This window comes from Plectrocnemia conspersa, unplaced genomic scaffold (genome assembly GCF_051122295.1).
Source record: "Plectrocnemia conspersa isolate PC_06_02 unplaced genomic scaffold, ASM5112229v1 ptg000002l, whole genome shotgun sequence".
Lineage (NCBI taxonomy): Eukaryota > Metazoa > Arthropoda > Insecta > Trichoptera > Polycentropodidae > Plectrocnemia > Plectrocnemia conspersa.
The window spans coordinates 31,719,945-31,864,123 of NW_028277166.1; positions in this window are offsets into that span (position 1 = coordinate 31,719,945).

A 144,179-nucleotide genomic window follows, 5' to 3' on the forward strand; every position below is an offset into this window, starting at 1 on the left:
TAAGAATTCTATACTGTCACAAAAATTAAAATTCAAATATGTATAAATAAGCTCACACTGACCTTAACTATATTGAAAATCTTATGAGCGTATGTATGGTGGGTCGATCGACTCATCACACTAAACGTGTTTTGAAAAAAAAATACTTTTATTTTTTAATTTTTAATTTTTTTTTATAGTATCGTAAGTATAGTTGAAAGCTCTGTTTTGTTTAAAAAATTCAAGTCGATTTCTTAAATAGAAACCTCATACGAGCGTTAACTGTATGCAGAGTCGCATAAAAGCTCGTTCGAGGTCTCGGTCAATATATGGTAAGACTCGGTTTTTATTAAAAAAAAAATAATTAAAAATTGTTTTTATATGCAAATTAAAATTCCAAACACTTTTTGCATTAGACATTTTTCAGTAGCATTTCATTTAGCAAAGTTATGACACTTTGAATTTTTACATTAGCCGCCATTTTGAAAAAAAATTTTATATATTTTTTTTAAACATAACGTATAGGGGCTGCACGTTAGTTCTATGCGATACTCAAAATTTAAATTTTTATCTTCGAAACCAAACAGTTAAGAGCGTTAACTCTTCCGAAAGTCTCAAAATGGCTAGTATGGGGGTACGATCGAACTGATACATCGCTTGTTTTCAAGCAAAAATATATATTTTTTATATTTTATTCTGATGAACTTTAGGCTTCTGAACATTTCATGTATAGAGACTTTTTTGACGAAATTCAACACTACTGAGTTATAAGTGATTGAATTTTAATACTTGTCGCAATTTTGCAAAAAATTGACAAAATGGATTTTGCTAACAAACATACACAGGATGCTTAAGAATTCTATACTGTCACAAAAATTAAAATTCAAATATGTATAAATAAGCTCACACTGACCTTAACTATATTGAAAATCTTATGAGCGTATGTATGGTGGGTCGATCGACTCATCACACTAAACGTGTTTTGAAAAAAAAATACTTTTATTTTTTAATTTTTAATTTTTTTTTATAGTATCGTAAGTATAGTTGAAAGCTCTGTTTTGTTTAAAAAATTCAAGTCGATTTCTTAAATAGAAACCTCATACGAGCGTTAACTGTATGCAGAGTCGCATAAAAGCTCGTTCGAGGTCTCGGTCAATATATGGTAAGACTCGGTTTTTATTAAAAAAAAAATAATTAAAAATTGCTTTTATATGCAAATTGAAATTCCAAACACTTTTTGCATTAGACATTTTTCAGTAGGATTTCATTTAGCAAAGTTATGACACTTTGAATTTTTACATTAGCCGCCATTTTGAAAAAAAATTTTATATATTTTTTTTAAACATAACGTATAGGGGCTGCACGTTAGTTCTATGCGATACTCAAAATTTAAATTTTTATCTTCGAAACTAAACAGTTAAGAGCGTTAACTCTTCCGAAAGTCTCAAAATGGCTAGTATGGGGGTACGATCGAACTGATACATCGCTTGTTTTCAAGCAAAAATATATATTTTTTATATTTTATTCTGATGAACTTTAGGCTTCTGAACATTTCATGTATAGAGACTTTTTTGACGAAATTCAACACTACTGAGTTATAAGTGATTGAATTTTAATACTTGTCGCAATTTTGCAAAAAATTGACAAAATGGATTTTGCTAACAAACATACACAGGATGCTTAAGAATTCTATACTGTCACAAAAATTAAAATTCAAATATGTATAAATAAGCTCACACTGACCTTAACTATATTGAAAATCTTATGAGCGTATGTATGGTGGGTCGATCGACTCATCACACTAAACGTGTTTTGAAAAAAAAATACTTTTATTTTTTAATTTTTAATTTTTTTTTATAGTATCGTAAGTATAGTTGAAAGCTCTGTTTTGTTTAAAAAATTCAAGTCGATTTCTTAAATAGAAACCTCATACGAGCGTTAACTGTATGCAGAGTCGCATAAAAGCTCGTTCGAGGTCTCGGTCAATATATGGTAAGACTCGGTTTTTATTAAAAAAAAAATAATTAAAAATTGCTTTTATATGCAAATTAAAATTCCAAACACTTTTTGCATTAGACATTTTTAAGTAGGATTTTATTTAGCAAAGTTATGACACTTTGAATTTTTACATTAGCCGCCATTTTGAAAAAAAATTTTATATATTTTTTTTAAACATAACGTATAGGGGCTGCACGTTAGTTCTATGCGATACTCAAAATTTAAATTTTTATCTTCGAAACCAAACAGTTAAGAGCGTTAACTCTTCCGAAAGTCTCAAAATGGCTAGTATGGGGGTACGATCGAACTGATACATCGCTTGTTTTCAAGCAAAAATATATATTTTTTATATTTTATTCTGATGAACTTTAGGCTTCTGAACATTTCATGTATAGAGACTTTTTTGACCTAATTCAACACTACTGAGTTATAAGTGATTGAATTTTAATACTTGTCGCAATTTTGCAAAAAATTGACAAAATGGATTTTGCTAACAAACATACACAGGATGCTTAAGAATTCTATACTGTCACAAAAATTAAAATTCAAATATGTATAAATAAGCTCACACTGACCTTAACTATATTGAAAATCTTATGAGCGTATGTATGGTGGGTCGATCGACTCATCACACTAAACGTGTTTTGAAAAAAAAATACTTTTATTTTTTAATTTTTAATTTTTTTTATAGTATCGTAAGTATAGTTGAAAGCTCTGTTTTGTTTAAAAATTCAAGTCGATTTCTTAAATAGAAACCTCATACGAGCGTTAACTGTATGCAGAGTCGCATAAAAGCTCGTTCGAGGTCTCGGTCAATATATGGTAAGACTCGGTTTTTATTAAAAAAAAAATAATTAAAAATTGCTTTTATATGCAAATTAAAATTCCAAACACTTTTTGCATTAGACATTTTTCAGTAGGATTTCATTTAGCAAAGTTATGACACTTTGAATTTTTACATTAGCCGCCATTTTGAAAAAAATTTTTATATATTTTTTTTAAACATAACGTATAGGGGCTGCACGTTAGTTCTATGCGATACTTAAAATTTAAATTTTTATCTTCGAAACCAAACAGTTAAGAGCGTTAACTCTTCCGAAAGTCTCAAAATGGCTAGTATGGGGGTACGATCGAACTGATACATCGCTTGTTTTCAAGCAAAAATATATATTTTTTATATTTTATTCTGATGAACTTTAGGCTTCTGAACATTTCATGTATAGAGACTTTTTTGACGAAATTCAACACTACTGAGTTATAAGTGATTGAATTTTAATACTTGTCGCAATTTTGCAAAAAATTGACAAAATGGATTTTGCTAACAAACATACACAGGATGCTTAAGAATTCTATACTGTCACAAAAATTAAAATTCAAATATGTATAAATAAGCTCACACTGACCTTAACTATATTGAAAATCTTATGAGCGTATGTATGGTGGGTCGATCGACTCATCACACTAAACGTGTTTTGAAAAAAAAATACTTTTAAATTTTAATTTCTAATTTTTTTTATAGTATCGTAAGTATAGTTGAAAGCTCTGTTTTGTTTAAAAAATTCAAGTCGATTTCTTAAAAAGAAACCTCATACGAGCGTTAACTGTATGCAGAGTCGCATAAAAGCTCGTTCGAGGTCTCGGTCAATATATGGTAAGACTCGGTTTTTATTGAAAAAAAAAATAATTAAAAATTGCTTTTATATGCAAATTAAAATTCCAAACACTTTTTGCATTAGACATTTTTCAGTAGGATTTCATTTAGCAAAGTTATGACACTTTGAATTTTTACATTAGCCGCCATTTTGAAAAAAAATTTTATATATTTTTTTTAAACATAACGTATAGGGGCTGCACGTTAGTTCTATGCGATACTCAAAATTTAAATTTTTATCTTCGAAACCAAACAGTTAAGAGCGTTAACTCTTCCGAAAGTCTCAAAATGGCTAGTATGGGGGTACGATCGAACTGATACATCGCTTGTTTTCAAGCAAAAATATATATTTTTTATATTTTATTCTGATGAACTTTAGGCTTCTGAACATTTCATGTATAGAGACTTTTTTGACGAAATTCAACACTACTGAGTTATAAGTGATTGAATTTTAATACTTGTCGCAATTTTGCAAAAAATTGACAAAATGGATTTTGCTAACAAACATACACAGGATGCTTAAGAATTCTATACTGTCACAAAAATTAAAATTCAAATATGTATAAATAAGCTCACACTGACCTTAACTATATTGAAAATCTTATGAGCGTATGTATGGTGGGTCGATCGACTCATCACACTAAACGTGTTTTGAAAAAAAAATACTTTTATTTTTTAATTTTTAATTTTTTTTTATAGTATCGTAAGTATAGTTGAAAGCTCTGTTTTGTTTAAAAAATTCGAATCGATTTCTTAAATAGAAACCTCATACGAGCGTTAACTGTATGCAGAGTCGCATAAAAGCTCGTTCGAGGTCTCGGTCAATATATGGTAAGACTCGGTTTTTATTAAAAAAAAAATAATTAAAAATTGCTTTTATATGCAAATTAAAATTCCAAACACTTTTTGCATTAGACATTTTTCAGTAGGATTGCATTTAGCAAAGTTATGACACTTTGAATTTTTACATTAGCCGCCATTTTGAAAAAAAATTTTATATATTTTTTTTAAACATAACGTATAGGGGCTGCACGTTAGTTCTATGCGATACTCAAAATTTAAATTTTTATCTTCGAAACCAAACAGTTAAGAGCGTTAACTCTTCCGAAAGTCTCAAAATGGCTAGTATGGGGGTACGATCGAACTGATACATCGCTTGTTTTCAAGCAAAAATATATATTTTTTATATTTTATTCTGATGAACTTTAGGCTTCTGAACATTTCATGTATAGAGACTTTTTTGACGAAATTCAACACTACTGAGTTATAAGTGATTGAATTTTAATACTTGTCGCAATTTTGCAAAAAATTGACAAAATGGATTTTGCTAACAAACATACACAGGATGCTTAAGAATTCTATACTGTCACAAAAATTAAAATTCAAATATGTATAAATAAGCTCACACTGACCTTAACTATATTGAAAATCTTATGAGCGTATGTATGGTGGGTCGATCGACTCATCACACTAAACGTGTTTTGAAAAAAAAATACTTTTATATTTTAATTTTTAATTTTTTTTTATAGTATCGTAAGTATAGTTGAAAGCTCTGTTTTGTTTAAAAAATTCAAGTCGATTTCTTAAATAGAAACCTCATACGAGCGTTAACTGTATGCAGAGTCGCATAAAAGCTCGTTCGAGGTCTCGGTCAATATATGGTAAGACTCGGTTTTTATTAAAAAAAAAATAATTAAAAATTGCTTTTATATGCAAATTAAAATTCCAAACACTTTTTGCATTAGACATTTTTCAGTAGGATTTCATTTAGCAAAGTTATGACACTTTGAATTTTTACATTAGCCGCCATTTTGAAAAAAAATTTTATATATTTTTTTTAAACATAACGTATAGGGGCTGCACGTTAGTTCTATGCGATACTCAAAATTTAAATTTTTATCTTCGAAACCAAACAGTTAAGAGCGTTAACTCTTCCGAAAGTCTCAAAATGGCTAGTATGGGGGTACGATCGAACTGATACATCGCTTGTTTTCAAGCAAAAATATATATTTTTTATATTTTATTCTGATGAACTTTAGGCTTCTGAACATTTCATGTATAGAGACTTTTTTGACGAAATTCAACACTACTGAGTTATAAGTGATTGAATTTTAATACTTGTCGCAATTTTGCAAAAAATTGACAAAATGGATTTTGCTAACAAACATACACAGGATGCTTAAGAATTCTATACTGTCACAAAAATTAAAATTCAAATATGTATAAATAAGCTCACACTGACCTTAACTATATTGAAAATCTTATGAGCGTATGTATGGTGGGTCGATCGACTCATCACACTAAACGTGTTTTGAAAAAAAAATACTTTTATTTTTTAATTTTTAATTTTTTTTTATAGTATCGTAAGTATAGTTGAAAGCTCTGTTTTGTTTAAAAAATTCAAGTCGATTTCTTAAATAGAAACCTCATACGAGCGTTAACTGTATGCAGAGTCGCATAAAAGCTCGTTCGAGGTCTCGGTCAATATATGGTAAGACTCGGTTTTTATTAAAAAAAAAATAATTAAAAATTGCTTTTATATGCAAATTAAAATTCCAAACACTTTTTGCATTAGACATTTTTCAGTAGGATTTCATTTAGCAAAGTTATGACACTTTGAATTTTTACATTAGCCGCCATTTTGAAAAAAAATTTTATATATTTTTTTTAAACATAACGTATAGGGGCTGCACGTTAGTTCTATGCGATACTCAAAATTTAAATTTTTATCTTCGAAACCAAACAGTTAAGAGCGTTAACTCTTCCGAAAGTCTCAAAATGGCTAGTATGGGGGTACGATCGAACTGATACATCGCTTGTTTTCAAGCAAAAATATATATTTTTTATATTTTATTCTGATGAACTTTAGGCTTCTGAACATTTCATGTATAGAGACTTTTTTGACGAAATTCAACACTACTGAGTTATAAGTGATTGAATTTTAATACTTGTCGCAATTTTGCAAAAAATTGACAAAATGGATTTTGCTAACAAACATACACAGGATGCTTAAGAATTCTATACTGTCACAAAAATTAAAATTCAAATATGTATAAATAAGCTCACACTAACCTTAACTATATTGAAAATCTTATGAGCGTATGTATGGTGGGTCGATCGACTCATCACACTAAACGTGTTTTGAAAAAAAAATACTTTTATTTTTTAATTTTTAATTTTTTTTTATAGTATCGTAAGTATAGTTGAAAGCTCTGTTTTGTTTAAAAAATTCAAGTCGATTTCTTAAATAGAAACCTCATACGAGCGTTAACTGTATGCAGAGTCGCATAAAAGCTCGTTCGAGGTCTCGGTCAATATATAGTAAGACTCGGTTTTTATTAAAAAAAAAATAATTAAAAATTGCTTTTATATGCAAATTAAAATTCCAAACACTTTTTGCATTAGACATTTTTCAGTAGGATTTAATTTAGCAAAGTTATGACACTTTGAATTTTTACATTAGCCGCCATTTTAAAAAAAAATTTTATATATTTTTTTTAAACATAAAGTATAGGGGCTGCACGTTAGTTCTATGCGATATTAAAAATTTAAATTTTTATCTTCGAAACCAAACATTTAAGAGCGTTAACTCTTCCGAAAGTCTCAAAATGGCTAGTATGGGGGTACGATCGAACTGATACATCGCTTGTTTTCAAGCAAAAATATATATTTTTTATATTTTATTCTGATGAACTTTAGGCTTCTGAACATTTCATTTATAGAGACTTTTTTGACGAAATTCAACACTACTGAGTTATAAGTGATTGAATTTTAATACTTGTCGCAATTTTGCAAAAAATTGACAAAATGGATTTTGCTAACAAACATACACAGGATGCTTAAGAATTCTATACTGTCACAAAAATTAAAATTCAAATATGTATAAATAAGCTCACACTGACCTTAACTATATTGAAAATCTTATGAGCGTATGTATGGTGGGTCGATCGACTCATCACACTAAACGTGTTTTGAAAAAAAAATACTTTTATTTTTTAATTTTTAATTTTTTTTTATAGTATCGTAAGTATAGTTGAAAGCTCTGTTTTGTTTAAAAAATTCAAGTCGATTTCTTAAATAGAAACCTCATACGAGCGTTAACTGTATGCAGAGTCGCATAAAAGCTCGTTCGAGGTCTCGGTCAATATATGGTAAGACTCGGTTTTTATTAAAAAAAAAATAATTAAAAATTGCTTTTATATGCAAATTAAAATTCCAAACACTTTTTGCATTAGACATTTTTCAGTATGATTTCATTTGGCAAAGTTATGACACTTTGAATTTTTACATTAGCCGCCATTTTAAAAAAAAATTTTATATATTTTTTTTAAACATAACGTATAGGGGCTGCACGTTAGTTCTATGCGATACTCAAAATTTAAATTTTTATCTTCGAAACCAAACAGTTAAGAGCGTTAACTCTTTTCGAAAGTCTCAAAATGGCTAGTATGGGGGTACGATTGAACTAATACATCGCTTGTTTTCAAGCAAAAATATATATTTTTTATATTTTATTCTGATGAACTTTAGGCTTCTGAACATTTCATGTATAGAGACTTTTTTGACGAAATTCAACACTACTGAGTTATAAGTGATTGAATTTTAATACTTGTCGCAATTTTGCAAAAAATTGACAAAATGGATTTTGCTAACAAACATACACAGGATGCTTAAGAATTCTATACTGTCACAAAAATTAAAATTCAAATATGTATAAATAAGCTCACACTGACCTTAACTATATTGAAAATCTTATGAGCGTATGTATGGTGGGTCGATCGACTCATCACACTAAACGTGTTTTGAAAAAAAAATACTTTTATTTTTTAATTTTTAATTTTTTTTTATAGTATCGTAAGTATAGTTGAAAGCTCTGTTTTGTTTAAAAAATTCAAGTCGATTTCTTAAATAGAAACCTCATACGAGCGTTAACTGTATGCAGAGTCGCATAAAAGCTCGTTCGAGGTCTCGGTCAATATATGGTAAGACTCGGTTTTTATTAAAAAAAAAATAATTAAAAATTGCTTTTATATGCAAATTAAAATTCCAAACACTTTTTGCATTAGACATTTTTCAGTAGGATTTCATTTAGCAAAGTTATGACACTTTGAATTTTTACATTAGCCGCCATTTTGAAAAAAAATTTTATATATTTTTTTTAAACATAACGTATAGGGGCTGCACGTTAGTTCTATGCGATACTCAAAATTTAAATTTTTATCTTCGAAACCAAACAGTTAAGAGCGTTAACTCTTCCGAAAGTCTCAAAATGGCTAGTATGGGGGTACGATCGAACTGATACATCGCTTGTTTTCAAGCAAAAATATATATTTTTTATATTTTATTCTGATGAACTTTAGGCTTCTGAACATTTCATGTATAGAGACTTTTTTGACGAAATTCAACACTACCGAGTTATAAGTGATTGAATTTTAATACTTGTCGCAATTTTGCAAAAAATTGACAAAATGGATTTTGCTAACAAACATACACAGGATGCTTAAGAATTCTATACTGTCACAAAAATTAAAATTCAAATATGTATAAATAAGCTCACACTGACCTTAACTATATTGAAAATCTTATGAGCGTATGTATGGTGGGTCGATCGACTCATCACACTAAACGTGTTTTGAAAAAAAAATACTTTTATTTTTTAATTTTTAATTTTTTTTTATAGTATCGTAAGTATAGTTGAAAGCTCTGTTTTGTTTAAAAAATTCAAGTCGATTTCTTAAATAGAAACCTCATACGAGCGTTAACTGTATGCAGAGTCGCATAAAAGCTCGTTCGAGGTCTCGGTCAATATATGGTAAGACTCGGTTTTTATTAAAAAAAAAATAATTAAAAATTGCTTTTATATGCAAATTAAAATTCCAAACACTTTTTGCATTAGACATTTTTCAGTAGGATTTCATTTAGCAAAGTTATGACACTTTGAATTTTTACATTAGCCGCCATTTTCAAAAAAAATTTTATATATTTTTTTTAAACATAACGTATAGGGGCTGCACGTTAGTTCTATGCGATACTCAAAATTTAAATTTTTATCTTCGAAACCAAACAGTTAAGAGCGTTAACTCTTCCGAAAGTCTCAAAATGGCTAGTATGGGGGTACGATCGAACTGATACATCGCTTGTTTTCAAGCAAAAATATATATTTTTTATATTTTATTCTGATGAACTTTAGGCTTCTGAACATTTCATGTATGGAGACTTTTTTGACGAAATTCAACACTACTGAGTTATAAGTGATTGAATTTTAATACTTGTCGCAATTTTGCAAAAAATTGACAAAATGGATTTTGCTAACAAACATACACAGGATGCTTAAGAATTCTATACTGTCACAAAAATTAAAATTCAAATATGTATAAATAAGCTCACACTGACCTTAACTATATTGAAAATCTTATGAGCGTATGTATGGTGGGTCGATCGACTCATCACACTAAACGTGTTTTGAAAAAAAAATACTTTTATTTTTTAATTTTTAATTTTTTTTTATAGTATCGTAAGTATAGTTGAAAGCTCTGTTTTGTTTAAAAAATTCAAGTCGATTTCTTAAATAGAAACCTCATACGAGCGTTAACTGTATGCAGAGTCGCATAAAAGCTCGTTCGAGGTCTCGGTCAATATATGGTAAGACTCGGTTTTTATTAAAAAAAAAATAATTAAAAATTGCTTTTATATGCAAATTAAAATTCCAAACACTTTTTGCATTAGACATTTTTCAGTAGGATTTCATTTAGCAAAGTTATGACACTTTGAATTTTTACATTAGCCGCCATTTTGAAAAAAAATTTTATATATTTTTTTTAAACATAACGTATAGGGGCTGCACGTTAGTTCTATGCGATACTCAAAATTTAAATTTTTATCTTCGAAACCAAACAGTTAAGAGCGTTAACTCTTCCGAAAGTCTCAAAATGGCTAGTATGGGGGTACGATCGAACTGATACATCGCTTGTTTTCAAGCAAAAATATATATTTTTTATATTTTATTCTGATGAACTTTAGGCTTCTGAACATTTCATGTATAGAGACTTTTTTGACGAAATTTAACACTACTGAGTTATAAGTGATTGAATTTTAATACTTGTCGCAATTTTGCAAAAAATTGACAAAATGGATTTTGCTAACAAACATACACAGGATGCTTAAGAATTCTATACTGTCACAAAAATTAAAATTCAAATATGTATAAATAAGCTCACACTGACCTTAACTATATTGAAAATCTTATGAGCGTATGTATGGTGGGTCGATCGACTCATCACACTAAACGTGTTTTGAAAAAAAAATACTTTTATTTTTTAATTTTTAATTTTTTTTTATAGTATCGTAAGTATAGTTGAAAGCTCTGTTTTGTTTAAAAAATTCAAGTCGATTTCTTAAATAGAAACCTCATACGAGCGTTAACTGTATGCAGAGTCGCATAAAAGCTCGTTCGAGGTCTCGGTCAATATATGGTAAGACTCGGTTTTTATTAAAAAAAAAATAATTAAAAATTGCTTTTATATGCAAATTAAAATTCCAAACACTTTTTGCATTAGACATTTTTCAGTAGGATTTCATTTAGCAAAGTTATGACACTTTGAATTTTTACATTAGCCGCCATTTTGAAAAAAAATTTTATATATTTTTTTTAAACATAACGTATAGGGGCTGCACGTTAGTTCTATGCGATACTCAAAATTTAAATTTTTATCTTCGAAACCAAACAGTTAAGAGCGTTAACTCTTCCGAAAGTCTCAAAATGGCTAGTATGGGGGTACGATCGAACTGATACATCGCTTGTTTTCAAGCAAAAATATATATTTTTTATATTTTATTCTGATGAACTTTAGGCTTCTGAACATTTCATGTATAGAGACTTTTTTGACGAAATTCAACACTACTGAGTTATAAGTGATTGAATTTTAATACTTGTCGCAATTTTGCAAAAAATTGACAAAATGGATTTTGCTAACAAACATACACAGGATGCTTAAGAATTCTATACTGTCACAAAAATTAAAATTCAAATATGTATAAATAAGCTCACACTGACCTTAACTATATTGAAAATCTTATGAGCGTATGTATGGTGGGTCGATCGACTCATCACACTAAACGTGTTTTGAAAAAAAAATACTTTTATATTTTAATTTTTAATTTTTTTTTATAGTATCGTAAGTATAGTTGAAAGCTCTGTTTTGTTTAAAAAATTCAAGTCGATTTCTTAAATAGAAACCTCATACGAGCGTTAACTGTATGCAGAGTCGCATAAAAGCTCGTTCGAGGTCTCGGTCAATATATGGTAAGACTCGGTTTTTATTAAATAAAAAATAATTAAAAATTGCTTTTATATGCAAATTAAAATTCCAAACACTTTTTGCATTAGACATTTTTCAGTAGGATTTCATTTAGCAAAGTTATGACACTTTGAATTTTTACATTAGCCGCCATTTTGAAAAAAATTTTATATATTTTTTTTAAACATAACGTATAGGGGCTGCACGTTAGTTCTATGCGATACTCAAAATTTAAATTTTTATCTTCGAAACCAAACAGTTAAGAGCGTTAACTCTTCCGAAAGTCTCAAAATGGCTAGTATGGGGGTACGATCGAACTGATACATCGCTTGTTTTCAAGCAAAAATATATATTTTTTATATTTTATTATGATGAACTTTAGGCTTCTGAACATTTCATGTATAGAGACTTTTTTGACGAAATTCAACACTACTGAGTTATAAGTGATTGAATTTTAATACTTGTCGCAATTTTGCAAAAAATTGACAAAATGGATTTTGCTAACAAACATACACAGGATGCTTAAGAATTCTATACTGTCACAAAAATTAAAATTCAAATATGTATAAATAAGCTCACACTGACCTTAACTATATTGAAAATCTTATGAGCGTATGTATGGTGGGTCGATCGACTCATCACACTAAACGTGTTTTGAAAAAAAAATACTTTTATTTTTTAATTTTTAATTTTTTTTTATAGTATCGTAAGTATAGTTAAAAGCTCTGTTTTGTTTAAAAAATTCAAGTCGATTTCTTAAATAGAAACCTCATACGAGCGTTAACTGTATGCAGAGTCGCATAAAAGCTCGTTCGAGGTCTCGGTCAATATATGGTAAGACTCGGTTTTTATTAAAAAAAAAATAATTAAAAATTGCTTTTATATGCAAATTAAAATTCCAAACACTTTTTGCATTAGACATTTTTCAGTAGGATTTCATTTAGCAAAGTTATGACACTTTGAATTTTTACATTAGCCGCCATTTTGAAAAAAAATTTTATATATTTTTTTTAAACATAACGTATAGGGGCTGCACGTTAGTTCTATGCGATACTCAAAATTTAAATTTTTATCTTCGAAACCAAACAGTTAAGAGCGTTAACTCTTCCGAAAGTCTCAAAATGGCTAGTATGGGGGTACGATCGAACTGATACATCGCTTGTTTTCAAGCAAAAATATATATTTTTTATATTTTATTCTGATGAACTTTAGGCTTCTGAACATTTCATGTATAGAGACTTTTTTGACGAAATTCAACACTACTGAGTTATAAGTGATTGAATTTTAATACTTGTCGCAATTTTGCAAAAAATTGACAAAATGGATTTTGCTAACAAACATACACAGGATGCTTAAGAATTCTATACTGTCACAAAAATTAAAATTCAAATATGTATAAATAAGCTCACACTGACCTTAACTATATTGAAAATCTTATGAGCGTATGTATGGTGGGTCGATCGACTCATCACACTAAACGTGTTTTGAAAAAAAAATACTTTTATATTTTAATTTTTAATTTTTTTTTATAGTATCGTAAGTATAGTTGAAAGCTCTGTTTTGTTTAAAAAATTCAAGTCGATTTCTTAAATAGAAACCTCATACGAGCGTTAACTGTATGCAGAGTCGCATAAAAGCTCGTTCGAGGTCTCGGTCAATATATGGTAAGACTCGGTTTTTATTAAAAAAAAAATAATTAAAAATTGCTTTTATATGCAAATTAAAATTCCAAACACTTTTTGCATTAGACATTTTTCAGTAGGATTTCATTTAGCAAAGTTATGACACTTTGAATTTTTACATTAGCCGCCATTTTGAAAAAAAAATTTATATATTTTTTTTAAACATAACGTATAGGGGCTGCACGTTAGTTCTATGCGATACTCAAAATTTAAATTTTTATCTTCGAAACCAAACAGTTAAGAGCGTTAACTCTTCCGAAAGTCTCAAAATGGCTAGTATGGGGGTACGATCGAACTGATACATCGCTTGTTTTCAAGCAAAAATATATATTTTTTATATTTTATTCTGATGAACTTTAGGCTTCTGAACATTTCATGTATAGAGACTTTTTTGACGAAATTTAACACTACTGAGTTATAAGTGATTTAATTTTAATACTTGTCGCAATTTTGCAAAAAATTGACAAAATGGATTTTGCTAACAAACATACACAGGATGCTTAAGAATTCTATACTGTCACAAAAATTAAAATTCAAATATGTATAAATAAGCTCACACTGACCTTTACTATATTGAAAATCTTATGAGCGTATGTATGGTGGGTCGATCGACTCATCACACTAAACGTGTTTTGAAAAAAAAATACTTTTATTTTTTAATTTTTAATTTTTTTTTATAGTATCGTAAGTATAGTTGAAAGCTCTGTTTTGTTTAAAAAATTCAAGTCGATTTCTTAAATAGAAACCTCATACGAGCGTTAACTGTATGCAGAGTCGCATAAAAGCTCGTTCGAGGTCTCGGTCAATATATGGTAAGACTCGGTTTTTATTAAAAAAAAATAATTAAAAATTGCTTTTATATGCAAATTAAAATTCCAAACACTTTTTGCATTAGACATTTTTCAGTAGGATTTTATTTAGCAAAGTTATGACACTTTGAATTTTTACATTAGCCGCCATTTTGAAAAAAAAATTTATATATTTTTTTTAAACATAACGTATAGGGGCTGCACGTTAGTTCTATGCGATACTTAAAATTTAAATTTTTATCTTCGAAACCAAACAGTTAAGAGCGTTAACTCTTCCGAAAGTCTCAAAATGGCTAGTATGGGGGTACGATCGAACTGATACATCGCTTGTTTTCAAGCAAAAATATATATTTTTTATATTTTATTCTGATGAACTTTAGGCTTCTGAACATTTCATGTATAGAGACTTTTTTGACGAAATTCAACACTACTGAGTTATAAGTGATTGAATTTTAATACTTGTCGCAATTTTGCAAAAAATTGACAAAATGGATTTTGCTAACAAACATACACAGGATGCTTAAGAATTCTATACTGTCACAAAAATTAAAATTCAAATATGTATAAATAAGCTCACACTGACTTTAACTATATTGAAAATCTTATGAGCGTATGTATGGTGGGTCGATCGACTCATCACACTAAACGTGTTTTGAAAAAAAAATACTTTTATATTTTAATTTTTAATTTTTTTTTATAGTATCGTAAGTAAAGTTAAAAGCTCTGTTTTGTTTAAAAAATTCAAGTCGATTTCTTAAATAGAAACCTCATACGAGCGTTAACTGTATGCAGAGTCGCATAAAAGCTCGTTCGAGGTCTCGGTCAATATATGGTAAGACTCGGTTTTTATTAAAAAAAAAAAAATTAAAAATTGCTTTTATATGCAAATTAAAATTCCAAACACTTTTTGCATTAGACATTTTTCAGTAGGATTTTATTTAGCAAAGTTATGACACTTTGAATTTTTACATTAGCCGCCATTTTGAAAAAAATTTTTATATATTTTTTTTAAACATAACGTATAGGGGCTGCACGTTAGTTCTATGCGATACTCAAAATTTAAATTTTTATCTTCGTAACCAAACAGTTAAGAGCGTTAACTCTTCCGAAAGTCTCAAAATGGCTAGTATGGGGGTACGATCGAACTGATACATCGCTTGTTTTCAAGCAAAAATATATATTTTTTATATTTTATTATGATGAACTTTAGGCTTCTGAACATTTCATGTATAGAGACTTTTTTGACGAAATTCAACACTACTGAGTTATAAGTGATTGAATTTTAATACTTGTCGCAATTTTGCAAAAAATTGACAAAATAGATTTTGCTAACAAACATACACAGGATGCTTAAGAATTCTATACTGCCACAAAAATTAAAATTCAAATATGTATAAATAAGCTCACACTGACCTTAACTATATTGAAAATCTTATGAGCGTATGTATGGTGGGTCGATCGACTCATCACACTAAACGTGTTTTGAAAAAAAAATACTTTTATTTTTTAATTTTTAATTTTTTTTTATAGTATCGTAAGTATAGTTGAAAGCTCTGTTTTGTTTAAAAAATTCAAGTCGATTTCTTAAATAGAAACCTCATACGAGCGTTAACTGTATGCAGAGTCGCATAAAAGCTCGTTCGAGGTCTCGGTCAATATATGGTAAGACTCGGTTTTTATTAAAAAAAAAATAATTAAAAATTGCTTTTATATGCAAATTAAAATTCCAAACACTTTTTGCATTAGACATTTTTCAGTAGGATTTCATTTAGCAAAGTTATGACACTTTGAATTTTTACATTAGCCGCCATTTTGAAAAAAAATTTTATATATTTTTTTTAAACATAACGTATAGGGGCTGCACGTTAGTTCTATGCGATACTCAAAATTTAAATTTTTATCTTTGAAACCAAACAGTTAAGAGCGTTAACTCTTCCGAAAGTCTCAAAATGGCTAGTATGGGGGTACGATCGAACTGATACATCGCTTGTTTTCAAGCAAAAATATATATTTTTTATATTTTATTCTGATGAACTTTAGGCTTCTGAACATTTCATGTATAGAGACTTTTTTGACGAAATTCAACACTACTGAGTTATAAGTGATTGAATTTTAATACTTGTCGCAATTTTGCAAAAAATTGACAAAATGGATTTTGCTAACAAACATACACAGGATGCTTAAGAATTCTATACTGTCACAAAAATTAAAATTCAAATATGTATAAATAAGCTCACACTGACCTTAACTATATTGAAAATCTTATGAGCGTATGTATGGTGGGTCGATCGACTCATCACACTAAACGTGTTTTGAAAAAAAAATACTTTTATTTTTTAATTTTTAATTTTTTTTTATAGTATCGTAAGTATAGTTGAAAGCTCTGTTTTGTTTAAAAATTCAAGTCGATTTCTTAAATAGAAACCTCATACGAGCGTTAACTGTATGCAGAGTCGCATAAAAGCTCGTTCGAGGTCTCGGTCAATATATGGTAAGACTCGGTTTTTATTAAAAAAAAAATAATTAAAAATTGCTTTTATATGCAAATTAAAACTCCAAACACTTTTTGCATTAGACATTTTTCAGTAGGATTTTATTTAGCAAAGTTATGACACTTTGAATTTTTACATTAGCCGCCATTTTGAAAAAAAATTTTATATATTTTTTTTAAACATAACGTATAGGGGCTGCACGTTAGTTCTATGCGATACTCAAAATTTAAATTTTTATCTTCGAAACCAAACAGTTAAGAGCGTTAACTCTTCCGAAAGTCTCAAAATGGCTAGTATGGGGGTACGATCGAACTGATACATCGCTTGTTTTCAAGCAAAAATATATATTTTTTATATTTTATTCTGATGAACTTTAGGCTTCTGAACATTTCATGTATAGAGACTTTTTTGACGAAATTCAACACTACTGAGTTATAAGTGATTGAATTTTAATACTTGTCGCAATTTTGCAAAAAATTGACAAAATGGATTTTGCTAACAAACATACACAGGATGCTTAAGAATTCTATATTGTCACAAAAATTAAAATTCAAATATGTATAAATAAGCTCACACTGACCTTAACTATATTGAAAATCTTATGAGCGTATGTATGGTGGGTCGATCGACTCATCACACTAAACGTGTTTTGAAAAAAAAATACTTTTATTTTTTAATTTTTAATTTTTTTTTATAGTATCGTAAGTATAGTTGAAAGCTCTGTTTTGTTTAAAAAATTCAAGTCGATTTCTTAAATAGAAACCTCATACGAGCGTTAACTGTATGCAGAGTCGCATAAAAGCTCGTTCGAGGTCTCGGTCAATATATGGTAAGACTCGGTTTTTATTAAAAAAAAAATAATTAAAAATTGCTTTTATATGCAAATTAAAATTCCAAACACTTTTTGCATTAGACATTTTTCAGTAGGATTTCATTTAGCAAAGTTATGACACTTTGAATTTTTACATTAGCCGCCATTTTGAAAAAAAATTTTATATATTTTTTTTAAACATAACGTATAGGGGCTGCACGTTAGTTCTATGCGATACTCAAAATTTAAATTTTTATTTTCGAAACCAAACAGTTAAGAGCGTTAACTCTTCCGAAAGTCTCAAAATGGCTAGTATGGGGGTACGATCGAACTGATACATCGCTTGTTTTCAAGCAAAAATATATATTTTTTATATTTTATTCTGATGAACTTTAGGCTTCTGAACATTTCATGTATAGAGACTTTTTTGACGAAATTCAACACTACTGAGTTATAAGTGATTGAATTTTAATACTTGTCGCAATTTTGCAAAAAATTGACAAAATGGATTTTGCTAACAAACATACACAGGATGCTTAAGAATTCTATACTGTCACAAAAATTAAAATTCAAATATGTATAAATAAGCTCACACTGACCTTAACTATATTGAAAATCTTATGAGCGTATGTATGGTGGGTCGATCGACTCATCACACTAAACGTGTTTTGAAAAAAAAATACTTTTATTTTTTAATTTTTAATTTTTTTTTATAGTATCGTAAGTATAGTTGAAAGCTCTGTTTTGTTTAAAAAATTAAAGTCGATTTTTTAAATAGAAACCTCATACGAGCGTTAACTGTATGCAGAGTCGCATAAAAGCTCGTTCGAGGTCTCGGTCAATATATGGTAAGACTCGGTTTTTATTAAAAAAAAATAATTAAAAATTGCTTTTATATGCAAATTAAAATTCCAAACACTTTTTGCATTAGACATTTTTCAGTAGGATTTTATTTAGCAAAGTTATGACACTTTGAATTTTTACATTAGCCGCCATTTTGAAAAAAAAATTTATATATTTTTTTTAAACATAACGTATAGGGGCTGCACGTTAGTTCTATGCGATACTCAAAATTTAAATTTTTATCTTCGAAACCAAACAGTTAAGAGCGTTAACTCTTCCGAAAGTCTCAAAATGGCTAGTATGGGGGTACGATCGAACTGATACATCGCTTGTTTTCAAGCAAAAATATATATTTTTTATATTTTATTCTGATGAACTTTAGGCTTCTGAACATTTCATGTATAGAGACTTTTTTGACGAAATTCAACACTACTGAGTTATAAGTGATTGAATTTTAATACTTGTCGCAATTTTGCAAAAAATTGACAAAATGGATTTTGCTAACAAACATACACAGGATGCTTAAGAATTCTATACTGTCACAAAAATTAAAATTCAAATATGTATAAATAAGCTCACACTGACTTTAACTATATTGAAAATCTTATGAGCGTATGTATGGTGGGTCGATCGACTCATCACACTAAACGTGTTTTGAAAAAAAAATACTTTTATATTTTAATTTTTAATTTTTTTTTATAGTATCGTAAGTAAAGTTAAAAGCTCTGTTTTGTTTAAAAAATTCAAGTCGATTTCTTAAATAGAAACCTCATACGAGCGTTAACTGTATGCAGAGTCGCATAAAAGCTCGTTCGAGGTCTCGGTCAATATATGGTAAGACTCGGTTTTTATTAAAAAAAAAATAATTAAAAATTGCTTTTATATGCAAATTAAAATTCCAAACACTTTTTGCATTAGACATTTTTCAGTAGGATTTTATTTAGCAAAGTTATGACACTTTGAATTTTTACATTAGCCGCCATTTTGAAAAAAAATTTTATATATTTTTTTTAAACATAACGTATAGGGGCTGCACGTTAGTTCTATGCGATACTCAAAATTTAAATTTTTATCTTCGTAACCAAACAGTTAAGAGCGTTAACTCTTCCGAAAGTCTCAAAATGGCTAGTATGGGGGTACGATCGAACTGATACATCGCTTGTTTTCAAGCAAAAATATATATTTTTTATATTTTATTATGATGAACTTTAGGCTTCTGAACATTTCATGTATAGAGACTTTTTTGACGAAATTCAACACTACTGAGTTATAAGTGATTGAATTTTAATACTTGTCGCAATTTTGCAAAAAATTGACAAAATAGATTTTGCTAACAAACATACACAGGATGCTTAAGAATTCTATACTGCCACAAAAATTAAAATTCAAATATGTATAAATAAGCTCACACTGACCTTAACTATATTGAAAATCTTATGAGCGTATGTATGGTGGGTCGATCGACTCATCACACTAAACGTGTTTTGAAAAAAAAATACTTTTATTTTTTAATTTTTAATTTTTTTTTATAGTATCGTAAGTATAGTTGAAAGCTCTGTTTTGTTTAAAAAATTCAAGTCGATTTTTTAAATAGAAACCTCATACGAGCGTTAACTGTATGCAGAGTCGCATAAAAGCTCGTTCGAGGTCTCGGTCAATATATGGTAAGACTCGGTTTTTATTAAAAAAAAAATAATTAAAAATTGCTTTTATATGCAAATTAAAATTACAAACACTTTTTGCATTAGACATTTTTCAGTAGGATTTCATTTAGCAAAGTTATGACACTTTGAATTTTTACATTAGCCGCCATTTTGAAAAAAAATTTTATATATTTTTTTTAAACATAACGTATAGGGGCTGCACGTTAGTTCTATGCGATACTCAAAATTTAAATTTTTATCTTTGAAACCAAACAGTTAAGAGCGTTAACTCTTCCGAAAGTCTCAAAATGGCTAGTATGGGGGTACGATCGAACTGATACATCGCTTGTTTTCAAGCAAAAATATATATTTTTTATATTTTATTCTGATGAACTTTAGGCTTCTGAACATTTCATGTATAGAGACTTTTTTGACGAAATTCAACACTACTGAGTTATAAGTGATTGAATTTTAATACTTGTCGCAATTTTGCAAAAAATTGACAAAATGGATTTTGCTAACAAACATACACAGGATGCTTAAGAATTCTATACTGTCACAAAAATTAAAATTCAAATATGTATAAATAAGCTCACACTGACCTTAACTATATTGAAAATCTTATGAGCGTATGTATGGTGGGTCGATCGACTCATCACACTAAACGTGTTTTGAAAAAAAAATACTTTTATTTTTTAATTTTTAATTTTTTTTTATAGTATCGTAAGTATAGTTGAAAGCTCTGTTTTGTTTAAAAATTCAAGTCGATTTCTTAAATAGAAACCTCATACGAGCGTTAACTGTATGCAGAGTCGCATAAAAGCTCGTTCGAGGTCTCGGTCAATATATGGTAAGACTCGGTTTTTATTAAAAAAAAAATAATTAAAAATTGCTTTTATATGCAAATTAAAACTCCAAACACTTTTTGCATTAGACATTTTTCAGTAGGATTTTATTTAGCAAAGTTATGACACTTTGAATTTTTACATTAGCCGCCATTTTGAAAAAAAATTTTATATATTTTTTTTAAACATAACGTATAGGGGCTGCACGTTAGTTCTATGCGATACTCAAAATTTAAATTTTTATCTTCGAAACCAAACAGTTAAGAGCGTTAACTCTTCCGAAAGTCTCAAAATGGCTAGTATGGGGGTACGATCGAACTGATACATCGCTTGTTTTCAAGCAAAAATATATATTTTTTATATTTTATTCTGATGAACTTTAGGCTTCTGAACATTTCATGTATAGAGACTTTTTTGACGAAATTCAACACTACTGAGTTATAAGTGATTGAATTTTAATACTTGTCGCAATTTTGCAAAAAATTGACAAAATGGATTTTGCTAACAAACATACACAGGATGCTTAAGAATTCTATACTGTCACAAAAATTAAAATTCAAATATGTATAAATAAGCTCACACTGACCTTAACTATATTGAAAATCTTATGAGCGTATGTATGGTGGGTCGATCGACTCATCACACTAAACGTGTTTTGAAAAAAAAATACTTTTATTTTTTAATTTTTAATTTTTTTTTATAGTATCGTAAGTATAGTTGAAAGCTCTGTTTTGTTTAAAAAATTCAAGTCGATTTCTTAAATAGAAACCTCATACGAGCGTTAACTGTATGCAGAGTCGCATAAAAGCTCGTTCGAGGTCTCGGTCAATATATGGTAAGACTCGGTTTTTATTAAAAAAAAAATAATTAAAAATTGCTTTTATATGCAAATTAAAATTCCAAACACTTTTTGCATTAGACATTTTTCAGTAGGATTTCATTTAGCAAAGTTATGACACTTTGAATTTTTACATTAGCCGCCATTTTGAAAAAAAATTTTATATATTTTTTTTAAACATAACGTATAGGGGCTGCACGTTAGTTCTATGCGATACTCAAAATTTAAATTTTTATTTTCGAAACCAAACAGTTAAGAGCGTTAACTCTTCCGAAAGTCTCAAAATGGCTAGTATGGGGGTACGATCGAACTGATACATCGCTTGTTTTCAAGCAAAAATATATATTTTTTATATTTTATTCTGATGAACTTTAGGCTTCTGAACATTTCATGTATAGAGACTTTTTTGACGAAATTCAACACTACTGAGTTATAAGTGATTGAATTTTAATACTTGTCGCAATTTTGCAAAAAATTGACAAAATGGATTTTGCTAACAAACATACACAGGATGCTTAAGAATTCTATACTGTCACAAAAATTAAAATTCAAATATGTATAAATAAGCTCACACTGACCTTAACTATATTGAAAATCTTATGAGCGTATGTATGGTGGGTCGATCGACTCATCACACTAAACGTGTTTTGAAAAAAAAATACTTTTATTTTTTAATTTTTAATTTTTTTTTATAGTATCGTAAGTATAGTTGAAAGCTCTGTTTTGTTTAAAAAATTCAAGTCGATTTTTTAAATAGAAACCTCATACGAGCGTTAACTGTATGCAGAGTCGCATAAAAGCTCGTTCGAGGTCTCGGTCAATATATGGTAAGACTCGGTTTTTATTAAAAAAAAAATAATTAAAAATTGCTTTTATATGCAAATTAAAATTCCAAACACTTTTTGCATTAGACATTTTTTAGTAGGATTTTATTTAGCAAAGTTATGACACTTTGAATTTTTACATTAGCCGCCATTTTGAAAAAAAATTTTATATATTTTTTTTAAACATAACGTATAGGGGCTGCACGTTAGTTCTATGCGATACTCAAAATTTAAATTTTTATCTTCGAAACCAAACAGTTAAGAGCGTTAACTCTTCCGAAAGTCTCAAAATGGCTAGTATGGGGGTACGATCGAACTGATACATCGCTTGTTTTCAAGCAAAAATATATATTTTTTATATTTTATTCTGATGAACTTTAGGCTTCTGAACATTTCATGTATAGAGACTTTTTTGACGAAATTCAACACTACTGAGTTATAAGTGATTGAATTTTAATACTTGTCGCAATTTTGCAAAAAATTGACAAAATGGATTTTGCTAACAAACATACACAGGATGCTTAAGAATTCTATACTGTCACAAAAATTAAAATTCAAATATGTATAAATAAGCTCACACTGACCTTAACTATATTGAAAATCTTATGAGCGTATGTATGGTGGGTCGATCGACTCATCACACTAAACGTGTTTTGAAAAAAAAATACTTTTATTTTTTAATTTTTAATTTTTTTTTATAGTATCGTAAGTATAGTTGAAAGCTCTGTTTTGTTTAAAAAATTCAAGTCGATTTCTTAAATAGAAACCTCATACGAGCGTTAACTGTATGCAGAGTCGCATAAAAGCTCGTTCGAGGTCTCGGTCAATATATGGTAAGACTCGGTTTTTATTAAAAAAAAAATAATTAAAAATTGCTTTTATATGCAAATTAAAATTCCAAACACTTTTTGCATTAGACATTTTTCAGTAGGATTTCATTTAGCAAAGTTATGACACTTTGAATTTTTACATTAGCCGCCATTTTGAAAAAAAATTTTATATATTTTTTTTAAACATAACGTATAGGGGCTGCACGTTAGTTCTATGCGATACTCAAAATTTAAATTTTTATCTTAGAAACCAAACAGTTAAGAGCGTTAACTCTTCCGAAAGTCTCAAAATGGCTAGTATGGGGGTACGATCGAACTGATACATCGCTTGTTTTCAAGCAAAAATATATATTTTTTATATTTTATTCTGATGAACTTTAGGCTTCTGAACATTTCATGTATAGAGACTTTTTTGACGAAATTCAACACTACCGAGTTACAAGTGATTGAATTTTAATACTTGTCGCAATTTTGCAAAAAATTGACAAAATGGATTTTGCTAACAAACATACACAGGATGCTTAAGAATTCTATACTGTCACAAAAATTAAAATTCAAATATGTATAAATAAGCTCACACTGACCTTAACTATATTGAAAATCTTATGAGCGTATGTATGGTGGGTCGATCGACTCATCACACTAAACGTGTTTTGAAAAAAAAATACTTTTATTTTTTAATTTTTAATTTTTTTTTATAGTATCGTAAGTATAGTTGAAAGCTCTGTTTTGTTTAAAAAATTCAAGTCGATTTCTTAAATAGAAACCTCATACGAGCGTTAACTGTATGCAGAGTCGCATAAAAGCTCGTTCGAGGTCTCGGTCAATATATGGTAAGACTCGGTTTTTATTAAAAAAAAAATAATTAAAAATTGATTTTATATGCAAATTAAAATTCCAAACACTTTTTGCATTAGACATTTTTTAGTAGGATTTCATTTAGCAAAGTTATGACACTTTGAATTTTTACATTAGCCGCTATTTTGAAAAAAAATTTATATATTTTTTTTAAACATAACGTATAGGGGCTGCACGTTAGTTCTATGCGATACTCAAAATTTAAATTTTTATCTTCGAAACCAAACAGTTAAGAGCGTTAACTCTTCCGAAAGTCTCAAAATGGCTAGTATGGGGGTACGATCGAACTGATACATCGCTTGTTTTCAAGCAAAAATATATATTTTTTATATTTTATTCTGATGAACTTTAGGCTTCTGAACATTTCATGTATAGAGACTTTTTTGACGAAATTCAACACTACTGAGTTATAAGTGATTGAATTTTAATACTTGTCGCAATTTTGCAAAAAATTGACAAAATGGATTTTGCTAACAAACATACACAGGATGCTTAAGAATTCTATACTGTCACAAAAATTAAAATTCAAATATGTATAAATAAGCTCACACTGACCTTAACTATATTGAAAATCTTATGAGCGTATGTATGGTGGGTCGATCGACTCATCACACTAAACGTGTTTTGAAAAAAAAATACTTTTATTTTTTAATTTTTAATTTTTTTTTATAGTATCGTAAGTATAGTTGAAAGCTCTGTTTTGTTTAAAAAATTCAAGTCGATTTCTTAAATAGAAACCTCATACGAGCGTTAACTGTATGCAGAGTCGCATAAAAGCTCGTTCGAGGTCTCGGTCAATATATGGTAAGACTCGGTTTTTATTAAAAAAAAAATAATTAAAAATTGCTTTTATATGCAAATTAAAATTCCAAACACTTTTTGCATTAGACATTTTTCAGTAGGATTTCATTTAGCAAAGTAATGACACTTTGAATTTTTACATTAGCCGCCATTTTGAAAAAAAATTTTATATATTTTTTTTAAACATAACGTATAGGGGCTGCACGTTAGTTCTATGCGATACTCAAAATTTAAATTTTTATCTTCGAAACCAAACAGTTAAGAGCGTTAACTCTTCCGAAAGTCTCAAAATGGCTAGTATGGGGGTACGATCGAACTGATACATCGCTTGTTTTCAAGCAAAAATATATATTTTTTATATTTTATTCTGATGAACTTTAGGCTTCTGAACATTTCATGTATAGAGACTTTTTTGACGAAATTCAACACTACTGAGTTATAAGTGATTGAATTTTAATACTTGTCGCAATTTTGCAAAAAATTGACAAAATGGATTTTGCTAACAAACATACACAGGATGCTTAAGAATTCTATACTGTCACAAAAATTAAAATTCAAATATGTATAAATAAGCTCACACTGACCTTAACTATATTGAAAATCTTATGAGCGTATGTATGGTGGGTCGATCGACTCATCACACTAAACGTGTTTTGAAAAAAAAATACTTTTATTTTTTAATTTTTAATTTTTTTTTATAGTATCGTAAGTATAGTTGAAAGCTCTGTTTTGTTTAAAAAATTAAAGTCGATTTCTTAAATAGAAACCTCATACGAGCGTTAACTGTATGCAGAGTCGCATAAAAGCTCGTTCGAGGTCTCGGTCAATATATGGTAAGACTCGGTTTTTATTAAAAAAAAAATAATTAAAAATTGCTTTTATATGCAAATTAAAATTCCAAACACTTTTTGCATTAGACATTTTTCAGTAGGATTTCATTTAGCAAAGTTATGACACTTTAAATTTTTACATTAGCCGCCATTTTGAAAAAAAATTTTATATATTTTTTTTAAACATAACGTATAGGGGCTGCACGTTAGTTCTATGCGATACTCAAAATTTAAATTTTTATCTTCGAAACCAAACAGTTAAGAGCGTTAACTCTTCCGAAAGTCTCAAAATGGCTAGTATGGGGGTACGATCGAACTGATACATCGCTTGTTTTCAAGCAAAAATATATATTTTTTATATTTTATTCTGATGAACTTTAGGCTTCTCAACATTTCATGTATAGAGACTTTTTTGACGAAATTCAACACTACTGAGTTATAAGTGATTGAATTTTAATACTTGTCGCAATTTTGCAAAAAATTGACAAAATGGATTTTGCTAACAAACATACACAGGATGCTTAAGAATTCTATACTGTCACAAAAATTAAAATTCAAATATGTATAAATAAGCTCACACTGACCTTAACTATATTGAAAATCTTATGAGCGTATGTATGGTGGGTCGATCGACTCATCACACTAAACGTGTTTTGAAAAAAAAATACTTTTATTTTTTAATTTTTAATTTTTTTTTATAGTATCGTAAGTATAGTTGAAAGCTCTGTTTTGTTTAAAAAATTCAAGTCGATTTCTTAAATAGAAACCTCATACGAGCGTTAACTGTATGCAGAGTCGCATAAAAGCTCGTTCGAGGTCTCGGTCAATATATGGTAAGACTCGGTTTTTATTAAAAAAAAAATAATTAAAAATTGCTTTTATATGCAAAAAAAAATTCCAAACACTTTTTGCATTAGACATTTTTCAGTAGAATTTCATTTAGCAAAGTTATGACACTTTGAATTTTTACATTAGCCGCCATTTTGAAAAAAAAAATTATATATTTTTTTTAAACATAACGTATAGGGGCTGCACGTTAGTTCTATGCGATACTCAAAATTTAAATTTTTATCTTCGAAACCAAACAGTTAAGAGCGTTAACTCTTCCGAAAGTCTCAAAATGGCTAGTATGGGGGTACGATCGAACTGATACATCGCTTGTTTTCAAGCAAAAATATATATTTTTTATATTTTATTCTGATGAACTTTAGGCTTCTGAACATTTCATGTATAGAGACTTTTTTGACGAAATTTAACACTACTGAGTTATAAGTGATTGAATTTTAATACTTGTCGCAATTTTGCAAAAAATTGACAAAATGGATTTTGCTAACAAACATACACAGGATGCTTAAGAATTCTATACTGTCACAAAAATTAAAATTCAAATATGTATAAATAAGCTCACACTGACCTTAACTATATTGAAAATCTTATGAGCGTATGTATGGTGGGTCGATCGACTCATCACACTAAACGTGTTTTGAAAAAAAAATACTTTTATTTTTTAATTTTTAATTTTTTTTTATAGTATCGTAAGTATAGTTGAAAGCTCTGTTTTGTTTAAAAAATTCAAGTCGATTTCTTAAATAGAAACCTCATACGAGCGTTAACTGTATGCAGAGTCGCATAAAAGCTCGTTCGAGGTCTCGGTCAATATATGGTAAGACTCGGTTTTTATTAAAAAAAAAATAATTAAAAATTGCTTTTATATGCAAATTAAAATTCCAAACACTTTTTGCATTAGACATTTTTCAGTAGGATTTCATTTAGCAAAGTTATGACACTTTGAATTTTTACATTAGCCGCCATTTTGAAAAAAAATTTTATATATTTTTTTTAAACATACCGTATAGGGGCTGCACGTTAGTTCTATGCGATACTCAAAATTTAAATTTTTATCTTCGAAACCAAACAGTTAAGAGCGTTAACTCTTCCGAAAGTCTCAAAATGGCTAGTATGGGGGTACGATCGAACTGATACATCGCTTGTTTTCAAGCAAAAATATATATTTTTTATATTTTATTCTGATGAACTTTAGGCTTTTGAACATTTCATGTATAGAGACTTTTTTGACGAAATTTAACACTACTGAGTTATAAGTGATTGAATTTTAATACTTGTCGCAATTTTGCAAAAAATTGACAAAATGGATTTTGCTAACAAACATACACAGGATGCTTAAGAATTCTATACTGTCACAAAAATTAAAATTCAAATATGTATAAATAAGCTCACACTGACCTTAACTATATTGAAAATCTTATGAGCGTATGTATGGTGGGTCGATCGACTCATCACACTAAACGTGTTTTGAAAAAAAAATACTTTTATTTTTTAATTTTTAATTTTTTTTTATAGTATCGTAAGTATAGTTGAAAGCTCTGTTTTGTTTAAAAAATTCAAGTCGATTTCTTAAATAGAAACCTCATACGAGCGTTAACTGTATGCAGAGTCGCATAAAAGCTTGTTCGAGGTCTCGGTCAATATATGGTAAGACTCGGTTTTTATTAAAAAAAAAATAATAAAAAATTGCTTTTATATGCAAATTAAAATTCCAAACACTTTTTGCATTAGACATTTTTCAGTAGGATTTTATTTAGCAAAGTATGACACTTTGAATTTTTACATTAGCCGCCATTTTGAAAAAAAATTTTATATATTTTTTTTAAACATAACGTATAGGGGCTGCACGTTAGTTCTATGCGATACTCAAAATTTAAATTTTTATCTTCGAAACCAAACAGTTAAGAGCGTTAACTCTTCCGAAAGTCTCAAAATGGCTAGTATGGGGGTACGATCGAACTGATACATCGCTTGTTTTCAAGCAAAAATATATATTTTTTATATTTTATTCTGATGAACTTTAGGCTTCTGAACATTTCATGTATAGAGACTTTTTTGACGAAATTCAACACTACCGAGTTACAAGTGATTGAATTTTAATACTTGTCGCAATTTTGCAAAAAATTGACAAAATGGATTTTGCTAACAAACACACAGGATGCTTAAGAATTCTATACTGTCACAAAAATTAAAATTCAAATATGTATAAATAAGCTCACACTGACCTTAACTATATTGAAAATCTTATGAGCGTATGTATGGTGGGTCGATCGACTCATCACACTAAACGTGTTTTGAAAAAAAAATACTTTTATTTTTTAATTTTTAATTTTTTTTTATAGTATCGTAAGTATAGTTGAAAGCTCTGTTTTGTTTAAAAAATTCAAGTCGATTTCTTAAATAGAAACCTCATACGAGCGTTAACTGTATGCAGAGTCGCATAAAAGCTCGTTCGAGGTCTCGGTCAATATATGGTAAGACTCGGTTTTTATTAAAAAAAAAATAATTAAAAATTGATTTTATATGCAAATTAAAATTCCAAACACTTTTTGCATTAGACATTTTTCAGTAGGAATTCATTTAGCAAAGTTATGACACTTTGAATTTTTACATTAGCCGCCATTTTGAAAAAAATTTTTATATATTTTTTTTAAACATAACGTATAGGGGCTGCACGTTAGTTCTATGCGATACTCAAAATTTAAATTTTTATCTTCGAAACCAAACAGTTAAGAGCGTTAACTCTTCCGAAAGTCTCAAAATGGCTAGTATGGGGGTACGATCGAACTGATACATCGCTTGTTTTCAAGCAAAAATATATATTTTTTATATTTTATTCTGATGAACTTTAGGCTTCTGAACATTTCATGTATAGAGACTTTTTTGACGAAATTCAACACTACTGAGTTATAAGTGATTGAATTTTAATACTTGTCGCAATTTTGCAAAAAATTGACAAAATGGATTTTGCTAACAAACATACACAGGATGCTTAAGAATTCTATACTGTCACAAAAATTAAAATTCAAATATGTATAAATAAGCTCACACTGACCTTAACTATATTGAAAATCTTATGAGCGTATGTATGGTGGGTCGATCGACTCATCACACTAAACGTGTTTTGAAAAAAAAATACTTTTATTTTTTAATTTTTAATTTTTTTTTATAGTATCGTAAGTATAGTTGAAAGCTCTGTTTTGTTTAAAAAATTCAAGTCGATTTCTTAAATAGAAACCTCATACGAGCGTTAACTGTATGCAGAGTCGCATAAAAGCTCGTTCGAGGTCTCGGTCAATATATGGTAAGACTCGGTTTTTATTAAAAAAAAAATAATTAAAAATTGCTTTTATATGCAAATTAAAATTCCAAACACTTTTTGCATTAGACATTTTTCAGTAGGATTTCATTTAGCAAAGTTATGACACTTTGAATTTTTACATTAGCCGCCATTTTGAAAAAAAATTTTATATATTTTTTTTAAACATACCGTATAGGGGCTGCACGTTAGTTCTATGCGATACTCAAAATTTAAATTTTTATCTTCGAAACCAAACAGTTAAGAGCGTTAACTCTTCCGAAAGTCTCAAAATGGCTAGTATGGGGGTACGATCGAACTGATACATCGCTTGTTTTCAAGCAAAAATATATATTTTTTATATTTTATTCTGATGAACTTTAGGCTTTTGAACATTTCATGTATAGAGACTTTTTTGACGAAATTTAACACTACTGAGTTATAAGTGATTGAATTTTAATACTTGTCGCAATTTTGCAAAAAATTGACAAAATGGATTTTGCTAACAAACATACACAGGATGCTTAAGAATTCTATACTGTCACAAAAATTAAAATTCAAATATGTATAAATAAGCTCACACTGACCTTAACTATATTGAAAATCTTATGAGCGTATGTATGGTGGGTCGATCGACTCATCACACTAAACGTGTTTTGAAAAAAAAATACTTTTATTTTTTAATTTTTAATTTTTTTTTATAGTATCGTAAGTATAGTTGAAAGCTCTGTTTTGTTTAAAAAATTCAAGTCGATTTCTTAAATAGAAACCTCATACGAGCGTTAACTGTATGCAGAGTCGCATAAAAGCTCGTTCGAGGTCTCGGTCAATATATGGTAAGACTCGGTTTTTATTAAAAAAAAAATAATAAAAAATTGCTTTTATATGCAAATTAAAATTCCAAACACTTTTTGCATTAGACATTTTTCAGTAGGATTTTATTTAGCAAAGTATGACACTTTGAATTTTTACATTAGCCGCCATTTTGAAAAAAAATTTTATATATTTTTTTTAAACATAACGTATAGGGGCTGCACGTTAGTTCTATGCGATACTCAAAATTTAAATTTTTATCTTCGAAACCAAACAGTTAAGAGCGTTAACTCTTCCGAAAGTCTCAAAATGGCTAGTATGGGGGTACGATCGAACTGATACATCGCTTGTTTTCAAGCAAAAATATATATTTTTTATATTTTATTCTGATGAACTTTAGGCTTCTGAACATTTCATGTATAGAGACTTTTTTGACGAAATTCAACACTACCGAGTTACAAGTGATTGAATTTTAATACTTGTCGCAATTTTGCAAAAAATTGACAAAATGGATTTTGCTAACAAACATACACAGGATGCTTAAGAATTCTATACTGTCACAAAAATTAAAATTCAAATATGTATAAATAAGCTCACACTGACCTTAACTATATTGAAAATCTTATGAGCGTATGTATGGTGGGTCGATCGACTCATCACACTAAACGTGTTTTGAAAAAAAAATACTTTTATTTTTTAATTTTTAATTTTTTTTTATAGTATCGTAAGTATAGTTGAAAGCTCTGTTTTGTTTAAAAAATTCAAGTCGATTTCTTAAATAGAAACCTCATACGAGCGTTAACTGTATGCAGAGTCGCATAAAAGCTCGTTCGAGGTCTCGGTCAATATATGGTAAGACTCGGTTTTTATTAAAAAAAAAATAATTAAAAATTGATTTTATATGCAAATTAAAATTCCAAACACTTTTTGCATTAGACATTTTTCAGTAGGAATTCATTTAGCAAAGTTATGACACTTTGAATTTTTACATTAGCCGCCATTTTGAAAAAAATTTTTATATATTTTTTTTAAACATAACGTATAGGGGCTGCACGTTAGTTCTATGCGATACTCAAAATTTAAATTTTTATCTTCGAAACCAAACAGTTAAGAGCGTTAACTCTTCCGAAAGTCTCAAAATGGCTAGTATGGGGGTACGATCGAACTGATACATCGCTTGTTTTCAAGCAAAAATATATATTTTTTATATTTTATTCTGATGAACTTTAGGCTTCTGAACATTTCATGTATAGAGACTTTTTTGACGAAATTCAACACTACTGAGTTATAAGTGATTGAATTTTAATACTTGTCGCAATTTTGCAAAAAATTGACAAAATGGATTTTGCTAACAAACATACACAGGATGCTTAAGAATTCTATACTGTCACAAAAATTAAAATTCAAATATGTATAAATAAGCTCACACTGACCTTAACTATATTGAAAATCTTATGAGCGTATGTATGGTGGGTCGATCGACTCATCACACTAAACGTGTTTTGAAAAAAAAATACTTTTATTTTTTAATTTTTAATTTTTTTTTATAGTATCGTAAGTATAGTTGAAAGCTCTGTTTTGTTTAAAAAATTCAAGTCGATTTCTTAAATAGAAACCTCATACGAGCGTTAACTGTATGCAGAGTCGCATAAAAGCTCGTTCGAGGTCTCGGTCAATATATGGTAAGACTCGGTTTTTATTAAAAAAAAAATAATTAAAAATTGCTTTTATATGCAAAAAAAAATTCCAAACACTTTTTGCATTAGACATTTTTCAGTAGAATTTCATTTAGCAAAGTTATGACACTTTGAATTTTTACATTAGCCGCCATTTTGAAAAAAAAATTTATATATTTTTTTTAAACATAACGTATAGGGGCTGCACGTTAGTTCTATGCGATACTCAAAATTTAAATTTTTATCTTCGAAACCAAACAGTTAAGAGCGTTAACTCTTCCGAAAGTCTCAAAATGGCTAGTATGGGGGTACGATCGAACTGATACATCGCTTGTTTTCAAGCAAAAATATATATTTTTTATATTTTATTCTGATGAACTTTAGGCTTCTGAACATTTCATGTATAGAGACTTTTTTGACGAAATTTAACACTACTGAGTTATAAGTGATTGAATTTTAATACTTGTCGCAATTTTGCAAAAAATTGACAAAATGGATTTTGCTAACAAACATACACAGGATGCTTAAGAATTCTATACTGTCACAAAAATTAAAATTCAAATATGTATAAATAAGCTCACACTGACCTTAACTATATTGAAAATCTTATGAGCGTATGTATGGTGGGTCGATCGACTCATCACACTAAACGTGTTTTGAAAAAAAAATACTTTTATTTTTTAATTTTTAATTTTTTTTTATAGTATCGTAAGTATAGTTGAAAGCTCTGTTTTGTTTAAAAAATTCAAGTCGATTTCTTAAATAGAAACCTCATACGAGCGTTAACTGTATGCAGAGTCGCATAAAAGCTCGTTCGAGGTCTCGGTCAATATATGGTAAGACTCGGTTTTTATTAAAAAAAAAATAATTAAAAATTGCTTTTATATGCAAATTAAAATTCCAAACACTTTTTGCATTAGACATTTTTCAGTAGGATTTTATTTAGCAAAGTTATGACACTTTGAATTTTTACATTAGCCGCCATTTTGAAAAAAAATTTTATATATTTTTTTTAAACATACCGTATAGGGGCTGCACGTTAGTTCTATGCGATACTCAAAATTTAAATTTTTATCTTCGAAACCAAACAGTTAAGAGCGTTAACTCTTCCGAAAGTCTCAAAATGGCTAGTATGGGGGTACGATCGAACTGATACATCGCTTGTTTTCAAGCAAAAATATATATTTTTTATATTTTATTCTGATGAACTTTAGGCTTTTGAACATTTCATGTATAGAGACTTTTTTGACGAAATTTAACACTACTGAGTTATAAGTGATTGAATTTTAATACTTGTCGCAATTTTGCAAAAAATTGACAAAATGGATTTTGCTAACAAACATACACAGGATGCTTAAGAATTCTATACTGTCACAAAAATTAAAATTCAAATATGTATAAATAAGCTCACACTGACCTTAACTATATTGAAAATCTTATGAGCGTATGTATGGTGGGTCGATCGACTCATCACACTAAACGTGTTTTGAAAAAAAAATACTTTTATTTTTTAATTTTTAATTTTTTTTTATAGTATCGTAAGTATAGTTGAAAGCTCTGTTTTGTTTAAAAAATTAAAGTCGATTTCTTAAATAGAAACCTCATACGAGCGTTAACTGTATGCAGAGTCGCATAAAAGCTCGTTCGAGGTCTCGGTCAATATATGGTAAGACTCGGTTTTTATTAAAAAAAAATAATTAAAAATTGCTTTTATATGCAAATTAAAATTCCAAACACTTTTTGCATTAGACATTTTTCAGTAGGATTTCATTTAGCAAAGTTATGACACTTTGAATTTTTACATTAGCCGCCATTTTGAAAAAAAATTTTATATATTTTTTTTAAACATAACGTATAGGGGCTGCACGTTAGTTCTATGCGATACTCAAAATTTAAATTTTTATCTTCGAAACCAAACAGTTAAGAGCGTTAACTCTTCCGAAAGTCTCAAAATGGCTAGTATGGGGGTACGATCGAACTGATACATCGCTTGTTTTCAAGCAAAAATATATATTTTTTATATTTTATTCTGATGAACTTTAGGCTTCTGAACATTTCATGTATAGAGACTTTTTTGACGAAATTCAACACTACTGAGTTATAAGTGATTGAATTTTAATACTTGTCGCAATTTTGCAAAAAATTGACAAAATGGATTTTGCTAACAAACATACACAGGATGCTTAAGAATTCTATACTGTCACAAAAATTAAAATTCAAATATGTATAAATAAGCTCACACTGACTTTAACTATATTGAAAATCTTATGAGCGTATGTATGGTGGGTCGATCGACTCATCACACTAAACGTGTTTTGAAAAAAAAATACTTTTATATTTTAATTTTTAATTTTTTTTTATAGTATCGTAAGTATAGTTGAAAGCTCTGTTTTGTTTAAAAAATTCAAGTCGATTTCTTAAATAGAAACCTCATACGAGCGTTAACTGTATGCAGAGTCGCATAAAAGCTCGTTCGAGGTCTCGGTCAATATATGGTAAGACTCGGTTTTTATTAAAAAAAATAATTAAAAATTGCTTTTATATGCAAATTAAAATTCCAAACACTTTTTGCATTAGTTATTTTTCAGTAGGATTTTATTTAGCAAAGTTATGACACTTTGAATTTTTACATTAGCCGCCATTTTGAAAAAAATTTTTATATATTTTTTTTAAACATAACGTATAGGGGCTGCACGTTAGTTCTATGCGATACTCAAAATTTAAATTTTTATCTTCGTAACCAAACAGTTAAGAGCGTTAACTCTTCCGAAAGTCTCAAAATGGCTAGTATGGGGGTACGATCGAACTGATACATCGCTTGTTTTCAAGCAAAAATATATATTTTTTATATTTTATTATGATGAACTTTAGGCTTCTGAACATTTCATGTATAGAGACTTTTTGACGAAATTCAACACTACTGAGTTATAAGTGATTGAATTTTAATACTTGTCGCAATTTTGCAAAAAATTGACAAAATAGATTTTGCTAACAAACATACACAGGATGCTTAAGAATTCTATACTGCCACAAAAATTAAAATTCAAATATGTATAAATAAGCTCACACTGACCTTAACTATATTGAAAATCTTATGAGCGTATGTATGGTGGGTCGATCGACTCATCACACTAAACGTGTTTTGAAAAAAAAATACTTTTATTTTTTAATTTTTAATTTTTTTTTATAGTATCGTAAGTATAGTTGAAAGCTCTGTTTTGTTTAAAAAATTCAAGTCGATTTTTTAAATAGAAACCTCATACGAGCGTTAACTGTATGCAGAGTCGCATAAAAGCTCGTTCGAGGTCTCGGTCAATATATGGTAAGACTCGGTTTTTATTAAAAAAAAAATAATTAAAAATTGCTTTTATATGCAAATTAAAATTACAAACACTTTTTGCATTAGACATTTTTCAGTAGGATTTCATTTAGCAAAGTTATGACACTTTGAATTTTTACATTAGCCGCCATTTTGAAAAAAAATTTTATATATTTTTTTTAAACATAACGTATAGGGGCTGCACGTTAGTTCTATGCGATACTCAAAATTTAAATTTTTATCTTTGAAACCAAACAGTTAAGAGCGTTAACTCTTCCGAAAGTCTCAAAATGGCTAGTATGGGGGTACGATCGAACTGATACATCGCTTGTTTTCAAGCAAAAATATATATTTTTTATATTTTATTCTGATGAACTTTAGGCTTCTGAACATTTCATGTATAGAGACTTTTTTGACGAAATTCAACACTACTGAGTTATAAGTGATTGAATTTTAATACTTGTCGCAATTTTGCAAAAAATTGACAAAATGGATTTTGCTAACAAACATACACAGGATGCTTAAGAATTCTATACTGTCACAAAAATTAAAATTCAAATATGTATAAATAAGCTCACACTGACCTTAACTATATTGAAAATCTTATGAGCGTATGTATGGTGGGTCGATCGACTCATCACACTAAACGTGTTTTGAAAAAAAAATACTTTTATTTTTTAATTTTTAATTTTTTTTTATAGTATCGTAAGTATAGTTGAAAGCTCTGTTTTGTTTAAAAAATTCAAGTCGATTTCTTAAATAGAAACCTCATACGAGCGTTAACTGTATGCAGAGTCGCATAAAAGCTCGTTCGAGGTCTCGGTCAATATATGGTAAGACTCGGTTTTTATTAAAAAAAAATAATTAAAAATTGCTTTTATATGCAAATTAAAATTCCAAACACTTTTTGCATTAGACATTTTTCAGTAGGATTTCATTTAGCAAAGTTATGACACTTTGAATTTTTACATTAGCCGCCATTTTGAAAAAAAATTTTATATATTTTTTTTAAACATAACGTATAGGGGCTGCACGTTAGTTCTATGCGATACTCAAAATTTAAATTTTTATCTTCGAAACCAAACAGTTAAGAGCGTTAACTCTTCCGAAAGTCTCAAAATGGCTAGTATGGGGGTACGATCGAACTGATACATCGCTTGTTTTCAAGCAAAAATATATATTTTTTATATTTTATTCTGATGAACTTTAGGCTTCTGAACATTTCATGTATAGAGACTTTTTTGACGAAATTCAACACTACTGAGTTATAAGTGATTGAATTTTAATACTTGTCGCAATTTTGCAAAAAATTGACAAAATGGATTTTGCTAACAAACATACACAGGATGCTTAAGAATTCTATACTGTCACAAAAATTAAAATTCAAATATGTATAAATAAGCTCACACTGACCTTAACTATATTGAAAATCTTATGAGCGTATGTATGGTGGGTCGATCGACTCATCACACTAAACGTGTTTTGAAAAAAAAATACTTTTATTTTTTAATTTTTAATTTTTTTTTATAGTATCGTAAGTATAGTTGAAAGCTCTGTTTTGTTTAAAAAATTCAAGTCGATTTCTTAAATAGAAACCTCATACGAGCGTTAACTGTATGCAGAGTCGCATAAAAGCTCGTTCGAGGTCTCGGTCAATATATGGTAAGACTCGGTTTTTATTAAAAAAAAAATAATTAAAAATTGCTTTTATATGCAAATTAAAATTCCAAACACTTTTTGCATTAGACATTTTTCAGTAGGATTTCATTTAGCAAAGTTATGACACTTTGAATTTTTACATTAGCCGCCATTTTGAAAAAAAATTTTATATATTTTTTTTAAACATAACGTATAGGGGCTGCACGTTAGTTCTATGCGATACTCAAAATTTAAATTTTTATCTTCGAAACCAAACAGTTAAGAGCGTTAACTCTTTTCGAAAGTCTCAAAATGGCTAGTATGGGGGTACGATCGAACTGATACATCGCTTGTTTTCAAGCAAAAATATATATTTTTTATATTTTATTCTGATGAACTTTAGGCTTCTGAACATTTCATGTATAGAGACTTTTTTGACGAAATTCAACACTACCGAGTTACAAGTGATTGAATTTTAATACTTGTCGCAATTTTGCAAAAAATTGACAAAATGGATTTTGCTAACAAACATACACAGGATGCTTAAGAATTCTATACTGTCACAAAAATTAAAATTCAAATATGTATAAATAAGCTCACACTGACCTTAACTATATTGAAAATCTTATAAGCGTATGTATGGTGGGTCGATCGACTCATCACACTAAACGTGTTTTGAAAAAAAAATACTTTTATTTTTTAATTTTTAATTTTTTTTTATAGTATCGTAAGTATAGTTGAAAGCTCTGTTTTGTTTAAAAAATTCAAGTCGATTTCTTAAATAGAAACCTCATACGAGCGTTAACTGTATGCAGAGTCGCATAAAAGCTCGTTCGAGGTCTCGGTCAATATATGGTAAGACTCGGTTTTTATTAAAAAAAAAATAATTAAAAATTGATTTTATATGCAAATTAAAATTCCAAACACTTTTTGCATTAGACATTTTTAAGTAGGAATTCATTTAGCAAAGTTATGACACTTTGAATTTTTACATTAGCCGCCATTTTAAAAAAAAAATTTATATATTTTTTTTAAACATAACGTATAGGGGCTGCACGTTAGTTCTATGCGATACTCAAAATTTAAATTTTTATCTTCGAAACCAAACAGTTAAGAGCGTTAACTCTTCCGAAAGTCTCAAAATGGCTAGTATGGGGGTACGATCGAACTGATACATCGCTTGTTTTCAAGCAAAAATATATATTTTTTATATTTTATTCTGATGAACTTTAGGCTTCTGAACATTTCATGTATAGAGACTTTTTTGACGAAATTCAACACTACTGAGTTATAAGTGATTGAATTTTAATACTTGTCGCAATTTTGCAAAAAATTGACAAAATGGATTTTGCTAACAAACATACACAGGATGCTTAAGAATTCTATACTGTCACAAAAATTAAAATTCAAATATGTATAAATAAGCTCACACTGACCTTAACTATATTGAAAATCTTATGAGCGTATGTATGTTGGGTCGATCGACTCATCACACTAAACGTGTTTTGAAAAAAAAATACTTTTATTTTTTAATTTTTAATTTTTTTTTATAGTATCGTAAGTATAGTTGAAAGCTCTGTTTTGTTTAAAAAATTCAAGTCGATTTCTTAAATAGAAACCTCATACGAGCGTTAACTGTATGCAGAGTCGCATAAAAGCTCGTTCGAGGTCTCGGTCAATATATGGTAAGACTCGGTTTTTATTAAAAAAAAAATAATTAAAAATTGCTTTTATATGCAAATTAAAATTCCAAACACTTTTTGCATTAGACATTTTTTAGTAGGATTTTATTTAGCAAAGTTATGACACTTTGAATTTTTACATTAGCCGCCATTTTGAAAAAAAATTTTATATATTTTTTTTAAACATAACGTATAGGGGTTAGTTCTATGCGATACTCAAAATTTAAATTTTTATCTTCGAAACCAAACAGTTAAGAGCGTTAACTCTTCCGAAAGTCTCAAAATGGCTAGTATGGGGGTACGATCGAACTGATACATCGCTTGTTTTCAAGCAAAAATATATATTTTTTATATTTTATTCTGATGAACTTTAGGCTTCTGAACATTTCATGTATAGAGACTTTTTTGACGAAATTCAACACTACCGAGTTATAAGTGATTGAATTTTAATACTTGTCGCAATTTTGCAAAAAATTGACAAAATGGATTTTGCTAACAAACATACACAGGATGCTTAAGAATTCTATACTGTCACAAAAATTAAAATTCAAATATGTATAAATAAGCTCACACTGACCTTAACTATATTGAAAATCTTATGAGCGTATGTATGGTGGGTCGATCGACTCATCACACTAAACGTGTTTTGAAAAAAAAATACTTTTATATTTTAATTTTTAATTTATTTTTATAGTATCGTAAGTATAGTTGAAAGCTCTGTTTTGTTTAAAAAATTCAAGTCAATTTCTTAAATAGAAACCTCATACGAGCGTTAACTGTATGCAGAGTCGCATAAAAGCTCGTTCGAGGTCTCGGTCAATATATGGTAAGACTCGGTTTTTATTAAAAAAAAATAATTAAAAATTGCTTTTATATGCAAATTAAAATTCCAAACACTTTTTGCATTAGACATTTTTCAGTAGGATTTCATTTAGCAAAGTTATGACACTTTGAATTTTTACATTAGCCGCCATTTTGAAAAAAAATTTTATATATTTTTTTTAAACATAACGTATAGGGGCTGCACGTTAGTTCTATGCGATACTCAAAATTTAAATTTTTATCTTCGAAACCAAACAGTTAAGAGCGTTAACTCTTCCGAAAGTCTCAAAATGGCTAGTATGGGGGTACGATCGAACTGATACATCGCTTGTTTTCAAGCAAAAATATATATTTTTTATATTTTATTCTGATGAACTTTAGGCTTCTGAACATTTCATGTATAGAGACTTTTTTGACGAAATTCAACACTACTGAGTTATAAGTGATTGAATTTTAATACTTGTCGCAATTTTGCAAAAAATTGACAAAATGGATTTTGCTAACAAACATACACAGGATGCTTAAGAATTCTATACTGTCACAAAAATTAAAATTCAAATATGTATAAATAAGCTCACACTGACCTTAACTATATTGAAAATCTTATGAGCGTATGTATGGTGGGTCGATCGACTCATCACACTAAACGTGTTTTGAAAAAAAAATACTTTTATTTTTTAATTTTTAATTTTTTTTTATAGTATCGTAAGTATAGTTGAAAGCTCTGTTTTGTTTAAAAAATTCAAGTCGATTTCTTAAATAGAAACCTCATACGAGCGTTAACTGTATGCAGAGTCGCATAAAAGCTCGTTCGAGGTCTCGGTCAATATATGGTAAGACTCGGTTTTTATTAAAAAAAAAATAATTAAAAATTGCTTTTATATGCAAATTAAAATTCCAAACACTTTTTGCATTAGACATTTTTCAGTAGGATTGCATTTAGCAAAGTTATGACACTTTGAATTTTTACATTAGCCGCCATTTTGAAAAAAAATTTTATATATTTTTTTTAAACATAACGTATAGGGGCTGCACGTTAGTTCTATGCGATACTCAAAATTTAAATTTTTATCTTCGAAACCAAACAGTTAAGAGCGTTAACTCTTCCGAAAGTCTCAAAATGGCTAGTATGGGGGTACGATCGAACTGATACATCGCTTGTTTTCAAGCAAAAATATATATTTTTTATATTTTATTCTGATGAACTTTAGGCTTCTGAACATTTCATGTATAGAGACTTTTTTGACGAAATTCAACACTACTGAGTTATAAGTGATTGAATTTTAATACTTGTCGCAATTTTGCAAAAAATTGACAAAATGGATTTTGCTAACAAACATACACAGGATGCTTAAGAATTCTATACTGTCACAAAAATTAAAATTCAAATATGTATAAATAAGCTCACACTGACCTTAACTATATTGAAAATCTTATGAGCGTATGTATGGTGGGTCGATCGACTCATCACACTAAACGTGTTTTGAAAAAAAAATACTTTTATATTTTAATTTTTAATTTTTTTTTATAGTATCGTAAGTATAGTTGAAAGCTCTGTTTTGTTTAAAAAATTCAAGTCGATTTCTTAAATAGAAACCTCATACGAGCGTTAACTGTATGCAGAGTCGCATAAAAGCTCGTTCGAGGTCTCGGTCAATATATGGTAAGACTCGGTTTTTATTAAAAAAAAAATAATTAAAAATTGCTTTTATATGCAAATTAAAATTCCAAACACTTTTTGCATTAGACATTTTTAAGTAGGATATAATTTAGCAAAGTTATGACACTTTGAATTTTTACATTAGCCGCCATTTTGAAAAAAAATTTTATATATTTTTTTTAAACATAACGTATAGGGGCTGCACGTTAGTTCTATGCGATACTCAAAATTTAAATTTTTATCTTCGAAACCAAACAGTTAAGAGCGTTAACTCTTCCGAAAGTCTCAAAATGGCTAGTATGGGGGTACGATCGAACTGATACATCGCTTGTTTTCAAGCAAAAATATATATTTTTTATATTTTATTCTGATGAACTTTAGGCTTCTGAACATTTCATGTATAGAGACTTTTTTGACGAAATTCAACACTACTGAGTTATAAGTGATTGAATTTTAATACTTGTCGCAATTTTGCAAAAAATTGACAAAATGGATTTTGCTAACAAACATACACAGGATGCTTAAGAATTCTATACTGTCACAAAAATTAAAATTCAAATATGTATAAATAAGCTCACACTGACCTTAACTATATTGAAAATCTTATGAGCGTATGTATGGTGGGTCGATCGACTCATCACACTAAACGTGTTTTGAAAAAAAAATACTTTTATTTTTTAATTTTTAATTTTTTTTTATAGTATCGTAAGTATAGTTGAAAGCTCTGTTTTGTTTAAAAAATTCAAGTCGATTTCTTAAATAGAAACCTCATACGAGCGTTAACTGTATGCAGAGTCGCATAAAAGCTCGTTCGAGGTCTCGGTCAATATATGGTAAGACTCGGTTTTTATTAAAAAAAAAATAATTAAAAATTGATTTTATATGCAAATTAAAATTCCAAACACTTTTTGCATTAGACATTTTTCAGTATGATTTTATTTAGCAAAGTTATGACACTTTGAATTTTTACATTAGCCGCCATTTTGAAAAAAAATTTTATATATTTTTTTTAAACATAACGTATAGGGGCTGCACGTTAGTTCTATGCGATACTCAAAATTTAAATTTTTATCTTCGAAACCAAACAGTTAAGAGCGTTAACTCTTCCGAAAGTCTCAAAATGGCTAGTATGGGGGTACGATCGAACTGATACATCGCTTGTTTTCAAGCAAAAATATATATTTTTTATATTTTATTCTGATGAACTTTAGGCTTCTGAACATTTCATGTATAGAGACTTTTTTGACGAAATTCAACACTACTGAGTTATAAGTGATTGAATTTTAATACTTGTCGCAATTTTGCAAAAAATTGACAAAATGGATTTTGCTAACAAACATACACAGGATGCTTAAGAATTCTATACTGTCACAAAAATTAAAATTCAAATATGTATAAATAAGCTCACACTGACCTTAACTATATTGAAAATCTTATGAGCGTATGTATGGTGGGTCGATCGACTCATCACACTAAACGTGTTTTGAAAAAAAAATACTTTTATATTTTAATTTTTAATTTTTTTTTATAGTATCGTAAGTATAGTTGAAAGCTCTGTTTTGTTTAAAAAATTCAAGTCGATTTCTTAAATAGAAACCTCATACGAGCGTTAACTGTATGCAGAGTCGCATAAAAGCTCGTTCGAGGTCTCGGTCAATATATGGTAAGACTCGGTTTTTATTAAAAAAAAAATAATTAAAAATTGCTTTTATATGCAAATTAAAATTCCAAACACTTTTTGCATTAGACATTTTTCAGTAGGATTTCATTTAGCAAAGTTATGACACTTTGAATTTTTACATTAGCCGCCATTTTGAAAAAAAATTTTATATATTTTTTTTAAACATAACGTATAGGGGCTGCACGTTAGTTCTATGCGATACTCAAAATTTAAATTTTTATCTTCGAAACCAAACAGTTAAGAGCGTTAACTCTTCCGAAAGTCTCAAAATGGCTAGTATGGGGGTACGATCGAACTGATACATCGCTTGTTTTCAAGCAAAAATATATATTTTTTATATTTTATTCTGATGAACTTTAGGCTTCTGAACATTTCATGTATAGAGACTTTTTTGACGAAATTCAACACTACTGAGTTATAAGTGATTGAATTTTAATACTTGTCGCAATTTTGCAAAAAATTGACAAAATGGATTTTGCTAACAAACATACACAGGATGCTTAAGAATTCTATACTGTCACAAAAATTAAAATTCAAATATGTATAAATAAGCTCACACTGACCTTAACTATATTGAAAATCTTATGAGCGTATGTATGGTGGGTCGATCGACTCATCACACTAAACGTGTTTTGAAAAAAAAATACTTTTATTTTTTAATTTTTAATTTTTTTTTATAGTATCGTAAGTATAGTTGAAAGCTCTGTTTTGTTTAAAAAATTCAAGTCGATTTCTTAAATAGAAACCTCATACGAGCGTTAACTGTATGCAGAGTCGCATAAAAGCTCGTTCGAGGTCTCGGTCAATATATGGTAAGACTCGGTTTTTATTAAAAAAAAAATAATTAAAAATTGCTTTTATATGCAAATTAAAATTCCAAACACTTTTTGCATTAGACATTTTTCAGTAGGATTGCATTTAGCAAAGTTATGACACTTTGAATTTTTACATTAGCCGCCATTTTGAAAAAAAATTTTATATATTTTTTTTAAACATAACGTATAGGGGCTGCACGTTAGTTCTATGCGATACTCAAAATTTAAATTTTTATCTTCGAAACCAAACAGTTAAGAGCGTTAACTCTTCCGAAAGTCTCAAAATGGCTAGTATGGGGGTACGATCGAACTGATACATCGCTTGTTTTCAAGCAAAAATATATATTTTTTATATTTTATTCTGATGAACTTTAGGCTTCTGAACATTTCATGTATAGAGACTTTTTTGACGAAATTCAACACTACTGAGTTATAAGTGATTGAATTTTAATACTTGTCGCAATTTTGCAAAAAATTGACAAAATGGATTTTGCTAACAAACATACACAGGATGCTTAAGAATTCTATACTGTCACAAAAATTAAAATTCAAATATGTATAAATAAGCTCACACTGACCTTAACTATATTGAAAATCTTATGAGCGTATGTATGGTGGGTCGATCGACTCATCACACTAAACGTGTTTTGAAAAAAAAATACTTTTATTTTTTAATTTTTAATTTTTTTTTATAGTATCGTAAGTATAGTTGAAAGCTCTGTTTTGTTTAAAAAATTCAAGTCGATTTCTTAAATAGAAACCTCATACGAGCGTTAACTGTATGCAGAGTCGCATAAAAGCTCGTTCGAGGTCTCGGTCAATATATGGTAAGACTCGGTTTTTATTAAAAAAAAAATAATTAAAAATTGCTTTTATATGCAAATTAAAATTCCAAACACTTTTTGCATTTGACATTTTTCAGTAGGATTTCATTTAGCAAAGTTATGACACTTTGAATTTTTACATTAGCCGCCATTTTGAAAAAAAATTTTATATATTTTTTTTAAACATAACGTATAGGGGCTGCACGTTAGTTCTATGCGATACTCAAAATTTAAATTTTTATCTTCGAAACCAAACAGTTAAGAGCGTTAACTCTTTTCGAAAGTCTCAAAATGGCTAGTATGGGGGTACGATCGAACTGATACATCGCTTGTTTTCAAGCAAAAATATATATTTTTTATATTTTATTCTGATGAACTTTAGGCTTCTGAACATTTCATGTATAGAGACTTTTTTGACGAAATTCAACACTACCGAGTTACAAGTGATTGAATTTTAATACTTGTCGCAATTTTGCAAAAAATTGACAAAATGGATTTTGCTAACAAACATACACAGGATGCTTAAGAATTCTATACTGTCACAAAAATTAAAATTCAAATATGTATAAATAAGCTCACACTGACCTTAACTATATTGAAAATCTTATAAGCGTATGTATGGTGGGTCGATCGACTCATCACACTAAACGTGTTTTGAAAAAAAAATACTTTTATTTTTTAATTTTTAATTTTTTTTTATAGTATCGTAAGTATAGTTGAAAGCTCTGTTTTGTTTAAAAAATTCAAGTCGATTTCTTAAATAGAAACCTCATACGAGCGTTAACTGTATGCAGAGTCGCATAAAAGCTCGTTCGAGGTCTCGGTCAATATATGGTAAGACTCGGTTTTTATTAAAAAAAAAATAATTAAAAATTGATTTTATATGCAAATTAAAATTCCAAACACTTTTTGCATTAGACATTTTTAAGTAGGAATTCATTTAGCAAAGTTATGACACTTTGAATTTTTACATTAGCCGCCATTTTAAAAAAAAAATTTATATATTTTTTTTAAACATAACGTATAGGGGCTGCACGTTAGTTCTATGCGATACTCAAAATTTAAATTTTTATCTTCGAAACCAAACAGTTAAGAGCGTTAACTCTTCCGAAAGTCTCAAAATGGCTAGTATGGGGGTACGATCGAACTGATACATCGCTTGTTTTCAAGCAAAAATATATATTTTTTATATTTTATTCTGATGAACTTTAGGCTTCTGAACATTTCATGTATAGAGACTTTTTTGACGAAATTCAACACTACTGAGTTATAAGTGATTGAATTTTAATACTTGTCGCAATTTTGCAAAAAATTGACAAAATGGATTTTGCTAACAAACATACACAGGATGCTTAAGAATTCTATACTGTCACAAAAATTAAAATTCAAATATGTATAAATAAGCTCACACTGACCTTAACTATATTGAAAATCTTATGAGCGTATGTATGTTGGGTCGATCGACTCATCACACTAAACGTGTTTTGAAAAAAAAATACTTTTATTTTTTAATTTTTAATTTTTTTTTATAGTATCGTAAGTATAGTTGAAAGCTCTGTTTTGTTTAAAAAATTCAAGTCGATTTCTTAAATAGAAACCTCATACGAGCGTTAACTGTATGCAGAGTCGCATAAAAGCTCGTTCGAGGTCTCGGTCAATATATGGTAAGACTCGGTTTTTATTAAAAAAAAAATAATTAAAAATTGCTTTTATATGCAAATTAAAATTCCAAACACTTTTTGCATTAGACATTTTTCAGTAGGATTTTATTTAGCAAAGTTATGACACTTTGAATTTTTACATTAGCCGCCATTTTGAAAAAAAATTTTATATATTTTTTTTAAACATAACGTATAGGGGTTAGTTCTATGCGATACTCAAAATTTAAATTTTTATCTTCGAAACCAAACAGTTAAGAGCGTTAACTCTTCCGAAAGTCTCAAAATGGCTAGTATGGGGGTACGATCGAACTGATACATCGCTTGTTTTCAAGCAAAAATATATATTTTTTATATTTTATTCTGATGAACTTTAGGCTTCTGAACATTTCATGTATAGAGACTTTTTTGACGAAATTCAACACTACCGAGTTATAAGTGATTGAATTTTAATACTTGTCGCAATTTTGCAAAAAATTGACAAAATGGATTTTGCTAACAAACATACACAGGATGCTTAAGAATTCTATACTGTCACAAAAATTAAAATTCAAATATGTATAAATAAGCTCACACTGACCTTAACTATATTGAAAATCTTATGAGCGTATGTATGGTGGGTCGATCGACTCATCACACTAAACGTGTTTTGAAAAAAAAATACTTTTATATTTTAATTTTTAATTTTTTTTTATAGTATCGTAAGTATAGTTGAAAGCTCTGTTTTGTTTAAAAAATTCAAGTCAATTTCTTAAATAGAAACCTCATACGAGCGTTAACTGTATGCAGAGTCGCATAAAAGCTCGTTCGAGGTCTCGGTCAATATATGGTAAGACTCGGTTTTTATTAAAAAAAAATAATTAAAAATTGCTTTTATATGCAAATTAAAATTCCAAACACTTTTTGCATTAGACATTTTTCAGTAGGATTTCATTTAGCAAAGTTATGACACTTTGAATTTTTACATTAGCCGCCATTTTGAAAAAAAATTTTATATATTTTTTTTAAACATAACGTATAGGGGCTGCACGTTAGTTCTATGCGATACTCAAAATTTAAATTTTTATCTTCGAAACCAAACAGTTAAGAGCGTTAACTCTTCCGAAAGTCTCAAAATGGCTAGTATGGGGGTACGATCGAACTGATACATCGCTTGTTTTCAAGCAAAAATATATATTTTTTATATTTTATTCTGATGAACTTTAGGCTTCTGAACATTTCATGTATAGAGACTTTTTTGACGAAATTCAACACTACTGAGTTATAAGTGATTGAATTTTAATACTTGTCGCAATTTTGCAAAAAATTGACAAAATGGATTTTGCTAACAAACATACACAGGATGCTTAAGAATTCTATACTGTCACAAAAATTAAAATTCAAATATGTATAAATAAGCTCACACTGACCTTAACTATATTGAAAATCTTATGAGCGTATGTATGGTGGGTCGATCGACTCATCACACTAAACGTGTTTTGAAAAAAAAATACTTTTATTTTTTAATTTTTAATTTTTTTTTATAGTATCGTAAGTATAGTTGAAAGCTCTGTTTTGTTTAAAAAATTCAAGTCGATTTCTTAAATAGAAACCTCATACGAGCGTTAACTGTATGCAGAGTCGCATAAAAGCTCGTTCGAGGTCTCGGTCAATATATGGTAAGACTCGGTTTTTATTAAAAAAAAAATAATTAAAAATTGCTTTTATATGCAAATTAAAATTCCAAACACTTTTTGCATTAGACATTTTTCAGTAGGATTGCATTTAGCAAAGTTATGACACTTTGAATTTTTACATTAGCCGCCATTTTGAAAAAAAATTTTATATATTTTTTTTAAACATAACGTATAGGGGCTGCACGTTAGTTCTATGCGATACTCAAAATTTAAATTTTTATCTTCGAAACCAAACAGTTAAGAGCGTTAACTCTTCCGAAAGTCTCAAAATGGCTAGTATGGGGGTACGATCGAACTGATACATCGCTTGTTTTCAAGCAAAAATATATATTTTTTATATTTTATTCTGATGAACTTTAGGCTTCTGAACATTTCATGTATAGAGACTTTTTTGACGAAATTCAACACTACTGAGTTATAAGTGATTGAATTTTAATACTTGTCGCAATTTTGCAAAAAATTGACAAAATGGATTTTGCTAACAAACATACACAGGATGCTTAAGAATTCTATACTGTCACAAAAATTAAAATTCAAATATGTATAAATAAGCTCACACTGACCTTAACTATATTGAAAATCTTATGAGCGTATGTATGGTGGGTCGATCGACTCATCACACTAAACGTGTTTTGAAAAAAAAATACTTTTATATTTTAATTTTTAATTTTTTTTTATAGTATCGTAAGTATAGTTGAAAGCTCTGTTTTGTTTAAAAAATTCAAGTCGATTTCTTAAATAGAAACCTCATACGAGCGTTAACTGTATGCAGAGTCGCATAAAAGCTCGTTCGAGGTCTCGGTCAATATATGGTAAGACTCGGTTTTTATTAAAAAAAAAATAATTAAAAATTGCTTTTATATGCAAATTAAAATTCCAAACACTTTTTGCATTAGACATTTTTAAGTAGGATATAATTTAGCAAAGTTATGACACTTTGAATTTTTACATTAGCCGCCATTTTGAAAAAAAATTTTATATATTTTTTTTAAACATAACGTATAGGGGCTGCACGTTAGTTCTATGCGATACTCAAAATTTAAATTTTTATCTTCGAAACCAAACAGTTAAGAGCGTTAACTCTTCCGAAAGTCTCAAAATGGCTAGTATGGGGGTACGATCGAACTGATACATCGCTTGTTTTCAAGCAAAAATATATATTTTTTATATTTTATTCTGATGAACTTTAGGCTTCTGAACATTTCATGTATAGAGACTTTTTTGACGAAATTCAACACTACTGAGTTATAAGTGATTGAATTTTAATACTTGTCGCAATTTTGCAAAAAATTGACAAAATGGATTTTGCTAACAAACATACACAGGATGCTTAAGAATTCTATACTGTCACAAAAATTAAAATTCAAATATGTATAAATAAGCTCACACTGACCTTAACTATATTGAAAATCTTATGAGCGTATGTATGGTGGGTCGATCGACTCATCACACTAAACGTGTTTTGAAAAAAAAATACTTTTATTTTTTAATTTTTAATTTTTTTTTATAGTATCGTAAGTATAGTTGAAAGCTCTGTTTTGTTTAAAAAATTCAAGTCGATTTCTTAAATAGAAACCTCATACGAGCGTTAACTGTATGCAGAGTCGCATAAAAGCTCGTTCGAGGTCTCGGTCAATATATGGTAAGACTCGGTTTTTATTAAAAAAAAAATAATTAAAAATTGCTTTTATATGCAAATTAAAATTCCAAACACTTTTTGCATTAGACATTTTTCAGTATGATTTTATTTAGCAAAGTTATGACACTTTGAATTTTTACATTAGCCGCCATTTTGAAAAAAAATTTTATATATTTTTTTTAAACATAACGTATAGGGGCTGCACGTTAGTTCTATGCGATACTCAAAATTTAAATTTTTATCTTCGAAACCAAACAGTTAAGAGCGTTAACTCTTTTCGAAAGTCTCAAAATGGCTAGTATGGGGGTACGATCGAACTGATACATCGCTTGTTTTCAAGCAAAAATATATATTTTTTATATTTTATTCTGATGAACTTTAGGCTTCTGAACATTTCATGTATAGAGACTTTTTTGACGAAATTCAACACTACTGAGTTATAAGTGATTGAATTTTAATACTTGTCGCAATTTTGCAAAAAATTGACAAAATGGATTTTGCTAACAAACATACACAGGATGCTTAAGAATTCTATACTGTCACAAAAATTAAAATTCAAATATGTATAAATAAGCTCACACTGACCTTAACTATATTGAAAATCTTATGAGCGTATGTATGGTGGGTCGATCGACTCATCACACTAAACGTGTTTTGAAAAAAAAATACTTTTATTTTTTAATTTTTAATTTTTTTTTATAGTATCGTAAGTATAGTTGAAAGCTCTGTTTTGTTTAAAAAATTCAAGTCGATTTCTTAAATAGAAACCTCATACGAGCGTTAACTGTATGCAGAGTCGCATAAAAGCTCGTTCGAGGTCTCGGTCAATATATGGTAAGACTCGGTTTTTATTAAAAAAAAAATAATTAAAAATTGCTTTTATATGCAAATTAAAATTCCAAACACTTTTTGCATTAGACATTTTTCAGTAGGATTTCATTTAGCAAAGTTATGACACTTTGAATTTTTACATTAGCCGCCATTTTGAAAAAAAATTTTATATATTTTTTTTAAACATAACGTATAGGGGCTGCACGTTAGTTCTATGCGATACTCAAAATTTAAATTTTTATCTTCGAAACCAAACAGTTAAGAGCGTTAACTCTTCCGAAAGTCTCAAAATGGCTAGTATGGGGGTACGATCGAACTGATACATCGCTTGTTTTCAAGAAAAATATATATTTTTTATATTTTATTCTGATGAACTGTAGGCTTCTAAACATTTCATGTATAGAGACTTTTTTGACGAAATTCAACACTACTGAGTTATAAGTGATTGAATTTTAATACTTGTCGCAATTTTGCAAAAAATTGACAAAATGGATTTTGCTAACAAACATACACAGGATGCTTAAGAATTCTATACTGTCACAAAAATTAAAATTCAAATATGTATAAATAAGCTCACACTGACCTTAACTATATTGAAAATCTTATGAGCGTATGTATGGTGGGTCGATCGACTCATCACACTAAACGTGTTTTGAAAAAAAAATACTTTTATTTTTTAATTTTTAATTTTTTTTTATAGTATCGTAAGTATAGTTGAAAGCTCTGTTTTGTTTAAAAAATTCAAGTCGATTTCTTAAATAGAAACCTCATACGAGCGTTAACTGTATGCAGAGTCGCATAAAAGCTCGTTCGAGGTCTCGGTCAATATATGGTAAGACTCGGTTTTTATTAAAAAAAAAATAATTAAAAATTGCTTTTATATGCAAATTAAAATTCCAAACACTTTTTGCATTAGACATTTTTCAGTAGGATTTCATTTAGCAAAGTTATGACACTTTGAATTTTTACATTAGCCGCCATTTTGAAAAAAAATTTTATATATTTTTTTTAAACATAACGTATAGGGGCTGCACGTTAGTTCTATGCGATACTCAAAATTTAAATTTTTATCTTCGAAACCAAACAGTTAAGAGCGTTAACTCTTCCGAAAGTCTCAAAATGGCTAGTATGGGGGTACGATCGAACTGATACATCGCTTGTTTTCAAGCAAAAATATATATTTTTTATATTTTATTCTGATGAACTTTAGGCTTCTGAACATTTCATGTATAGAGACTTTTTTGACGAAATTTAACACTACTGAGTTATAAGTGATTGAATTTTAATACTTGTCGCAATTTTGCAAAAAATTGACAAAATGGATTTTGCTAACAAACATACACAGGATGCTTAAGAATTCTATACTGTCACAAAAATTAAAATTCAAATATGTATAAATAAGCTCACACTGACCTTAACTATATTGAAAATCTTATGAGCGTATGTATGGTGGGTCGATCGACTCATCACACTAAACGTGTTTTGAAAAAAAAATACTTTTATTTTTTAATTTTTAATTTTTTTTTATAGTATCGTAAGTATAGTTGAAAGCTCTGTTTTGTTTAAAAAATTCAAGTCGATTTCTTAAATAGAAACCTCATACGAGCGTTAACTGTATGCAGAGTCGCATAAAAGCTCGTTCGAGGTCTCGGTCAATATATGGTAAGACTCGGTTTTTATTAAAAAAAAAATAATTAAAAATTGCTTTTATATGCAAATTAAAATTCCAAACACTTTTTGCATTAGACATTTTTCAGTAGGATTTCATTTAGCAAAGTTATGACACTTTGAATTTTTACATTAGCCGCCATTTTGAAAAAAAATTTTATATATTTTTTTTAAACATAACGTATAGGGGCTGCACGTTAGTTCTATGCGATACTCAAAATTTAAATTTTTATCTTCGAAACCAAACAGTTAAGAGCGTTAACTCTTCCGAAAGTCTCAAAATGGCTAGTATGGGGGTACGATCGAACTGATACATCGCTTGTTTTCAAGCAAAAATATATATTTTTTATATTTTATTCTGATGAACTTTAGGCTTCTGAACATTTCATGTATAGAGACTTTTTTGACGAAATTCAACACTACTGAGTTATAAGTGATTGAATTTTAATACTTGTCGCAATTTTGCAAAAAATTGACAAAATGGATTTTGCTAACAAACATACACAGGATGCTTAAGAATTCTATACTGTCACAAAAATTAAAATTCAAATATGTATAAATAAGCTCACACTGACCTTAACTATATTGAAAATCTTATGAGCGTATGTATGGTGGGTCGATCGACTCATCACACTAAACGTGTTTTGAAAAAAAAATACTTTTATATTTTAATTTTTAATTTTTTTTTATAGTATCGTAAGTATAGTTGAAAGCTCTGTTTTGTTTAAAAAATTCAAGTCGATTTCTTAAATAGAAACCTCATACGAGCGTTAACTGTATGCAGAGTCGCATAAAAGCTCGTTCGAGGTCTCGGTCAATATATGGTAAGACTCGGTTTTTATTAAAAAAAAAATAATTAAAAATTGCTTTTATATGCAAATTAAAATTCCAAACACTTTTTGCATTAGACATTTTTCAGTAGGATTTCATTTAGCAAAGTTATGACACTTTGAATTTTTACATTAGCCGCCATTTTGAAAAAAATTTTATATATTTTTTTTAAACATAACGTATAGGGGCTGCACGTTAGTTCTATGCGATACTCAAAATTTAAATTTTTATCTTCGAAACCAAACAGTTAAGAGCGTTAACTCTTCCGAAAGTCTCAAAATGGCTAGTATGGGGGTACGATCGAACTGATACATCGCTTGTTTTCAAGCAAAAATATATATTTTTTATATTTTATTATGATGAACTTTAGGCTTCTGAACATTTCATGTATAGAGACTTTTTTGACGAAATTCAACACTACTGAGTTATAAGTGATTGAATTTTAATACTTGTCGCAATTTTGCAAAAAATTGACAAAATGGATTTTGCTAACAAACATACACAGGATGCTTAAGAATTCTATACTGTCACAAAAATTAAAATTCAAATATGTATAAATAAGCTCACACTGACCTTAACTATATTGAAAATCTTATGAGCGTATGTATGGTGGGTCGATCGACTCATCACACTAAACGTGTTTTGAAAAAAAAATACTTTTATTTTTTAATTTTTAATTTTTTTTTATAGTATCGTAAGTATAGTTGAAAGCTCTGTTTTGTTTAAAAAATTCAAGTCAATTTTTTAAATAGAAACCTCATACGAGCGTTAACTGTATGCAGAGTCGCATAAAAGCTCGTTCGAGGTCTCGGTCAATATATGGTAAGACTCGGTTTTTATTAAAAAAAAAATAATTAAAAATTGCTTTTATATGCAAATTAAAATTCCAAACACTTTTTGCATTAGACATTTTTCAGTAGGATTTTATTTAGCAAAGTTATGACACTTTGAATTTTTACATTAGCCGCGATTTTGAAAAAAAATTTTATATATTTTTTTTAAACATAACGTATAGGGGCTGCACGTTAGTTCTATGCGATACTCAAAATTTAAATTTTTATCTTCGAAACCAAACAGTTAAGAGCGTTAACTCTTCCGAAAGTCTCAAAATGGCTAGTATGGGGGTACGATCGAACTGATACATCGCTTGTTTTCAAGCAAAAATATATATTTTTTATATTTTATTCTGATGAACTTTAGGCTTCTGAACATTTCATGTATAGAGACTTTTTTGACGAAATTCAACACTACTGAGTTATAAGTGATTGAATTTTAATACTTGTCGCAATTTTGCAAAAAATTGACAAAATGGATTTTGCTAACAAACATACACAGGATGCTTAAGAATTCTATACTGTCACAAAAATTAAAATTCAAATATGTATAAATAAGCTCACACTGACCTTAACTATATTGAAAATCTTATGAGCGTATGTATGGTGGGTCGATCGACTCATCACACTAAACGTGTTTTGAAAAAAAAATACTTTTATTTTTTAATTTTTAATTTTTTTTTATAGTATCGTAAGTATAGTTGAAAGCTCTGTTTTGTTTAAAAAATTCAAGTCGATTTCTTAAATAGAAACCTCATACGAGCGTTAACTGTATGCAGAGTCGCATAAAAGCTCGTTCGAGGTCTCGGTCAATATATGGTAAGACTCGGTTTTTATTAAAAAAAAAATAATTAAAAATTGCTTTTATATGCAAATTAAAATTCCAAACACTTTTTGCATTAGACATTTTTCAGTAGGATTTCATTTAGCAAAGTTATGACACTTTGAATTTTTACATTAGCCGCCATTTTGAAAAAAAATTTTATATATTTTTTTTAAACATAACGTATAGGGGCTGCACGTTAGTTCTATGCGATACTCAAAATTTAAATTTTTATCTTCGAAACCAAACAGTTAAGAGCGTTAACTCTTCCGAAAGTCTCAAAATGGCTAGTATGGGGGTACGATCGAACTGATACATCGCTTGTTTTCAAGCAAAAATATATATTTTTTATATTTTATTCTGATGAACTTTAGGCTTCTGAACATTTCATGTATAGAGACTTTTTTGACGAAATTCAACACTACTGAGTTATAAGTGATTGAATTTTAATACTTGTCGCAATTTTGCAAAAAATTGACAAAATGGATTTTGCTAACAAACATACACAGGATGCTTAAGAATTCTATACTGTCACAAAAATTAAAATTCAAATATGTATAAATAAGCTCACACTGACCTTAACTATATTGAAAATCTTATGAGCGTATGTATGGTGGGTCGATCGACTCATCACACTAAACGTGTTTTGAAAAAAAAATACTTTTATATTTTAATTTTTAATTTTTTTTTATAGTATCGTAAGTATAGTTGAAAGCTCTGTTTTGTTTAAAAAATTCAAGTCGATTTCTTAAATAGAAACCTCATACGAGCGTTAACTGTATGCAGAGTCGCATAAAAGCTCGTTCGAGGTCTCGGTCAATATATGGTAAGACTCGGTTTTTATTAAAAAAAAAATAATTAAAAATTGCTTTTATATGCAAATTAAAATTCCAAACACTTTTTGCATTAGACATTTTTCAGTAGGATCTTATTTAGCAAAGTTATGACACTTTGAATTTTTACATTAGCCGCCATTTTGAAAAAAAAATTTATATATTTTTTTTAAACATAACGTATAGGGGCTGCACGTTAGTTCTATGCGATACTCAAAATTTAAATTTTTATCTTCGAAACCAAACAGTTAAGAGCGTTAACTCTTCCGAAAGTCTCAAAATGGCTAGTATGGGGGTACGATCGAACTGATACATCGCTTGTTTTCAAGCAAAAATATATATTTTTTATATTTTATTCTGATGAACTTTAGGCTTCTGAACATTTCATGTATAGAGACTTTTTTGACGAAATTTAACACTACTGAGTTATAAGTGATTGAATTTTAATACTTGTCGCAATTTTGCAAAAAATTGACAAAATGGATTTTGCTAACAAACATACACAGGATGCTTAAGAATTCTATACTGTCACAAAAATTAAAATTCAAATATGTATAAATAAGCTCACACTGACCTTTACTATATTGAAAATCTTATGAGCGTATGTATGGTGGGTCGATCGACTCATCACACTAAACGTGTTTTGAAAAAAAAATACTTTTATTTTTTAATTTTTAATTTTTTTTTATAGTATCGTAAGTATAGTTGAAAGCTCTGTTTTGTTTAAAAAATTCAAGTCGATTTCTTAAATAGAAACCTCATACGAGCGTTAACTGTATGCAGAGTCGCATAAAAGCTCGTTCGAGGTCTCGGTCAATATATGGTAAGACTCGGTTTTTATTAAAAAAAAAATAATTAAAAATTGCTTTTATATGCAAATTAAAATTCCAAACACTTTTTGCATTAGACATTTTTCAGTAGGATTTTATTTAGCAAAGTTATGACACTTTGAATTTTTACATTAGCCGCCATTTTGAAAAAAATTTTTATATATTTTTTTTAAACATAACGTATAGGGGCTGCACGTTAGTTCTATGCGATACTCAAAATTTAAATTTTTATCTTCGTAACCAAACAGTTAAGAGCGTTAACTCTTCCGAAAGTCTCAAAATGGCTAGTATGGGGGTACGATCGAACTGATACATCGCTTGTTTTCAAGCAAAAATATATATTTTTTATATTTTATTATGATGAACTTTAGGCTTCTGAACATTTCATGTATAGAGACTTTTTTGACGAAATTCAACACTACTGAGTTATAAGTGATTGAATTTTAATACTTGTCGCAATTTTGCAAAAAATTGACAAAATAGATTTTGCTAACAAACATACACAGGATGCTTAAGAATTCTATACTGCCACAAAAATTAAAATTCAAATATGTATAAATAAGCTCACACTGACCTTAACTATATTGAAAATCTTATGAGCGTATGTATGGTGGGTCGATCGACTCATCACACTAAACGTGTTTTGAAAAAAAAATACTTTTATTTTTTAATTTTTAATTTTTTTTTATAGTATCGTAAGTATAGTTGAAAGCTCTGTTTTGTTTAAAAAATTCAAGTCGATTTCTTAAATAGAAACCTCATACGAGCGTTAACTGTATGCAGAGTCGCATAAAAGCTCGTTCGAGGTCTCGGTCAATATATGGTAAGACTCGGTTTTTATTAAAAAAAAAATAATTAAAAATTGCTTTTATATGCAAATTAAAATTCCAAACACTTTTTGCATTAGACATTTTTCAGTAGGATTTCATTTAGCAAAGTTATGACACTTTGAATTTTTACATTAGCCGCCATTTTGAAAAAAAATTTTATATATTTTTTTTAAACATAACGTATAGGGGCTGCACGTTAGTTCTATGCGATACTCAAAATTTAAATTTTTATCTTTGAAACCAAACAGTTAAGAGCGTTAACTCTTCCGAAAGTCTCAAAATGGCTAGTATGGGGGTACGATCGAACTGATACATCGCTTGTTTTCAAGCAAAAATATATATTTTTTATATTTTATTCTGATGAACTTTAGGCTTCTGAACATTTCATGTATAGAGACTTTTTTGACGAAATTCAACACTACTGAGTTATAAGTGATTGAATTTTAATACTTGTCGCAATTTTGCAAAAAATTGACAAAATGGATTTTGCTAACAAACATACACAGGATGCTTAAGAATTCTATACTGTCACAAAAATTAAAATTCAAATATGTATAAATAAGCTCACACTGACCTTAACTATATTGAAAATCTTATGAGCGTATGTATGGTGGGTCGATCGACTCATCACACTAAACGTGTTTTGAAAAAAAAATACTTTTATTTTTTAATTTTTAATTTTTTTTTATAGTATCGTAAGTATAGTTGAAAGCTCTGTTTTGTTTAAAAATTCAAGTCGATTTCTTAAATAGAAACCTCATACGAGCGTTAACTGTATGCAGAGTCGCATAAAAGCTCGTTCGAGGTCTCGGTCAATATATGGTAAGACTCGGTTTTTATTAAAAAAAAAATAATTAAAAATTGCTTTTATATGCAAATTAAAACTCCAAACACTTTTTGCATTAGACATTTTTCAGTAGGATTTTATTTAGCAAAGTTATGACACTTTGAATTTTTACATTAGCCGCCATTTTGAAAAAAAATTTTATATATTTTTTTTAAACATAACGTATAGGGGCTGCACGTTAGTTCTATGCGATACTCAAAATTTAAATTTTTATCTTCGAAACCAAACAGTTAAGAGCGTTAACTCTTCCGAAAGTCTCAAAATGGCTAGTATGGGGGTACGATCGAACTGATACATCGCTTGTTTTCAAGCAAAAATATATATTTTTTATATTTTATTCTGATGAACTTTAGGCTTCTGAACATTTCATGTATAGAGACTTTTTTGACGAAATTCAACACTACTGAGTTATAAGTGATTGAATTTTAATACTTGTCGCAATTTTGCAAAAAATTGACAAAATGGATTTTGCTAACAAACATACACAGGATGCTTAAGAATTCTATACTGTCACAAAAATTAAAATTCAAATATGTATAAATAAGCTCACACTGACCTTAACTATATTGAAAATCTTATGAGCGTATGTATGGTGGGTCGATCGACTCATCACACTAAACGTGTTTTGAAAAAAAAATACTTTTATTTTTTAATTTTTAATTTTTTTTTATAGTATCGTAAGTATAGTTGAAAGCTCTGTTTTGTTTAAAAAATTCAAGTCGATTTCTTAAATAGAAACCTCATACGAGCGTTAACTGTATGCAGAGTCGCATAAAAGCTCGTTCGAGGTCTCGGTCAATATATGGTAAGACTCGGTTTTTATTAAAAAAAAAATAATTAAAAATTGCTTTTATATGCAAATTAAAATTCCAAACACTTTTTGCATTAGACATTTTTCAGTAGGATTTCATTTAGCAAAGTTATGACACTTTGAATTTTTACATTAGCCGCCATTTTGAAAAAAAATTTTATATATTTTTTTTAAACATAACGTATAGGGGCTGCACGTTAGTTCTATGCGATACTCAAAATTTAAATTTTTATTTTCGAAACCAAACAGTTAAGAGCGTTAACTCTTCCGAAAGTCTCAAAATGGCTAGTATGGGGGTACGATCGAACTGATACATCGCTTGTTTTCAAGCAAAAATATATATTTTTTATATTTTATTCTGATGAACTTTAGGCTTCTGAACATTTCATGTATAGAGACTTTTTTGACGAAATTCAACACTACTGAGTTATAAGTGATTGAATTTTAATACTTGTCGCAATTTTGCAAAAAATTGACAAAATGGATTTTGCTAACAAACATACACAGGATGCTTAAGAATTCTATACTGTCACAAAAATTAAAATTCAAATATGTATAAATAAGCTCACACTGACCTTAACTATATTGAAAATCTTATGAGCGTATGTATGGTGGGTCGATCGACTCATCACACTAAACGTGTTTTGAAAAAAAAATACTTTTATTTTTTAATTTTTAATTTTTTTTTATAGTATCGTAAGTATAGTTGAAAGCTCTGTTTTGTTTAAAAAATTCAAGTCGATTTTTTAAATAGAAACCTCATACGAGCGTTAACTGTATGCAGAGTCGCATAAAAGCTCGTTCGAGGTCTCGGTCAATATATGGTAAGACTCGGTTTTTATTAAAAAAAAATAATTAAAAATTGCTTTTATATGCAAATTAAAATTCCAAACACTTTTTGCATTAGACATTTTTCAGTAGGATTTTATTTAGCAAAGTTATGACACTTTGAATTTTTACATTAGCCGCCATTTTGAAAAAAAAATTTATATATTTTTTTTAAACATAACGTATAGGGGCTGCACGTTAGTTCTATGCGATACTCAAAATTTAAATTTTTATCTTCGAAACCAAACAGTTAAGAGCGTTAACTCTTCCGAAAGTCTCAAAATGGCTAGTATGGGGGTACGATCGAACTGATACATCGCTTGTTTTCAAGCAAAAATATATATTTTTTATATTTTATTCTGATGAACTTTAGGCTTCTGAACATTTCATGTATTGAGACTTTTTTGACGAAATTCAACACTACTGAGTTATAAGTGATTGAATTTTAATACTTGTCGCAATTTTGCAAAAAATTGACAAAATGGATTTTGCTAACAAACATACACAGGATGCTTAAGAATTCTATACTGTCACAAAAATTAAAATTCAAATATGTATAAATAAGCTCACACTGACTTTAACTATATTGAAAATCTTATGAGCGTATGTATGGTGGGTCGATCGACTCATCACACTAAACGTGTTTTGAAAAAAAAATACTTTTATATTTTAATTTTTAATTTTTTTTTATAGTATCGTAAGTAAAGTTAAAAGCTCTGTTTTGTTTAAAAAATTCAAGTCGATTTCTTAAATAGAAACCTCATACGAGCGTTAACTGTATGCAGAGTCGCATAAAAGCTCGTTCGAGGTCTCGGTCAATATATGGTAAGACTCGGTTTTTATTAAAAAAAAAATAATTAAAAATTGCTTTTATATGCAAATTAAAATTCCAAACACTTTTTGCATTAGACATTTTTCAGTAGGATTTTATTTAGCAAAGTTATGACACTTTGAATTTTTACATTAGCCGCCATTTTGAAAAAAAATTTTATATATTTTTTTTAAACATAACGTATAGGGGCTGCACGTTAGTTCTATGCGATACTCAAAATTTAAATTTTTATCTTCGTAACCAAACAGTTAAGAGCGTTAACTCTTCCGAAAGTCTCAAAATGGCTAGTATGGGGGTACGATCGAACTGATACATCGCTTGTTTTCAAGCAAAAATATATATTTTTTATATTTTATTATGATGAACTTTAGGCTTCTGAACATTTCATGTATAGAGACTTTTTTGACGAAATTCAACACTACTGAGTTATAAGTGATTGAATTTTAATACTTGTCGCAATTTTGCAAAAAATTGACAAAATAGATTTTGCTAACAAACATACACAGGATGCTTAAGAATTCTATACTGCCACAAAAATTAAAATTCAAATATGTATAAATAAGCTCACACTGACCTTAACTATATTGAAAATCTTATGAGCGTATGTATGGTGGGTCGATCGACTCATCACACTAAACGTGTTTTGAAAAAAAAATACTTTTATTTTTTAATTTTTAATTTTTTTTTATAGTATCGTAAGTATAGTTGAAAGCTCTGTTTTGTTTAAAAAATTCAAGTCGATTTTTTAAATAGAAACCTCATACGAGCGTTAACTGTATGCAGAGTCGCATAAAAGCTCGTTCGAGGTCTCGGTCAATATATGGTAAGACTCGGTTTTTATTAAAAAAAAAATAATTAAAAATTGCTTTTATATGCAAATTAAAATTACAAACACTTTTTGCATTAGACATTTTTCAGTAGGATTTCATTTAGCAAAGTTATGACACTTTGAATTTTTACATTAGCCGCCATTTTGAAAAAAAATTTTATATATTTTTTTTAAACATAACGTATAGGGGCTGCACGTTAGTTCTATGCGATACTCAAAATTTAAATTTTTATCTTTGAAACCAAACAGTTAAGAGCGTTAACTCTTCCGAAAGTCTCAAAATGGCTAGTATGGGGGTACGATCGAACTGATACATCGCTTGTTTTCAAGCAAAAATATATATTTTTTATATTTTATTCTGATGAACTTTAGGCTTCTGAACATTTCATGTATAGAGACTTTTTTGACGAAATTCAACACTACTGAGTTATAAGTGATTGAATTTTAATACTTGTCGCAATTTTGCAAAAAATTGACAAAATGGATTTTGCTAACAAACATACACAGGATGCTTAAGAATTCTATACTGTCACAAAAATTAAAATTCAAATATGTATAAATAAGCTCACACTGACCTTAACTATATTGAAAATCTTATGAGCGTATGTATGGTGGGTCGATCGACTCATCACACTAAACGTGTTTTGAAAAAAAAATACTTTTATTTTTTAATTTTTAATTTTTTTTTATAGTATCGTAAGTATAGTTGAAAGCTCTGTTTTGTTTAAAAATTCAAGTCGATTTCTTAAATAGAAACCTCATACGAGCGTTAACTGTATGCAGAGTCGCATAAAAGCTCGTTCGAGGTCTCGGTCAATATATGGTAAGACTCGGTTTTTATTAAAAAAAAAATAATTAAAAATTGCTTTTATATGCAAATTAAAACTCCAAACACTTTTTGCATTAGACATTTTTCAGTAGGATTTTATTTAGCAAAGTTATGACACTTTGAATTTTTACATTAGCCGCCATTTTGAAAAAAAATTTTATATATTTTTTTTAAACATAACGTATAGGGGCTGCACGTTAGTTCTATGCGATACTCAAAATTTAAATTTTTATCTTCGAAACCAAACAGTTAAGAGCGTTAACTCTTCCGAAAGTCTCAAAATGGCTAGTATGGGGGTACGATCGAACTGATACATCGCTTGTTTTCAAGCAAAAATATATATTTTTTATATTTTATTCTGATGAACTTTAGGCTTCTGAACATTTCATGTATAGAGACTTTTTTGACGAAATTCAACACTACTGAGTTATAAGTGATTGAATTTTAATACTTGTCGCAATTTTGCAAAAAATTGACAAAATGGATTTTGCTAACAAACATACACAGGATGCTTAAGAATTCTATACTGTCACAAAAATTAAAATTCAAATATGTATAAATAAGCTCACACTGACCTTAACTATATTGAAAATCTTATGAGCGTATGTATGGTGGGTCGATCGACTCATCACACTAAACGTGTTTTGAAAAAAAAATACTTTTATTTTTTAATTTTTAATTTTTTTTTATAGTATCGTAAGTATAGTTGAAAGCTCTGTTTTGTTTAAAAAATTCAAGTCGATTTCTTAAATAGAAACCTCATACGAGCGTTAACTGTATGCAGAGTCGCATAAAAGCTCGTTCGAGGTCTCGGTCAATATATGGTAAGACTCGGTTTTTATTAAAAAAAAAATAATTAAAAATTGCTTTTATATGCAAATTAAAATTCCAAACACTTTTTGCATTAGACATTTTTCAGTAGGATTTCATTTAGCAAAGTTATGACACTTTGAATTTTTACATTAGCCGCCATTTTGAAAAAAAATTTTATATATTTTTTTTAAACATAACGTATAGGGGCTGCACGTTAGTTCTATGCGATACTCAAAATTTAAATTTTTATCTTCGAAACCAAACAGTTAAGAGCGTTAACTCTTCCGAAAGTCTCAAAATGGCTAGTATGGGGGTACGATCGAACTGATACATCGCTTGTTTTCAAGCAAAAATATATATTTTTTATATTTTATTCTGATGAACTTTAGGCTTCTGAACATTTCATGTATAGAGACTTTTTTGACGAAATTCAACACTACTGAGTTATAAGTGATTGAATTTTAATACTTGTCGCAATTTTGCAAAAAATTGACAAAATGGATTTTGCTAACAAACATACACAGGATGCTTAAGAATTCTATACTGTCACAAAAATTCAAATTCAAATATGTATAAATAAGCTCACACTGACCTTAACTATATTGAAAATCTTATGAGCGTATGTATGGTGGGTCGATCGACTCATCACACTAAACGTGTTTTGAAAAAAAAATACTTTTATTTTTTAATTTTTAATTTTTTTTTATAGTATCGTAAGTATAGTTGAAAGCTCTGTTTTGTTTAAAAAATTCAAGTCGATTTCTTAAATAGAAACCTCATACGAGCGTTAACTGTATGCAGAGTCGCATAAAAGCTCGTTCGAGGTCTCGGTCAATATATGGTAAGACTCGGTTTTTATTAAAAAAAAAATAATTAAAAATTGCTTTTATATGCAAATTAAAATTCCAAACACTTTTTGCATTAGACATTTTTTAGTAGGATTTTATTTAGCAAAGTTATGACACTTTGAATTTTTACATTAGCCGCCATTTTGAAAAAAAATTTTATATATTTTTTTTAAACATAACGTATAGGGGCTGCACGTTAGTTCTATGCGATACTCAAAATTTAAATTTTTATCTTCGAAACCAAACAGTTAAGAGCGTTAACTCTTCCGAAAGTCTCAAAATGGCTAGTATGGGGGTACGATCGAACTGATACATCGCTTGTTTTCAAGCAAAAATATATATTTTTTATATTTTATTCTGATGAACTTTAGGCTTCTGAACATTTCATGTATAGAGACTTTTTTGACGAAATTCAACACTACTGAGTTATAAGTGATTGAATTTTAATACTTGTCGCAATTTTGCAAAAAATTGACAAAATGGATTTTGCTAACAAACATACACAGGATGCTTAAGAATTCTATACTGTCACAAAAATTAAAATTCAAATATGTATAAATAAGCTCACACTGACCTTAACTATATTGAAAATCTTATGAGCGTATGTATGGTGGGTCGATCGACTCATCACACTAAACGTGTTTTGAAAAAAAAATACTTTTATTTTTTAATTTTTAATTTTTTTTTATAGTATCGTAAGTATAGTTGAAAGCTCTGTTTTGTTTAAAAAATTCAAGTCGATTTCTTAAATAGAAACCTCATACGAGCGTTAACTGTATGCAGAGTCGCATAAAAGCTCGTTCGAGGTCTCGGTCAATATATGGTAAGACTCGGTTTTTATTAAAAAAAAAATAATTAAAAATTGATTTTATATGCAAATTAAAATTCCAAACACTTTTTGCATTAGACATTTTTTAGTAGGATTTCATTTAGCAAAGTTATGACACTTTGAATTTTTACATTAGCCGCTATTTTGAAAAAAAAATTATATATTTTTTTTAAACATAACGTATAGGGGCTGCACGTTAGTTCTATGCGATACTCAAAATTTAAATTTTTATCTTCGAAACCAAACAGTTAAGAGCGTTAACTCTTCCGAAAGTCTCAAAATGGCTAGTATGGGGGTACGATCGAACTGATACATCGCTTGTTTTCAAGCAAAAATATATATTTTTTATATTTTATTCTGATGAACTTTAGGCTTCTGAACATTTCATGTATAGAGACTTTTTTGACGAAATTCAACACTACTGAGTTATAAGTGATTGAATTTTAATACTTGTCGCAATTTTGCAAAAAATTGACAAAATGGATTTTGCTAACAAACATACACAGGATGCTTAAGAATTCTATACTGTCACAAAAATTAAAATTCAAATATGTATAAATAAGCTCACACTGACCTTAACTATATTGAAAATCTTATGAGCGTATGTATGGTGGGTCGATCGACTCATCACACTAAACGTGTTTTGAAAAAAAAATACTTTTATTTTTTAATTTTTAATTTTTTTTTATAGTATCGTAAGTATAGTTGAAAGCTCTGTTTTGTTTAAAAAATTCAAGTCGATTTCTTAAATAGAAACCTCATACGAGCGTTAACTGTATGCAGAGTCGCATAAAAGCTCGTTCGAGGTCTCGGTCAATATATGGTAAGACTCGGTTTTTATTAAAAAAAAAATAATTAAAAATTGCTTTTATATGCAAATTAAAATTCCAAACACTTTTTGCATTAGACATTTTTCAGTAGGATTTCATTTAGCAAAGTAATGACACTTTGAATTTTTACATTAGCCGCCATTTTGAAAAAAAATTTTATATATTTTTTTTAAACATAACGTATAGGGGCTGCACGTTAGTTCTATGCGATACTCAAAATTTAAATTTTTATCTTCGAAACCAAACAGTTAAGAGCGTTAACTCTTCCGAAAGTCTCAAAATGGCTAGTATGGGGGTACGATCGAACTGATACATCGCTTGTTTTCAAGCAAAAATATATATTTTTTATATTTTATTCTGATGAACTTTAGGCTTCTGAACATTTCATGTATAGAGACTTTTTTGACGAAATTCAACACTACTGAGTTATAAGTGATTGAATTTTAATACTTGTCGCAATTTTGCAAAAAATTGACAAAATGGATTTTGCTAACAAACATACACAGGATGCTTAAGAATTCTATACTGTCACAAAAATTAAAATTCAAATATGTATAAATAAGCTCACACTGACCTTAACTATATTGAAAATCTTATGAGCGTATGTATGGTGGGTCGATCGACTCATCACACTAAACGTGTTTTGAAAAAAAAATACTTTTATTTTTTAATTTTTAATTTTTTTTTATAGTATCGTAAGTATAGTTGAAAGCTCTGTTTTGTTTAAAAAATTAAAGTCGATTTCTTAAATAGAAACCTCATACGAGCGTTAACTGTATGCAGAGTCGCATAAAAGCTCGTTCGAGGTCTCGGTCAATATATGGTAAGACTCGGTTTTTATTAAAAAAAAAATAATTAAAAATTGCTTTTATATGCAAATTAAAATTCCAAACACTTTTTGCATTAGACATTTTTCAGTAGGATTTCATTTAGCAAAGTTATGACACTTTAAATTTTTACATTAGCCGCCATTTTGAAAAAAAATTTTATATATTTTTTTTAAACATAACGTATAGGGGCTGCACGTTAGTTCTATGCGATACTCAAAATTTAAATTTTTATCTTCGAAACCAAACAGTTAAGAGCGTTAACTCTTCCGAAAGTCTCAAAATGGCTAGTATGGGGGTACGATCGAACTGATACATCGCTTGTTTTCAAGCAAAAATATATATTTTTTATATTTTATTCTGATGAACTTTAGGCTTCTCAACATTTCATGTATAGAGACTTTTTTGACGAAATTCAACACTACTGAGTTATAAGTGATTGAATTTTAATACTTGTCGCAATTTTGCAAAAAATTGACAAAATGGATTTTGCTAACAAACATACACAGGATGCTTAAGAATTCTATACTGTCACAAAAATTAAAATTCAAATATGTATAAATAAGCTCACACTGACCTTAACTATATTGAAAATCTTATGAGCGTATGTATGGTGGGTCGTTCGACTCATCACACTAAACGTGTTTTGAAAAAAAAATACTTTTATTTTTTAATTTTTAATTTTTTTTTATAGTATCGTAAGTATAGTTGAAAGCTCTGTTTTGTTTAAAAAATTCAAGTCGATTTCTTAAATAGAAACCTCATACGAGCGTTAACTGTATGCAGAGTCGCATAAAAGCTCGTTCGAGGTCTCGGTCAATATATGGTAAGACTCGGTTTTTATTAAAAAAAAAATAATTAAAAATTGCTTTTATATGCAAAAAAAAATTCCAAACACTTTTTGCATTAGACATTTTATAGTAGAATTTCATTTAGCAAAGTTATGACACTTTGAATTTTTACATTAGCCGCCATTTTGAAAAAAAAAATTATATATTTTTTTTAAACATAACGTATAGGGGCTGCACGTTAGTTCTATGCGATACTCAAAATTTAAATTTTTATCTTCGAAACCAAACAGTTAAGAGCGTTAACTCTTCCGAAAGTCTCAAAATGGCTAGTATGGGGGTACGATCGAACTGATACATCGCTTGTTTTCAAGCAAAAATATATATTTTTTATATTTTATTCTGATGAACTTTAGGCTTCTGAACATTTCATGTATAGAGACTTTTTTGACGAAATTTAACACTACTGAGTTATAAGTGATTGAATTTTAATACTTGTCGCAATTTTGCAAAAAATTGACAAAATGGATTTTGCTAACAAACATACACAGGATGCTTAAGAATTCTATACTGTCACAAAAATTAAAATTCAAATATGTATAAATAAGCTCACACTGACCTTTACTATATTGAAAATCTTATGAGCGTATGTATGGTGGGTCGATCGACTCATCACACTAAACGTGTTTTGAAAAAAAAATACTTTTATTTTTTAATTTTTAATTTTTTTTTATAGTATCGTAAGTATAGTTGAAAGCTCTGTTTTGTTTAAAAAATTCAAGTCGATTTCTTAAATAGAAACCTCATACGAGCGTTAACTGTATGCAGAGTCGCATAAAAGCTCGTTCGAGGTCTCGGTCAATATATGGTAAGACTCGGTTTTTATTAAAAAAAAATAATTAAAAATTGCTTTTATATGCAAATTAAAATTCCAAACACTTTTTGCATTAGACATTTTTCAGTAGGATTTTATTTAGCAAAGTTATGACACTTTGAATTTTTACATTAGCCGCCATTTTGAAAAAAAAATTTATATATTTTTTTTAAACATAACGTATAGGGGCTGCACGTTAGTTCTATGCGATACTTAAAATTTAAATTTTTATCTTCGAAACCAAACAGTTAAGAGCGTTAACTCTTCCGAAAGTCTCAAAATGGCTAGTATGGGGGTACGATCGAACTGATACATCGCTTGTTTTCAAGCAAAAATATATATTTTTTATATTTTATTCTGATGAACTTTAGGCTTCTGAACATTTCATGTATAGAGACTTTTTTGACGAAATTCAACACTACTGAGTTATAAGTGATTGAATTTTAATACTTGTCGCAATTTTGCAAAAAATTGACAAAATGGATTTTGCTAACAAACATACACAGGATGCTTAAGAATTCTATACTGTCACAAAAATTAAAATTCAAATATGTATAAATAAGCTCACACTGACTTTAACTATATTGAAAATCTTATGAGCGTATGTATGGTGGGTCGATCGACTCATCACACTAAACGTGTTTTGAAAAAAAAATACTTTTATATTTTAATTTTTAATTTTTTTTTATAGTATCGTAAGTAAAGTTAAAAGCTCTGTTTTGTTTAAAAAATTCAAGTCGATTTCTTAAATAGAAACCTCATACGAGCGTTAACTGTATGCAGAGTCGCATAAAAGCTCGTTCGAGGTCTCGGTCAATATATGGTAAGACTCGGTTTTTATTAAAAAAAAAAAAATTAAAAATTGCTTTTATATGCAAATTAAAATTCCAAACACTTTTTGCATTAGACATTTTTCAGTAGGATTTTATTTAGCAAAGTTATGACACTTTGAATTTTTACATTAGCCGCCATTTTGAAAAAAATTTTTATATATTTTTTTTAAACATAACGTATAGGGGCTGCACGTTAGTTCTATGCGATACTCAAAATTTAAATTTTTATCTTCGTAACCAAACAGTTAAGAGCGTTAACTCTTCCGAAAGTCTCAAAATGGCTAGTATGGGGGTACGATCGAACTGATACATCGCTTGTTTTCAAGCAAAAATATATATTTTTTATATTTTATTATGATGAACTTTAGGCTTCTGAACATTTCATGTATAGAGACTTTTTGACGAAATTCAACACTACTGAGTTATAAGTGATTGAATTTTAATACTTGTCGCAATTTTGCAAAAAATTGACAAAATAGATTTTGCTAACAAACATACACAGGATGCTTAAGAATTCTATACTGCCACAAAAATTAAAATTCAAATATGTATAAATAAGCTCACACTGACCTTAACTATATTGAAAATCTTATGAGCGTATGTATGGTGGGTCGATCGACTCATCACACTAAACGTGTTTTGAAAAAAAAATACTTTTATTTTTTAATTTTTAATTTTTTTTTATAGTATCGTAAGTATAGTTGAAAGCTCTGTTTTGTTTAAAAAATTCAAGTCGATTTCTTAAATAGAAACCTCATACGAGCGTTAACTGTATGCAGAGTCGCATAAAAGCTCGTTCGAGGTCTCGGTCAATATATGGTAAGACTCGGTTTTTATTAAAAAAAAAATAATTAAAAATTGCTTTTATATGCAAATTAAAATTCCAAACACTTTTTGCATTAGACATTTTTCAGTAGGATTTCATTTAGCAAAGTTATGACACTTTGAATTTTTACATTAGCCGCCATTTTGAAAAAAAATTTTATATATTTTTTTTAAACATAACGTATAGGGGCTGCACGTTAGTTCTATGCGATACTCAAAATTTAAATTTTTATCTTTGAAACCAAACAGTTAAGAGCGTTAACTCTTCCGAAAGTCTCAAAATGGCTAGTATGGGGGTACGATCGAACTGATACATCGCTTGTTTTCAAGCAAAAATATATATTTTTTATATTTTATTCTGATGAACTTTAGGCTTCTGAACATTTCATGTATAGAGACTTTTTTGACGAAATTCAACACTACTGAGTTATAAGTGATTGAATTTTAATACTTGTCGCAATTTTGCAAAAAATTGACAAAATGGATTTTGCTAACAAACATACACAGGATGCTTAAGAATTCTATACTGTCACAAAAATTAAAATTCAAATATGTATAAATAAGCTCACACTGACCTTAACTATATTGAAAATCTTATGAGCGTATGTATGGTGGGTCGATCGACTCATCACACTAAACGTGTTTTGAAAAAAAAATACTTTTATTTTTTAATTTTTAATTTTTTTTTATAGTATCGTAAGTATAGTTGAAAGCTCTGTTTTGTTTAAAAATTCAAGTCGATTTCTTAAATAGAAACCTCATACGAGCGTTAACTGTATGCAGAGTCGCATAAAAGCTCGTTCGAGGTCTCGGTCAATATATGGTAAGACTCGGTTTTTATTAAAAAAAAAATAATTAAAAATTGCTTTTATATGCAAATTAAAACTCCAAACACTTTTTGCATTAGACATTTTTCAGTAGGATTTTATTTAGCAAAGTTATGACACTTTGAATTTTTACATTAGCCGCCATTTTGAAAAAAAATTTTATATATTTTTTTTAAACATAACGTATAGGGGCTGCACGTTAGTTCTATGCGATACTCAAAATTTAAATTTTTATCTTCGAAACCAAACAGTTAAGAGCGTTAACTCTTCCGAAAGTCTCAAAATGGCTAGTATGGGGGTACGATCGAACTGATACATCGCTTGTTTTCAAGCAAAAATATATATTTTTTATATTTTATTCTGATGAACTTTAGGCTTCTGAACATTTCATGTATAGAGACTTTTTTGACGAAATTCAACACTACTGAGTTATAAGTGATTGAATTTTAATACTTGTCGCAATTTTGCAAAAAATTGACAAAATGGATTTTGCTAACAAACATACACAGGATGCTTAAGAATTCTATACTGTCACAAAAATTAAAATTCAAATATGTATAAATAAGCTCACACTGACCTTAACTATATTGAAAATCTTATGAGCGTATGTATGGTGGGTCGATCGACTCATCACACTAAACGTGTTTTGAAAAAAAAATACTTTTATTTTTTAATTTTTAATTTTTTTTTATAGTATCGTAAGTATAGTTGAAAGCTCTGTTTTGTTTAAAAAATTCAAGTCGATTTCTTAAATAGAAACCTCATACGAGCGTTAACTGTATGCAGAGTCGCATAAAAGCTCGTTCGAGGTCTCGGTCAATATATGGTAAGACTCGGTTTTTATTAAAAAAAAAATAATTAAAAATTGCTTTTATATGCAAATTAAAATTCCAAACACTTTTTGCATTAGACATTTTTCAGTAGGATTTCATTTAGCAAAGTTATGACACTTTGAATTTTTACATTAGCCGCCATTTTGAAAAAAAATTTTATATATTTTTTTTAAACATAACGTATAGGGGCTGCACGTTAGTTCTATGCGATACTCAAAATTTAAATTTTTATTTTCGAAACCAAACAGTTAAGAGCGTTAACTCTTCCGAAAGTCTCAAAATGGCTAGTATGGGGGTACGATCGAACTGATACATCGCTTGTTTTCAAGCAAAAATATATATTTTTTATATTTTATTCTGATGAACTTTAGGCTTCTGAACATTTCATGTATAGAGACTTTTTTGACGAAATTCAACACTACTGAGTTATAAGTGATTGAATTTTAATACTTGTCGCAATTTTGCAAAAAATTGACAAAATGGATTTTGCTAACAAACATACACAGGATGCTTAAGAATTCTATACTGTCACAAAAATTAAAATTCAAATATGTATAAATAAGCTCACACTGACCTTAACTATATTGAAAATCTTATGAGCGTATGTATGGTGGGTCGATCGACTCATCACACTAAACGTGTTTTGAAAAAAAAATACTTTTATTTTTTAATTTTTAATTTTTTTTTATAGTATCGTAAGTATAGTTGAAAGCTCTGTTTTGTTTAAAAAATTCAAGTCGATTTCTTAAATAGAAACCTCATACGAGCGTTAACTGTATGCAGAGTCGCATAAAAGCTCGTTCGAGGTCTCGGTCAATATATGGTAAGACTCGGTTTTTATTAAAAAAAAAATAATTAAAAATTGCTTTTATATGCAAATTAAAATTCCAAACACTTTTTGCATTAGACATTTTTCAGTAGGATTTCATTTAGCAAAGTTATGACACTTTGAATTTTTACATTAGCCGCCATTTTGAAAAAAAATTTTATATATTTTTTTTAAACATAACGTATAGGGGCTGCACGTTAGTTCTATGCGATACTCAAAATTTAAATTTTTATCTTCGAAACCAAACAGTTAAGAGCGTTAACTCTTCCGAAAGTCTCAAAATGGCTAGTATGGGGGTACGATCGAACTGATACATCGCTTGTTTTCAAGCAAAAATATATATTTTTTATATTTTATTCTGATGAACTTTAGGCTTCTGAACATTTCATGTATAGAGACTTTTTTGACGAAATTCAACACTACTGAGTTATAAGTGATTGAATTTTAATACTTGTCGCAATTTTGCAAAAAATTGACAAAATGGATTTTGCTAACAAACATACACAGGATGCTTAAGAATTCTATACTGTCACAAAAATTCAAATTCAAATATGTATAAATAAGCTCACACTGACCTTAACTATATTGAAAATCTTATGAGCGTATGTATGGTGGGTCGATCGACTCATCACACTAAACGTGTTTTGAAAAAAAAATACTTTTATTTTTTAATTTTTAATTTTTTTTTATAGTATCGTAAGTATAGTTGAAAGCTCTGTTTTGTTTAAAAAATTCAAGTCGATTTCTTAAATAGAAACCTCATACGAGCGTTAACTGTATGCAGAGTCGCATAAAAGCTCGTTCGAGGTCTCGGTCAATATATGGTAAGACTCGGTTTTTATTAAAAAAAAAATAATTAAAAATTGCTTTTATATGCAAATTAAAATTCCAAACACTTTTTGCATTAGACATTTTTTAGTAGGATTTTATTTAGCAAAGTTATGACACTTTGAATTTTTACATTAGCCGCCATTTTGAAAAAAAATTTTATATATTTTTTTTAAACATAACGTATAGGGGCTGCACGTTAGTTCTATGCGATACTCAAAATTTAAATTTTTATCTTCGAAACCAAACAGTTAAGAGCGTTAACTCTTCCGAAAGTCTCAAAATGGCTAGTATGGGGGTACGATCGAACTGATACATCGCTTGTTTTCAAGCAAAAATATATATTTTTTATATTTTATTCTGATGAACTTTAGGCTTCTGAACATTTCATGTATAGAGACTTTTTTGACGAAATTCAACACTACTGAGTTATAAGTGATTGAATTTTAATACTTGTCGCAATTTTGCAAAAAATTGACAAAATGGATTTTGCTAACAAACATACACAGGATGCTTAAGAATTCTATACTGTCACAAAAATTAAAATTCAAATATGTATAAATAAGCTCACACTGACCTTAACTATATTGAAAATCTTATGAGCGTATGTATGGTGGGTCGATCGACTCATCACACTAAACGTGTTTTGAAAAAAAAATACTTTTATTTTTTAATTTTTAATTTTTTTTTATAGTATCGTAAGTATAGTTGAAAGCTCTGTTTTGTTTAAAAAATTCAAGTCGATTTCTTAAATAGAAACCTCATACGAGCGTTAACTGTATGCAGAGTCGCATAAAAGCTCGTTCGAGGTCTCGGTCAATATATGGTAAGACTCGGTTTTTATTAAAAAAAAAATAATTAAAAATTGATTTTATATGCAAATTAAAATTCCAAACACTTTTTGCATTAGACATTTTTTAGTAGGATTTCATTTAGCAAAGTTATGACACTTTGAATTTTTACATTAGCCGCTATTTTGAAAAAAAAATTATATATTTTTTTTAAACATAACGTATAGGGGCTGCACGTTAGTTCTATGCGATACTCAAAATTTAAATTTTTATCTTCGAAACCAAACAGTTAAGAGCGTTAACTCTTCCGAAAGTCTCAAAATGGCTAGTATGGGGGTACGATCGAACTGATACATCGCTTGTTTTCAAGCAAAAATATATATTTTTTATATTTTATTCTGATGAACTTTAGGCTTCTGAACATTTCATGTATAGAGACTTTTTTGACGAAATTCAACACTACTGAGTTATAAGTGATTGAATTTTAATACTTGTCGCAATTTTGCAAAAAATTGACAAAATGGATTTTGCTAACAAACATACACAGGATGCTTAAGAATTCTATACTGTCACAAAAATTAAAATTCAAATATGTATAAATAAGCTCACACTGACCTTAACTATATTGAAAATCTTATGAGCGTATGTATGGTGGGTCGATCGACTCATCACACTAAACGTGTTTTGAAAAAAAAATACTTTTATTTTTTAATTTTTAATTTTTTTTTATAGTATCGTAAGTATAGTTGAAAGCTCTGTTTTGTTTAAAAAATTCAAGTCGATTTCTTAAATAGAAACCTCATACGAGCGTTAACTGTATGCAGAGTCGCATAAAAGCTCGTTCGAGGTCTCGGTCAATATATGGTAAGACTCGGTTTTTATTAAAAAAAAAATAATTAAAAATTGCTTTTATATGCAAAAAAAAATTCCAAACACTTTTTGCATTAGACATTTTATAGTAGAATTTCATTTAGCAAAGTTATGACACTTTGAATTTTTACATTAGCCGCCATTTTGAAAAAAAAAATTATATATTTTTTTTAAACATAACGTATAGGGGCTGCACGTTAGTTCTATGCGATACTCAAAATTTAAATTTTTATCTTCGAAACCAAACAGTTAAGAGCGTTAACTCTTCCGAAAGTCTCAAAATGGCTAGTATGGGGGTACGATCGAACTGATACATCGCTTGTTTTCAAGCAAAAATATATATTTTTTATATTTTATTCTGATGAACTTTAGGCTTCTGAACATTTCATGTATAGAGACTTTTTTGACGAAATTTAACACTACTGAGTTATAAGTGATTGAATTTTAATACTTGTCGCAATTTTGCAAAAAATTGACAAAATGGATTTTGCTAACAAACATACACAGGATGCTTAAGAATTCTATACTGTCACAAAAATTAAAATTCAAATATGTATAAATAAGCTCACACTGACCTTAACTATATTGAAAATCTTATGAGCGTATGTATGGTGGGTCGATCGACTCATCACACTAAACGTGTTTTGAAAAAAAAATACTTTTATTTTTTAATTTTTAATTTTTTTTTATAGTATCGTAAGTATAGTTGAAAGCTCTGTTTTGTTTAAAAAATTCAAGTCGATTTCTTAAATAGAAACCTCATACGAGCGTTAACTGTATGCAGAGTCGCATAAAAGCTCGTTCGAGGTCTCGGTCAATATATGGTAAGACTCGGTTTTTATTAAAAAAAAAATAATTAAAAATTGCTTTTATATGCAAATTAAAATTCCAAACACTTTTTGCATTAGACATTTTTCAGTAGGATTTCATTTAGCAAAGTTATGACACTTTGAATTTTTACATTAGCCGCCATTTTGAAAAAAAATTTTATATATTTTTTTTAAACATACCGTATAGGGGCTGCACGTTAGTTCTATGCGATACTCAAAATTTAAATTTTTATCTTCGAAACCAAACAGTTAAGAGCGTTAACTCTTCCGAAAGTCTCAAAATGGCTAGTATGGGGGTACGATCGAACTGATACATCGCTTGTTTTCAAGCAAAAATATATATTTTTTATATTTTATTCTGATGAACTTTAGGCTTTTGAACATTTCATGTATAGAGACTTTTTTGACGAAATTTAACACTACTGAGTTATAAGTGATTGAATTTTAATACTTGTCGCAATTTTGCAAAAAATTGACAAAATGGATTTTGCTAACAAACATACACAGGATGCTTAAGAATTCTATACTGTCACAAAAATTAAAATTCAAATATGTATAAATAAGCTCACACTGACCTTAACTATATTGAAAATCTTATGAGCGTATGTATGGTGGGTCGATCGACTCATCACACTAAACGTGTTTTGAAAAAAAAATACTTTTATTTTTTAATTTTTAATTTTTTTTTATAGTATCGTAAGTATAGTTGAAAGCTCTGTTTTGTTTAAAAAATTCAAGTCGATTTCTTAAATAGAAACCTCATACGAGCGTTAACTGTATGCAGAGTCGCATAAAAGCTCGTTCGAGGTCTCGGTCAATATATGGTAAGACTCGGTTTTTATTAAAAAAAAAATAATAAAAAATTGCTTTTATATGCAAATTAAAATTCCAAACACTTTTTGCATTAGACATTTTTCAGTAGGATTTTATTTAGCAAAGTATGACACTTTGAATTTTTACATTAGCCGCCATTTTGAAAAAAAATTTTATATATTTTTTTTAAACATAACGTATAGGGGCTGCACGTTAGTTCTATGCGATACTCAAAATTTAAATTTTTATCTTCGAAACCAAACAGTTAAGAGCGTTAACTCTTCCGAAAGTCTCAAAATGGCTAGTATGGGGGTACGATCGAACTGATACATCGCTTGTTTTCAAGCAAAAATATATATTTTTTATATTTTATTCTGATGAACTTTAGGCTTCTGAACATTTCATGTATAGAGACTTTTTTGACGAAATTCAACACTACCGAGTTACAAGTGATTGAATTTTAATACTTGTCGCAATTTTGCAAAAAATTGACAAAATGGATTTTGCTAACAAACATACACAGGATGCTTAAGAATTCTATACTGTCACAAAAATTAAAATTCAAATATGTATAAATAAGCTCACACTGACCTTAACTATATTGAAAATCTTATGAGCGTATGTATGGTGGGTCGATCGACTCATCACACTAAACGTGTTTTGAAAAAAAAATACTTTTATTTTTTAATTTTTAATTTTTTTTTATAGTATCGTAAGTATAGTTGAAAGCTCTGTTTTGTTTAAAAAATTCAAGTCGATTTCTTAAATAGAAACCTCATACGAGCGTTAACTGTATGCAGAGTCGCATAAAAGCTCGTTCGAGGTCTCGGTCAATATATGGTAAGACTCGGTTTTTATTAAAAAAAAAATAATTAAAAATTGATTTTATATGCAAATTAAAATTCCAAACACTTTTTGCATTAGACATTTTTCAGTAGGAATTCATTTAGCAAAGTTATGACACTTTGAATTTTTACATTAGCCGCCATTTTGAAAAAAATTTTTATATATTTTTTTTAAACATAACGTATAGGGGCTGCACGTTAGTTCTATGCGATACTCAAAATTTAAATTTTTATCTTCGAAACCAAACAGTTAAGAGCGTTAACTCTTCCGAAAGTCTCAAAATGGCTAGTATGGGGGTACGATCGAACTGATACATCGCTTGTTTTCAAGCAAAAATATATATTTTTTATATTTTATTCTGATGAACTTTAGGCTTCTGAACATTTCATGTATAGAGACTTTTTTGACGAAATTCAACACTACTGAGTTATAAGTGATTGAATTTTAATACTTGTCGCAATTTTGCAAAAAATTGACAAAATGGATTTTGCTAACAAACATACACAGGATGCTTAAGAATTCTATACTGTCACAAAAATTAAAATTCAAATATGTATAAATAAGCTCACACTGACCTTAACTATATTGAAAATCTTATGAGCGTATGTATGGTGGGTCGATCGACTCATCACACTAAACGTGTTTTGAAAAAAAAATACTTTTATTTTTTAATTTTTAATTTTTTTTTATAGTATCGTAAGTATAGTTGAAAGCTCTGTTTTGTTTAAAAAATTCAAGTCGATTTCTTAAATAGAAACCTCATACGAGCGTTAACTGTATGCAGAGTCGCATAAAAGCTCGTTCGAGGTCTCGGTCAATATATGGTAAGACTCGGTTTTTATTAAAAAAAAAATAATTAAAAATTGCTTTTATATGCAAATTAAAATTCCAAACACTTTTTGCATTAGACATTTTTCAGTAGGATTTCATTTAGCAAAGTTATGACACTTTGAATTTTTACATTAGCCGCCATTTTGAAAAAAAATTTTATATATTTTTTTTAAACATACCGTATAGGGGCTGCACGTTAGTTCTATGCGATACTCAAAATTTAAATTTTTATCTTCGAAACCAAACAGTTAAGAGCGTTAACTCTTCCGAAAGTCTCAAAATGGCTAGTATGGGGGTACGATCGAACTGATACATCGCTTGTTTTCAAGCAAAAATATATATTTTTTATATTTTATTCTGATGAACTTTAGGCTTTTGAACATTTCATGTATAGAGACTTTTTTGACGAAATTTAACACTACTGAGTTATAAGTGATTGAATTTTAATACTTGTCGCAATTTTGCAAAAAATTGACAAAATGGATTTTGCTAACAAACATACACAGGATGCTTAAGAATTCTATACTGTCACAAAAATTAAAATTCAAATATGTATAAATAAGCTCACACTGACCTTAACTATATTGAAAATCTTATGAGCGTATGTATGGTGGGTCGATCGACTCATCACACTAAACGTGTTTTGAAAAAAAAATACTTTTATTTTTTAATTTTTAATTTTTTTTTATAGTATCGTAAGTATAGTTGAAAGCTCTGTTTTGTTTAAAAAATTCAAGTCGATTTCTTAAATAGAAACCTCATACGAGCGTTAACTGTATGCAGAGTCGCATAAAAGCTCGTTCGAGGTCTCGGTCAATATATGGTAAGACTCGGTTTTTATTAAAAAAAAAATAATAAAAAATTGCTTTTATATGCAAATTAAAATTCCAAACACTTTTTGCATTAGACATTTTTCAGTAGGATTTTATTTAGCAAAGTATGACACTTTGAATTTTTACATTAGCCGCCATTTTGAAAAAAAATTTTATATATTTTTTTTAAACATAACGTATAGGGGCTGCACGTTAGTTCTATGCGATACTCAAAATTTAAATTTTTATCTTCGAAACCAAACAGTTAAGAGCGTTAACTCTTCCGAAAGTCTCAAAATGGCTAGTATGGGGGTACGTTCGAACTGATACATCGCTTGTTTTCAAGCAAAAATATATATTTTTTATATTTTATTCTGATGAACTTTAGGCTTCTGAACATTTCATGTATAGAGACTTTTTTGACGAAATTCAACACTACCGAGTTACAAGTGATTGAATTTTAATACTTGTCGCAATTTTGCAAAAAATTGACAAAATGGATTTTGCTAACAAACATACACAGGATGCTTAAGAATTCTATACTGTCACAAAAATTAAAATTCAAATATGTATAAATAAGCTCACACTGACCTTAACTATATTGAAAATCTTATGAGCGTATGTATGGTGGGTCGATCGACTCATCACACTAAACGTGTTTTGAAAAAAAAATACTTTTATTTTTTAATTTTTAATTTTTTTTTATAGTATCGTAAGTATAGTTGAAAGCTCTGTTTTGTTTAAAAAATTCAAGTCGATTTCTTAAATAGAAACCTCATACGAGCGTTAACTGTATGCAGAGTCGCATAAAAGCTCGTTCGAGGTCTCGGTCAATATATGGTAAGACTCGGTTTTTATTAAAAAAAAAATAATTAAAAATTGATTTTATATGCAAATTAAAATTCCAAACACTTTTTGCATTAGACATTTTTCAGTAGGAATTCATTTAGCAAAGTTATGACACTTTGAATTTTTACATTAGCCGCCATTTTGAAAAAAATTTTTATATATTTTTTTTAAACATAACGTATAGGGGCTGCACGTTAGTTCTATGCGATACTCAAAATTTAAATTTTTATCTTCGAAACCAAACAGTTAAGAGCGTTAACTCTTCCGAAAGTCTCAAAATGGCTAGTATGGGGGTACGATCGAACTGATACATCGCTTGTTTTCAAGCAAAAATATATATTTTTTATATTTTATTCTGATGAACTTTAGGCTTCTGAACATTTCATGTATAGAGACTTTTTTGACGAAATTCAACACTACTGAGTTATAAGTGATTGAATTTTAATACTTGTCGCAATTTTGCAAAAAATTGACAAAATGGATTTTGCTAACAAACATACACAGGATGCTTAAGAATTCTATACTGTCACAAAAATTAAAATTCAAATATGTATAAATAAGCTCACACTGACCTTAACTATATTGAAAATCTTATGAGCGTATGTATGGTGGGTCGATCGACTCATCACACTAAACGTGTTTTGAAAAAAAAATACTTTTATTTTTTAATTTTTAATTTTTTTTTATAGTATCGTAAGTATAGTTGAAAGCTCTGTTTTGTTTAAAAAATTCAAGTCGATTTCTTAAATAGAAACCTCATACGAGCGTTAACTGTATGCAGAGTCGCATAAAAGCTCGTTCGAGGTCTCGGTCAATATATGGTAAGACTCGGTTTTTATTAAAAAAAAAATAATTAAAAATTGCTTTTATATGCAAATTAAAATTCCAAACACTTTTTGCATTAGACATTTTTCAGTAGGATTTCATTTAGCAAAGTTATGACACTTTGAATTTTTACATTAGCCGCCATTTTGAAAAAAAATTTTATATATTTTTTTTAAACATACCGTATAGGGGCTGCACGTTAGTTCTATGCGATACTCAAAATTTAAATTTTTATCTTCGAAACCAAACAGTTAAGAGCGTTAACTCTTCCGAAAGTCTCAAAATGGCTAGTATGGGGGTACGATCGAACTGATACATCGCTTGTTTTCAAGCAAAAATATATATTTTTTATATTTTATTCTGATGAACTTTAGGCTTTTGAACATTTCATGTATAGAGACTTTTTTGACGAAATTTAACACTACTGAGTTATAAGTGATTGAATTTTAATACTTGTCGCAATTTTGCAAAAAATTGACAAAATGGATTTTGCTAACAAACATACACAGGATGCTTAAGAATTCTATACTGTCACAAAAATTAAAATTCAAATATGTATAAATAAGCTCACACTGACCTTAACTATATTGAAAATCTTATGAGCGTATGTATGGTGGGTCGATCGACTCATCACACTAAACGTGTTTTGAAAAAAAAATACTTTTATTTTTTAATTTTTAATTTTTTTTTATAGTATCGTAAGTATAGTTGAAAGCTCTGTTTTGTTTAAAAAATTCAAGTCGATTTCTTAAATAGAAACCTCATACGAGCGTTAACTGTATGCAGAGTCGCATAAAAGCTCGTTCGAGGTCTCGGTCAATATATGGTAAGACTCGGTTTTTATTAAAAAAAAATAATTAAAAATTGCTTTTATATGCAAATTAAAATTCCAAACACTTTTTGCATTAGACATTTTTCAGTAGGATTTTATTTAGCAAAGTTATGACACTTTGAATTTTTACATTAGCCGCCATTTTGAAAAAAAATTTTATATATTTTTTTTAAACATAACGTATAGGGGCTGCACGTTAGTTCTATGCGATACTCAAAATTTAAATTTTTATCTTCGAAACCAAACAGTTAAGAGCGTTAACTCTTCCGAAAGTCTCAAAATGGCTAGTATGGGGGTACGATCGAACTGATACATCGCTTGTTTTCAAGCAAAAATATATATTTTTTATATTTTATTCTGATGAACTTTAGGCTTCTGAACATTTCATGTATAGAGACTTTTTTGACGAAATTCAACACTACTGAGTTATAAGTGATTGAATTTTAATACTTGTCGCAATTTTGCAAAAAATTGACAAAATGGATTTTGCTAACAAACATACACAGGATGCTTAAGAATTCTATACTGTCACAAAAATTAAAATTCAAATATGTATAAATAAGCTCACACTGACTTTAACTATATTGAAAATCTTATGAGCGTATGTATGGTGGGTCGATCGACTCATCACACTAAACGTGTTTTGAAAAAAAAATACTTTTATTTTTTAATTTTTAATTTTTTTTTATAGTATCGTAAGTATAGTTGAAAGCTCTGTTTTGTTTAAAAAATTCAAGTCGATTTCTTAAATAGAAACCTCATACGAGCGTTAACTGTATGCAGAGTCGCATAAAAGCTCGTTCGAGGTCTCGGTCAATATATGGTAAGACTCGGTTTTTATTAAAAAAAATAATTAAAAATTGCTTTTATATGCAAATTAAAATTCCAAACACTTTTTGCATTAGACATTTTTCAGTAGGATTTTATTTAGCAAAGTTATGACACTTTGAATTTTTACATTAGCCGCCATTTTGAAAAAAATTTTTATATATTTTTTTTAAACATAACGTATAGGGGCTGCACGTTAGTTCTATGCGATACTCAAAATTTTAATTTTTATCTTCGTAACCAAACAGTTAAGAGCGTTAACTCTTCCGAAAGTCTCAAAATGGCTAGTATGGGGGTACGATCGAACTGATACATCGCTTGTTTTCAAGCAAAAATATATATTTTTTATATTTTATTATGATGAACTTTAGGCTTCTGAACATTTCATGTATAGAGACTTTTTGACGAAATTCAACACTACTGAGTTATAAGTGATTGAATTTTAATACTTGTCGCAATTTTGCAAAAAATTGACAAAATAGATTTTGCTAACAAACATACACAGGATGCTTAAGAATTCTATACTGCCACAAAAATTAAAATTCAAATATGTATAAATAAGCTCACACTGACCTTAACTATATTGAAAATCTTATGAGCGTATGTATGGTGGGTCGATCGACTCATCACACTAAACGTGTTTTGAAAAAAAAATACTTTTATTTTTTAATTTTTAATTTTTTTTTATAGTATCGTAAGTATAGTTGAAAGCTCTGTTTTGTTTAAAAAATTCAAGTCGATTTCTTAAATAGAAACCTCATACGAGCGTTAACTGTATGCAGAGTCGCATAAAAGCTCGTTCGAGGTCTCGGTCAATATATGGTAAGACTCGGTTTTTATTAAAAAAAAAATAATTAAAAATTGCTTTTATATGCAAATTAAAATTCCAAACACTTTTTGCATTAGACATTTTTCAGTAGGATTTCATTTAGCAAAGTTATGACACTTTGAATTTTTACATTAGCCGCCATTTTGAAAAAAAATTTTATATATTTTTTTTAAACATACCGTATAGGGGCTGCACGTTAGTTCTATGCGATACTCAAAATTTAAATTTTTATCTTCGAAACCAAACAGTTAAGAGCGTTAACTCTTCCGAAAGTCTCAAAATGGCTAGTATGGGGGTACGATCGAACTGATACATCGCTTGTTTTCAAGCAAAAATATATATTTTTTATATTTTATTCTGATGAACTTTAGGCTTTTGAACATTTCATGTATAGAGACTTTTTTGACGAAATTTAACACTACTGAGTTATAAGTGATTGAATTTTAATACTTGTCGCAATTTTGCAAAAAATTGACAAAATGGATTTTGCTAACAAACATACACAGGATGCTTAAGAATTCTATACTGTCACAAAAATTAAAATTCAAATATGTATAAATAAGCTCACACTGACCTTAACTATATTGAAAATCTTATGAGCGTATGTATGGTGGGTCGATCGACTCATCACACTAAACGTGTTTTGAAAAAAAAATACTTTTATTTTTTAATTTTTAATTTTTTTTTATAGTATCGTAAGTATAGTTGAAAGCTCTGTTTTGTTTAAAAAATTCAAGTCGATTTCTTAAATAGAAACCTCATACGAGCGTTAACTGTATGCAGAGTCGCATAAAAGCTCGTTCGAGGTCTCGGTCAATATATGGTAAGACTCGGTTTTTATTAAAAAAAAATAATTAAAAATTGCTTTTATATGCAAATTAAAATTCCAAACACTTTTTGCATTAGACATTTTTCAGTAGGATTTCATTTAGCAAAGTTATGACACTTTGAATTTTTACATTAGCCGCCATTTTGAAAAAAAATTTTATATATTTTTTTTAAACATAACGTATAGGGGCTGCACGTTAGTTCTATGCGATACTCAAAATTTAAATTTTTATCTTCGAAACCAAACAGTTAAGAGCGTTAACTCTTCCGAAAGTCTCAAAATGGCTAGTATGGGGGTACGATCGAACTGATACATCGCTTGTTTTCAAGCAAAAATATATATTTTTTATATTTTATTCTGATGAACTTTAGGCTTCTGAACATTTCATGTATAGAGACTTTTTTGACGAAATTCAACACTACTGAGTTATAAGTGATTGAATTTTAATACTTGTCGCAATTTTGCAAAAAATTGACAAAATGGATTTTGCTAACAAACATACACAGGATGCTTAAGAATTCTATACTGTCACAAAAATTAAAATTCAAATATGTATAAATAAGCTCACACTGACTTTAACTATATTGAAAATCTTATGAGCGTATGTATGGTGGGTCGATCGACTCATCACACTAAACGTGTTTTGAAAAAAAAATACTTTTATATTTTAATTTTTAATTTTTTTTTATAGTATCGTAAGTATAGTTGAAAGCTCTGTTTTGTTTAAAAAATTCAAGTCGATTTCTTAAATAGAAACCTCATACGAGCGTTAACTGTATGCAGAGTCGCATAAAAGCTCGTTCGAGGTCTCGGTCAATATATGGTAAGACTCGGTTTTTATTAAAAAAAATAATTAAAAATTGCTTTTATATGCAAATTAAAATTCCAAACACTTTTTGCATTAGACATTTTTCAGTAGGATTTTATTTAGCAAAGTTATGACACTTTGAATTTTTACATTAGCCGCCATTTTGAAAAAAATTTTTATATATTTTTTTTAAACATAACGTATAGGGGCTGCACGTTAGTTCTATGCGATACTCAAAATTTAAATTTTTATCTTCGTAACCAAACAGTTAAGAGCGTTAACTCTTCCGAAAGTCTCAAAATGGCTAGTATGGGGGTACGATCGAACTGATACATCGCTTGTTTTCAAGCAAAAATATATATTTTTTATATTTTATTATGATGAACTTTAGGCTTCTGAACATTTCATGTATAGAGACTTTTTTGACGAAATTCAACACTACTGAGTTATAAGTGATTGAATTTTAATACTTGTCGCAATTTTGCAAAAAATTGACAAAATGGATTTTGCTAACAAACATACACAGGATGCTTAAGAATTCTATACTGTCACAAAAATTAAAATTCAAATATGTATAAATAAGCTCACACTGACCTTAACTATATTGAAAATCTTATGAGCGTATGTATGGTGGGTCGATCGACTCATCACACTAAACGTGTTTTGAAAAAAAAATACTTTTATTTTTTAATTTTTAATTTTTTTTTATAGTATCGTAAGTATAGTTGAAAGCTCTGTTTTGTTTAAAAAATTCAAGTCGATTTCTTAAATAGAAACCTCATACGAGCGTTAACTGTATGCAGAGTCGCATAAAAGCTCGTTCGAGGTCTCGGTCAATATATGGTAAGACTCGGTTTTTATTAAAAAAAAATAATTAAAAATTGCTTTTATATGCAAATTAAAATTCCAAACACTTTTTGCATTAGACATTTTTCAGTAGGATTTCATTTAGCAAAGTTATGACACTTTGAATTTTTACATTAGCCGCCATTTTGAAAAAAAATTTTATATATTTTTTTTAAACATAACGTATAGGGGCTGCACGTTAGTTCTATGCGATACTCAAAATTTAAATTTTTATCTTCGAAACCAAACAGTTAAGAGCGTTAACTCTTCCGAAAGTCTCAAAATGGCTAGTATGGGGGTACGATCGAACTGATACATCGCTTGTTTTCAAGCAAAAATATATATTTTTTATATTTTATTCTGATGAACTTTAGGCTTCTGAACATTTCATGTATAGAGACTTTTTTGACGAAATTCAACACTACTGAGTTATAAGTGATTGAATTTTAATACTTGTCGCAATTTTGCAAAAAATTGACAAAATGGATTTTGCTAACAAACATACACAGGATGCTTAAGAATTCTATACTGTCACAAAAATTAAAATTCAAATATGTATAAATAAGCTCACACTGACCTTAACTATATTGAAAATCTTATGAGCGTATGTATGGTGGGTCGATCGACTCATCACACTAAACGTGTTTTGAAAAAAAAATACTTTTATTTTTTAATTTTTAATTTTTTTTTATAGTATCGTAAGTATAGTTGAAAGCTCTGTTTTGTTTAAAAAATTCAAGTCGATTTCTTAAATAGAAACCTCATACGAGCGTTAACTGTATGCAGAGTCGCATAAAAGCTCGTTCGAGGTCTCGGTCAATATATGGTAAGACTCGGTTTTTATTAAAAAAAAAATAATTAAAAATTGCTTTTATATGCAAATTAAAATTCCAAACACTTTTTGCATTAGACATTTTTCAGTAGGATTTTATTTAGCAAAGTTATGACACTTTGAATTTTTACATTAGCCGCCATTTTGAAAAAAAATTTTATATATTTTTTTTAAACATAACGTATAGGGGCTTCACGTTAGTTCTATGCGATACTCAAAATTTAAATTTTTATCTTCGAAACCAAACAGTTAAGAGCGTTAACTCTTCCGAAAGTCTCAAAATGGCTAGTATGGGGGTACGATCGAACTGATACATCGCTTGTTTTCAAGCAAAAATATATATTTTTTATATTTTATTCTGATGAACTTTAGGCTTCTGAACATTTCATGTATAGAGACTTTTTTGACGAAATTCAACACTACTGAGTTATAAGTGATTGAATTTTAATACTTGTCGCAATTTTGCAAAAAATTGACAAAATGGATTTTGCTAACAAACATACACAGGATGCTTAAGAATTCTATACTGTCACAAAAACTAAAATTCAAATATGTATAAATAAGCTCACACTGACCTTAACTATATTGAAAATCTTATGAGCGTATGTATGGTGGGTCGATCGACTCATCACACTAAACGTGTTTTGAAAAAAAAATACTTTTATTTTTTAATTTTTAATTTTTTTTTATAGTATCGTAAGTATAGTTGAAAGCTCTGTTTTGTTTAAAAAATTAAAGTCGATTTCTTAAATAGAAACCTCATACGAGCGTTAACTGTATGCAGAGTCGCATAAAAGCTCGTTCGAGGTCTCGGTCAATATATGGTAAGACTCGGTTTTTATTAAAAAAAAAATAATTAAAAATTGCTTTTATATGCAAATTAAAACTCCAAACACTTTTTGCATTAGACATTTTTCAGTAGGATTTTATTTAGCAAAGTTATGACACTTTGAATTTTTACATTAGCCGCCATTTTGAAAAAAAATTTTATATATTTTTTTTAAACATAACGTATAGGGGCTGCACGTTAGTTCTATGCGATACTCAAAATTTAAATTTTTATCTTCGAAACCAAACAGTTAAGAGCGTTAACTCTTCCGAAAGTCTCAAAATGGCTAGTATGGGGGTACGATCGAACTGATACATCGCTTGTTTTCAAGCAAAAATATAAATTTTTTATATTTTATTCTGATGAACTTTAGGCTTCTGAACATTTCATGTATAGAGACTTTTTTGACGAAATTCAACACTACTGAGTTATAAGTGATTGAATTTTAATACTTGTCGCAATTTTGCAAAAAATTGACAAAATGGATTTTGCTAACAAACATACACAGGATGCTTAAGAATTCTATACTGTCACAAAAATTAAAATTCAAATATGTATAAATAAGCTCACACTGACCTTAACTATATTGAAAATCTTATGAGCGTATGTATGGTGGGTCGATCGACTCATCACACTAAACGTGTTTTGAAAAAAAAATACTTTTATTTTTTAATTTTTAATTTTTTTTTATAGTATCGTAAGTATAGTTGAAAGCTCTGTTTTGTTTAAAAAATTCAAGTCGATTTCTTAAATAGAAACCTCATACGAGCGTTAACTGTATGCAGAGTCGCATAAAAGCTCGTTCGAGGTCTCGGTCAATATATGGTAAGACTCGGTTTTTATTAAAAAAAAAATAATTAAAAATTGCTTTTATATGCAAATTAAAATTCCAAACACTTTTTGCATTAGACATTTTTCAGTAGGATTTTATTTAGCAAAGTTATGACACTTTGAATTTTTACATTAGCCGCCATTTTGAAAAAAAATTTTATATATTTTTTTTAAACATAACGTATAGGGGCTGCACGTTAGTTCTATGCGATACTCAAAATTTAAATTTTTATCTTCGAAACCAAACAGTTAAGAGCGTTAACTCTTCCGAAAGTCTCAAAATGGCTAGTATGGGGGTACGATCGAACTGATACATCGCTTGTTTTCAAGCAAAAATATATATTTTTTATATTTTATTCTGATGAACTTTAGGCTTCTGAACATTTCATGTATAGAGACTTTTTTGACGAAATTCAACACTACTGAGTTATAAGTGATTGAATTTTAATACTTGTCGCAATTTTGCAAAAAATTGACAAAATGGATTTTGCTAACAAACATACACAGGATGCTTAAGAATTCTATACTGTCACAAAAATTAAAATTCAAATATGTATAAATAAGCTTACACTGACCTTAACTATATTGAAAATCTTATGAGCGTATGTATGGTGGGTCGATCGACTCATCACACTAAACGTGTTTTGAAAAAAAAATACTTTTATTTTTTAATTTTTAATTTTTTTTTATAGTATCGTAAGTATAGTTGAAAGCTCTGTTTTGTTTAAAAAATTCAAGTCGATTTTTTAAATAGAAACCTCATACGAGCGTTAACTGTATGCAGAGTCGCATAAAAGCTCGTTCGAGGTCTCGGTCAATATATGGTAAGACTCGGTTTTTATTAAAAAAAAAATAATTAAAAATTGCTTTTATATGCAAATTAAAATTCCAAACACTTTTTGCATTAGACATTTTTTAGTAGGATTTTATTTAGCAAAGTTATGACACTTTGAATTTTTACATTAGCCGCCATTTTGAAAAAAAATTTTATATATTTTTTTTAAACATAACGTATAGGGGCTGCACGTTAGTTCTATGCGATACTCAAAATTTAAATTTTTATCTTTGAAACCAAACAGTTAAGAGCGTTAACTCTTCCGAAAGTCTCAAAATGGCTAGTATGGGGGTACGATCGAACTGATACATCGCTTGTTTTCAAGCAAAAATATATATTTTTTATATTTTATTTTGATGAACTTTAGGCTTCTGAACATTTCATGTATAGAGACTTTTTTGACGAAATTCAACACTACTGAGTTATAAGTGATTGAATTTTAATACTTGTCGCAATTTTGCAAAAAATTGACAAAATGGATTTTGCTAACAAACATACACAGGATGCTTAAGAATTCTATACTGTCACAAAAATTAAAATTCAAATATGTATAAATAAGCTCACACTGACCTTAACTATATTGAAAATCTTATGAGCGTATGTATGGTGGGTCGATCGACTCATCACACTAAACGTGTTTTGAAAAAAAAATACTTTTATTTTTTAATTTTTAATTTTTTTTTATAGTATCGTAAGTATAGTTGAAAGCTCTGTTTTGTTTAAAAAATTCAAGTCGATTTCTTAAATAGAAACCTCATACGAGCGTTAACTGTATGCAGAGTCGCATAAAAGCTCGTTCGAGGTCTCGGTCAATATATGGTAAGACTCGGTTTTTATTAAAAAAAAAATAATTAAAAATTGCTTTTATATGCAAATTAAAATTCCAAACACTTTTTGCATTAGACATTTTTCAGTAGGATTTCATTTAGCAAAGTTATGACACTTTGAATTTTTACATTAGCCGCCATTTTGAAAAAAAATTTTATATATTTTTTTTAAACATAACGTATAGGGGCTGCACGTTAGTTCTATGCGATACTCAAAATTTAAATTTTTATCTTAGAAACCAAACAGTTAAGAGCGTTAACTCTTCCGAAAGTCTCAAAATGGCTAGTATGGGGGTACGATCGAACTGATACATCGCTTGTTTTCAAGCAAAAATATATATTTTTTATATTTTATTCTGATGAACTTTAGGCTTCTGAACATTTCATGTATAGAGACTTTTTTGACGAAATTCAACACTACTGAGTTATAAGTGATTGAATTTTAATACTTGTCGCAATTTTGCAAAAAATTGACAAAATGGATTTTGCTAACAAACATACACAGGATGCTTAAGAATTCTATACTGTCACAAAAATTAAAATTCAAATATGTATAAATAAGCTTACACTGACCTTAACTATATTGAAAATCTTATGAGCGTATGTATGGTGGGTCGATCGACTCATCACACTAAACGTGTTTTGAAAAAAAAATACTTTTATTTTTTAATTTTTAATTTTTTTTTATAGTATCGTAAGTATAGTTGAAAGCTCTGTTTTGTTTAAAAAATTCAAGTCGATTTTTTAAATAGAAACCTCATACGAGCGTTAACTGTATGCAGAGTCGCATAAAAGCTCGTTCGAGGTCTCGGTCAATATATGGTAAGACTCGGTTTTTATTAAAAAAAAAATAATTAAAAATTGCTTTTATATGCAAATTAAAATTCCAAACACTTTTTGCATTAGACATTTTTTAGTAGGATTTTATTTAGCAAAGTTATGACACTTTGAATTTTTACATTAGCCGCCATTTTGAAAAAAAATTTTATATATTTTTTTTAAACATAACGTATAGGGGCTGCACGTTAGTTCTATGCGATACTCAAAATTTAAATTTTTATCTTTGAAACCAAACAGTTAAGAGCGTTAACTCTTCCGAAAGTCTCAAAATGGCTAGTATGGGGGTACGATCGAACTGATACATCGCTTGTTTTCAAGCAAAAATATATATTTTTTATATTTTATTTTGATGAACTTTAGGCTTCTGAACATTTCATGTATAGAGACTTTTTTGACGAAATTCAACACTACTGAGTTATAAGTGATTGAATTTTAATACTTGTCGCAATTTTGCAAAAAATTGACAAAATGGATTTTGCTAACAAACATACACAGGATGCTTAAGAATTCTATACTGTCACAAAAATTAAAATTCAAATATGTATAAATAAGCTCACACTGACCTTAACTATATTGAAAATCTTATGAGCGTATGTATGGTGGGTCGATCGACTCATCACACTAAACGTGTTTTGAAAAAAAAATACTTTTATTTTTTAATTTTTAATTTTTTTTTATAGTATCGTAAGTATAGTTGAAAGCTCTGTTTTGTTTAAAAAATTCAAGTCGATTTCTTAAATAGAAACCTCATACGAGCGTTAACTGTATGCAGAGTCGCATAAAAGCTCGTTCGAGGTCTCGGTCAATATATGGTAAGACTCGGTTTTTATTAAAAAAAAAATAATTAAAAATTGCTTTTATATGCAAATTAAAACTCCAAACACTTTTTGCATTAGACATTTTTCAGTAGGATTTTATTTAGCAAAGTTATGACACTTTGAATTTTTACATTAGCCGCCATTTTGAAAAAAAATTTTATATATTTTTTTTAAACATAACGTATAGGGGCTGCACGTTAGTTCTATGCGATACTCAAAATTTAAATTTTTATCTTAGAAACCAAACAGTTAAGAGCGTTAACTCTTCCGAAAGTCTCAAAATGGCTAGTATGGGGGTACGATCGAACTGATACATCGCTTGTTTTCAAGCAAAAATATATATTTTTTATATTTTATTCTGATGAACTTTAGGCTTCTGAACATTTCATGTATAGAGACTTTTTTGACGAAATTCAACACTACTGAGTTATAAGTGATTGAATTTTAATACTTGTCGCAATTTTGCAAAAAATTGACAAAATGGATTTTGCTAACAAACATACACAGGATGCTTAAGAATTCTATACTGTCACAAAAATTAAAATTCAAATATGTATAAATAAGCTCACACTGACCTTAACTATATTGAAAATCTTATGAGCGTATGTATGGTGGGTCGATCGACTCATCACACTAAACGTGTTTTGAAAAAAAAATACTTTTATTTTTTAATTTTTAATTTTTTTTTATAGTATCGTAAGTATAGTTGAAAGCTCTGTTTTGTTTAAAAAATTCAAGTCGATTTCTTAAATAGAAACCTCATACGAGCGTTAACTGTATGCAGAGTCGCATAAAAGCTCGTTCGAGGTCTCGGTCAATATATGGTAAGACTCGGTTTTTATTAAAAAAAAAATAATTAAAAATTGCTTTTATATGCAAATTAAAATTCCAAACACTTTTTGCATTAGACATTTTTTAGTAGGATTTCATTTAGCAAAGTTATGACACTTTGAATTTTTACATTAGCCGCCATTTTGAAAAAAAAATTTATATATTTTTTTTAAACATAACGTATAGGGGCTGCACGTTAGTTCTATGCGATACTCAAAATTTAAATTTTTATCTTCGAAACCAAACAGTTAAGAGCGTTAACTCTTCCGAAAGTCTCAAAATGGCTAGTATGGGGGTACGATCGAACTGATACATCGCTTGTTTTCAAGCAAAAATATATATTTTTTATATTTTATTCTGATGAACTTTAGGCTTCTGAACATTTCATGTATAGAGACTTTTTTGACGAAATTCAACACTACCGAGTTATAAGTGATTGAATTTTAATACTTGTCGCAATTTTGCAAAAAATTGACAAAATGGATTTTGCTAACAAACATACACAGGATGCTTAAGAATTCTATACTGTCACAAAAATTAAAATTCAAATATGTATAAATAAGCTCACACTGACCTTAACTATATTGAAAATTTTATGAGCGTATGTATGGTGGGTCGATCGACTCATCACACTAAACGTGTTTTGAAAAAAAAATACTTTTATTTTTTAATTTTTAATTTTTTTTTATAGTATCGTAAGTATAGTTGAAAGCTCTGTTTTGTTTAAAAAATTCAAGTCGATTTCTTAAATAGAAACCTCATACGAGCGTTAACTGTATGCAGAGTCGCATAAAAGCTCGTTCGAGGTCTCGGTCAATATATGGTAAGACTCGGTTTTTATTAAAAAAAAAATAATTAAAAATTGCTTTTATATGCAAATTAAAATTCCAAACACTTTTTGCATTAGACATTTTTCAGTAGGAATTCATTTAGCAAAGTTATGACACTTTGAATTTTTACATTAGCCGCCATTTTGAAAAAAAAATTTATATATTTTTTTTAAACATAACGTATAGGGGCTGCACGTTAGTTCTATGCGATACTCAAAATTTAAATTTTTATCTTCGAAACCAAACAGTTAAGAGCGTTAACTCTTCCGAAAGTCTCAAAATGGCTAGTATGGGGGTACGATCGAACTGATACATCGCTTGTTTTCAAGCAAAAATATATATTTTTTATATTTTATTCTGATGAACTTTAGGCTTCTGAACATTTCATGTATAGAGACTTTTTTGACGAAATTCAACACTACTGAGTTATAAGTGATTGAATTTTAATACTTGTCGCAATTTTGCAAAAAATTGACAAAATGGATTTTGCTAACAAACATACACAGGATGCTTAAGAATTCTATACTGTCACAAAAATTAAAATTCAAATATGTATAAATAAGCTCACACTGACCTTAACTATATTGAAAATCTTATGAGCGTATGTATGGTGGGTCGATCGACTCATCACACTAAACGTGTTTTGAAAAAAAAATACTTTTTTTTTTTAATTTTTAATTTTTTTTTATAGTATCGTAAGTATAGTTGAAAGCTCTGTTTTGTTTAAAAAATTCAAGTCGATTTTTTAAATAGAAACCTCATACGAGCGTTAACTGTATGCAGAGTCGCATAAAAGCTCGTTCGAGGTCTCGGTCAATATATGGTAAGACTCGGTTTTTATTAAAAAAAAAATAATTAAAAATTGCTTTTATATGCAAATTAAAATTCCAAACACTTTTTGCATTAGACATTTTTCAGTAGGATTTTATTTAGCAAAGTTATGACACTTTGAATTTTTACATTAGCCGCGATTTTGAAAAAAAATTTTATATATTTTTTTTAAACATAACGTATAGGGGCTGCACGTTAGTTCTATGCGATACTCAAAATTTAAATTTTTATCTTCGAAACCAAACAGTTAAGAGCGTTAACTCTTCCGAAAGTCTCAAAATGGCTAGTATGGGGGTACGATCGAACTGATACATCGCTTGTTTTCAAGCAAAAATATATATTTTTTATATTTTATTCTGATGAACTTTAGGCTTCTGAACATTTCATGTATAGAGACTTTTTTGACGAAATTCAACACTACTGAGTTATAAGTGATTGAATTTTAATACTTGTCGCAATTTTGCAAAAAATTGACAAAATGGATTTTGCTAACAAACATACACAGGATGCTTAAGAATTCTATACTGTCACAAAAATTAAAATTCAAATATGTATAAATAAGCTCACACTGACCTTAACTATATTGAAAATCTTATGAGCGTATGTATGGTGGGTCGATCGACTCATCACACTAAACGTGTTTTGAAAAAAAAATACTTTTATTTTTTAATTTTTAATTTTTTTTTATAGTATCGTAAGTATAGTTGAAAGCTCTGTTTTGTTTAAAAAATTCAAGTCGATTTCTTAAATAGAAACCTCATACGAGCGTTAACTGTATGCAGAGTCGCATAAAAGCTCGTTCGAGGTCTCGGTCAATATATGGTAAGACTCGGTTTTTATTAAAAAAAAAATAATTAAAAATTGCTTTTATATGCAAATTAAAATTCCAAACACTTTTTGCATTAGACATTTTTCAGTAGGATTTCATTTAGCAAAGTTATGACACTTTGAATTTTTACATTAGCCGCCATTTTGAAAAAAAATTTTATATATTTTTTTTAAACATAACGTATAGGGGCTGCACGTTAGTTCTATGCGATACTCAAAATTTAAATTTTTATCTTCGAAACCAAACAGTTAAGAGCGTTAACTCTTCCGAAAGTCTCAAAATGGCTAGTATGGGGGTACGATCGAACTGATACATCGCTTGTTTTCAAGCAAAAATATATATTTTTTATATTTTATTCTGATGAACTTTAGGCTTCTGAACATTTCATGTATAGAGACTTTTTTGACGAAATTCAACACTACCGAGTTATAAGTGATTGAATTTTAATACTTGTCGCAATTTTGCAAAAAATTGACAAAATGGATTTTGCTAACAAACATACACAGGATGCTTAAGAATTCTATACTGTCACAAAAATTAAAATTCAAATATGTATAAATAAGCTCACACTGACCTTAACTATATTGAAAATCTTATGAGCGTATGTATGGTGGGTCGATCGACTCATCACACTAAACGTGTTTTGAAAAAAAAATACTTTTATTTTTTAATTTTTAATTTTTTTTTATAGTATCGTAAGTATAGTTGAAAGCTCTGTTTTGTTTAAAAAATTCAAGTCGATTTCTTAAATAGAAACCTCATACGAGCGTTAACTGTATGCAGAGTCGCATAAAAGCCCGTTCGAGGTCTCGGTCAATATATGGTAAGACTCGGTTTTTATTAAAAAAAAAATAATTAAAAATTGCTTTTATATGCAAATTAAAATTCCAAACACTTTTTGCATTAGACATTTTTCAGTAGGATTTTATTTAGCAAAGTTATGACACTTTGAATTTTTACATTAGCCGCCATTTTGAAAAAAAAATTTATATATTTTTTTTAAACATAACGTATAGGGGCTGCACGTTAGTTCTATGCGATACTCAAAATTTAAATTTTTATCTTCGAAACCAAACAGTTAAGAGCGTTAACTCTTCCGAAAGTCTCAAAATGGCTAGTATGGGGGTACGATCGAACTGATACATCGCTTGTTTTCAAGCAAAAATATATATTTTTTATATTTTATTTTGATGAACTTTAGGCTTCTGAACATTTCATGTATAGAGACTTTTTTGACGAAATTCAACACTACTGAGTTATAAGTGATTGAATTTTAATACTTGTCGCAATTTTGCAAAAAATTGACAAAATGGATTTTGCTAACAAACATACACAGGATGCTTAAGAATTCTATACTGTCACAAAAATTAAAATTCAAATATGTATAAATAAGCTCACACTGACCTTAACTATATTGAAAATCTTATGAGCGTATGTATGGTGGGTCGATCGACTCATCACACTAAACGTGTTTTGAAAAAAAAATACTTTTATTTTTTAATTTTTAATTTTTTTTTATAGTATCGTAAGTATAGTTGAAAGCTCTGTTTTGTTTAAAAAATTCAAGTCGATTTCTTAAATAGAAACCTCATACGAGCGTTAACTGTATGCAGAGTCGCATAAAAGCTCGTTCGAGGTCTCGGTCAATATATGGTAAGACTCGGTTTTTATTAAAAAAAAAATAATTAAAAATTGCTTTTATATGCAAATTAAAATTCCAAACACTTTTTGCATTAGACATTTTTCAGTAGGATTTCATTTAGCAAAGTTATGACACTTTGAATTTTTACATTAGCCGCCATTTTGAAAAAAAAATTTATATATTTTTTTTAAACATAACGTATAGGGGCTGCACGTTAGTTCTATGCGATACTCAAAATTTAAATTTTTATCTTCGAAACCAAACAGTTAAGAGCGTTAACTCTTCCGAAAGTCTCAAAATGGCTAGTATGGGGGTACGATCGAACTGATACATCGCTTGTTTTCAAGCAAAAATATATATTTTTTATATTTTATTCTGATGAACTTTAGGCTTCTGAACATTTCATGTATAGAGACTTTTTTGACGAAATTCAACACTACCGAGTTATAAGTGATTGAATTTTAATACTTGTCGCAATTTTGCAAAAAATTGACAAAATGGATTTTGCTAACAAACATACACAGGATGCTTAAGAATTCTATACTGTCACAAAAATTAAAATTCAAATATGTATAAATAAGCTCACACTGACCTTAACTATATTGAAAATTTTATGATCGTATGTATGGTGGGTCGATCGACTCATCACACTAAACGTGTTTTGAAAAAAAAATACTTTTATTTTTTAATTTTTAATTTTTTTTTATAGTATCGTAAGTATAGTTGAAAGCTCTGTTTTGTTTAAAAAATTCAAGTCGATTTCTTAAATAGAAACCTCATACGAGCGTTAACTGTATGCAGAGTCGCATAAAAGCTCGTTCGAGGTCTCGGTCAATATATGGTAAGACTCGGTTTTTATTAAAAAAAAAATAATTAAAAATTGCTTTTATATGCAAATTAAAATTCCAAACACTTTTTGCATTAGACATTTTTCAGTAGGATTTCATTTAGCAAAGTTATGACACTTTGAATTTTTACATTAGCCGCCATTTTGAAAAAAAAATTTATATATTTTTTTTAAACATAACGTATAGGGGCTGCACGTTAGTTCTATGCGATACTCAAAATTTAAATTTTTATCTTCGAAACCAAACAGTTAAGAGCGTTAACTCTTCCGAAAGTCTCAAAATGGCTAGTATGGGGGTACGATCGAACTGATACATCGCTTGTTTTCAAGCAAAAATATATATTTTTTATATTTTATTCTGATGAACTTTAGGCTTCTGAACATTTCATGTATAGAGACTTTTTTGACGAAATTCAACACTACTGAGTTATAAGTGATTGAATTTTAATACTTGTCGCAATTTTGCAAAAAATTGACAAAATGGATTTTGCTAACAAACATACACAGGATGCTTAAGAATTCTATACTGTCACAAAAATTAAAATTCAAATATGTATAAATAAGCTCACACTGACCTTAACTATATTGAAAATCTTATGAGCGTATGTATGGTGGGTCGATCGACTCATCACACTAAACGTGTTTTGAAAAAAAAATACTTTTTTTTTTTAATTTTTAATTTTTTTTTATAGTATCGTAAGTATAGTTGAAAGCTCTGTTTTGTTTAAAAAATTCAAGTCGATTTTTTAAATAGAAACCTCATACGAGCGTTAACTGTATGCAGAGTCGCATAAAAGCTCGTTCGAGGTCTCGGTCAATATATGGTAAGACTCGGTTTTTATTAAAAAAAAAATAATTAAAAATTGCTTTTATATGCAAATTAAAATTCCAAACACTTTTTGCATTAGACATTTTTCAGTAGGATTTTATTTAGCAAAGTTATGACACTTTGAATTTTTACATTAGCCGCGATTTTGAAAAAAAATTTTATATATTTTTTTTAAACATAACGTATAGGGGCTGCACGTTAGTTCTATGCGATACTCAAAATTTAAATTTTTATCTTCGAAACCAAACAGTTAAGAGCGTTAACTCTTCCGAAAGTCTCAAAATGGCTAGTATGGGGGTACGATCGAACTGATACATCGCTTGTTTTCAAGCAAAAATATATATTTTTTATATTTTATTCTGATGAACTTTAGGCTTCTGAACATTTCATGTATAGAGACTTTTTTGACGAAATTCAACACTACTGAGTTATAAGTGATTGAATTTTAATACTTGTCGCAATTTTGCAAAAAATTGACAAAATGGATTTTGCTAACAAACATACACAGGATGCTTAAGAATTCTATACTGTCACAAAAATTAAAATTCAAATATGTATAAATAAGCTCACACTGACCTTAACTATATTGAAAATCTTATGAGCGTATGTATGGTGGGTCGATCGACTCATCACACTAAACGTGTTTTGAAAAAAAAATACTTTTATTTTTTAATTTTTAATTTTTTTTTATAGTATCGTAAGTATAGTTGAAAGCTCTGTTTTGTTTAAAAAATTCAAGTCGATTTCTTAAATAGAAACCTCATACGAGCGTTAACTGTATGCAGAGTCGCATAAAAGCTCGTTCGAGGTCTCGGTCAATATATGGTAAGACTCGGTTTTTATTAAAAAAAAAATAATTAAAAATTGCTTTTATATGCAAATTAAAATTCCAAACACTTTTTGCATTAGACATTTTTCAGTAGGATTTCATTTAGCAAAGTTATGACACTTTGAATTTTTACATTAGCCGCCATTTTGAAAAAAAATTTTATATATTTTTTTTAAACATAACGTATAGGGGCTGCACGTTAGTTCTATGCGATACTCAAAATTTAAATTTTTATCTTCGAAACCAAACAGTTAAGAGCGTTAACTCTTCCGAAAGTCTCAAAATGGCTAGTATGGGGGTACGATCGAACTGATACATCGCTTGTTTTCAAGCAAAAATATATATTTTTTATATTTTATTCTGATGAACTTTAGGCTTCTGAACATTTCATGTATAGAGACTTTTTTGACGAAATTCAACACTACCGAGTTATAAGTGATTGAATTTTAATACTTGTCGCAATTTTGCAAAAAATTGACAAAATGGATTTTGCTAACAAACATACACAGGATGCTTAAGAATTCTATACTGTCACAAAAATTAAAATTCAAATATGTATAAATAAGCTCACACTGACCTTAACTATATTGAAAATCTTATGAGCGTATGTATGGTGGGTCGATCGACTCATCACACTAAACGTGTTTTGAAAAAAAAATACTTTTATTTTTTAATTTTTAATTTTTTTTTATAGTATCGTAAGTATAGTTGAAAGCTCTGTTTTGTTTAAAAAATTCAAGTCGATTTCTTAAATAGAAACCTCATACGAGCGTTAACTGTATGCAGAGTCGCATAAAAGCCCGTTCGAGGTCTCGGTCAATATATGGTAAGACTCGGTTTTTATTAAAAAAAAAATAATTAAAAATTGCTTTTATATGCAAATTAAAATTCCAAACACTTTTTGCATTAGACATTTTTCAGTAGGATTTTATTTAGCAAAGTTATGACACTTTGAATTTTTACATTAGCCGCCATTTTGAAAAAAAAATTTATATATTTTTTTTAAACATAACGTATAGGGGCTGCACGTTAGTTCTATGCGATACTCAAAATTTAAATTTTTATCTTCGAAACCAAACAGTTAAGAGCGTTAACTCTTCCGAAAGTCTCAAAATGGCTAGTATGGGGGTACGATCGAACTGATACATCGCTTGTTTTCAAGCAAAAATATATATTTTTTATATTTTATTTTGATGAACTTTAGGCTTCTGAACATTTCATGTATAGAGACTTTTTTGACGAAATTCAACACTACTGAGTTATAAGTGATTGAATTTTAATACTTGTCGCAATTTTGCAAAAAATTGACAAAATGGATTTTGCTAACAAACATACACAGGATGCTTAAGAATTCTATACTGTCACAAAAATTAAAATTCAAATATGTATAAATAAGCTCACACTGACCTTAACTATATTGAAAATCTTATGAGCGTATGTATGGTGGGTCGATCGACTCATCACACTAAACGTGTTTTGAAAAAAAAATACTTTTATTTTTTAATTTTTAATTTTTTTTTATAGTATCGTAAGTATAGTTGAAAGCTCTGTTTTGTTTAAAAAATTCAAGTCGATTTCTTAAATAGAAACCTCATACGAGCGTTAACTGTATGCAGAGTCGCATAAAAGCTCGTTCGAGGTCTCGGTCAATATATGGTAAGACTCGGTTTTTATTAAAAAAAAAATAATTAAAAATTGCTTTTATATGCAAATTAAAATTCCAAACACTTTTTGCATTAGACATTTTTCAGTAGGATTTCATTTAGCAAAGTTATGACACTTTGAATTTTTACATTAGCCGCCATTTTGAAAAAAAAATTTATATATTTTTTTTAAACATAACGTATAGGGGCTGCACGTTAGTTCTATGCGATACTCAAAATTTAAATTTTTATCTTCGAAACCAAACAGTTAAGAGCGTTAACTCTTCCGAAAGTCTCAAAATGGCTAGTATGGGGGTACGATCGAACTGATACATCGCTTGTTTTCAAGCAAAAATATATATTTTTTATATTTTATTCTGATGAACTTTAGGCTTCTGAACATTTCATGTATAGAGACTTTTTTGACGAAATTCAACACTACCGAGTTATAAGTGATTGAATTTTAATACTTGTCGCAATTTTGCAAAAAATTGACAAAATGGATTTTGCTAACAAACATACACAGGATGCTTAAGAATTCTATACTGTCACAAAAATTAAAATTCAAATATGTATAAATAAGCTCACACTGACCTTAACTATATTGAAAATTTTATGATCGTATGTATGGTGGGTCGATCGACTCATCACACTAAACGTGTTTTGAAAAAAAAATACTTTTATTTTTTAATTTTTAATTTTTTTTTATAGTATCGTAAGTATAGTTGAAAGCTCTGTTTTGTTTAAAAAATTCAAGTCGATTTCTTAAATAGAAACCTCATACGAGCGTTAACTGTATGCAGAGTCGCATAAAAGCTCGTTCGAGGTCTCGGTCAATATATGGTAAGACTCGGTTTTTATTAAAAAAAAATTAATAATTAATTGCTTTTATATGCAAATTAAAATTCCAAACACTTTTTGCATTAGACATTTTTCAGTAGGATTTCATTTAGCAAAGTTATGACACTTTGAATTTTTACATTAGCCGCCATTTTGAAAAAAAATTTTATATATTTTTTTTAAACATAACCTATAGGGGCTGCACGTTAGTTCTATGCGATACTCAAAATTTAAATTTTTATCTTTGAAACCAAACAGTTAAGAGCGTTAACTCTTCCGAAAGTCTCAAAATGGCTAGTATGGGGGTACGATCGAACTGATACATCGCTTGTTTTTAAGCAAAAATATGTATTTTTTATATTTTATTCTGATGAACTTTAGGCTTCTGAACATTTCATGTATAGAGACTTTTTTGACGAAATTCAACACTACTGAGTTATAAGTGATTGAATTTTAATACTTGTCGCAATTTTGCAAAAAATTTACAAAATGGATTTTGCTAACAAACATACACAGGATGCTTAAGAATTCTATACTGTCACAAAAATTAAAATTCAAATATGTATAAATAAGCTCACACTGACCTTAACTATATTGAAAATCTTATGAGCGTATGTATGGTGGGTCGATCGACTCATCACACTAAACGTGTTTTGAAAAAAAAATACTTTTATTTTTTAATTTTTAATTTTTTTTTATAGTATCGTAAGTATAGTTGAAAGCTCTGTTTTGTTTAAAAAATTCAAGTCGATTTCTTAAATAGAAACCTCATACGAGCGTTAACTGTATGCAGAGTCGCATAAAAGCTCGTTCGAGGTCTCGGTCAATATATGGTAAGACTCGGTTTTTATTAAAAAAAAAATAATTAAAAATTGCTTTTATATGCAAATTAAAATTCCAAACACTTTTTGCATTAGACATTTTTCAGTAGGATTTCATTTAGCAAAGTTATGACACTTTGAATTTTTACATTAGCCGCCATTTTGAAAAAAAATTTTATATATTTTTTTTAAACATAACGTATAGGGGCTGCAAGTTAGTTCTATGCGATACTCAAAATTTAAATTTTTATCTTCGAAACCAAACAGTTAAGAGCGTTAACTCTTCCGAAAGTCTCAAAATGGCTAGTATGGGGGTACGATCGAACTGATACATCGCTTGTTTTCAAGCAAAAATATATATTTTTTATATTTTATTCTGATGAACTTTAGGCTTCTGAACATATTATGTATAGAGACTTTTTTGACAAAATTCAACACTACCGAGTTATAAGTGATTGAATTTTAATACTTGTCGCAATTTTGCAAAAAATTGACAAAATGGATTTTGCTAACAAACATACACAGGGTGCTTAAGAATTCTATACTGTCACAAAAATTAAAATTCAAATATGTATAAATAAGCTCACACTGACCTTAACTATATTAAAAATCTTATGAGCGTATGTATGGTGGGTCGATCGACTCATCACACTAAACGTGTTTTGAAAAAAAAATACTTTTATTTTTTAATTTTTAATTTTTTTTTATAGTATCGTAAGTATAGTTGAAAGCTCTGTTTTGTTTAAAAAATTTAAGTCGATTTCTTAAATAGAAACCTCATACGAGCGTTAACTGTATGCAGAGTCGCATAAAAGCTCGTTCGAGGTCTCGGTCAATATATGGTAAGACTCGGTTTTTATTAAAAAAAAAATAATTAAAAATTGCTTTTATATGCAAATTAAAATTTCAAACACTTTTTGCATTAGACATTTTTCAGTAGGATTTCATTTAGCAAAGTTATGACACTTTGAATTTTTACATTAGCCGCCATTTTGAAAAAAAATTTTATATATTTTTTTTAAACATAACGTATAGGGGCTGCACGTTAGTTCTATGCGATACTCAAAATTTAAATTTTTATCTTCGAAACCAAACAGTTAAGAGCGTTAACTCTTCCGAAAGTCTCAAAATGGCTAGTATGGGGGTACGATCGAACTGATACATCGCTTGTTTTCAAGCAAAAATATATATTTTTTATATTTTATTCTGATGAACTTTAGGCTTCTGAACATTTCATGTATAGAGACTTTTTTGACGAAATTCAACACTACTGAGTTATAAGTGATTGAATTTTAATACTTGTCGCAATTTTGCAAAAAATTGACAAAATGGATTTTGCTAACAAACATACACAGGATGCTTAAGAATTCTATACTGTCACAAAAATTAAAATTCAAATATGTATAAATAAGCTCACACTGACCTTAACTATATTGAAAATCTTATGAGCGTATGTATGGTGGGTCGATCGACTCATCACACTAAACGTGTTTTGAAAAAAAAATACTTTTATTTTTTAATTTTTAATTTTTTTTTATAGTATCGTAAGTATAGTTGAAAGCTCTGTTTTGTTTAAAAAATTCAAGTCGATTTCTTAAATAGAAACCTCATACGAGCGTTAACTGTATGCAGAGTCGCATAAAAGCTCGTTCGAGGTCTCGGTCAATATATGGTAAGACTCGGTTTTTATTAAAAAAAAAATAATTAAAAATTGCTTTTATATGCAAATTAAAATTCCAAACACTTTTTGCATTAGACATTTTTCAGTAGGATTTCATTTAGCAAAGTTATGACACTTTGAATTTTTACATTAGCCGCCATTTTGAAAAAAAATTTTATATATTTTTTTTAAACATAACGTATAGGGGCTGCACGTTAGTTCTATGCGATACTCAAAATTTAAATTTTTATCTTCGAAACCAAACAGTTAAGAGCGTTAACTCTTCCGAAAGTCTCAAAATGGCTAGTATGGGGGTACGATCGAACTGATACATCGCTTGTTTTCAAGCAAAAATATATATTTTTTATATTTTATTCTGATGAACTTTAGGCTTCTGAACATTTCATGTATAGAGACTTTTTTGACGAAATTCAACACTACTGAGTTATAAGTGATTGAATTTTAATACTTGTCGCAATTTTGCAAAAAATTGACAAAATGGATTTTGCTAACAAACATACACAGGATGCTTAAGAATTCTATACTGTCACAAAAATTAAAATTCAAATATGTATAAATAAGCTCACACTGACCTTAACTATATTGAAAATCTTATGAGCGTATGTATGGTGGGTCGATCGACTCATCACACTAAACGTGTTTTGAAAAAAAAATACTTTTATTTTTTAAATTTTAATTTTTTTTTATAGTATCGTAAGTATAGTTGAAAGCTCTGTTTTGTTTAAAAAATTCAAGTCGATTTCTTAAATAGAAACCTCATACGAGCGTTAACTGTATGCAGAGTCGCATAAAAGCTCGTTCGAGGTCTCGGTCAATATATGGTAAGACTCGGTTTTTATTAAAAAAAAAATAATAAAAAATTGCTTTTATATGCAAATTAAAATTCCAAACACTTTTTGCATTAGACATTTTTCAGTAGGATTTTATTTAGCAAAGTTATGACACTTTGAATTTTTACATTAGCCGCCATTTTGAAAAAAAATTTTATATATTTTTTTTAAACATAACGTATAGGGGCTGCACGTTAGTTCTATGCGATACTTAAAATTTAAATTTTTATCTTCAAAACCAAACAGTTAAGAGCGTTAACTCTTCCGAAAGTCTCAAAATGGCTAGTATGGGGGTACGATCGAACTGATACATCGCTTGTTTTCAAGCAAAAATATATATTTTTTATATTTTATTCTGATGAACTTTAGGCTTCTGAACATTTCATGTATAGAGACTTTTTTGACGAAATTCAACACTACTGAGTTATAAGTGATTGAATTTTAATACTTGTCGCAATTTTGCAAAAAATTGACAAAATGGATTTTGCTAACAAACATACACAGGATGCTTAAGAATTCTATACTGTCACAAAAATTAAAATTCAAATATGTATAAATAAGCTCACACTGACCTTAACTATATTGAAAATCTTATGAGCGTATGTATAGTGGGTCGATCGACTCATCACACTAAACGTGTTTTGAAAAAAAAATACTTTTATTTTTTAATTTTTAATTTTTTTTTATAGTATCGTAAGTATAGTTGAAAGCTCTGTTTTGTTTAAAAAATTCAAGTCGATTTCTTAAATAGAAACCTCATACGAGCGTTAACTGTATGCAGAGTCGCATAAAAGCTCGTTCGAGGTCTCGGTCAATATATGGTAAGACTCGGTTTTTATTAAAAAAAAAATAATTAAAAATTGCTTTTATATGCAAATTAAAATTCCAAACACTTTTTGCATTAGACATTTTTCAGTAGGATTTTATTTAGCAAAGTTATGACACTTTGAATTTTTACATTAGCCGCCATTTTGAAAAAAAATTTTATATATTTTTTTTAAACATAACCTATAGGGGCTGCACGTTAGTTCTATGCGATACTCAAAATTTAAATTTTTATCTTTGAAACCAAACAGTTAAGAGCGTTAACTCTTCCGAAAGTCTCAAAATGGCTAGTATGGGGGTACGATCGAACTGATACATCGCTTGTTTTTAAGCAAAAATATGTATTTTTTATATTTTATTCTGATGAACTTTAGGCTTCTGAACATTTCATGTATAGAGACTTTTTTGACGAAATTGAACACTACTGAGTTATAAGTGATTGAATTTTAATACTTGTCGCAATTTTGCAAAAAATTGACAAAATGGATTTTGCTAACAAACATACACAGGATGCTTAAGAATTCTATACTGTCACAAAAATTAAAATTCAAATATGTATAAATAAGCTCACACTGACCTTAACTATATTGAAAATCTTATGAGCGTATGTATGGTGGGTCGATCGACTCATCACACTAAACGTGTTTTGAAAAAAAAATACTTTTATTTTTTAATTTTTAATTTTTTTTTATAGTATCGTAAGTATAGTTGAAAGCTCTGTTTTGTTTAAAAAATTCAATTAGATTTCTTAAATAGAAACCTCATACGAGCGTTAACTGTATGCAGAGTCGCATAAAAGCTCGTTCGAGGTCTCGGTCAATATATGGTAAGACTCGGTTTTTATTAAAAAAAAAATAATTAAAAATTGCTTTTATATGCAAATTAAAATTTCAAACACTTTTTGCATTAGACATTTTTCAGTAGGATTTCATTTAGCAAAGTTATGACACTTTGAATTTTTACATTAGCCGCCATTTTGAAAAAAAATTTTATATATTTTTTTTAAACATAACGTATAGGGGCTGCAAGTTAGTTCTATGCGATACTCAAAATTTAAATTTTTATCTTCGAAACCAAACAGTTAAGAGCGTTAACTCTTCCGAAAGTCTCAAAATGGCTAGTATGGGGGTACGATCGAACTGATACATCGCTTGTTTTCAAGCAAAAATATATATTTTTTATATTTTATTCTGATGAACTTTAGGCTTCTGAACATATTATGTATAGAGACTTTTTTGACAAAATTCAACACTACCGAGTTATAAGTGATTGAATTTTAATACTTGTCGCAATTTTGCAAAAAATTGACAAAATGGATTTTGCTAACAAACATACACAGGACGCTTAAGAATTCTATACTGTCACAAAAATTAAAATTCAAATATGTATAAATAAGCTCACACTGACCTTAACTATATTAAAAATCTTATGAGCGTATGTATGGTGGGTCGATCGACTCATCACACTAAACGTGTTTTGAAAAAAAAATACTTTTATTTTTTAATTTTTAATTTTTTTTTATAGTATCGTAAGTATAGTTGAAAGCTCTGTTTTGTTTAAAAAATTTAAGTCGATTTCTTAAATAGAAACCTCATACGAGCGTTAACTGTATGCAGAGTCGCATAAAAGCTCGTTCGAGGTCTCGGTCAATATATGGTAAGACTCGGTTTTTATTAAAAAAAAAATAATTAAAAATTGCTTTTATATGCAAATTAAAATTCCAAACACTTTTTGCATTAGACATTTTTCAGTAGGATTTCATTTAGCAAAGTTATGACACTTTGAATTTTTACATTAGCCGCCATTTTGAAAAAAAATTTTATATATTTTTTTTAAACATAACGTATAGGGGCTGCACGTTAGTTCTATGCGATACTCAAAATTTAAATTTTTATCTTCGAAACCAAACAGTTAAGAGCGTTAACTCTTCCGAAAGTCTCAAAATGGCTAGTATGGGGGTACGATCGAACTGATACATCGCTTGTTTTCAAGCAAAAATATATATTTTTTATATTTTATTCTGATGAACTTTAGGCTTCTGAACATTTCATGTATAGAGACTTTTTTGACGAAATTCAACACTACTGAGTTATAAGTAATTGAATTTTAATACTTGTCGCAATTTTGCAAAAAATTGACAAAATGGATTTTGCTAACAAACATACACAGGATGCTTAAGAATTCTATACTGTCACAAAAATTAAAATTCAAATATGTATAAATAAGCTCACACTGACCTTAACTATATTGAAAATCTTATGAGCGTATGTATGGTGGGTCGATCGACTCATCACACTAAACGTGTTTTGAAAAAAAAATACTTTTATTTTTTAATTTTTAATTTTTTTTTATAGTATCGTAAGTATAGTTGAAAGCTCTGTTTTGTTTAAAAAATTCAAGTCGATTTCTTAAATAGAAACCTCATACGAGCGTTAACTGTATGCAGAGTCGCATAAAAGCTCGTTCGAGGTCTCGGTCAATATATGGTAAGACTCGGTTTTTATTAAAAAAAAAATAATTAAAAATTGCTTTTATATGCAAATTAAAATTCCAAACACTTTTTGCATTAGACATTTTTCAGTAGGATTTCATTTAGCAAAGTTATGACACTTTGAATTTTTACATTAGCCGCCATTTTGAAAAAAAATTTTATATATTTTTTTTAAACATAACGTATAGGGGCTGCACGTTAGTTCTATGCGATACTCAAAATTTAAATTTTTATCTTCGAAACCAAACAGTTAAGAGCGTTAACTCTTCCGAAAGTCTCAAAATGGCTAGTATGGGGGTACGATCGAACTGATACATCGCTTGTTTTCAAGCAAAAATATATATTTTTTATATTTTATTCTGATGAACTTTAGGCTTCTGAACATTTCATGTATAGAGACTTTTTTGACGAAATTCAACACTACTGAGTTATAAGTGATTGAATTTTAATACTTGTCGCAATTTTGCAAAAAATTGACAAAATGGATTTTGCTAACAAACATACACAGGATGCTTAAGAATTCTATACTGTCACAAAAATTAAAATTCAAATATGTATAAATAAGCTCACACTGACCTTAACTATATTGAAAATCTTATGAGCGTATGTATGGTAAGTCGATCGACTCATCACACTAAACGTGTTTTGAAAAAAAAATACTTTTATATTTTAATTTTTAATTTTTTTTTATAGTATCGTAAGTATAGTTGAAAGCTCTGTTTTGTTTAAAAAATTCAAGTCGATTTCTTAAATAGAAACCTCATACGAGCGTTAACTGTATGCAGAGTCGCATAAAAGCTCGTTCGAGGTCTCGGTCAATATATGGTAAGACTCGGTTTTTATTAAAAAAAAAATAATTAAAAATTGCTTTTATATGCAAATTAAAATTTCAAACACTTTTTGCATTAGACATTTTTCAGTAGGATTTCATTTAGCAAAGTTATGACACTTTGAATTTTTACATTAGCCGCCATTTTGAAAAAAAATTTTATATATTTTTTTTAAACATAACGTATAGGGGCTGCACGTTAGTTCTATGCGATACTCAAAATTTAAATTTTTATCTTCGAAACCAAACAGTTAAGAGCGTTAACTCTTCCGAAAGTCTCAAAATGGCTAGTATGGGGGTACGATCGAACTGATACATCGCTTGTTTTCAAGCAAAAATATATATTTTTTATATTTTATTCTGATGAACTTTAGGCTTCTGAACATTTCATGTATAGAGACTTTTTTGACGAAATTCAACACTACTGAGTTATAAGTGATTGAATTTTAATACTTGTCGCAATTTTGCAAAAAATTGACAAAATGGATTTTGCTAACAAACATACACAGGATGCTTAAGAATTCTATACTGTCACAAAAATTAAAATTCAAATATGTATAAATAAGCTCACACTGACCTTAACTATATTGAAAATCTTATGAGCGTATGTATGGTGGGTCGATCGACTCATCACACTAAACGTGTTTTGAAAAAAAAATACTTTTATTTTTTAATTTTTAATTTTTTTTTATAGTATCGTAAGTATAGTTGAAAGCTCTGTTTTGTTTAAAAAATTCAAGTCGATTTCTTAAATAGAAACCTCATACGAGCGTTAACTGTATGCAGAGTCGCATAAAAGCTCGTTCGAGGTCTCGGTCAATATATGGTAAGACTCGGTTTTTATTAAAAAAAAAATAATTAAAAATTGCTTTTATATGCAAATTGAAATTCCAAACACTTTTTGCATTAGACATTTTTCAGTAGGATTTCATTTAGCAAAGTTATGACACTTTGAATTTTTACATTAGCCGCCATTTTGAAAAAAAATTTTATATATTTTTTTTAAACATAACGTATAGGGGCTGCACGTTAGTTCTATGCGATACTTAAAATTTAAATTTTTATCTTCAAAACCAAACAGTTAAGAGCGTTAACTCTTCCGAAAGTCTCAAAATGGCTAGTATGGGGGTACGATCGAACTGATACATCGCTTGTTTTCAAGCAAAAATATATATTTTTTATATTTTATTCTGATGAACTTTAGGCTTCTGAACATTTCATGTATAGAGACTTTTTTGACGAAATTCAACACTACTGAGTTATAAGTGATTGAATTTTAATACTTGTCGCAATTTTGCAAAAAATTGACAAAATGGATTTTGCTAACAAACATACACAGGATGCTTAAGAATTCTATACTGTCACAAAAATTAAAATTCAAATATGTATAAATAAGCTCACACTGACCTTAACTATATTGAAAATCTTATGAGCGTATGTATAGTGGGTCGATCGACTCATCACACTAAACGTGTTTTGAAAAAAAAATACTTTTATTTTTTAATTTTTAATTTTTTTTTATAGTATCGTAAGTATAGTTGAAAGCTCTGTTTTGTTTAAAAAATTCAAGTCGATTTCTTAAATAGAAACCTCATACGAGCGTTAACTGTATGCAGAGTCGCATAAAAGCTCGTTCGAGGTCTCGGTCAATATATGGTAAGACTCGGTTTTTATTAAAAAAAAAATAATTAAAAATTGCTTTTATATGCAAATTAAAATTCCAAACACTTTTTGCATTAGACATTTTTCAGTAGGATTTTATTTAGCAAAGTTATGACACTTTGAATTTTTACATTAGCCGCCATTTTGAAAAAAAATTTTATATATTTTTTTTAAACATAACCTATAGGGGCTGCACGTTAGTTCTATGCGATACTCAAAATTTAAATTTTTATCTTTGAAACCAAACAGTTAAGAGCGTTAACTCTTCCGAAAGTCTCAAAATGGCTAGTATGGGGGTACGATCGAACTGATACATCGCTTGTTTTTAAGCAAAAATATGTATTTTTTATATTTTATTCTGATGAACTTTAGGCTTCTGAACATTTCATGTATAGAGACTTTTTTGACGAAATTGAACACTACTGAGTTATAAGTGATTGAATTTTAATACTTGTCGCAATTTTGCAAAAAATTGACAAAATGGATTTTGCTAACAAACATACACAGGATGCTTAAGAATTCTATACTGTCACAAAAATTAAAATTCAAATATGTATAAATAAGCTCACACTGACCTTAACTATATTGAAAATCTTATGAGCGTATGTATGGTGGGTCGATCGACTCATCACACTAAACGTGTTTTGAAAAAAAAATACTTTTATTTTTTAATTTTTAATTTTTTTTTATAGTATCGTAAGTATAGTTGAAAGCTCTGTTTTGTTTAAAAAATTCAATTAGATTTCTTAAATAGAAACCTCATACGAGCGTTAACTGTATGCAGAGTCGCATAAAAGCTCGTTCGAGGTCTCGGTCAATATATGGTAAGACTCGGTTTTTATTAAAAAAAAAATAATTAAAAATTGCTTTTATATGCAAATTAAAATTTCAAACACTTTTTGCATTAGACATTTTTCAGTAGGATTTCATTTAGCAAAGTTATGACACTTTGAATTTTTACATTAGCCGCCATTTTGAAAAAAAATTTTATATATTTTTTTTAAACATAACGTATAGGGGCTGCAAGTTAGTTCTATGCGATACTCAAAATTTAAATTTTTATCTTCGAAACCAAACAGTTAAGAGCGTTAACTCTTCCGAAAGTCTCAAAATGGCTAGTATGGGGGTACGATCGAACTGATACATCGCTTGTTTTCAAGCAAAAATATATATTTTTTATATTTTATTCTGATGAACTTTAGGCTTCTGAACATATTATGTATAGAGACTTTTTTGACAAAATTCAACACTACCGAGTTATAAGTGATTGAATTTTAATACTTGTCGCAATTTTGCAAAAAATTGACAAAATGGATTTTGCTAACAAACATACACAGGACGCTTAAGAATTCTATACTGTCACAAAAATTAAAATTCAAATATGTATAAATAAGCTCACACTGACCTTAACTATATTAAAAATCTTATGAGCGTATGTATGGTGGGTCGATCGACTCATCACACTAAACGTGTTTTGAAAAAAAAATACTTTTATTTTTTAATTTTTAATTTTTTTTTATAGTATCGTAAGTATAGTTGAAAGCTCTGTTTTGTTTAAAAAATTTAAGTCGATTTCTTAAATAGAAACCTCATACGAGCGTTAACTGTATGCAGAGTCGCATAAAAGCTCGTTCGAGGTCTCGGTCAATATATGGTAAGACTCGGTTTTTATTAAAAAAAAAATAATTAAAAATTGCTTTTATATGCAAATTAAAATTCCAAACACTTTTTGCATTAGACATTTTTCAGTAGGATTTTATTTAGCAAAGTTATGACACTTTGAATTTTTACATTAGCCGCCATTTTGAAAAAAAAATTTATATATTTTTTTTAAACATAACGTATAGGGGCTGCACGTTAGTTCTATGCGATACTCAAAATTTAAATTTTTATCTTCGAAACCAAACAGTTAAGAGCGTTAACTCTTCCGAAAGTCTCAAAATGGCTAGTATGGGGGTACGATCGAACTGATACATCGCTTGTTTTCAAGCAAAAATATATATTTTTTATATTTTATTCTGATGAACTTTAGGCTTCTGAACATATTATGTATAGAGACTTTTTTGACAAAATTCAACACTACCGAGTTATAAGTGATTGAATTTTAATACTTGTCGCAATTTTGCAAAAAATTGACAAAATGGATTTTGCTAACAAACATACACAGGGTGCTTAAGAATTCTATACTGTCACAAAAATTAAAATTCAAATATGTATAAATAAGCTCACACTGACCTTAACTATATTAAAAATCTTATGAGCGTATGTATGGTGGGTCGATCGACTCATCACACTAAACGTGTTTTGAAAAAAAAATACTTTTATTTTTTAATTTTTAATTTTTTTTTATAGTATCGTAAGTATAGTTGAAAGCTCTGTTTTGTTTAAAAAATTTAAGTCGATTTCTTAAATAGAAACCTCATACGAGCGTTAACTGTATGCAGAGTCGCATAAAAGCTCGTTCGAGGTCTCGGTCAATATATGGTAAGACTCGGTTTTTATTAAAAAAAAAATAATTAAAAATTGCTTTTATATGCAAATTAAAATTTCAAACACTTTTTGCATTAGACATTTTTCAGTAGGATTTCATTTAGCAAAGTTATGACACTTTGAATTTTTACATTAGCCGCCATTTTGAAAAAAAATTTTATATATTTTTTTTAAACATAACGTATAGGGGCTGCACGTTAGTTCTATGCGATACTCAAAATTTAAATTTTTATCTTCGAAACCAAACAGTTAAGAGCGTTAACTCTTCCGAAAGTCTCAAAATGGCTAGTATGGGGGTACGATCGAACTGATACATCGCTTGTTTTCAAGCAAAAATATATATTTTTTATATTTTATTCTGATGAACTTTAGGCTTCTGAACATTTCATGTATAGAGACTTTTTTGACGAAATTCAACACTACTGAGTTATAAGTGATTGAATTTTAATACTTGTCGCAATTTTGCAAAAAATTGACAAAATGGATTTTGCTAACAAACATACACAGGATGCTTAAGAATTCTATACTGTCACAAAAATTAAAATTCAAATATGTATAAATAAGCTCACACTGACCTTAACTATATTGAAAATCTTATGAGCGTATGTATGGTGGGTCGATCGACTCATCACACTAAACGTGTTTTGAAAAAAAAATACTTTTATTTTTTAATTTTTAATTTTTTTTTATAGTATCGTAAGTATAGTTGAAAGCTCTGTTTTGTTTAAAAAATTCAAGTCGATTTCTTAAATAGAAACCTCATACGAGCGTTAACTGTATGCAGAGTCGCATAAAAGCTCGTTCGAGGTCTCGGTCAATATATGGTAAGACTCGGTTTTTATTAAAAAAAAAATAATTAAAAATTGCTTTTATATGCAAATTAAAATTCCAAACACTTTTTGCATTAGACATTTTTCAGTAGGATTTCATTTAGCAAAGTTATGACACTTTGAATTTTTACATTAGCCGCCATTTTGAAAAAAAATTTTATATATTTTTTTTAAACATAACGTATAGGGGCTGCACGTTAGTTCTATGCGATACTCAAAATTTAAATTTTTATCTTCGAAACCAAACAGTTAAGAGCGTTAACTCTTCCGAAAGTCTCAAAATGGCTAGTATGGGGGTACGATCGAACTGATACATCGCTTGTTTTCAAGCAAAAATATATATTTTTTATATTTTATTCTGATGAACTTTAGGCTTCTGAACATTTCATGTATAGAGACTTTTTTGACGAAATTCAACACTACTGAGTTATAAGTGATTGAATTTTAATACTTGTCGCAATTTTGCAAAAAATTGACAAAATGGATTTTGCTAACAAACATACACAGGATGCTTAAGAATTCTATACTGTCACAAAAATTAAAATTCAAATATGTATAAATAAGCTCACACTGACCTTAACTATATTGAAAATCTTATGAGCGTATGTATGGTAAGTCGATCGACTCATCACACTAAACGTGTTTTGAAAAAAAAATACTTTTATATTTTAATTTTTAATTTTTTTTTATAGTATCGTAAGTATAGTTGAAAGCTCTGTTTTGTTTAAAAAATTCAAGTCGATTTCTTAAATAGAAACCTCATACGAGCGTTAACTGTATGCAGAGTCGCATAAAAGCTCGTTCGAGGTCTCGGTCAATATATGGTAAGACTCGGTTTTTATTAAAAAAAAAATAATTAAAAATTGCTTTTATATGCAAATTAAAATTCCAAACACTTTTTGCATTAGACATTTTTCAGTAGGATTTCATTTAGCAAAGTTATGACACTTTGAATTTTTACATTAGCCGCCATTTTGAAAAAAAATTTTATATATTTTTTTTAAACATAACGTATAGGGGCTGCACGTTAGTTCTATGCGATACTCAAAATTTAAATTTTTATCTTCGAAACCAAACAGTTAAGAGCGTTAACTCTTCCGAAAGTCTCAAAATGGCTAGTATGGGGGTACGATCGAACTGATACATCGCTTGTTTTCAAGCAAAAATATATATTTTTTATATTTTATTCTGATGAACTTTAGGCTTCTGAACATTTCATGTATAGAGACTTTTTTGACGAAATTCAACACTACTGAGTTATAAGTGATTGAATTTTAATACTTGTCGCAATTTTGCAAAAAATTGACAAAATGGATTTTGCTAACAAACATACACAGGATGCTTAAGAATTCTATACTGTCACAAAAATTAAAATTCAAATATGTATAAATAAGCTCACACTGACCTTAACTATATTGAAAATCTTATGAGCGTATGTATGGTGGGTCGATCGACTCATCACACTAAACGTGTTTTGAAAAAAAAATACTTTTATTTTTTAATTTTTAATTTTTTTTTATAGTATCGTAAGTATAGTTGAAAGCTCTGTTTTGTTTAAAAAATTCAAGTCGATTTCTTAAATAGAAACCTCATACGAGCGTTAACTGTATGCAGAGTCGCATAAAAGCTCGTTCGAGGTCTCGGTCAATATATGGTAAGACTCGGTTTTTATTAAAAAAAAAATAATTAAAAATTGCTTTTATATGCAAATTGAAATTCCAAACACTTTTTGCATTAGACATTTTTCAGTAGGATTTCATTTAGCAAAGTTATGACACTTTGAATTTTTACATTAGCCGCCATTTTGAAAAAAAATTTTATATATTTTTTTTAAACATAACGTATAGGGGCTGCACGTTAGTTCTATGCGATACTCAAAATTTAAATTTTTATCTTCAAAACCAAACAGTTAAGAGCGTTAACTCTTCCGAAAGTCTCAAAATGGCTAGTATGGGGGTACGATCGAACTGATACATCGCTTGTTTTCAAGCAAAAATATATATTTTTTATATTTTATTCTGATGAACTTTAGGCTTCTGAACATTTCATGTATAGAGACTTTTTTGACGAAATTCAACACTACTGAGTTATAAGTGATTGAGTTTTAATACTTGTCGCAATTTTGCAAAAAATTGACAAAATGGATTTTGCTAACAAACATACACAGGATGCTTAAGAATTCTATACTGTCACAAAAATTAAAATTCAAATATGTATAAATAAGCTCACACTGCCCTTAACTATATTGAAAATCTTATGAGCGTATGTATGGTGGGTCGATCGACTCATCACACTAAACGTGTTTTGAAAAAAAAATACTTTTATATTTTAATTTTTAATTTTTTTTTATAGTATCGTAAGTATAGTTGAAAGCTCTGTTTTGTTTAAAAAATTCAAGTCGATTTCTTAAATAGAAACCTCATACGAGCGTTAACTGTATGCAGAGTCGCATAAAAGCTCGTTCGAGGTCTCGGTCAATATATGGTAAGACTCGGTTTTTATTAAAAAAAAAATAATTAAAAATTGCTTTTATATGCAAATTAAAATTCCTAACACTTTTTGCATTAGACATTTTTCAGTAGGATTTCATTTAGCAAAGTTATGACACTTTGAATTTTTACATTAGCCGCCATTTTGAAAAAAAATTTTATATATTTTTTTTAAACATAACGTATAGGGGCTGCACGTTAGTTCTATGCGATACTCAAAATTTAAATTTTTATCTTCGAAACCAAACAGTTAAGAGCGTTAACTCTTCCGAAAGTCTCAAAATGGCTAGTATGGGGGTACGATCGAACTGATACATCGCTTGTTTTCAAGCAAAAATATATATTTTTTATATTTTATTCTGATGAACTTTAGGCTTCTGAACATTTCATGTATAGAGACTTTTTTGACGAAATTCAACACTACTGAGTTATAAGTGATTGAATTTTAATACTTGTCGCAATTTTGCAAAAAATTGACAAAATGGATTTTGCTAACAAACATACACAGGATGCTTAAGAATTCTATACTGTCACAAAAATTAAAATTCAAATATGTATAAATAAGCTCACACTGACTTTAACAATATTGAAAATCTTATGAGCGTATGTATGGTGGGTCGATCGACTCATCACACTAAACGTGTTTTGAAAAAAAAATACTTTTATTTTTTAATTTTTAATTTTTTTTTATAGTATCGTAAGTATAGTTGAAAGCTCTGTTTTGTTTAAAAAATTCAAGTCGATTTCTTAAATAGAAACCTCATACGAGCGTTAACTGTATGCAGAGTCGCATAAAAGCTCGTTCGAGGTCTCGGTCAATATATGGTAAGACTCGGTTTTTATTAAAAAAAAAATAATTAAAAATTGCTTTTATATGCAAATTAAAATTCCAAACACTTTTTGCATTAGACATTTTTCAGTAGGATTTCATTTAGCAAAGTTATGACACTTTGAATTTTTACATTAGCCGCCATTTTGAAAAAAAATTTTATATATTTTTTTTAAACATAACGTATAGGGGCTGCACGTTAGTTCTATGCGATACTCAAAATTTAAATTTTTATCTTCGAAACCAAACAGTTAAGAGCGTTAACTCTTCCGAAAGTCTCAAAATGGCTAGTATGGGGGTACGATCGAACTGATACATCGCTTGTTTTCAAGCAAAAATATATATTTTTTATATTTTATTCTGATGAACTTTAGGCTTCTGAACATTTCATGTATAGAGACTTTTTTGACGAAATTCAACACTACTGAGTTATAAGTGATTGAATTTTAATACTTGTCGCAATTTTGCAAAAAATTGACAAAATGGATTTTGCTAACAAACATACACAGGATGCTTAAGAATTCTATACTGTCACAAAAATTAAAATTCAAATATGTATAAATAAGCTCACACTGACCTTAACTATATTGAAAATCTTATGAGCGTATGTATGGTGGGTCGATCGACTCATCACACTAAACGTGTTTTGAAAAAAAAATACTTTTATTTTTTAATTTTTAATTTTTTTTTATAGTATCGTAAGTATAGTTGAAAGCTCTGTTTTGTTTAAAAAATTCAAGTCGATTTCTTAAATAGAAACCTCATACGAGCGTTAACTGTATGCAGAGTCGCATAAAAGCTCGTTCGAGGTCTCGGTCAATATATGGTAAGACTCGGTTTTTATTAAAAAAAAAATAATTAAAAATTGCTTTTATATGCAAATTAAAATTCCAAACACTTTTTGCATTAGACATTTTTTAGTAGGATTTCATTTAGCAAAGTTATGACACTTTGAATTTTTACATTAGCCGCCATTTTGAAAAAAAAATTTATATATTTTTTTTAAACATAACGTATAGGGGCTGCACGTTAGTTCTATGCGATACTCAAAATTAAAATTTTTATCTTCGAAACCAAACAGTTAAGAGCGTTAACTCTTCCGAAAGTCTCAAAATGGCTAGTATGGGGGTACGATCGAACTGATACATCGCTTGTTTTCAAGCAAAAATATATATTTTTTATATTTTATTCTGATGAACTTTAGGCTTCTGAACATTTCATGTATAGAGACTTTTTTGACGAAATTCAACACTACTGAGTTATAAGTGATTGAATTTTAATACTTGTCGCAATTTTGCAAAAAATTGACAAAATGGATTTTGCTAACAAACATACACAGGATGCTTAAGAATTCTATACTGTCACAAAAATTAAAATTCAAATATGTATAAATAAGCTCACACTGACCTTAACTATATTGAAAATCTTATGAGCGTATGTATGGTGGGTCGATCGACTCATCACACTAAACGTGTTTTGAAAAAAAAATACTTTTATTTTTTAAATTTTAATTTTTTTTTATAGTATCGTAAGTATAGTTGAAAGCTCTGTTTTGTTTAAAAAATTCAAGTCGATTTCTTAAATAGAAACCTCATACGAGCGTTAACTGTATGCAGAGTCGCATAAAAGCTCGTTCGAGGTCTCGGTCAATATATGGTAAGACTCGGTTTTTATTAAAAAAAAAATAATAAAAAATTGCTTTTATATGCAAATTAAAATTCCAAACACTTTTTGCATTAGACATTTTTCAGTAGGATTTTATTTAGCAAAGTTATGACACTTTGAATTTTTACATTAGCCGCCATTTTGAAAAAAAATTTTATATATTTTTTTTAAACATAACGTATAGGGGCTGCACGTTAGTTCTATGCGATACTTAAAATTTAAATTTTTATCTTCGAAACCAAACAGTTAAGAGCGTTAACTCTTCCGAAAGTCTCAAAATGGCTAGTATGGGGGTACGATCGAACTGATACATCGCTTGTTTTCAAGCAAAAATATATATTTTTTATATTTTATTCTGATGAACTTTAGGCTTCTGAACATTTCATGTATAGAGACTTTTTTGACGAAATTCAACACTACTGAGTTATAAGTGATTGAATTTTAATACTTGTCGCAATTTTGCAAAAAATTGACAAAATGGATTTTGCTAACAAACATACACAGGATGCTTAAGAATTCTATACTGTCACAAAAATTAAAATTCAAATATGTATAAATAAGCTCACACTGACCTTAACTATATTGAAAATCTTATGAGCGTATGTATGGTGGGTCGATCGACTCATCACACTAAACGTGTTTTGAAAAAAAAATACTTTTATTTTTTAATTTTTAATTTTTTTTTATAGTATCGTAAGTATAGTTGAAAGCTCTGTTTTGTTTAAAAATTCAAGTCGATTTCTTAAATAGAAACCTTATACGAGCGTTAACTGTATGCAGAGTCGCATAAAAGCTCGTTCGAGGTCTCGGTCAATATATGGTAAGACTCGGTTTTTATTAAAAAAAAAATAATTAAAAATTGCTTTTATATGCAAATTAAAATTCCAAACACTTTTTGCATTAGACATTTTTCAGTAGGATTTCATTTAGCAAAGTTATGACACTTTGAATTTTTACATTAGCCGCCATTTTGAAAAAAAATTTTATATATTTTTTTTAAACATAACGTATAGGGGCTGCACGTTAGTTCTATGCGATACTCAAAATTTAAATTTTTATCTTCGAAACCAAACAGTTAAGAGCGTTAACTCTTCCGAAAGTCTCAAAATGGCTAGTATGGGGGTACGATCGAACTGATACATCGCTTGTTTTCAAGCAAAAATATATATTTTTTATATTTTATTCTGATGAACTTTAGGCTTCTGAACATTTCATGTATAGAGACTTTTTTGACTAAATTCAACACTACTGAGTTATAAGTGATTGAATTTTAATACTTGTCGCAATTTTGCAAAAAATTAACAAAATGGATTTTGCTAACAAACATACACAGGATGCTTAAGAATTCTATACTGTCACAAAAATTAAAATTCAAATATGTATAAATAAGCTCACACTGACCTTAACTATATTGAAAATCTTATGAGCGTATGTATGGTGGGTCGATCGACTCATCACACTAAACGTGTTTTGAAAAAAAAATACTTTTATTTTTTAATTTTTAATTTTTTTTTATAGTATCGTAAGTATAGTTGAAAGCTCTGTTTTGTTTAAAAAATTCAAGTCGATTTCTTAAATAGAAACCTCATACGAGCGTTAACTGTATGCAGAGTCGCATAACAGCTCGTTCGAGGTCTCGGTCAATATATGGTAAGACTCGGTTTTTATTAAAAAAAAAATAATTAAAAATTGCTTTTATATGCAAATTAAAATTCCAAACACTTTTTGCATTAGACATTTTTCAGTAGGATTTCATTTAGCAAAGTTATGACACTTTGAATTTTTACATTAGCCGCCATTTTGAAAATAAAATTTATATATTTTTTTTAAACATAACGTATAGGGGCTGCACGTTAGTTCTATGCGATACTCAAAATTTAAATTTTTATCTTCGAAACCAAACAGTTAAGAGCGTTAACTCTTCCGAAAGTCTCAAAATGGCTAGTATGGGGGTACGATCGAACTGATACATCGCTTGTTTTCAAGCAAAAATATATATTTTTTATATTTTATTCTGATGAACTTTAGGCTTCTGAACATTTCATGTATAGAGACTTTTTTGACGAAATTCAACACTACTGAGTTATAAGTGATTGAATTTTAATACTTGTCGCAATTTTGCAAAAAATTGACAAAATGGATTTTGCTAACAAACATACACAGGATGCTTAAGAATTCTATACTGTCACAAAAATTAAAATTCAAATATGTATAAATAAGCTCACACTGACCTTAACTATATTGAAAATCTTATGAGCGTATGTATGGTGGGTCGATCGACTCATCACACTAAACGTGTTTTGAAAAAAAAATACTTTTATTTTTTAATTTTTAATTTTTTTTTATAGTATCGTAAGTATAGTTGAAAGCTCTGTTTTGTTTAAAAAATTCAAGTCGATTTCTTAAATAGAAACCTCATACGAGCGTTAACTGTATGCAGAGTCGCATAAAAGCTCGTTCGAGGTCTCGGTCAATATATGGTAAGACTCGGTTTTTATTAAAAAAAAAATAATTAAAAATTGCTTTTATATGCAAATTAAAATTCCAAACATTTTTTGCATTAGACATTTTTCAGTAGGATTTCATTTAGCAAAGTTATGACACTTTGAATTTTTACATTAGCCGCCATTTTGAAAATAAAATTTATATATTTTTTTTAAACATAACGTATAGGGGCTGCACGTTAGTTCTATGCGATACTCAAAATTTAAATTTTTATCTTCGAAACCAAACAGTTAAGAGCGTTAACTCTTCCGAAAGTCTCAAAATAGCTAGTATGGGGGTACGATCGAACTGATACATCGCTTGTTTTCAAGCAAAAATATATATTTTTTATATTTTATTCTGATGAACTTTAGGCTTCTGAACATTTCATGTATAGAGACTTTTTTGACGAAATTCAACACTACCGAGTTATAAGTGATTGAATTTTAATACTTGTCGCAATTTTGCAAAAAATTGACAAAATGGATTTTGCTAACAAACATACACAGGATGCTTAAGAATTCTATACTGTCACAAAAATTAAAATTCAAATATGTATAAATAAGCTCACACTGACCTTAACTATATTGAAAATCTTATGAGCGTATGTATGGTGGGTCGATCGACTCATCACACTAAACGTGTTTTGAAAAAAAAATACTTTTATTTTTTAATTTTTAATTTTTTTTTATAGTATCGTAAGTATAGTTGAAAGCTCTGTTTTGTTTAAAAAATTCAAGTCGATTTCTTAAATAGAAACCTCATACGAGCGTTAACTGTATGCAGAGTCGCATAAAAGCTCGTTCGAGGTCTCGGTCAATATATGGTAAGACTCGGTTTTTTTAAAAAAAAAAATAATAAAAAATTGCTTTTATATGCAAATTAAAATTCCAAACTTTTTTTGCATTAGACATTTTTCAGTAGGATTTTATTTAGCAAAGTTATGACACTTTGAATTTTTACATTAGCCGCCATTTTGAAAAAAAATTTTATATATTTTTTTTAAACATAACGTATAGGGGCTGCACGTTAGTTCTATGCGATACTCAAAATTTAAATTTTTATCTTCGAAACCAAACAGTTAAGAGCGTTAACTCTTCCGAAAGTCTCAAAATGGCTAGTATGGGGGTACGATCGAACTGATACATCGCTTGTTTTCAAGCAAAAATATATATTTTTTATATTTTATTCTGATGAACTTTAGGCTTCTGAACATTTCATGTATAGAGACTTTTTTGACGAAATTCAACACTACTGAGTTATAAGTGATTGAATTTTAATACTTGTCGCAATTTTGCAAAAAATTGACAAAATGGATTTTGCTAACAAACATACACAGGATGCTTAAGAATTCTATACTGTCACAAAAATTAAAATTCAAATATGTATAAATAAGCTCACACTGACCTTAACTATATTGAAAATCTTATGAGCGTATGTATGGTGGGTCGATCGACTCATCACACTAAACGTGTTTTGAAAAAAAAATTCTTTTATTTTTTAATTTTTAATTTTTTTTTATAGTATCGTAAGTATAGTTGAAAGCTCTGTTTTGTTTAAAAAATTCAAGTCGATTTCTTAAATAGAAACCTCATACGAGCGTTAACTGTATGCAGAGTCGCATAAAAGCTCGTTCGAGGTCTCGGTCAATATATGGTAAGACTCGGTTTTTTTAAAAAAAAAAATAATAAAAAATTGCTTTTATATGCAAATTAAAATTCCAAACTTTTTTTGCATTAGACATTTTTCAGTAGGATTTTATTTAGCAAAGTTATGACACTTTGAATTTTTACATTAGCCGCCATTTTGAAAAAAAATTTTATATATTTTTTTTAAACATAACGTATAGGGGCTGCACGTTAGTTCTATGCGATACTCAAAATTTAAATTTTTATCTTCGAAACCAAACAGTTAAGAGCGTTAACTCTTCCGAAAGTCTCAAAATGGCTAGTATGGGGGTACGATCGAACTGATACATCGCTTGTTTTCAAGCAAAAATATATATTTTTTATATTTTATTCTGATGAACTTTAGGCTTCTGAACATTTCATGTATAGAGACTTTTTTGACGAAATTCAACACTACTGAGTTATAAGTGATTGAATTTTAATACTTGTCGCAATTTTGCAAAAAATTGACAAAATGGATTTTGCTAACAAACATACACAGGATGCTTAAGAATTCTATACTGTCACAAAAATTAAAATTCAAATATGTATAAATAAGCTCACACTGACCTTAACTATATTGAAAATCTTATGAGCGTATGTATGGTGGGTCGATCGACTCATCACACTAAACGTGTTTTGAAAAAAAAATACTTTTATTTTTTAATTTTTAATTTTTTTTTATAGTATCGTAAGTATAGTTGAAAGCTCTGTTTTGTTTAAAAAATTCAAGTCGATTTCTTAAATAGAAACCTCATACGAGCGTTAACTGTATGCAGAGTCGCATAAAAGCTCGTTCGAGGTCTCGGTCAATATATGGTAAGACTCGGTTTTTATTAAAAAAAAAATAATTAAAAATTGCTTTTATATGCAAATTAAAATTCCAAACATTTTTTGCATTAGACATTTTTCAGTAGGATTTCATTTAGCAAAGTTATGACACTTTGAATTTTTACATTAGCCGCCATTTTGAAAATAAAATTTATATATTTTTTTTAAACATAACGTATAGGGGCTGCACGTTAGTTCTATGCGATACTCAAAATTTAAATTTTTATCTTCGAAACCAAACAGTTAAGAGCGTTAACTCTTCCGAAAGTCTCAAAATAGCTAGTATGGGGGTACGATCGAACTGATACATCGCTTGTTTTCAAGCAAAAATATATATTTTTTATATTTTATTCTGATGAACTTTAGGCTTCTGAACATTTCATGTATAGAGACTTTTTTGACGAAATTCAACACTACCGAGTTATAAGTGATTGAATTTTAATACTTGTCGCAATTTTGCAAAAAATTGACAAAATGGATTTTGCTAACAAACATACACAGGATGCTTAAGAATTCTATACTGTCACAAAAATTAAAATTCAAATATGTATAAATAAGCTCACACTGACCTTAACTATATTGAAAATCTTATGAGCGTATGTATGGTGGGTCGATCGACTCATCACACTAAACGTGTTTTGAAAAAAAAATACTTTTATTTTTTAATTTTTAATTTTTTTTTATAGTATCGTAAGTATAGTTGAAAGCTCTGTTTTGTTTAAAAAATTCAAGTCGATTTCTTAAATAGAAACCTCATACGAGCGTTAACTGTATGCAGAGTCGCATAAAAGCTCGTTCGAGGTCTCGGTCAATATATGGTAAGACTCGGTTTTTTTAAAAAAAAAAATAATAAAAAATTGCTTTTATATGCAAATTAAAATTCCAAACTTTTTTTGCATTAGACATTTTTCAGTAGGATTTTATTTAGCAAAGTTATGACACTTTGAATTTTTACATTAGCCGCCATTTTGAAAAAAAATTTTATATATTTTTTTTAAACATAACGTATAGGGGCTGCACGTTAGTTCTATGCGATACTCAAAATTTAAATTTTTATCTTCGAAACCAAACAGTTAAGAGCGTTAACTCTTCCGAAAGTCTCAAAATGGCTAGTATGGGGGTACGATCGAACTGATACATCGCTTGTTTTCAAGCAAAAATATATATTTTTTATATTTTATTCTGATGAACTTTAGGCTTCTGAACATTTCATGTATAGAGACTTTTTTGACGAAATTCAACACTACTGAGTTATAAGTGATTGAATTTTAATACTTGTCGCAATTTTGCAAAAAATTGACAAAATGGATTTTGCTAACAAACATACACAGGATGCTTAAGAATTCTATACTGTCACAAAAATTAAAATTCAAATATGTATAAATAAGCTCACACTGACCTTAACTATATTGAAAATCTTATGAGCGTATGTATGGTGGGTCGATCGACTCATCACACTAAACGTGTTTTGAAAAAAAAATTCTTTTATTTTTTAATTTTTAATTTTTTTTTATAGTATCGTAAGTATAGTTGAAAGCTCTGTTTTGTTTAAAAAATTCAAGTCGATTTCTTAAATAGAAACCTCATACGAGCGTTAACTGTATGCAGAGTCGCATAAAAGCTCGTTCGAGGTCTCGGTCAATATATGGTAAGACTCGGTTTTTTTAAAAAAAAAAATAATAAAAAATTGCTTTTATATGCAAATTAAAATTCCAAACTTTTTTTGCATTAGACATTTTTCAGTAGGATTTTATTTAGCAAAGTTATGACACTTTGAATTTTTACATTAGCCGCCATTTTGAAAAAAAATTTTATATATTTTTTTTAAACATAACGTATAGGGGCTGCACGTTAGTTCTATGCGATACTCAAAATTTAAATTTTTATCTTCGAAACCAAACAGTTAAGAGCGTTAACTCTTCCGAAAGTCTCAAAATGGCTAGTATGGGGGTACGATCGAACTGATACATCGCTTGTTTTCAAGCAAAAATATATATTTTTTATATTTTATTCTGATGAACTTTAGGCTTCTGAACATTTCATGTATAGAGACTTTTTTGACGAAATTCAACACTACTGAGTTATAAGTGATTGAATTTTAATACTTGTCGCAATTTTGCAAAAAATTGACAAAATGGATTTTGCTAACAAACATACACAGGATGCTTAAGAATTCTATACTGTCACAAAAATTAAAATTCAAATATGTATAAATAAGCTCACACTGACCTTAACTATATTGAAAATCTTATGAGCGTATGTATGGTGGGTCGATCGACTCATCACACTAAACGTGTTTTGAAAAAAAAATACTTTTATTTTTTAATTTTTAATTTTTTTTATAGTATCGTAAGTATAGTTGAAAGCTCTGTTTTGTTTAAAAAATTCAAGTAGATTTCTTAAATAGAAACCTCATACGAGCGTTAACTGTATGCAGAGTCGCATAAAAGCTCGTTCGAGGTCTCGGTCAATATATGGTAAGACTCGGTTTTTATTAAAAAAAAAATAATTAAAAATTGCTTTTATATGCAAATTAAAATTCCAAACACTTTTTGCATTAGACATTTTTCAGTAGGATTTCATTTAGCAAAGTTATGACACTTTGAATTTTTACATTAGCCGCCATTTTGAAAATAAAATTTATATATTTTTTTTAAACATAACGTATAGGGGCTGCACGTTAGTTCTATGCGATACTTAAAATTTAAATTTTTATCTTAGAAACCAAACAGTTAAGAGCGTTAACTCTTCCGAAAGTCTCAAAATGGCTAGTATGGGGGTACGATCGAACTGATACATCGCTTGTTTTCAAGCAAAAATATATATTTTTTATATTTTATTCTGATGAACTTTAGGCTTCTGAACATTTCATGTATAGAGACTTTTTTGACGAAATTCAACACTACTGAGTTATAAGTGATTGAATTTTAATACTTGTCGCAATTTTGCAAAAAATTGACAAAATGGATTTTGCTAACAAACATACACAGGATGCTTAAGAATTCTATACTGTCACAAAAATTAAAATTCAAATATGTATAAATAAGCTTACACTGACCTTAACTATATTGAAAATCTTATGAGCGTATGTATGGTGGGTCGATCGACTCATCACACTAAACGTGTTTTGAAAAAAAAATACTTTTATTTTTTAATTTTTAATTATTTTTTATAGTATCGTAAGTATAGTTGAAAGCTCTGTTTTGTTTAAAAAATTCAAGTCGATTTCTTAAATAAAAACCTCATACGAGCGTTAACTGTATGCAGAGTCGCATAAAAGCTCGTTCGAGGTCTCGGTCAATATATGGTAAGACTCGGTTTTTATTAAAAAAAAAATAATTAAAAATTGCTTTTATATGCAAATTAAAATTCCAAACACTTTTTGCATTAGACATTTTTCAGTAGGATTTCATTTAGCAAAGTTATGACACTTTGAATTTTTACATTAGCCGCCATTTTAAAAAAAAATTTTATATATTTTTTTTAAACATAACGTATAGGGGCTGCACGTTAGTTCTATGCGATACTCAAAATTTAAATTTTTATCTTCGAAACCAAACAGTTAAGAGCGTTAACTCTTCCGAAAGTCTCAAAATGGCTAGTATGGGGGTACGATCGAACTGATACATCGCTTGTTTTCAAGCAAAAATATATATTTTTTATATTTTATTCTGATGAACTTTAGGCTTCTGAACATTTCATGTATAGAGACTTTTTTGACGAAATTCAACACTACCGAGTTATAAGTGATTGAATTTTAATACTTGTCGCAATTTTGCAAAAAATTGACAAAATGGATTTTGCTAACAAACATACACAGGATGCTTAAGAATTCTATACTGTCACAAAAATTAAAATTCAAATATGTATAAATAAGCTCACACTGACCTTAACTATATTGAAAATCTTATGAGCGTATGTATGGTGGGTCGATCGACTCATCACACTAAACGTGTTTTGAAGAAAAAATACTTTTATTTTTTAATTTTTAATTTTTTTTTATAGTATCGTAAGTATAGTTGAAAGCTCTGTTTTGTTTAAAAAATTCAAGTCGATTTCTTAAATAGAAACCTCATACGAGCGTTAACTGTATGCAGAGTCGCATAAAAGCTCGTTCGAGGTCTCGGTCAATATATGGTAAGACTCGGTTTTTATTAAAAAAAAAATAATTAAAAATTGCTTTTATATGCAAATTAAAATTCCAAACACTTTTTGCATTAGACATTTTTTAGTAGGATTTCATTTAGCAAAGTTATGACACTTTGAATTTTTACATTAGCCGCTATTTTGAAAAAAAATTTATATATTTTTTTTAAACATAACGTATAGGGGCTGCACGTTAGTTCTATGCGATACTCAAAATTTAAATTTTTATCTTCGAAACCAAACAGTTAAGAGCGTTAACTCTTCCGAAAGTCTCAAAATGGCTAGTATGGGGGTACGATCGAACTGATACATCGCTTGTTTTCAAGCAAAAATATATATTTTTTATATTTTATTCTGATGAACTTTAGGCTTCTGAACATTTCATGTATAGAGACTTTTTTGACGAAATTCAACACTACTGAGTTATAAGTGATTGAATTTTAATACTTGTCGCAATTTTGCAAAAAATTGACAAAATGGATTTTGCTAACAAACATACACAGGATGCTTAAGAATTCTATACTGTCACAAAAATTAAAATTCAAATATGTATAAATAAGCTCACACTGACCTTAACTATATTGAAAATCTTATGAGCGTATGTATGGTGGGTCGATCGACTCATCACACTAAACGTGTTTTGAAAAAAAAATACTTTTATTTTTTAATTTTTAATTTTTTTTTATAGTATCGTAAGTATAGTTGAAAGCTCTGTTTTGTTTAAAAAATTTAAGTCGATTTCTTAAATAGAAACCTCATACGAGCGTTAACTGTATGCAGAGTCGCATAAAAGCTCGTTCGAGGTCTCGGTCAATATATGGTAAGACTCGGTTTTTATTAAAAAAAAAATAATTAAAAATTGCTTTTATATGCAAATTAAAATTCCAAACACTTTTTGCATTAGACATTTTTCAGTGGGATTTCATTTAGCAAAGTTATGACACTTTGAATTTTTACATAAGCCGCCATTTTGAAAATAAAATTTATATATTTTTTTTAAACATAACGTATAGGGGCTGCACGTTAGTTCTATGCGATACTCAAAATTTAAATTTTTATCTTCGAAACCAAACAGTTAAGAGCGTTAACTCTTCCGAAAGTCTCAAAATGGCTAGTATGGGGGTACGATCGAACTGATACATCGCTTGTTTTCAAGCAAAAATATATATTTTTTATATTTTATTCTGATGAACTTTAGGCTTCTGAACATTTCATGTATAGAGACTTTTTTGACGAAATTCAACACTACTGAGTTATAAGTGATTGAATTTTAATACTTGTCGCAATTTTGCAAAAAATTGACAAAATGGATTTTGCTAACAAACATACACAGGATGCTTAAGAATTCTATACTGTCACAAAAATTAAAATTCAAATATGTATAAATAAGCTCACACTGACCTTAACTATATTGAAAATCTTATGAGCGTATGTATGGTGGGTCGATCGACTCATCACACTAAACGTGTTTTGAAAAAAAAATACTTTTATTTTTTAATTTTTAATTTTTTTTTATAGTATCGTAAGTATAGTTGAAAGCTCTGTTTTGTTTAAAAAATTCAAGTCGATTTCTTAAATAGAAACCTCATACGAGCGGTAACTGTATGCAGAGTCGCATAAAAGCTCGTTCGAGGTCTCGGTCAATATATGGTAAGACTCGGTTTTTATTAAAAAAAAAATAATTAAAAATTGCTTTTATATGCAAATTAAAATTCCAAACACTTTTTGCATTAGACATTTTTCAGTAGGATTACATTTAGCAAAGTTATGACACTTTGAATTTTTACATTAGCCGCCATTTTGAAAAAAAATTTTATATATTTTTTTTAAACATAACGTATAGGGGCTGCACGTTAGTTCTATGCGATACTCAAAATTTAAATTTTTATCTTCGAAACCAAACAGTTAAGAGCGTTAACTCTTCCGAAAGTCTCAAAATGGCTAGTATGGGGGTACGATCGAACTGATACATCGCTTGTTTTCAAGCAAAAATATATATTTTTTATATTTTATTCTGATGAACTTTAGGCTTCTGAACATTTCATGTATAGAGACTTTTTTGACGAAATTCAACACTACTGAGTTATAAGTGATTGAATTTTAATACTTGTCGCAATTTTGCAAAAAATTGACAAAATGGATTTTGCTAACAAACATACACAGGATGCTTAAGAATTCTATACTGTCACAAAAATTAAAATTCAAATATGTATAAATAAGCTCACACTGACCTTAACTATATTGAAAATCTTATGAGCGTATGTATGGTGGGTCGATCGACTCATCACACTAAACGTGTTTTGAAAAAAAAATACTTTTATTTTTTAATTTTTAATTTTTTTTTATAGTATCGTAAGTATAGTTGAAAGCTCTGTTTTGTTTAAAAAATTCAAGTCGATTTCTTAAATAGAAACCTCATACGAGCGTTAACTGTATGCAGAGTCGCATAAAAGCTCGTTCGAGGTCTCGGTCAATATATGGTAAGACTCGGTTTTTATTAAAAAAAAAATAATTAAAAATTGCTTTTATATGCAAATTAAAATTCCAAACACTTTTTGCATTAGACATTTTTCAGTAGGATTTCATTTAGCAAAGTTATGACACTTTGAATTTTTACATTAGCCGCCATTTTGAAAAAAAATTTTATATATTTTTTTTAAACATAACGTATAGGGGCTGCACGTTAGTTCTATGCGATACTCAAAATTTAAATTTTTATCTTCGAAACCAAACAGTTAAGAGCGTTAACTCTTCCGAAAGTCTCAAAATGGCTAGTATGGGGGTACGATCGAACTGATACATCGCTTGTTTTCAAGCAAAAATATATATTTTTTATATTTTATTCTGATGAACTTTAGGCTTCTGAACATTTCATGTATAGAGACTTTTTTGACGAAATTCAACACTACCGAGTTATAAGTGATTGAATTTTAATACTTGTCGCAATTTTGCAAAAAATTGACAAAATGGATTTTGCTAACAAACATACACAGGATGCTTAAGAATTCTATACTGTCACAAAAATTAAAATTCAAATATGTATAAATAAGCTCACACTGACCTTAACTATATTGAAAATCTTATGAGCGTATGTATGGTGGGTCGATCGACTCATCACACTAAACGTGTTTTGAAAAAAAAATACTTTTATTTTTTAATTTTTAATTTTTTTTTTATAGTATCGTAAGTATAGTTGAAAGCTCTGTTTTGTTTAAAAAATTCAAGTCGATTTCTTAAATAGAAACCTCATACGAGCGTTAACTGTATGCAGAGTCGCATAAAAGCTCGTTCGAGGTCTCGGTCAATATATGGTAAGACTCGGTTTTTATTAAAAAAAAAATAATTAAAAATTGCTTTTATATGCAAATTAAAATTCCAAACACTTTTTGCATTAGACATTTTTCAGTAGGATTTCATTTAGCAAAGTTATGACACTTTGAATTTTTACATTAGCCGCCATTTTGAAAAAAAATTTTATATATTTTTTTTAAACATAACGTATAGGGGCTGCACGTTAGTTCTATGCGATACTCAAAATTTAAATTTTTATCTTCGAAACCAAACAGTTAAGAGCGTTAACTCTTCCGAAAGTCTCAAAATGGCTAGTATGGGGGTACGATCGAACTGATACATCGCTTGTTTTCAAGCAAAAATATATATTTTTTATATTTTATTCTGATGAACTTTAGGCTTCTGAACATTTCATGTATAGAGACTTTTTTGACGAAATTCAACACTACCGAGTTATAAGTGATTGAATTTTAATACTTGTCGCAATTTTGCAAAAAATTGACAAAATGGATTTTGCTAACAAACATACACAGGATGCTTAAGAATTCTATACTGTCACAAAAATTAAAATTCAAATATGTATAAATAAGCTCACACTGACCTTAACTATATTGAAAATCTTATGAGCGTATGTATGGTGGGTCGATCGACTCATCACACTAAACGTGTTTTGAAAAAAAAATACTTTTATTTTTTAATTTTTAATTTTTTTTTATAGTATCGTAAGTATAGTTGAAAGCTCTGTTTTGTTTAAAAAATTCAAGTCGATTTCTTAAATAGAAACCTCATACGAGCGTTAACTGTATGCAGAGTCGCATAAAAGCTCGTTCGAGGTCTCGGTCAATATATGGTAAGACTCGGTTTTTATTAAAAAAAAAATAATTAAAAATTGCTTTTATATGCAAATTAAAATTCCAAACACTTTTTGCATTAGACATTTTTCAGTAGGATTTTATTTAGCAAAGTTATGACACTTTGAATTTTTACATTAGCCGCCATTTTGAAAAAAAATTTTATATATTTTTTTTAAACATAACGTATAGGGGCTGCACGTTAGTTCTATGCGATACTCCAAATTTAAATTTTTATCTTCGAAACCAAACAGTTAAGAGCGTTAACTCTTCCGAAAGTCTCAAAATGGCTAGTATGGGGGTACGATCGAACTGATACATCGCTTGTTTTCAAGCAAAAATATATATTTTTTATATTTTATTCTGATGAACTTTAGGCTTCTGAACATTTCATGTATAGAGACTTTTTTGACGAAATTCAACACTACCGAGTTATAAGTGATTGAATTTTAATACTTGTCGCAATTTTGCAAAAAATTGACAAAATGGATTTTGCTAACAAACATACACAGGATGCTTAAGAATTCTATACTGTCACAAAAATTAAAATTCAAATATGTATAAATAAGCTCACACTGACCTTAACTATATTGAAAATCTTATGAGCGTATGTATGGTGGGTCGATCGACTCATCACACTAAACGTGTTTTGAAAAAAAAATACTTTTATTTTTTAATTTTTAATTTTTTTTTATAGTATCGTAAGTATAGTTGAAAGCTCTGTTTTGTTTAAAAAATTCAAGTCGATTTCTTAAATAGAAACCTCATACGAGCGTTAACTGTATGCAGAGTCGCATAAAAGCTCGTTCGAGGTCTCGGTCAATATATGGTAAGACTCGGTTTTTATTAAAAAAAAAATAATTAAAAATTGCTTTTATATGCAAATTAAAATTCCAAACACTTTTTGCATTAGACATTTTTCAGTAGGATTTCATTTAGCAAAGTTATGACACTTTGAATTTTTACATTAGCCGCCATTTTAAAAAAAAAATTTATATATTTTTTTTAAACATAACGTATAGGGGCTGCACGTTAGTTCTATGTGATACTCAAAATTTAAATTTTTATCTTCGAAACCAAACAGTTAAGAGCGTTAACTCTTCCGAAAGTCTCAAAATGGCTAGTATGGGGGTACGATCGAACTGATACATCGCTTGTTTTCAAGCAAAATTATATATTTTTTATATTTTATTCTGATGAACTTTAGGCTTCTGAACATTTCATGTATAGAGACTTTTTTGACGAAATTCAACAACACTGAGTTATAAGTGATTGAATTTTAATACTTGTCGCAATTTTGCAAAAAATTGACAAAATGGATTTTGCTAACAAACATACACAGGATGCTTAAGAATTCTATACTGTCACAAAAATTAAAATTCAAATATGTATAAATAAGCTCACACTGACCTTAACTATATTGAAAATCTTATGAGCGTATGTATGGTGGGTCGATCGACTCATCACACTAAACGTGTTTTGAAAAAAAAATACTTTTATTTTTTAATTTTTAATTTTTTTTTATAGTATCGTAAGTATAGTTGAAAGCTCTGTTTTGTTTAAAAAATTCAAGTCGATTTCTTAAATAGAAACCTCATACGAGCGTTAACTGTATGCAGAGTCGCATAAAAGCTCGTTCGAGGTCTCGGTCAATATATGGTAAGACTCGGTTTTTATTAAAAAAAAAAAAATTAAAAATTGCTTTTATATGCAAATTAAAATTCCAAACACTTTTTGCATTAGACATTTTTCAGTAGGATTTTATTTAGCAAAGTTATGACACTTTGAATTTTTACATTAGCCGCCATTTTGAAAAAAAAATTTATATATTTTTTTTAAACATAACGTATAGGGGCTGCACGTTAGTTCTATGCGATACTCCAAATTTAAATTTTTATCTTCGAAACCAAACAGTTAAGAGCGTTAACTCTTCCGAAAGTCTCAAAATGGCTAGTATGGGGGTACGATCGAACTGATACATCGCTTGTTTTCAAGCAAAAATATATATTTTTTATATTTTATTCTGATGAACTTTAGGCTTCTGAACATTTCATGTATAGAGACTTTTTTGACGAAATTCAACACTACCGAGTTATAAGTGATTGAATTTTAATACTTGTCGCAATTTTGCAAAAAATTGACAAAATGGATTTTGCTAACAAACATACACAGGATGCTTAAGAATTCTATACTGTCACAAAAATTAAAATTCAAATATGTATAAATAAGCTCACACTGACCTTAACTATATTGAAAATCTTATGAGCGTATGTATGGTGGGTCGATCGACTCATCACACTAAACGTGTTTTGAAAAAAAAATACTTTTATTTTTTAATTTTTAATTTTTTTTTATAGTATCGTAAGTATAGTTGAAAGCTCTGTTTTGTTTAAAAAATTCAAGTCGATTTCTTAAATAGAAACCTCATACGAGCGTTAACTGTATGCAGAGTCGCATAAAAGCTCGTTCGAGGTCTCGGTCAATATATGGTAAGACTCGGTTTTTATTAAAAAAAAAATAATTAAAAATTGCTTTTATATGCAAATTAAAATTCCAAACACTTTTTGCATTAGACATTTTTCAGTAGGATTTCATTTAGCAAAGTTATGACACTTTGAATTTTTACATTAGCCGCCATTTTAAAAAAAAAATTTATATATTTTTTTTAAACATAACGTATAGGGGCTGCACGTTAGTTCTATGCGATACTCAAAATTTAAATTTTTATCTTCGAAACCAAACAGTTAAGAGCGTTAACTCTTCCGAAAGTCTCAAAATGGCTAGTATGGGGGTACGATCGAACTGATACATCGCTTGTTTTCAAGCAAAAATATATATTTTTTATATTTTATTCTGATGAACTTTAGGCTTTTAAACATTTCATGTATAGAGACTTTTTTGACGAAATTCAACACTACTGAGTTATAAGTGATTGAATTTTAATACTTGTCGCAATTTTGCAAAAAATTGACAAAATGGATTTTGCTAACAAACATACACAGGATGCTTAAGAATTCTATACTGTCACAAAAATTAAAATTCAAATATGTATAAATAAGCTCACACTGACCTTAACTATATTGAAAATCTTATGAGCGTATGTATGGTGGGTCGATCGACTCATCACACTAAACGTGTTTTGAAAAAAAAATACTTTTATTTTTTAATTTTTAATTTTTTTTTATAGTATCGTAAGTATAGTTGAAAGCTCTGTTTTGTTTAAAAAATTCAAGTCGATTTCTTAAATAGAAACCTCATACGAGCGTTAACTGTATGCAGAGTCGCATAAAAGCTCGTTCGAGGTCTCGGTCAATATATGGTAAGACTCGGTTTTTATTAAAAAAAAAATAATTAAAAATTGCTTTTATATGCAAATTAAAATTCCAAACACTTTTTGCATTAGACATTTTTCAGTAGGATTTCATTTAGCAAAGTTATGACACTTTGAATTTTTACATTAGCCGCCATTTTGAAAAAAAATTTTATATATTTTTTTTAAACATAACGTATAGGGGCTGCACGTTAGTTCTATGCGATACTCAAAATTTAAATTTTTATCTTCGAAACCAAACAGTTAAGAGCGTTAACTCTTCCGAAAGTCTCAAAATGGCTAGTATGGGGGTACGATCGAACTGATACATCGCTTGTTTTCAAGCAAAAATATATATTTTTTATATTTTATTCTGATGAACTTTAGGCTTCTGAACATTTCATGTATAGAGACTTTTTTGACGAAATTCAACACTACTGAGTTATAAGTGATTGAATTTTAATACTTGTCGCAATTTTGCAAAAAATTGACAAAATGGATTTTGCTAACAAACATACACAGGATGCTTAAGAATTCTATACTGTCACAAAAATTAAAATTCAAATATGTATAAATAAGCTCACACTGACCTTAACTATATTGAAAATCTTATGAGCGTATGTATGGTGGGTCGATCGACTCATCACACTAAACGTGTTTTGAAAAAAAAATACTTTTATTTTTTAATTTTTAATTTTTTTTATAGTATCGTAAGTATAGTTGAAAGCTCTGTTTTGTTTAAAAAATTCAAGTCGATTTCTTAAATAGAAACCTCATACGAGCGTTAACTGTATGCAGAGTCGCATAAAAGCTCGTTCGAGGTCTCGGTCAATATATGGTAAGACTCGGTTTTTATTAAAAAAAAAATAATTAAAAATTATTTTTATATGCAAATTAAAATTCCAAACACTTTTTGCATTAGACATTTTTCAGTAGGATTTTATTTAGCAAAGTTATGACACTTTGAATTTTTACATTAGCCGCCATTTTGAAAAAAAATTTTATATATTTTTTTTAAACATAACGTATAGGGGCTGCACGTTAGTTCTATGCGATACTCAAAATTTAAATTTTTATCTTCGAAACCAAACAGTTAAGAGCGTTAACTCTTCCGAAAGTCTCAAAATGGCTAGTATGGGGGTACGATCGAACTGATACATCGCTTGTTTTCAAGCAAAAATATATATTTTTTATATTTTATTCTGATGAACTTTAGGCTTCTGAACATTTCATGTATAGAGACTTTTTTGACGAAATACAACACTACTGAGTTATAAGTGATTGAATTTTAATACTTGTCGTAATTTTGCAAAAAATTGACAAAATGGATTTTGCTAACAAACATACACAGGACGCTTAAGAATTCTATACTGTCACAAAAATTAAAATTCAAATATGTATAAATAAGCTCACACTGACCTTAACTATATTGAAAATCTTATGAGCGTATGTATGGTGGGTCGATCGACTCATCACACTAAACGTGTTTTGAAAAAAAAATACTTTTATTTTTTAATTTTTAATTTTTTTTTATAGTATCGTAAGTATAGTTGAAAGCTCTGTTTTGTTTAAAAAATTCAAGTCGATTTCTTAAATAGAAACCTCATACGAGCGTTAACTGTATGCAGAGTCGCATAAAAGCTCGTTCGAGGTCTCGGTCAATATATGGTAAGACTCGGTTTTTATTAAAAAAAAAAAAATTAAAAATTGCTTTTATATGCAAATTAAAATTCCAAACACTTTTTGCATTAGACATTTTTCAGTAGGATTTCATTTAGCAAAGTTATGACACTTTGAATTTTTACATTAGCCGCCATTTTGAAAAAAAATTTTATATATTTTTTTTAAACATAACGTATAGGGGCTGCACGTTAGTTCTATGCGATACTCAAAATTTAAATTTTTATCTTCGAAACCAAACAGTTAAGAGCGTTAACTCTTCCGAAAGTCTCAAAATGGCTAGTATGGGGGTACGATCGAACTGATACATCGCTTGTTTTCAAGCAAAAATATATATTTTTTATATTTTATTCTGATGAACTTTAGGCTTCTGAACATTTCATGTATAGAGACTTTTTTGACGAAATTCAACACTACTGAGTTATAAGTGATTGAATTTTAATACTTGTCGCAATTTTGCAAAAAATTGACAAAATGGATTTTGCTAACAAACATACACAGGATGCTTAAGAATTCTATACTGTCACAAAAATTAAAATTCAAATATGTATAAATAAGCTCACACTGACCTTAACTATATTGAAAATCTTATGAGCGTATGTATGGTGGGTCGATCGACTCATCACACTAAACGTGTTTTGAAAAAAAAAATACTTTTATTTTTTAATTTTTAATTTTTTTTTATAGTATCGTAAGTATAGTTGAAAGCTCTGTTTTGTTTAAAAAATTCAAGTCGATTTCTTAAATAGAAACCTCATACGAGCGTTAACTGTATGCAGAGTCGCATAAAAGCTCGTTCGAGGTCTCGGTCAATATATGGTAAGACTCGGTTTTTATTAAAAAAAAAATAATTAAAAATTGCTTTTATATGCAAATTAAAATTCCAAACACTTTTTGCATTAGACATTTTTCAGTAGGATTTCATTTAGCAAAGTTATGACACTTTGAATTTTTACATTAGCCGCCATTTTGAAAAAAAGATTTATATATTTTTTTTAAACATAACGTATAGGGGCTGCACGTTAGTTCTATGCGATACTCAAAATTTAAATTTTTATCTTCGAAACCAAACAGTTAAGAGCGTTAACTCTTCCGAAAGTCTCAAAATGGCTAGTATGGGGGTACGATCGAACTGATACATCGCTTGTTTTCAAGCAAAAATATATATTTTTTATATTTTATTCTGATGAACTTTAGGCTTCTGAACATTTCATGTATAGAGACTTTTTTGACGAATTTCAACACTACTGAGTTATAAGTGATTGAATTTTAATACTTGTCGCAATTTTGCAAAAAATTGACAAAATGGATTTTGCTAACAAACATACACAGGATGCTTAAGAATTCTATACTGTCACAAAAATTAAAATTCAAATATGTATAAATAAGCTCACACTGACCTTAACTATATTGAAAATCTTATGAGCGTATGTATGGTGGGTCGATCGACTCATCACACTAAACGTGTTTTGAAAAAAAAATACTTTTATTTTTTAATTTTTAATTTTTTTTTATAGTATCGTAAGTATAGTTGAAAGCTCTGTTTTGTTTAAAAAATTCAAGTCGATTTCTTAAATAGAAACCTCATACGAGCGTTAACTGTATGCAGAGTCGCATAAAAGCTCGTTCGAGGTCTCGGTCAATATATGGTAAGACTCGGTTTTTATTAAAAAAAAAATAATTAAAAATTGCTTTTATATGCAAATTAAAATTCCAAACACTTTTTGCATTAGACATTTTTCAGTAGGATTTCATTTAGCAAAGTTATGACACTTTGAATTTTTACATTAGCCGCCATTTTGAAAAAAAATTTTATATATTTTTTTTAAACATAACGTATAGGGGCTGCACGTTAGTTCTATGCGATACTCAAAATTTAAATTTTTATCTTCGAAACCAAACAGTTAAGAGCGTTAACTCTTCCGAAAGTCTCAAAATGGCTAGTATGGGGGTACGATCGAACTGATACATCGCTTGTTTTCAAGCAAAAATATATATTTTTTATATTTTATTCTGATGAACTTTAGGCTTCTGAACATTTCATGTATAGAGACTTTTTTGACGAAATTCAACACTACTGAGTTATAAGTGATTGAATTTTAATACTTGTCGCAATTTTGCAAAAAATTGACAAAATGGATTTTGCTAACAAACATACACAGGATGCTTAAGAATTCTATACTGTCACAAAAATTAAAATTCAAATATGTATAAATAAGCTCACACTGACCTTAACTATATTGAAAATCTTATGAGCGTATGTATGGTGGGTCGATCGACTCATCACACTAAACGTGTTTTGAAAAAAAAATACTTTTATTTTTTAATTTTTAATTTTTTTTATAGTATCGTAAGTATAGTTGAAAGCTCTGTTTTGTTTAAAAAATTCAAGTCGATTTCTTAAATAGAAACCTCATACGAGCGTTAACTGTATGCAGAGTCGCATAAAAGCTCGTTCGAGGTCTCGGTCAATATATGGTAAGACTCGGTTTTTATTAAAAAAAAAATAATTAAAAATTATTTTTATATGCAAATTAAAATTCCAAACACTTTTTGCATTTGACATTTTTCAGTAGGATTTTATTAAGCAAAGTTATGACACTTTGAATTTTTACATTAGCCGCCATTTTGAAAAAAAATTTTATATATTTTTTTTAAACATAACGTATAGGGGCTGCACGTTAGTTCTATGCGATACTCAAAATTTAAATTTTTATCTTCGAAACCAAACAGTTAAGAGCGTTAACTCTTCCGAAAGTCTCAAAATGGCTAGTATGGGGGTACGATCGAACTGATACATCGCTTGTTTTCAAGCAAAAATATATATTTTTTATATTTTATTCTGATGAACTTTAGGCTTCTGAACATTTCATGTATAGAGACTTTTTTGACGAAATTCAACACTACTGAGTTATAAGTGATTGAATTTTAATACTTGTCGCAATTTTGCAAAAAATTGACAAAATGGATTTTGCTAACAAACATACACAGGATGCTTAAGAATTCTATACTGTCACAAAAATTAAAATTCAAATATGTATAAATAAGCTCACACTGACCTTAACTATATTGAAAATCTTATGAGCGTATGTATGGTGGGTCGATCGACTCATCACACTAAACGTGTTTTGAAAAAAAAATACTTTTATTTTTTAATTTTTAATTTTTTTTTATAGTATCGTAAGTATAGTTGAAAGCTCTGTTTTGTTTAAAAAATTCAAGTCGATTTCTTAAATAGAAACCTCATACGAGCGTTAACTGTATGCAGAGTCGCATAAAAGCTCGTTCGAGGTCTCGGTCAATATATGGTAAGACTCGGTTTTTATTAAAAAAAAAATAATTAAAAATTGCTTTTATATGCAAATTAAAATTCCAAACACTTTTTGCATTAGACATTTTTCAGTAGGATTTCATTTAGCAAAGTTATGACACTTTGAATTTTTACATTAGCCGCCATTTTGAAAAAAAATTTTATATATTTTTTTTAAACATAACGTATAGGGGCTGCACGTTAGTTCTATGCGATACTCAAAATTTAACTTTTTATCTTCGAAACCAAACAGTTAAGAGCGTTAACTCTTCCGAAAGTCTCAAAATGGCTAGTATGGGGGTACGATCGAACTGATACATCGCTTGTTTTCAAGCAAAAATATATATTTTTTATATTTTATTCTGATGAACTTTAGGCTTCTGAACATTTCATGTATAGAGACGTTTTTGACGAAATTCAACACTACTGAGTTATAAGTGATTGAATTTTAATACTTGTCGCAATTTTGCAAAAAATTGACAAAATGGATTTTGCTAACAAACATACACAGGATGCTGAAGAATTCTATACTGTCACAAAAATTAAAATTCAAATATGTATAAATAAGCTCACACTGACCTTAACTATATTGAAAATCTTATGAGCGTATGTATGGTGGGTCGATCGACTCATCACACTAAACGTGTTTTGAAAAAAAAATACTTTTATTTTTTAATTTTTAATTTTTTTTTATAGTATCGTAAGTATAGTTGAAAGCTCTGTTTTGTTTAAAAAATTCAAGTCGATTTCTTAAATAGAAACCTCATACGAGCGTTAACTGTATGCAGAGTCGCATAAAAGCTCGTTCGAGGTCTCGGTCAATATATGGTAAGACTCGGTTTTTATTAAAAAAAAAATAATTAAAAATTGCTTTTATATGCAAATTAAAATTCCAAACACTTTTTGCATTAGACATTTTTCAGTAGGATTTCATTTAGCAAAGTTATGACACTTTGAATTTTTACATTAGCCGCCATTTTGAAAAAAAATTTTATATATTTTTTTTAAACATAACGTATAGGGGCTGCACGTTAGTTCTATGCGATACTCAAAATTTAAATTTTTATCTTCGAAACCAAACAGTTAAGAGCGTTAACTCTTCCGAAAGTCTCAAAATGGCTAGTATGGGGGTACGATCGAACTGATACATCGCTTGTTTTCAAGCAAAAATATATATTTTTTATATTTTATTCTGATGAACTTTAGGCTTCTAAACATTTCATGTATAGAGACTTTTTTGACGAAATTTAACACTACTGAGTTATAAGTGATTGAATTTTAATACTTGTCGCAATTTTGCAAAAATTGACAAAATGGATTTTGCTAACAAACATACACAGGATGCTTAAGAATTCTATACTGTCACAAAAATTAAAATTCAAATATGTATAAATAAGCTCACACTGACCTTAACTATATTGAAAATCTTATGAGCGTATGTATGGTGGGTCGATCGACTCATCACACTAAACGTGTTTTGAAAACAAAATACTTTTATTTTTTAATTTTTAATTTTTTTTTATAGTATCGTAAGTATAGTTGAAAGCTCTGTTTTGTTTAAAAAATTGAAGTCGATTTCTTAAATAGAAACCTCATACGAGCGTTAACTGTATGCAGAGTCGCATAAAAGCTCGTTCGAGGTCTCGGTCAATATATGGTAAGACTCGGTTTTTATTAAAAAAAAAATAATTAAAAATTGCTTTTATATGCAAATTAAAATTCCAAACACTTTTTGCATTAGACATTTTTCAGTTGGATTTCATTTAGCAAAGTTATGACACTTTGAATTTTTACATTAGCCGCCATTTTGAAAAAAAATTTTATATATTTTTTTTAAACATAACGTATAGGGGCTGCACGTTAGTTCTATGTGATACTCAAAATTTCAATTTTTATCTTCGAAACCAAACAGTTAAGAGCGTTAACTCTTCCGAAAGTCTCAAAATGGCTAGTATGGGGGTACGATCGAACTGATACATCGCTTGTTTTCAAGCAAAAATATATATTTTTTATATTTTATTCTGATGAACTTTAGGCTTCTGAACATTTCATGTATAGAAACTTTTTTGACGAAATTCAACACTACTGAGTTATAAGTGATTGAATTTTAATACTTGTCGCAATTTTGCAAAAAATTGACAAAATGGATTTTGCTAACAAACATACACAGGATGCTTAAGAATTCTATACTGTCACAAAAATTAAAATTCAAATATGTATAAATAAGCTCACACTGACCTTAACTATATTGAAAATCTTATGAGCGTATGTATGGTGGGTCGATCGACTCATCACACTAAACGTGTTTTGAAAAAAAAATACTTTTATTTTTTAATTTTTAATTTTTTTTTATAGTATCGTAAGTATAGTTGAAAGCTCTGTTTTGTTTAAAAAATTCAAGTCGATTTCTTAAATAGAAACCTCATACGAGCGTTAACTGTATGCAGAGTCGCATAAAAGCTCGTTCGAGGTCTCGGTCAATATATGGTAAGACTCGGTTTTTATTAAAAAAAAAATAATTAAAAATTGCTTTTATATGCAAATTAAAATTCCAAACACTTTTTGCATTAGACATTTTTCAGTAGGATTTCATTTAGCAAAGTTATAACACTTTGAATTTTTACATTAGCCGCCATTTTGAAAAAAAAATTTATATATTTTTTTTAAACATAACGTATAGGGGCTGCACGTTAGTTCTATGCGATACTCAAAATTTAAATTTTTATCTTCGAAACCAAACAGTTAAGAGCGTTAACTCTTCCGAAAGTCTCAAAATGGCTAGTATGGGGGTACGATCGAACTGATACATCGCTTGTTTTCAAGCAAAAATATATATTTTTTATATTTTATTCTGATGAACTTTAGGCTTCTGAACATTTCATGTATAGAGACTTATTTAACGAAATTCAACACTACCGAGTTATAAGTGATTGAATTTTAATACTTGTCGCAATTTTGCAAAAAATTGACAAAATGGATTTTGCTAACAAACATACACAGGATGCTTAAGAATTCTATACTGTCACAAAAATTAAAATTCAAATATGTATAAATAAGCTCACACTGACCTTAACTATATTGAAAATCTTATGAGCGTATGTATGGTGGGTCGATCGACTCATCACACTAAACGTGTTTTGAAAACAAAATACTTTTATTTTTTAATTTTTAATTTTTTTTTATAGTATCGTAAGTATAGTTGAAAGCTCTGTTTTGTTTAAAAAATTCAAGTCGATTTCTTAAATAGAAACCTCATACGAGCGTTAACTGTATGCAGAGTCGCATAAAATCTCGTTCGAGGTCTCGGTCAATATATGGTAAGACTCGGTTTTTATTAAAAAAAAAATAATTAAAAATTGCTTTTATATGCAAATTAAAATTCCAAACACTTTTTGCATTAGACATTTTTCAGTAGGATTTCATTTAGCAAAGTTATAACACTTTGAATTTTTACATTAGCCGCCATTTTGAAAAAAAATTTTATATATTTTTTTTAAACATAACGTATAGGGGCTGCACGTTAGTTCTATGCGATACTCAAAATTTAAATTTTTATCTTCGAAACCAAACAGTTAAGAGCGTTAACTCTTCCGAAAGTCTCAAAATGGCTAGTATGGGGGTACGATCGAACTGATACATCGCTTGTTT